This window comes from Equus quagga, chromosome 16 (assembly GCF_021613505.1).
Source record: "Equus quagga isolate Etosha38 chromosome 16, UCLA_HA_Equagga_1.0, whole genome shotgun sequence".
In the NCBI taxonomy this organism is placed as follows: Eukaryota; Metazoa; Chordata; class Mammalia; order Perissodactyla; family Equidae; genus Equus; species Equus quagga.
Genome location: NC_060282.1, coordinates 39,814,800 through 39,958,978, shown reverse-complemented (window position 1 = coordinate 39,958,978; position 144,179 = coordinate 39,814,800). Strand labels below are relative to the sequence as shown.

Genomic DNA, 144,179 nt, shown 5'->3' with positions numbered 1-144,179 from the left:
TTGTTTCTCAAAATATGTCTCTCTCTGTCTCCCCCATAACTATAAAGGATGCACCCACCTAGATTCTGAAAACCTTTCTTGACATCTCTCTCATGCCTTCACATCCCATACTCCATCCATGAGCAAGTCCTATTGGCTCTACCTTCAGAATACGCCCAGAAAAAGACCACATCTCCCCACCTTGGTGTGAGCACCTTGATTTCTTTCCTGAACCACTGCGACAGCCTTCTGACTGAGCTCCCTGCTTAAAATCTTCTCTGCTACAGTCACAGCAGCCTGAGTGGTTTTTATTTTTCAAAATATAAGGCAGATCATATTACTCCTTTGCTCAAAACCCTCCAATGGCTTCCCATCACACTCAGGACAAAATCCAAACTCTTTGCTATGCTCTGTAGGCCTCCACCTACCCTTTGACCTCATCCCCTAAAGTTCTCAAACCCATTCATTGCATCCCAGCCACACTGGCCTTTTAGCTGCTCTTCAAACACCTTGAGTTCATTCCTAGCTCAGAATCTTCACAAACGCCCTTCCCTCTGCCTGGAATGTTCTTCCAGAGATTTTCACACAGTTCACTCCCTCGCTTCACTTAAGTCTCTGCTGAAATGCTACCTCTTCAGAGAAGGCTTCCCTGGCCACATTATCTAAAATAGAGACCCTGCCTACCTAACGTTCTCCATCCTCTTATTCTGCTGCTCTGATTCATAGCATGACCAACACCTGACATTGTTTTACGCTTTCATTTGTTTATTATCACTCTTTTCCCCACGGGGATTTAAGCTCCGTGGAGGCATTTTGTTCACCGGAAAGTCTGAAATTCTGTAAAAGCACCCGGTACATAGGTGCCCCCAAAGTATTTGTTGAATAAATCAGTTAGTATTGAATCCTAAAGTCAGGCAATATCAAATGGCAATATTATTTTTATCCGAATAGGAACTTAATCTAGGGATTTACCAGAAACTGAAGCAGAAATGTCACAATCATTAGTATATTTGACTTAGTTGCCTTTGATTTTGAAGACACTGCATCACAGCATCCCTGAAATCTTTGTGTAGGATCAAATCCCAGCTCACTAACATGTCCAGGAGCCAGGGACCCTGAAATGACAGGAGGTGACATAGGAAAACCAAAATTCTTTACTACTCTAAATTAATGGCTTTAGCCATAGATTTTCAGTATTTACTGAGCCTCCCTCACTCCTAGACATTCTGCCAGGAAATTACAGAAACAAACTCAGTCACACAGCAATAAAGGCACTGCTATGAGGGATCCAATTTCACTAATTCATTCATTCACTTTTTTCATGCACTTCATTCATTCAGCAAACTTTCATTGAGTGGATACTATGTGCCAAACACTGCTAGGCTAAAATCCTTTCTGGAGTATATGGTATTTGCTGTTGTTTTTGTTCCAGTAATGACAGTTAGTGCTATCCCTCTGGTCATCATTTTCATCGTTGTTCACGCAATGTTGGAGGCGTGTGACAGCCACCATGGGGACTTAAGGAAAGTCCTCCAGATGCCTGCTGACTTATTTTTCCTACCACAGGCAGTGGTGACATTTAGCAAGTGGTCTCACCTTCACCTCCCAGAAAGTTGTTTTATTCCAGGAATGTATCTATCTATCTTGGGGCCATAGTATCTAAGTTACCTGGGTCATGGGAGTGAGCATTTGGACTTATTTTGGAGAGGAAACTCTATTCCTCCACTTTGGCAATATTTTCCCAGTTACAATTTAATCCCCAGAATCCTGTAAAAACCTTAGGATGACAGTGGATAAACGACTGGCTGCAGCACTTTAAATCCTTGTTTTCATTCTAAGAGCTTGATCTGGGTGGTTACCATTTTTCAGCTTTTCACGTCATCTTTTCAAATATGTCATGATGCAACAGAAACCACTTTAGAGCTAGCAAGATGCCAATCACCATTACATGCATTTAGACATAGTCCGTTGGTGACACCGGAGAAATCAGATGGTTAACTTCTGCAAGATTTTCCAAGACCTTCAGTAAGGCCTAATACCTTGAAAAATAAATGAGAGAAAAAGAAAGATTTGCTTGTGCTAAAATTTTGGCAAAGAGACAACTGAAAGCTATCTTTGAACCCATCAAACAACCCCCTCTGTCTGATCCTCACCAAGAACTCCTACGTCTCCTTGGAATCTTGACTTCCTTCCAAATATCCATAGGACTTCCCTTCACTCGTTAGGTGGGCCTGCTGTCACTAAGAGTTCTTAACTAGATGCATTGGTTTCCTCGGGCTGCTGTCGCAAATTACTACAAACTGGGTAGCTTAAAACAACAGAAATTTCTTCTCTCCCAGTTCTAAAGGCTAGAAGTATAAAATGAAGGTGTCAGCACACCACACTGTCTTTGAAGTCTCCAGGGAAGAACCTTTCCTTGCCTCTTCCAGCTTCTGGTGGTTGCTGGTGCTCCTTGGTGCTCCTTGGCTTATAGCTGCATCAGCCAGTTTCCACCTGGTCTTCACCTCGTCGTCCTCCCTCTGCGTGTGTCTCTGTGTTCAAATCTCCCTCTCGTTCTAAGGACCCAGTCATTAGATTCAGGGCCAATTTGAATCCAGTATGACCTCATCTTAACTTGATGACATCTGCAAAGACCCTGTTTCCAAATAAGGTCACATTCACAGGTACAGATATGGGGTTGGGGTGGGGACAGACGGGCGCAGACCTCAACATATCATTTGAAGGACACAATTCAACCTACAAAAATGCCTAAAACTCTGAGTCTACTAATCTGAGAAAATTCCACCAAATGGCATTACAAACATGAGCCAGCACTTGGACTCTCTGGGCCTGTGAAACTAGAATAATTCCTGTCTTCCTCAAAAGCTTATTGCAAGTTATAATGACGTAATTTCCCTCCTTCCTTCCCCCTTCTTTCCTTCACTCCTTCCTTCCTTCTTTTTTTTTCTTCCTTTCCCTCTCTCTTCCTTCTTTCCTTCCTTCTTTTTCATAAGCACTTATGAGTATTTACCATGCAATAACCCAGTGTTGGTAATGTGGAAATGAGATTCTCACATGCAAAAGGTTTAGAGCCTGTAGGAAGAGTCAACTGTACGTACAAATCACAATATATGGCAGAAGGTGGTAACTGCCATAAGAAAGTCATGGACACAGTGACACAAAAATACAGAGAAGACAGATCAATTCCTGCTGGGGAGAATCAAGCAGGACATTTGAGCTTGACTTTGGAGAGTATCTAGGATTTGGATTTTCAGAGATTAGAAAAAGAGTTTCCAGCTGAGCTGAGTGAGCACAGGCACAGAGACAAGAAAGCCCAGCATGTTCATACATTTCTCAGTGTGTCAAGGAACCCTCCTTGTCTCATTGTTACAAATACATTTCAGAAGTTTTAATAGAAAAAAGATTAGAAGAAAAGCACCAAAAAGCTAACTAACAGTGATCATCTCTGAGAGATGAAAATTTCCTTTGTGCTTTTATATTTTTTCTAATTTTCTTCAGTGCTCACACGTTACTTTTAGGAAAAGTAATCGATTTTTTAAATTTTCAAGAAAGATTTTCAAATCACCTCAAAACAGTTATCACCCAAAAAAAGAAGAAATGAAATCTCTCTGGATACACAATTATAACTGAGTGAGATGACTTTAATCATGTCAGTTACGACATGGAGCAAGAACGTGACCAGACGAGGCAGCTGATCCACCAGCGGGATCCTGCAGTGGTCGGCATTTTGGTCTGGACTCAGCGCGGAGCGGAACCAGGGTTTTTCCTTTAGGTGAGCAAGGTCTGCCCTCTGCTGGTGATTCCCAACTTAGCAAAGGAAAAAGTTTTCCTTTCCCATCTTCATAAGACAAAGTGATGAAGAGGCAAGAAATGTAAAATCATCATTCTAATCTTAAAGGCATTCGTTTTGCTGCTCTGGCCAGGTTTTCCATTTCTTTAAGCGCGCTCCCCCATCGGGGAAAAAAGCCTATCGGTTCACTTTCCCTCGTGGGCCAGGAGCACAGCTGGTCCTCCGGCTGAGACTTCAGAAGATCTTGTCCTCCTTGTCAGGGCACTTTATTCAGTTGGCAGGAGGGCAAGTTTGATTCTTTTTGTAGGGTGTAAGGGAGGAGGGGGTGGACACAGCATCATGCCTGGGGACAGGAATGGGGTTTGCACAAAGTGACAGGAGAGGCACTAGTCCCAAAAGAAACTCACCTAGGCATTTTCAGTGCCTTGCTTTGTATTAGTAAGCTACATTAACAGGTTTATTTAAACTCAGGAGGTTTGATTAGGGTTTTTGCTGAATAGGCTGAACTGAGTGAGACCTTGAGACCACAGTTTCTTAAGCTCAGCACCATTAACTATCAGGACTGGTAACTCCTGGTTCTGGGGCCTGTCCTGTGCACCGTAGGAGGTTTACCACATCCCTTGCCTCTACCCACAAGAGGCCAGTAGCTCTCCCCTGCAAGCTGTGACAACAAAAATATCTCCAAACATTGCCAAGTCCCCCACTCCTCCTGGGAAAAGAGGGGATAAAATCGCCCGCTGCCGAGAACCACTGCTTTAGAACCAGCTTCTTTTCCTTTTAAAGATTTTATTTTTCCTTTTTCTCCCCAAAGCCCCCCAGTACATAGTTGTATATATTTTCAGTTCTGGGTCCTTCTAGTTGTGGCGTGTGGGATGCCACCTCAGTGTGGTCTGATGAGCGATGCCATGTCTGCGCCCAAGATCCGAACCAGGAAAACCCTGGGCCGCGAACTCAACCACTCGGCCACAGGGCCTGCCCCATTTTCCTTTTAAAACCTGGGTGTATTTACAAACCGTCACTCATATTATGTGCAAATAGCAGGGATGAGGAGGACAAAACAGTAAGAGTTCAAGACTCTCCACGTCACTTTGAGCCAAGCCCCTTAACCTCCTGGGACGTGGTTTTATCAACTGTGAAATAAATACTGTTATCATAACTTTTATCTTGCAAGACCATTGTTTGTTTAGTTAACAAAACCTCGCCAAGCATGTGCCATGTGTGAAGCTGTGTGGTGAGGACCGGCGTGCAGAACACACAAGGCTGAACATGGCGGTCCTGTGAGGAGCGTGAGCACTGTGCACATGTGCTTCTGTGGCGAAGTGAATAATGACTCTAAGGTAGCTCTTTAAGGAAGGCCAGGGCCCCCCAATGGCGCAGCGGTTAAGTGCGCACGTTCCACTTCTCGGCGGCCCCGGGTTCGCCGGCCCGGATCCCAGGTACAGACATGGCACCGCTTGGCAAAAGCCATGCTGTGGTAGGCATCACATGTATAAAGTAGAGGAAGATGGGCATGGATTGTTAGCTCAGGGCCAGTCTTCCTCAGCAAAAAGAGGGGGATTGGCAGTAGTTAGCTCAGGGCTAATCTTCCTCAAAAAAAAAAAGAAAGGCCAAATACAGGCCCACAACCTCATTCACATTTCTGAAATCCAAAAACTCTGAAAATTTTTCTTTTTTCTTTTTTTTAATGCATTTGGCATCAAAATCTATTTTGGTGGGAAAACTTGCCCTGATGTGAATGAGGCTATCTTCATTGGTCTGACCGAGTGTAAATATTTATATTTTTCTGCACAATTATTAATGTGCTTGGTCAAGGGGTGCTTCCTCAGACTATGCCGGAGGTGCTAAATTATATATAACATGTGCACTGTTTCACCTTTCTAAAAGCCAAAACAGTCTGAAGGCGAAAACACATATGGCCCAAGGGTTTTGAATAAGGGACTGTGGAGCTGGTATAGGTAAATCAGCAAGGAAATGAGCAACTCGGGAGCGAACCCTTTCACACCAGAAGTAGTCATTCTCATTTGCATCTAGTACCTCACCAGGAAAACTTATAGTACGAGACCAATGGGGAAAGACAAGTTGTGAGTTTGCATGTAGGGCATGTGAAATTTGTCCCTTGATCAGCATAAGTGGCCCCTGTTCCGGTTACTATTTTCATCCATCACTCTGGGAGAGTAGGAACAAAATCTTTCCTCCCAAGGGCTCCTGGTGACAGATGTGGCTGTCTTCCTATGTAGCCACCAGCCACTTAAAGCAGCCCTCTGCTGAACATGCTGTTTTCCTCCAGCTCCATCCAGTCGGGACCCACTTCAGCTCACCCATCACCTGCTCTGTTCTCACACTTTCTTCATGCCTGTCCAGCCCAGAAACTTGGCCCGAGTTGAACATCTCCTCCATCCTTGGGTCTGGGCTCTCTTCTAAGTGTGTGAGAGATAGGGGAAGTGATGGGGGGGGTGCTTTTGTCCTGTTGTTCAATGTGCAGAAGATTTTATGGGAGTCATGGATTGATCTCTCAGAAAATAAGAAGAGATATTTATGGGAAATTCAGGTTTGACCACCACTCAAGGAGTTTTCTCTTAGAAGGATTTTACTTTAAACCAGAGCTTGTCATCTCATTACCACCAACTTTAGTCTTTCAGTCTTCAAAGGACTCATTGCCTCCTTGACTTGGTTATTTATTTCCATTTATTTATTTAAAAATACGTGTCGAACCCATATTATTTGCCAAATGCAGTCCTAGGTAATGAGAATATGCACATGAATAAGGCACAGGCCTTGCCTTGGAAAAGTCATGGTCCAAAAAGGGAGACATCTTTGGACAACAGGCTGATCCCAAACACCTTGTAAACAAAAGCTATTTTTCATTTTCCCTAAGTTTGTGGACTAAAGAAGGAGTCAGCAACCTAGGGCCTGCAGGCCAGCTGCATGTTCTTACAAATAAAGTGTTACTGGAACACAGCCACACACATTTGTTTATGTAATGTCTATGCTGCTTTCGCACTACAACAACAGAGTTAGTTTCCTCTAATTGTGCAACAGAGACTGTGTGACTCGCAAAGCCTAAAATACTTATTGTATGACCTTGAAAGAAAAATTTTCCAACCCCTAGATTTAAGGATAGGTGGAGTGGTTGTGGCAGGGAAAGGACATAGAAGGAAGGAATTGTTGATTCAAGCCACCGAGAACAGCAAAATGGCAGTGTATAAGTTAGCATTTGGTTCAGCTGCATATAACAGAAAACCCAATTTTAGGCTTAAACAAAATAAAGGTTTCATTTCTCTTGCATAAAAGAAGTCAAGAGGTTGATAGTCCAAGGTTGGTTCGGTGGCTCCATGGTCATCAGGGACCTAGTTTCCTTTTACCTGTCAGCTCACCATCATCCTTAGCAAGAGATTTTCTTCCTCCAGGTTGTCTCATGGCCCAACGTGGCTACTGGAGCTCCAGTAATTATATCTGTGTTCTAGACAAACAAAAAAAGGAAAGGGCAAAAGAATCTAGCTTCTACCTGAATCAACTTCCTTTAAGAAAATGACCAGATGCTGGGAAAACTGGAAAGCCACATGTAAAAGAATGAAAAGAAAATTCTTTTTCACCATTCACAAAAATAAACTCAAAATGGATCAAAGACCTAAAGATTAGACCTGAAACAATGTCTTCTAGAAGAGAATATAGGCAGTACACTCTTTGACATCAGTATCAAAAGGATCTTTTCGGACACCATAACTCCTCAGATGAGGGAAACAATAGAAAGAATAAACAAATGGGACTTCATCAGACTAAAGAGCTTCTTCAAGGCAAGGGAAAACAGGATTGAAACAAAAAACAACCCACTAGTTGGGAAAAGATATTTACAAGTTATTTATCCGACAAAGGGTTAATCTCCATAATATATAAAGAACTCACACAAACTCAACAACAAAGAATCAAACAACCAAGTCAAAAAATGGTCAGGGGACATGAACAGACATTTCTCCAAAGAAGATATACAGATGGCCAATAGGCACATGAAAAGATGTTCATCATCGCTGATCATCAGGGAAATGCAAATCAAAACTACACTAAGATATCACCTTACACCTGTTAGAATGGCAAAAATATCCAAAACCAAGAGTGACAAATGTTGGAGAGGTTGTGGAGAAAAAGGAACCCTCATACACTGTTGGTAGGAATGCAAACTGGTGCAGCCACTATGGAAAACAGTATGGAGATGTCTCAAAAAGTTAAAAATAGAAATACCTTGTGACCCAGCCATCCCACTACTGGGTATCTATCCTAAGAACTTGAAATCAGCAATTCCAAAAGTCCCATGCACCCCAATGTTCATCACAGCATTATTTACAGTAGCCAAGATGTGGAAGCAACCTAAGTGCCCATCAACTGATGATTGGATAAAGAAGATATGGTATATATACACAATGGAATACTACTCAGCCATAAAAAATGATAAAATCATCCCATTCACAATAACATGGATGGACCTTGAGGGTATTATGTTAAGTGAAATAAGCCAGACAGAGAAAGATGAACTCTGTATGACTCCACTCATAGGTGGAAGTTAAACATGTAGACAAAGAGAACTGATTGGTGGTTACCAGGGGAAAGGGGGGGTGAGGGGAGGGCACACAGGGTGAAGTGGTGCACCTACAACATGACTAACAATAATGTACAACTGAAATCTCACAAGGTTGTAAACTATCATAATCTTAATAAAAGTAAAAAGAAAAAAACAGAAAATGACCAGAATCCCCACTCTATACTTCCATTTCCAACTCATTGGCCACCTTAGCTGTAAGGAAGAGGGAAAGTAGTCTCCCACGCGCCCTCTTTGTGAACCCTGCACATTTTTCTCCCACTGAGTTATAGAACAGTGTATAGATGTTAACGCGCTCCTAGCCACAATGTGAGGGCCTCTTATTGAGTCCCCAAAGGGACATTCTGAACTATGCTCACATAAGAAATAAGAAAGATCCCTTCCCCCATCTTGCTATTAATGTATTTGGTCATTTCTCAAATATTTGTTGAGCCTCTATTGTGCGCCAGACACTGTGCTCGCCACTGAAACTTTCTGGTATTTTTTTTTCTTTTTTGATATGTCAGCATTCTTTTTGTTATTTCAGAAAACAGCGGGATAGAAGGAAACTTTTGAGGTACCATCTAAACCGTACCTTTAAGGTATCATCTAAACCAATGAATTATTCCATGATTGATAGATATGCCTTTATTTTCCTTTATATGATAACAACGTGTAATTGTTACCAGCTGGTATACGTCTTTAGACGGTATGTTCAAATTGTCTGGGTTAAAGTGTTTTTGGGATCTTGTTAATGTAAAGGGAATTTAAGCCCTATAAGAGCACTCATCCACTGTGACTGTCTGTTTGCTTCTCTCTCCCTCTAGACCGTCTACTCCTTCGAACTTCTTTGTATTTGCTAGCTGTAAGTGCTTAATAAATGATGAGGAAATGAAAGAATTCTCTTCCGATCTGGTTGATGACTCTCTGCCTTTATAACTGAGCTCAGTGACTGTTTCCTGTTCTCTTGAGACAGACGATAGAGATGCAGATAATACTTAGACCTGTGCAGGAGTTTACAATTTTCCAAGTGCTCTCACATACATTAAAAAATAATTTAAAAATTAAATTAATCCTGGAGGCTCTCCGGTGGCATAGTGGTTAAGCCCACATGCTCCACTTGGGCAGCCCGGGGCTCACAGGTTCGGGTCCTCATGTGGACCTGCACACCACTCACCAAGCCATGCTGTGGTGGCGTTCCACATACAAAATACAGGAGGATTGGCAATAAGGACAATCTTCCTCAAGCAAAAAGAGGAAGATTGGCAAGGGATGTTAGCTCATGGCCAATCTTCCTCACCAAAAAATAATAAAATAATCCAAAAAATACACCTTGACCACAGGAGTGGTAGTAAGTTTCCCTTTTACACTGAATGGAGTTAGGAGAACTTGTCTTCCTTTTTCCAATTGGTCCACTAAATACTGACCTTTAGGTGCAGGATTTGAAAGTGTACATTTTAATTGCTGGGAGGAGCATCGCTACCCTCTTCCACTGAAAGAACACCAATACAGGAATTTAAACAGCATCAAAGCCAGTCCAGGTTGGGGCTTAGTAAAATTTTATTGAACATGAAATGTGTGAAGCAGTAGAATGCTTTCCTAAAAGAGGCACTGAATCGCCACAAAAAGGATCCTTCCAAAATTACTCCACTCACGAATGAAAACTGGTACAGCCACTATGGAAGACAGTAGGGAGATTTCTCAAAAAATTAAGAACAGAAATACTATACCATCCAGCTATCCCACTACTGGGTATTCATCCAAAGAACTTGAAATCAATGATCCAAAGAGATTTATGCCCCTCTATGTTCATTGCAGGATTATTCACAATAGCTAAGAGGTGGAAGCAACCCAAATGCCCTTCTACAGATGAATGGATAAAGAAGATGTGGTATATAGAGACAATGGAATACTACTCAGCCATAAAAAGAGACAAAAATCGGGGGCGGCCCGGAGGCACAGAAGTTAAGTTCACCCATTCCGCTTTTCGGCAGCCGGGGGTTCACCAGTTCCGATCTCGGTTGTAGGCATGGCACCGCTTGGCAAGCCATGCTGTGGTAGGCATCCCACATATAAAGTAGAGGAAGATGGGCACGGATGTTAGCTCAGGGCCAGTCTTCCTCAGCAAAAAGAGGAGGATTGGCAGCAGATGTTAGCTGAGGGCGAATCTTCCTAAAAAAGAGAGAGAAGGAAGATAAAATACAAAACTTTTTAAAAAAGAAAGACAATGTGGAGCTATTAGAACTCTCATACATTACTGGCAAGGATGTACAATAGTACGGTCACTTTGGAAAAGTGGTTGGCATTTTCTTAAAAAGTTAAACACACAGTTGTCAGATGACCCAGTAATTCTGCTCCTAGGTATTTGCCCAAGATAACTGAAAATATAGGCCCACAAAAAGACGAGTACATGAATGTTCATGGCAGGCCAAACTGGAAACAACTCAAGTGTTCATCAACAACTGAATGGATAAACCAGTTGTGTTTCTTAGGAGTAGTAGTATGGACTACTACTCAGCAACACACAGGAATGAACTACTGATACATGCAACATCATGGATGAATCTCAAAAGTATTGCGCTGAGTGAAAGAAGTGTACATACTGTAATACTGTATGATTCCATTTATATGAAATTCTAGGGTAGGCAAATCTAATCTACAGTGACAGAAGACGCATCAGTGGCAGTGGGGAGGGCAAGGGTGGAGGGGAACTGACTGCAAAGGGGCAAGAGGAAATTTCTGTGGTGATGGAAATATTCTCTAACTTGTGATATGGTTGTGGCATGGTTGCATAGGTGTATACATTTGTCAAAACTTATTAAATTGTACACTTGAAATGGGTGCACTTTATTGTATGTAAATTATGCTTCAATAAAGTTTATTTTAAAAAAAAGACAAAGACAAACGAAAAATCCCACAAAATTACTCCATTGGTGGGGTTTTGGCTCCTGTGCCTGTGAAAAAACTTGCAGGAAAAATATTTGGCCACCAGAGGGTGCTCTACCAAAATCTAAAGAAACTCCCTCCGCCAGCATCCTGTAAAGCACTCAGATATGGAAGAGCTACTGTGGGCCAGTCTCAAAGCTCTGGCGGTTATTTTCCCCACCAATTCTGCAAAAACCATGCTCCGTGGAAGAGCACTGTATCTTCTGCTCTAGATTTCCAGATCAGGACACCATTTCTCAGAGGCAGAGAGTCACATGGGATCAATGTTGCCCTGTCCTGGAGCTCTATGTCAACCATAACCTCCTTGCACTAGCGGAACCTGTCCCATTCTTACATCTGCTCATGAACATAGAAATGTGCATATGGTTAATTTATGTTTTCCACTTCTCTTAAGTACACTGATGATGAATAAATCAGAACAATATGAGAACATATGAGGGTGTTACGTTTAATTTAGCAATTAATAATTAAGATTAAGAGAACTGTTCATCATTTAGGAACACCAGATTAATCCTTTAATTACCATCTGGATTTCTTGTAAATTATTTGATTTGTTTAATCCTTGTTTACTTTCATTTAAAAGCCCTCATATTTCACTACTTGGCACACCAGATATTCAGCTAGTCACCTTAGTAGAAAACAAAACAAAATATGCAGGAACTTAACACTGGAACCCCCCTGGTGGTGGAAAACACATGAGAGGTGAGGAAGAGACCTACCTTCCAATCCATGTTAGCCACCAATTACGTGTGGGACCCTAGGCAAGTTATTTCCTGTCCCTCCACCTCATTCTCTTCCTTCATAAAGTGAGAGCAGGCTGGACTGGAGCAGAGGATTTTACTTTTTATTTTTAAGTGAACCCATTCTTCTGTAATGGAAAAGGAATGTTCTATCACTGTCCTGGCTCTAGGGAGATGGCAAACAGGCTCCATTTGGTTTCACCCACGTACAAGAGTTTTCCCTTCCACACTGTACCACCTCTCCAGGTCTCCAGAACCATGTCCACCATCTCTCATAGGGGTGGGGGCTCATGCATGTGGAACAAGTGTTCAAATGCGAGTTGTCTATGCAGACTGAGTCATGGGGCCTGTCACAAGCATGTTCAGTTACATGTTCCAGAAGTTAAATAGTGGATTAAATGAGGGATTTATTTCTCTCATGTAATAAGAAAACTGAGTAGCAGGTAAACCAGCCCTAATGTGGCTGCTCAAGGACCACGCTCCTTCTCCATCCCTCATCTGCCATCCTTAGCAAGTGTTCACAAAGTGTCTGGGGCACCTCAGAGCATCGTGTCTCCACTTCAGGCAGGAAAAGGTGGGAAAGGAGAGGGCAAAGAGTCCATGCCAGCTGAGCTTGTCCATTTTTATTAGGAAAGCAATAGCTTTCCTGGAAGCCTTATCCAGTGGAAGATGGAAGCCTTTCATTCATATCTCATTGGCTGGAACTATCCACATGACCTTGAAGGAAGCCTAGGAATTTTTTGATGGGTACATTGTCACCCTGAACCAAATTGGAGATATAATAGCAAAGGAAAGGAAGTGAATGGAAATTGAGTAGTTTACTAGCTGCATATGCCACAGGAACAAGAAAGTATTGGGACATGGATGGAGGTCCTCAAGCTAGACATTGGATTACATACAGATGGCTGTTTTTAAGGGGGAGTCCTCACCAAACACCAAGAAATCCATTATCAAAGGCCCTCCTTGTGGGGGACCCAGCGTTTACTGCATTGGAGACCTGGCTTCCTTTGACATCTAACATGGCTTATGTGCCAGGGGAGCCTGGCAGTCTCTAGATGCTGCCTCTGCACCTATGGGAGTCAGGCCCCCACCCAGGCTCCACTGACCTCCCTCCCTATTCACTCCCTACCCCCCAATCTTTCCCTCTCTCCCAGCTCTTCCTAAAGTAAGAGTCTTCGGCTTTCTTCATTTTCCAAATCTCTAGTTTGTACACAGGAAGCTACTCTCTGAAGCCTAGGCTATTGAAATGTACAACACAAGAATGCTCTCCTCTTTTCGTCCCTCTGTTTTCTCTGAGTCATCTTGCTCCTAAGGCAACCAACACAGAAAGACATGCTCAACGAATGGATCAAGGACCCAGGGGTATAAGAAAATACCAGAAACAAAAACAATTTAAATTTGAAAATATCTTCCCTCTGCTCTTCATGTGAAATCTTACCCAGAAAACCAAAACCTAAAACAGATAAAAACTAGAACCAATATGGTTAAAAGGGGCGGATGGAAGATGGGAGGACCCCGGGCCCTCCCCCAGAGGCCTGAGACAAGTCAGCCAAGGAAAGTCTGAAAATTCGCCAAACTGAAAAGCCTCTGCAGTCTCTTTCAGCCTGAAAATTCTACAATTCAATGTCAAGGAGTAAACTTTTAGTCTATTTTCTCCAAACTTGAGAATAGTCCCACATAGTAAGTGCAACAGATGAAATAAATGATGATTAACGTGGGCGACTTCCCAGGCTTGCCTTGATCCTAACCCTGCTCCCTGGCCTGGTTTAGGTTTTCAGCTTCCCCATGCTCCACACAGAGTTTGTGACAAGGAATCAGCATGGAAGGATGTGAAACAAGAAGCCACACCAGGCCAAAAAGTTAAACGTAGAAATAGAATGTGACCCAGCAATTCCACTTCTAGGTATACACCCAAAAAACTGAAAATAGGTACTCAAACACTTGTATCCTCCTGTTCAGAGCAGCACTCTTCACAAGAACCAGAAGTTAAAAATCACTCAAATGTCCGTCAACAGAGGAAGGGATAAATAAATTATGGTATATACATACCATGGAATATTATTCAGCCATTAAAAGAAATAAAGTACTGATGCATGCTGAATGGACCTCAGAAACATTATGCTAGTTGAAAGAAAGCAGACACAAAAGGCCACGCGGTGTATGATTCCATTTATATGAAATGCCCAGAATAAGTGAATCCATAGAAACAGAAAGCAGATTGGTGACTGCCAGGGGCTGGATGAGGGGAGTATGGGGAGTGACTTCTTCATGGGCACAGGGGTTTTTTTGCAAAGGATGAAATGTTTCAGAACTAGAGGTAGTGATTGCACAATATTATGAATTTATGAAATGCCATTGTTCACTTTAAAATGGTTAATTTTATGTTTTGTGAATTTCACCTCAATTTTTTTTTATTAAGATTATGATAGTTTACAACCTTGTGAAATTTCAGTTGTACATTATTGTTAGTCATGTTGTGGGTACACCACTTCACCCTGTGTGCCCTCCCCTGCCTTCCCCTGGTAACCACCGATCAGTTCTCTTTCTCTATATGTTAACTTCCACCTATGAGTGGAGTCATACAGAGTTCGTCTTTCTCTGTCTGGCTTATTTCACTTAACATAATACCCTCAAGGTCCATCCATGTTGTTGTGAATGGGACGATTTTATCCTTTTTTATGGCTGAGTAGTATTCCATTGTACATATATACCATATCTTCTTTATCCAATCATCAGTTGATGGGCACTTAGGTTGCTTCCACATCTTGGCTATTGTAAATAATGCTGCGATGAACATAGGGGTGCATGGGACTTTTGGAATTGCTGATTTCAAGCTCTTTGGATAGATACCCAGTAGTGGGATAGCTGGGTCATAAGGTATTTCTATTTTTAATTTTTTGAGCAATCTCCATACTGTTTTCCATAGTGGCTGCATCAGTTTGCATTCCTACCAACAGTGTATGAGGGTTCCTTTTTCTCCACAACCTCTCCAACATTTGTCACTCTTGGTTTTGGATATTTTTGCCATTCTAACAGGTGTAAGGTGATATCTTAGTGTAGTTTGGATTTGCATTTCCCTGATGATTAGTGATGAGAGCATCTTTTCATGTGTCTATTGGACATCCTTATATCTTCTTTGGAGAAATGTCTGTTCATGTCCCCTGCCCATTTTTTTATTTGGTTGTTTGATTTTTTGTTGTTGAGTTGTGTGAGTTCTTTATATATTATGGAGAGTAACCCTTTGTTGGATAAGTAACTTGTAAACATCTTTTCCCAACTAGTGGGTTGTTGTTTTGTTTCAATTCTGTTTTCCCTTGCCTTGAAGAAGCTCTTTAGTCTGATGAAGTCCCATTTGTTTATTCTTTCTATTGTTTCCCTCGTCTGAGCAGTTATGGTGTCTGAAAAGATTCTTTTGTTCACCTCAATTTTTTAAAAAATCAGTTGAAGAAAAAGAAAAGAAGAAGAAGAGGCCCCAGGGAATGTTTGCAGGGAGAGTGTTTGAGGGCAGTAGCTGAGGAAAGGACAGTGGTGGGTCTGAGGGCAGCAGATGGGGGAGAGCGCTGCAGGTGGTTTTGTGTCCCTTTCCCATCCCTGAAGTCCAGGGAAGGCCTCCAGCACTGTCCCAGTCCAGAGCCCAAGCTCGGGAACCAGGCTGCCTTGTTCTAAATCCCAGTTCTGTTACGACCAGCTGTGACCTTGGGCAAGTGACTTCTCCTCATCTGTAACATGGAGATAATAATAAAACCTGAGTCAGGAGTTATTACAAGGGTAAATGAAGTACCCCATAGAAAATGCTTACAAGGGTGTGGGCCATCACAAGCCTTCAGTGACTGGTACCTCGTGTTGTTTATCATTTTAGTCTCATGGATCTTCCTCTTTGACCAAACCATTCCAGAAATGAGCCATGTCAGTTGTGCTTTATAAGTCTATATCAATGTTTCCCTATTCTATGATTTTTTAAATGCAAGCTTTGAGACAATTATAAATAACATCACCTCCAAAAGAAGCTGTTCCGTTTCCTAGGGCTGATGTAACAAGGTACCACAATCAGGGTGGCTCAGAACAACAGAAATTTATTCTCTCACAGTTCTTGAGGCTAAAAGTCAGAAATCAAGGTGTCAGCAGGGCCATATTCCCTCCAAAGTCTCTAGGGGAGGATCCTTCCTTGCTTCCTCCAGCTTCCAGTAGTCCCAGGCATTCCTTGGCTTGTGGCAGCATAACTCCAGTCTCTTCTTCTGTCTTCGCATGGCCATCTTCCTGTGTGTCTTCATATCATCTTCCTCCATGTGTATCTGTGCCCAAATTCTTGTCTTCTTATAAAGATACCAGTCATATTGGAGTAGGGGTCCACCCTACTCCAGTATGATCTCATCTTGACTAATTACATCTGCAATGACTCTATTTCCAAATAAGGTCATTCTGAGGTTCTGGGCGTTACAACTTCAACATAGATCTTGGGGGTACACAATTCATCCCATAACATCCACCAATTGCTATACCTCTCCTAATGTATTCATAAGCTCCACTGCCACCCTCATGTGGTCCATCCCAGGCCAGACAACTCCTGGAACAATCTTGAGGGAACAAAAAGCCTTCCTTCTGCAGACACGTCTCTCATGTGATGCGTGGCACTTTGTATATGTACTGTAATGACTGCTCACATTTGGTTCCTCTGGCAGTCAACGAACTCCCTGAGGGTAGGGACTATATCACATTCAATTTTGAAGAGTAGGAAAGTACTAGAAGTGTACCTAGCACACGCAATGAAGACTTCAACAGATGAGGAAAGAAAGGAAGAAAGTAAAGGAGGAAAGCAGAACTAAAATGTCTACTGGCTCAATAGCCCTCACCTGTGAGTGACACGAGGCCCTCAGCTCTCCTTTTCTGTTTGTTCTACCTCTCATTTCTCTTGCATGGGCCCCCATCTGTGCCTCCACCAAGGCTTTGCTCTGGACTGCCAGTAGCCACTCTGACTACAGGCTGGAGCTAACAGTTCCCTGCAACTCCTCAGTGACATGAACGCCCTCTGACCACTACAACCAAGTCTGTGATGGCCTTAGAGTCACAGCTCTCTCCCCACAAGGCCAGACAGAGGACACAAGCCCCTCCCCTGGTTACCTAGAGCTCAGCCTAATGCTCACATAAATAATAGTAACTAAGCTTTATTGAGCACTTACTATGTTTCAGGCTATTCTATTCTATTCTCCTCACGCAGTTCAGCTCATTGACACCTCACAATAATCCAATGTGGTAGAAACTATTGTTATCCCTACTTTACGGATGAGGAAACTGAGGCTTAAAGAAGTTAAATAATTTGGCCAAGGTTATAGCTAGTGAGTATGGGAACCAGGATTTGAATCCAGGCAACCCAGTGGCTATTAAGACAAAAATATCCAAAACTTGCAAACAGACAAAAGGATGGCTGCCCATCTTTTTAATGTCATTCTGGAACATGACAGACACACTCCAGAATTATCCTATTCTCTAGGCAATTTACCCTAATGACTGACTCTTTGCTATTGAATAGGATATTCTGCAACTTTGTGACAGTACTTGTTAACTTGTAGAAAGCTGAGAGGAATTCAAATGATTCTTGACCTACAGCACACAAATGAGGTTGGCTCTAGTGGAAAAGATAACTCCAAAGGTTACAGTTTTACTGTTCTCTAACATTCTTTCTTTCAGCGACTATAAATACTTCTGTTTCAACTGTAATCTTTTGAACCAGGTTTACCATCCTGCTAGTTCCCTCATTAATGAGTTAATTAAATCTGTGACACGTTCTATATTTGTACGAGAGTTATATTTTTAATGTTCTGAAATTTTAATTTGGTATGCCAAAGCCCACATGCTTAAGCACTATACTAGAATGAATGAGGGAATGAAAGTTGAATCAGAAAATATATGTTGATTATGTTCAAGAAGGGAGTGCAAACCACAATTGCAACCAGTTCCTGAAAGAGAAATAAACTAGTGCAAAAGAGTATTACTTATCTAAATATATTATCTATTATAATATGTGTATTACATATCCCCACAAAAGTCTGAGTACAAGCACAGAACAGCAGAAGCTGCTCTGTGGAAATCCTGTCTGTTGGTTTCCTTAGGAATTTGGCGGAAGTGAGACAGACCTTTGAGACCAAGACTGGGACTCACCAAAAAGCCAGACATTCCCCAGGAGAGTGAACTGTGTGTCTCTCAAAGGGTGAGTTAAAAAAGAAAATTCAACTGCGTACATTTTAAAGATTTTATTGGCCTTATTCAATGATGCATGAATCAGCCAGCATCCAATCTAGCATATAGAAGGGAGCTCCAAGGAGCTGTACTCATTATGAAAGACTTTTATAGCCAGAAGGGAACAGGAACAAGGAAGTTATACTAGGAAGAAAAGTGGGTTGGTTATTGTAAGGTTACCTTCCTTGAGGGGATGACAGGAGTCTATCAGGTGGAATTACCTAACTAGCGCTAATCAGGCCATTCCTGACTGACTGGTTTAAGATTCCATTTCTGGGAGAGCTGAAATTGTAGTTAGGTCTCAGTTTGATGCTGTGGGGCTGAGCATAAGCGACTCCATTTGGGGCCTATTGTCTTTTTTTTAACATGTGTAACTTCCTGAGGCTTCTTAAAAGGGAAAACAATTAACACCTTTACCAAAAGCCTGGCTCATCAGAAACTAAGTCCCCCAATTTAAGACTGATAATAGAAGTTGATAAACGAAATAACTAGAACAGAGTGCATGATATTGTTGCTTGGAATGTAGAAGATGCTTAATAAATATTGAATGAGTTGAAAAACTTCCCCCCCCCCCCAATGCAGAGAAATCACTTCTTCAAAAATAAAAGCGCATTGAACCAATTCAGTTGAAGACATCTTTCAGAGCTATTAAAGTTGTTTCTTTATTTGGGGAAAGATTATGACACACATACTTAGTTCCAAGTTACAGCTAATAACTTGCTAATGATGCTAATGAAGTTCTTAATTATTTGGGAAAGACTATGAATGACCTATTTTCAAGTGTTTGAAAACGGAGACATGCATTAAAAACCCATTGCATTCTTCTGTGTTTCTTTTCTGGGGTGGTAATGGGTATTTGTGGTTTCTATTTGTGGAAAGATACCACCAGATAAGGGAGATTCCAGGCAGTATTAAGGAATGACCTTATAAAATATTGGTAGGCTTCCTGAAACCAGCCACTAGTTGGCAACATACTTACTGATTCACTCAAAGCATTCTTCTAAGCAGTAGTGATACGGCAATAAACAAAATGCACAAAATGTCTTGCCATCTTGGAGTTTAGATGCTAGTGGGGAAAAACAAACATGGAAAAATCAAAAAGAAATGCACATAGTAAGATAGATGGTGACACATGTTAACGGAGAAAAGTAACACAGGGATAGGAAAGAGGGAATTCCTCGTGCGGAATGGGGAAAGGGCTTGCAATTTAAAATAGGATGGTCAACGAGGGCCTCCCTGAGTAAAGACTTTAAGGATATGAGAGAGAAAATGATGTAGATATTTGGAGGAAGAGCATTCTAGGAAGAGGAAATAGTAAGAGCAACATCCTGAGGCAGGAACATGTTGGTGCCTTCAAGGAACAGTAAGATAGTCTTTGGGAGGAAGCTGAGTGAATAAAGGGAAAGTTGTAGAGTTGGGGAGGGAGTTGGAGGAAGAGTGGGTAGGGCTTAGGGTACAGGACTGTGTGAAAATTAATAAAGGGAAACTTCATTTAAAATGGAGTTGGGAAGCCTTGTGGGGAGTTCTCAACATTACCACTCTTTGAGGTCTGCAGTCCCTAAACAGGAAGAGATACACCTTGTGTCTCCAACAGGAAGAAGCTTACTTTACTACTCCAGCAGGAGGAAGAAAGACTTTCTCCTCACCCACCAACAAGCCCAGCCAATGAAAAACACTGCAACTCAGCCAATGAGAAACCATCACCACTGTGAACTTGTGCTTTCCTCCAAGGAAATTTCATTCAAAGGAGCTGCTCCCAGCTTCCTCCTTTTTCTCCGTAAAGTTCCTCTCCTTTGTTTGCTGGACTTGCCTGTGGTTTTGCCATAGCTTGCTTGTCTCAAATTGCAATTCTTTGCTATTCCCAAATAAACCCATTTTGCTGGTAAAATAACTAGTTGCTTTATTTTTAAGTTTGACAACAGATATGATCCACTGATGTCTTACTGGGATCACCCTGGCCGCTGGTTTAAGAATAGATTGGAGGGGGGTCAGGAAAGAGCAGGAAGGTGAGTTAAGAGGTGTTGCCCGACTGGATGGAAGCCACCTTTCTCAACTGATTTCCCTTCAAAAGTCCTGCCCCTTGAAAATGTGTCCAGCCTGCTTTTGCAATGTTCTCTTGCAGTGATCAGATTTAATCCCTGCTCTGTAAGAAAATCAAAAAAAGAGAAAAGAGAAAATGAGGCTGGACATGAAGGTTATAATTTCCCAGGAAATAAGAAAAAAAAAAATAAAATTGCAATTTGCGTTTTTGACAGTCTGGGAAATTGAGTGGACTCAAGTCTCCTTAGGAAGAGAAAAAGCTAATGTTAGTAAGTTAAAAATAACAATGCAATATAGAGTGTGCTGGAATAATTAGCCTTGAAAAGGGGTTGCCCCAGTGATCTCATTACATTTCCTCAGGTGACTTTCCCAAGTAGTGGCAGGTGAGTAACAGAAAACCACTGGACGGCCAGACACAATGGTCTAGTTTTAAAAACCTATAATTTAATGTTGAAATAAGTGGCAGAGTCCAAAATCATCAAGATCAATTAGATGACAGTTAAGAAAAATGACATGCACTAGTGTCCTATAAATAGCTCTCTTGGGATCTACTATCATGCTGTCCTTCACTTTAGTCAAGGCCATGAGCCTCTGGTATCCTTGGACACCTGCCAAATGCATGTGGGTGGAGGTTCCCATACATTTAAAGTGTACAGCACTGTTCTGTTCAGATGCAGAAGGTTTGTAGAGTATTTTTCTAAACTGCACTTATGGAAACCAAGACCCATTGCTTGGAAGGCTAATGCTTTGCTGCAGGTCAATGATTTTTTCACCCTGCCTGCTGACTTGCATGAACTGAAACAAAAACCAATTACTCTCCAAGATCAAAACCTTCAGATGCCTCAAGAGCAATTTTAATTTAGTGTTAGAATTATGGGATGGCTTTCTCCCTCCCCTGTTGGTATCAGATGTAGCCAAATTAAAAACATTGCCAAGTAATGGAAAGTTACTTAAATCTTTCTCTTATGACTATTCTCCTATTTAAAACCATTATAATCATTTTTCTGGCTGGTCACAAACACATTTCTCTTAAAATGGAATGCCCCATGGCTCATTTTGAGCTATTTTTCCCATCGCTTTTATTGATCTTCATCCCTTTATCTCATTCCCTTGGAAGCCTAAACTCCAATTCTATAAATACATTAAAAACAAAAACTGATCCCATTTGGAACGAGGTCATATTGTTGAATTTATTCTCAGATCACATCATGACTTAAACAATTCTTATTTGCTCTATAATATGCTTAGAATCCAGGTGTGGCCAGCCTTTAACCTCTTGGGATCCACAGTAGTCAACGGAAAACTCTCAAGTTGGACTATTCCTTTCCCACCACAGCTGACCCCTGCTTTGGCCCTTCCTGTGCACCAGGATCAACTGTCCTGCCATCTCTCAGCAGCTGGGCTGTGGCCTATCCACTTAGTAGATGTAAGCAGTCACCAAATATGATACTGCTCCCTGCCCATAACTCAACATCTCAGAAATCAGCCTCAGCAGAATGGTGGTCTCCAAGCTCACCCAACACCTCAGTGCTGCCCAAGAATCCTTCTACATGTGACTGCTCATTAATGAACTTTATTTTATTGAGCACCTACTATGTGCAAAGCATTGGTTCAGATACAGGAGAGTCAATGGTCTACTGACAGCTCTATCTTCTGTTCCTCCTACAATTATTCCTAACCTACACTCATCTCCTGGAGCCCCCAGCCCCAACACTGCCCTCTTTCCTCTTAGCAATGACCTAGCCAATTTTAGAGAAGAACTCCTTCAGCTTTCTACACCATCCTGACATCTATATACATATCAGCACCTTACCTATCTTTTCCTCCTTCCTTCTCCTCTCAGTGGAAAAGGTATGTTCTGGGTTCCATCACTTTCTATTTCCTCAGGAGTCTTGCTCAATCAATTTTCCCTCTCTCTTCTCTACCTTCAGTCTCATCCTTGCTAGTGGTTCTTTCCCAACAATATTTTTAAACGTTTAGGTCTATCCCAAATTAAAAATTCATGAATAAATGATCTCCCCTCTAAGTCCTCTCTAGCATCCAATCTATCTCTGTCTCTCCACAGCCAAGCTTCTAGAAAGAGGATTCTACGTGTTCTATCCTCTCTTCATCATCTCAGCAACAGCGTTTATATAACTGGTTCCCAAATGTGAATATACATCCTGGGTGCTTCCATACATGATCGAAGACCTAACGGATATATCACTAGTTGGATGGCCCAAGGAACCTCAAACCTCATAGGCCTGAAACTAAACTCATCAACTTCCCTGGACTACAAGAGTTTGGATCCCATCTCTACCTCTCACTGGTCAACTGAGTTTGGGTAAGTTGTTGAACTACTTTGGCTTTCAATTTCCTCATTCATGAGCATCAAGAACTGTGAAGACTCTGAAATGTTACCCTACTTGCAAATTAGCAAGTTAGCCTGTCATAGTTTCATGGATGATGGTAAAAGATACAAAACTCCTGGGTCAGAGATGAAGGACAGTTTATTACCGACAACACAGTAGCCAGAGTATCAGCATGTTTTGCGCTGGTTCCTTGAGCCCCAGTGCCCACAGGGTGAAGCAGAAAGGACCAGATGACACCTACACATGTAGTGTGGTTACAGGAGAGAAACCCTGAGTTTAGGGAAACTGCTGTCTGCTCTAAAGGGAGACAGTATATCTCCCAAGGCTGTTTGCTGTATGTTCAATAAAATGCAGAGAATATTATAGTAGCTAACTTATCTGGTTGTTGTATTAAATGTGTTAAAAAAAAGCCTTTATTTATTTATTTGTTTTTAATATTGGCATCTGAGCTAACATCTGTTGCCAATCGTTTTCCTCTTCTCCTTCTTCCTCTTCTTCCTCTTTTTCTTCTCCTTCTACTTCTTCTTCTTTTTCTCCTCTCCAAAGCTCCCCAGGACATAGTTGTATATGCTAGTTGTAGGTCCTTCTGCTTGTGCTAGGTGTGATGCTGCCTCAGCCTGGTTTGATGAGTGGTGCCACGTCCATGCCCAGGATCCAAACCGGTGAAACCCTGGGCCACAAAAGCAGAGCACTCAAACTTAACCACTCAGCTAAGGGGCTGGCCCCAATAAAGGGGCTGGCACATAGAAAGCTCTAATATTATCTCATAGTTCTATCTCCCACTAGCTTGCTGGTTGAGGGTGTACATTATTCATCTCTGTAAGCCCATGTCCAGCACAACGTGTCGCATACAGTAGTTGCAGGATGCCTGCTAAATAATTGGTTGTCAAATATCCAAAAATCTTGAAATATCACATGTACTATTTTACATTCCAGGCTACACAAAATGCCATAATGGTAGAAATCTTAAATTTTGTACTCAGGCTTAATAAGTAAATTACAATGTTAGTGCTAATTGTGGAAGCTGTCAAGTTAACACGAGTTGTGTGGCAGAAAACATCACCTAACACCCTGTTTTGTAAAAAAAGACTTACTAATGTCTAAAGGTTTGTTTTAAAGATACACTCCATGGAAAGCATTATTATATCTTTAAATAAGTTGTAAGTTAATAGGGGCAACTTCAGACAAAAGATTGCCTTTGCCCTTAGTTAATTTGACCTATTAACAGTAAATCTGCAATGAATTCACAACCAAAAGTCAGTGTCTATTGTATTTTAACATGAAACTTACCTGCTAAATAAAGATTTATTGAGTACATTCTTTGTGCCAAGCACTCTCTGAGGTGGTGGGGATATCCTAGGCAGAGGAAAGGCCAATACCCTTCCATCCCTCGAGGACTCACTATCAGAAGGGAAAAGAAGCATCAAAAACTCAAATACAAAATCGGGGGTGCATTGAGGGAGATGCCAACAAATGGCATCCCATTTCCCTGTCCAGGTTCTGAACCAATTAAGAAATAAGATGATAGAATCTGCAGGTAGAGACCAAACATCACCTTTAAGACTGACAAAGCTGACACAGAGAGTCTGGCTTTAAATGTGGGAGCCAAGTGAGCTTTCAACCCCCACTTCCCCTGGGGATTCATCCACTCAAGTCATCCAAGATGCTGGATCACCACAGGCAGGTCTCCCCACACCACTGGGCCTTTACTGTTTATATATGGCTGAAAACAATTGGGAACAAGTGCTCTCTGCAGGCAGGCAGATCCCAAAAGAGAAGGAGAAGGGTCTCTGTACTCATGTCCAGTTTCTCCTCACACTCACTCCTCAGATAACCCACTTCCCACATGTAGGGAGGAGAAAGGGGTGGAGCAAAAGGCGAGGAGTGTCAAGGAAAATGCCCTCCTCATGGAAATCAGAGGAGTGGGGAGAAAATGTTCCCCTCTAACAATGAATCAGATATTTTCAGGAACAAATAAGAGCTACGGAGAACATAAGCTAGAGCAATATAAGAAAGGGTGGTAAGGGAAGAACCTTCTTTATCTGAGATGTTCAGGGAAGGCCCCTCTAAGGAGTAGCATTTGAGCTGGATTCAGCCAACTGGGGAGGACAGTCTAAGCAGAAGGATCAACAAGGGCAAAGGCTCTGAGATGGGAATAAATTAGTTGGGATTGAGGACGAAGGCCAGTGGGACCAGAGTGGTGTGGTAGGCTGAATAAAGAATAATCCACCCCCTAAAGGTGTCCACATACTAATCCCTGGGATTTGTGAATATGTTACCTTAACGGCAAGAGGGACTTCAGATGTGACTAGTTTAAGGATCTTGTGATAGGGAGATTATCCTGAATTATCAGCTGGGCCCAATGTAATCACAAAGGTCCTGATAAGAGGGAAGCAGGAAGGTCAGAGAGAGAGAATGGAAGTTGCTACACTGCTTGCTTTGAAGATGGAAGATGGAATCACAAGCCAAGGATTATAGATGGCCTCTGAAATCTAGAAAAGACAAAGAAATGGGCTCTTACCTGGAGCTTCCAGAAAGAACACAGCCCTACCAACACCCTGATTTTAGGACTTCTGACCTGGAGAACTGTAAGAGAATAGATTTGTGTTGTTTAGGCCACTAAAGTTCATGGCAATTTGTTACAGCAGCAATAGAAAACTAACACAAGCAGTGTGAACAGGAGGGAAGGATGAGATGAGGTCCAGGGGTTTGTTAAAGGCCAGATTATGCTGGCTCTTGTAGATCATAATAAAGAGTTTGGATTTTATCCTGGTTGCTATGGGAAGCCACAGGAGTGCTTTAAGTAGAGGAGTGAGGTTTTCTAACTTACGCTCTGCCTGCTATGTAGAGTGAAGAGTGAAGCCCAGAAGACTAGTTAGGAGGCTGTTGCGATAGTCCAGTGTCTTGAACCAAGCTTGCAACCTTGGAAAGAGTGAAAAATTGTCAGATTTAGGATATATTTTAGAGGCAAAGACAAGAATACTGATGGACTGTCTGTGAATTGTAAGGAAAAAAGAAGATTCAAGGAGGACTCCAGAGTTTTTAGCCAGAGCTACTAAACTGAAAATGGTAGATGATGGCACTTCTAACTCAAATGAGGGAGGGTGTGTGGAGGATGGTTTGGGAGTAAGGGGGAAATCAATAGTCCTATATTTGTCATGCTAAGTTTGCTTAGATATTAGATATCCAAGTGGAGAAGTTAATTCAAAATGTGGATATACAAGTTTGAAGACCAGCAAGGGAGGTCTAGGCTGGCAACCAAAATTTGAAGGCCATAAGCTTATAAATGGTATATAAAGCCATGAACTGGAGGACCCCACCTAGCAGGAGGATGTAGATAGAGCAGAGGAATGAGGATTAACCCTGGGCACTCTTAGCTTTAAAGGTCAGCTAGAAGAGGAGGAGTCCGCAAAAGAAATGGAGACTTACTGATCAATGAAGAAGGAAAGTAATCAGGACAGTGGGTGTCTCAGAAACCTAGAGAAAAATGAGTTTCGAGGTGGAAATGGTCTACCAATGAACTCTATATAACAAAGAACTTACCTTCAGCCACTGCCTCAGATTCATCATGACTGATTAGTGAAAGAAGTGTGAGAGTTACAGTCTCACAAACTTAGAAAAGGAAAAGGTACACAATTCTCTGTAACAGATCCTAGCCAGTTTGAGAATTTAGTTCAGACAGTGCAGTGTATGAATAAAGGACTTAGTGTTTTTATGGTCACGTAATTTGCTGCATACTACGTTAATATGTATCATGGAAATTTATGTTTATATTTATTGGGTAAATATTGACTTTCTCCTATCATGACTCTTTGATTTCTAACAAGTGAAAGCAATACTTTCGTCATTTGTCTCACTTTTCAAAAATAAATGTCTGGACATTTCTTTCATAAATGAACTTTACACTCAGATTTTTTTAAAACTACATTTTATAACTAATTTTCATAGATAGTTATAAGGGATGTTTGGAGACTTATCTTTTCAAAACTTCTATAAGATTAGATTCTAGAGTTAAAATGTTTTAGCATGTTAAAGAAGTCAATGACAAAAACAAATTTCCCCAGGTATGTCTGAGATTCAGAGAGAGAGAGAGAAGGATAGGGATAGAGATAGGGATAGGGATAAGGATAGAGACAGAGATAGAGATAGAGATGGAGATGGAGATGGAGAAAGAGACAAAGATAGAGATAGAGACAGAGACAGAGATAGAGATGGAGATGGAGATGGAGAAAGATAGAGACAGAGACACAATGTTGATGTGTTTGATGTTTCCTTCTGGTTATATCCAGGTGACACACCATCTTTGGCAGGAATATCACCGAAGTGAGGAAGTAAGACTGTGTTGTTCTCATTGCATCCCACCAAGATCTATTATCAGTGATAACGAACTTTCATCACTAGATTAAGGTGGTGTCTACCAGACCACCAATATAAAGTTATAATTTTCCCCTTTGTAATTACTACATAATTTGTAGGGAAGTACTTTGAAACTATGTAGATACCCTGTCCTTCATCAATATTTTTATTTACTCAGTTGTTTATATCATATTGATCCATAGTTCTATTTTATTCAATGGATTTTAATCCATTACTATCAAGCTGGCTTTTGTGTCCTTTGGCACAAGATACTCTGGGCTCATTCTGTACTTTTCCTGTCCCAGCTCTGGAATCAGATGTTTCTCCAAGGAGTCCTGGATCCTTTCAGTGGAGAGCTACGCTTAGAACCAAGATCTAGCTGCTAGAGGTGCTCTTGCTATTGAGGTGTACTGCCCCCAGGCCCTCTCAAGTGACAGATCTAGGGAATTTATGTATGAACACGCACACACACACACTATACACCCTTATATATATTTCTATATGTATCCATGTAAGTATATTGAAAACTATGAACTCACAGTGATATCTCTACTTCCAGACCAATAACAGAGGGTTCATCAGTTTTCTCCCTTTCCATATGTGTAACTCTCTTCTCTGACTGTGAGAAACTTTATTTCCATTATTGTCAATATATTTACTTATTTAACACTCTCCATATATAATATCCCATCAACACCATCCCCTGCCTACACAGACACCCTTCTCACCCTCTCAGGCCCTGACATCCCCTGCCAGGTTGCCCTCCCATATGAATGCCCCCTTACCCCACTAGGACTCCAACACCCAGTGCCAGGGTGCCACTTCCCCCTCACAGACATGCCCTTCTCATCTCACTTGGCTTGGATACCACGTACTGGGCTACCATGGCCCCATCATATGAGTGTGTATCCCACCTTGCTCAGGCTCTGACGCTCCATGCCAGGCCCCATCACCCCCTCATATGCTTGCCGTCCTCACCCTGCTTGGGCTCCAACACCCCAAGCTGGACTGCCTCCCTGAGTGCATGTCCACCTTAACTCCTTCAGGCTCTGATGCCCCACTTTGGGTCACTGACATCTTCTCTCCCCAACGAGATCACTGACCTGCTCAACCCTGCCTAATGACTTTTTTTTTTTGGCTGCATATGCCTTTAGTTGTATATTCTTCATTGTGGGTCCTTCTAGTTGTGGCATGTGGGACACTGCCTCAGCATGGTTTAGATGAGCAGTGCCATGTCCACGCCCAGGATTCGAACCAACGAAACACTGGGCTGCCTACAGCAGAGCATGCGAACTTAACCACTCGGCCACAGGGCCAGGCCCTGCCTAATGACTTTTGAGCTGAATTATTCTGGAAGGAAAGAGAAGGAGAAACAGACGACGAAAAAGAATAGCACAAGGTTCTGCTTCTTGAAATGCTAAACATTGTGTCAAAGTTGTTTTAAAAAATATTCTGTGAAAAGGGATGTGTCCCTTTTAAGTAGTGCTATTTACAAAAGTTGCAGATTAGTGGGACAACTCAAACAATAAATGAAACGCTATCATATTTAAATTTAGCTATGTATAAGAAGCGTGAGATGCAGTGGTGGTTGAGAATAGAAATGTTTCTCTCTTTTTTAGGTAAAGTGGAAGTCGAAGTTTTGTTCGGGAGAAATGAGGTTTTGTTGCTGTCATAGCAAACGCGAGGTTCATTGTCTACTGTCTCTCTCTCTGCTTTGAAGAGATACAGGGGCATCAGAGGGACAGCAAACTCCCAAGGCAATAGGAGGCCAGAAGGATAAACTGGGGTTTACCTTTAAATAACCTGTGCAATGCCACATAGTGATGAGAACACAGGTCACTGGGAGAAGCTAGAGGAACCCCAAACTGACCTGAAGTCCCAGACGTGTGAACCTTCCTCAGGAGGGATCTGACTCCAAGATAAGCCTTCAGAGTGAATTACAAAGATTGAGACTGGCTATGTTACCAGGGTTACTTTAAATCAGAGCTCATACATATTAAAGATTGAATCCAACTATTAGGAAAGTTTCCAAATTGTACATAGGTGGTTCATTTTTTTATGCTAGATATATGATGTTTAAATAGAATATCATTAAGCATTTCTTCTTTTAGCCCTGATGGACTAGATTATACCCAACCAACTCTCTCACCAAGAACAGCTAGGAAAGTTGGATAAAATAAAACACACATCTGCTTGAAGGCATCCGAAAGCTGCCCAAACAGTAGGGAATTGAGAGCCTATGATCCTGTCTTAGTTTACGTTCCCCCCAGAGCAGATTCCAAGAGAAGGATTTGAGTATAAGGAGGTGATTCCAGGAAACATTAGTAGGAAAGTGGGGAAGTGAGACAGGAAGGGAAGGCAGTCAAAAAAGAGTTGCCACTGCAAGTATGTGCAGCTTGCGTCCACAGGGGAAATCTGGAATACCTCGTGTCTGTTATCTGACTCAAGCAGCAAGAGAGCTGGAGTATTTATACTCCAAAAGCATTTTGTCAGGCCTTCATTACCATCATACCAAAACTGGACAACAATACTACAAGAAAGAAAAGTTGCAGACCAATCTCTCTTATGAACATAGATACAAAAATCCAAAACAAAATATTAGCCAACTAAGTCTAGCTATAAGAGGATAATATATATCACCCTGAAGTTGAGTTTATTCCAAGAATACATGAAAGTCAATCAGCATAATTCACCCATGAACAGAATAAAAGAGAAAATTATATGATCATCTATATAAAATGTTATTTAATATTCAGTTTGGATATTTGTTAAACACATTTTTATTTTTGAAAAGAACAAAGAATAAATAATACATATTAATTTCCACTCAGCTAATTGCCTGGCTTATTTTAAATCTTATAGTTAGGTAAAATGACCAGGGTACAAGAGAGGTTTACGCTAATTACAGAATCAAGTCTGAAAGAGCCTGGGGGAACCTCTTGAATGGGCATACCTATATTGAGAGTAATGACAATGATGGTAAAAGAAAATGTGTATACAGTATCTTGTGAACCAGTGAGTTAAAACCAATGCTTCAGAGGTGGCAGGTTGGAATAGATGGAGAGAGGGCAAGATTCAGACCAAATGTAGGTAAACTCCTGATACATGTTAAGAGAGGGCTGTATATACATGAAGTCATGGGGTATAACTGTAAGGGCCAGCATAAAGAAGCATGGACCCTGAAGATAAAGGAGACCAATGTATCAGTCCAGAGATGGATAGATGGCTACTGTAAGTAATGATCCAAGTAGAGCTTTAAATGCCTATCTAGGTAGAGGTAGGGCAAATGGTAACTGAATTGCTATTCCAGGAAAGCCAACTACATGGCGGAAATTAAACAGGAACAAAGTGAGTCTTAGAAGAGAGTCAGGTCTAATCTGTGGCCTGAGAGTAAAGGCGCAATCAAGCAGCCGAGCCAAGAGGGAGATGCTGGTGTTGGGAAGATGCAGCAGTATTCACTCATTCAACAGACGTTTACTGAGGGTCCACCATGTGGCAAGTACATTCCTTTCCCGCAGTGAGAGCAACACCCAGTAGGGGAGACAGGCAAAGAAAAGCAGCAAATGTAACATAATAAGGTAAATGCAAAGTTAGAGAACACAAAATATATTTTATGAGCATAAAAAGGGGCACTCGAGAGGGGCGGAGCAAAATGGCAGGGTGAGCTGACCTGGGATTCTCTCCCCTCCAAAATACCACAAAGTATTGGAAAAACTGAATTTCAGAGAATAAATCTAACACCAACACGTTAGAGACCTACAATATCAAGAAGGCGGAGAACATAGACCTTGCTGACAGCCTTGGAGGAGCTGGAACGGGTAGGAGAGAATGCCGCTCCCTCCCCTAGAGTCTGCAATCCCTGCTGTGTGGATCTGGGAAGGAGCGGGGGAGGGGCCGTGTGACCAGGGGATCATCCAGGACTCCCGCCACTGGTTCAGTGGAAACCTGCTGACGGGGGAAAGCTTCCATGCGTGGGGACCCCATAAACCCAGGGCCTCGGGAGACCAGAGAACAGAACTGATCCAAATCCAGATCGGCACACAAGAATAGCAGCCCCTCCCTCACGGAAAAGCGCACTGGGCGCCGCCATCTTGCCCGAAGGCGGAGAGCTCATAACACGTGGCTCTAGACCCCCATCTAGTGGTGACAGGCTGTAACTGCAACCGAATTCTACCACCATGCAAAAAAACCGCTCCTCTACCGTCCAGCAATTTATAAAACCCCCGGCCCAGAAGTAAAACAATAAAAAAACATAGAATTAAGTCCTGAGGACTTGGAATTAGGTAAACTAAGTGATAATGAGTTCAGAGCAGCTATAATCAAAAAACCCAATGAGGTAGAGAGAAAGTTAGAGAAACAAGCCAATGAGCTCTGGAGGTACTTCACAAAAGAGATTGGAATTATAAAGAAGAATCAAGTAGAATTACTAGAGATGAAAAACACAATGGACCAGATAAAACAGAATACGGATTCCCTGAATGCCCGTGTAGACACCATAGAAGAGCAAATTAACATAATTGAAGATAGTCAGACTGAATGGCTCCAGACAGAGGGAGAAAGAGAATTAAGAATTTAAAAAAACGAGGAACATCTCCAAGAGATAGTCGATTCAGTGAGCAGTAAGAACTTAGGGATCATAGGAATTCCTGAGAACGTGGAAAAAGAAAATGGAGCAGAAAGTGTGCTTAATGAAATTATAGAAGAGAACTTCCCAAATCTAGGAATTGAGGTAGAAATGTGTGTAGAGGAAGCTTTCAGATCTCCTAGATTTGTCAATGTAAAAAGACCTACTGCAAGGCACATAGTAGTACAAATGGCAAGAAGGGAAGATAAAGAAAGAATACTCAGGGAAGCAAGAAAAAAGAAGAGAATAACCTACAAAGGAGCTCCTATCAGACTGTCAGCGGATTTCTCTACAGAAACCTTACAAGCTAGGAGAGAATGGAGTGACATATTCAAAGCTTTAAAAGATAAAAATCTTCAGCCAAGAATACTCTATCCACCAAGAATTTCCTTCAAATATGAGGGAGAAATTAAATCTTTTCCAGACAAACAAAAGTTAACGGAATTTGTAACTAAAAGCCCTCCATTACAAGAAATCCTCAAGAAGGCTCTCATACCTGAAAAAAGGAAAAAGGGAGAAAAGGGTCACAAACCACAGACTAGGGAGACTGATGGATAGAACCAGAACAGGATAGCAAATATTCAACTATAGCATTAGGGTAAAAGTAAGGAAACTACCAAAACAAGGACGATCTTATCACTCTAACTATAAATTCATAATGCGAGTTGGAATAAGAAATGAAAATTATTATTTAGGAGGGGAAGAGCAAAGGTCTAAATCAATATAGGCCAAGTAAGTAAGAGACCACCAGAGAATAGACTATATTATACATGAGATTCTAAATACAAACTTCAGGGTTAGCCACTAAACTAAAAAACAGAACAGAGTCACACAACATAAATAAGGAAAAATCTAAGAAACCCAGCATAAGAAATTGCAGTATTAAATGGGTAGGCTAAAGCACACAGGAAAAGAAACGCAGGAAAACAAGATAATGAGCGACAGATCGACAGCATTAAGTCCACATGCATAAATAATGTAAACAGATTGAACTCTCCAATAAAAAGACACAGAGTGGCAAAATGGATTAAAGAACAAGATCCAACAATTTATTGCCTCCAGAAAACACACCTCAGCCCCAAGGACAAACACAGGCTCAGAGTGAAGGGGTGGAGGACAATTCTTCAAGCTAATAGCAAGCAAAAAAAGGCAGGTGTTGCAATTCTTATATCAGATAAAGTGGATTTCAAAATAAGACAGGTAAAGAGAGACACAGAGGGACAATATATAATGATCAAAGGGACACTTCATCAAGAAGAAATAATGCTTATAAACATCTATGCACCCAACACAGGAGCACCAAGATTCATAAAGCAACTATTACCAGACCTAAAGGAAGATGTTAAAAACAACACAATAATAGTAGGAGACCTCAACACCCCACTCACATCAATTGACAGATCATCCAGACAGAAAATCAACAAGGAAACAGTGGAGCTAAATGAAAAACTAAAACAATTGGACTTAACAGACATATATAGATCACTTCATCCTAAAACAGCTGAATACACATTCTTCTCAAGCGCACGTGGAACATTCTCAAGGATAGACCATATGTTGGGAAACAAGGAAAGCCTCTACAAATTTAAAAAAATTGAAATAATAACAAGCATCTTCTCCGATCATAATGCTATAAGGCTAGAAATTAATTACAAGAAAAAAGCTGAGAAAGGCACAAAGATGTGGAGACTAAACAACACACTACTGAACAAGCAATGGATTATTGAAGAAATTAAAGAAGAAATGAAAAAATACCTGGAGACAAATGAAAATGATAACACGCCATACCAACTCATATGGGATACAGCAAAAGCTGTATTAAGAGGAAAATTCATCGCACTACAGGCACATCTTTACAAACAAGAAAAACCCCAAATAAGCAATCTTAAACTACACCTAACAGAACTAGAGAAAAAAGAACAAATAAAGCCCAAAGTCAGCAGAAGGAGAGAAATAATAAAAATCAGAGCAGAAATAAATACTATTGGAACAAAAAAGCAGTAGAAAGGATCAACGAAACAAAGAGCTGGTTTTTTGAGAAGATAAATAAAATTGACAAACCCCTAGCCAGACTTACAAAGAAAAAAAGGGAGAAAGCTCAAATAAACAAAATCAGAAATGAAAGAGGAGAAATAACAACAGACTCTGCAGAAATACAACAGATTATAAGAGAATACTACTAAAATCTATATGCCAACAGAATGGATAACCTAGAGGAAATGGATAAACTCTTGGACTCCTACAATCTCCCAAAGCTCACTCAAGAAGAGGCAGACAATTTGAACAGACCAATCACAAGGAAAGAGATTGAAACAGCAATCAAAAACATCCCAAAGAATAAAACCCCAGGACCAGATGGCTTTCCTGAGGAATTCTACCAAACTTTCAGAGAGGATTTAATACCTATCCTTTTCAAGCTATTCCAAAAAGTTAGGGAAGATGGAACACTTCCTAACACATTCTATGAGGCCAACATCACGCTGATACCAAAGCCTGACAAGGACACACAGAAAAAGAGAACTACAGGCCAATATCACTGATGAACATAGATGCAAAAATTCTAAACAAAATTTTGGCAACCAGAATTCAGCAACTCATCAAAAGGATCATATATCATGATCAAGTGGGATTCATACCAGGGACACAGGGATGGTTCAACATCCGCAAATCAATCAACGTGATACACCGCCTCAACAAACTGAGGAATAAAAACCACATGATCATCTCAGTAGATGCAGAGAAGGCATTTGATAAGATCCAACAGCCATTTATGATAAAAACTCTGAACAAAATGGGCATAGAAAGAAACTACCTCATCATAATAAAGGCTATATATGACAAACCCATATCCAACATCATACTCAATGGGCAAAAACTGAGCGCCATCCCCCTGAAAACAGGAACGAGACAAGGATGCCCTCTATCACCACTCTTATTTAACATAGTACTGGAGGTCCTGGCCAGAGCAATCAGGCAAGAAAAAGGAACAAAAGGAATCCAAATAGGGAGGGAAGAAGTGAAACTCTCGCTGTTTGCAGACCACATGATCTTATATATAGAAAACCCCAAAGAATCCATTGGAAAACTCTTAGAAGTAATCAACAAGTACAGCAAAGTTGCAGGGTACAAAATCAATTTGCATAAATCAGTAGAATTTCTATACTCTAATAACGAACTAACAGAAAAAGAACTCAAGAACACAATACCATTCACAATTGCAACAAAAAGAATAAAATACCTCGGGGTAAATTTAACTAAGGAAGTGAAGGACCTAGATAATGAAAATTACAAGGCCTTTCTGAGAGAATTGGATGACGACATAAGGAGATGGAAAGACATTCCATGTACATGGATTGGAAGAATAAACATAGTTAAAATGTCCGTTCTACCTAAAGCAATCTACAGATTCAACGCCATTCCAATCAGAATCCCTATGACATTCTTTACAGAATTAGAACAAAGAATCCTAAAATTCATATGGGGCAACAAAAGACCCTGAATTGCTAAAGCAATCCTGAGAAAAAAGAACAAAACAGGAGGCTCACAATCCCTGACTTCAAAACATACTACAAAGCTACAGTAATCAAAACAGCATGGTACTGGTACAAAAACAGATGCACAGATCAATGGAACAGAATTGAAAGCCCAGAGATAAAACCACACATCTCTGGACAGCTTATCTTCGACAAAGGAGCTGAGGGCATACGATGGAGAAAAGAAAGTCTTTTCAACAAATGGTGCTGGGAAAACTGGAAAGCCACATGTAAAAGAATGAAAATTGACCATTCTTTCTCACCATTCACCAAAATAAACTCAAAATGGATCAAAGACCTAAAGGTGAGACCTGAAACCATAAGGCTTCTAGAAGAAAACGTAGGCAGTACACTCTTTGACATCAGTATTAAAAGGATCTTTTCGGACACCATGTCTTCTCAGAGAAGGGAAACAATAGAAAGAATAAACAAGTGGGACTTCATCAGACTAAAGAGCTTCTTCAAGGCAAATGAAAACAGGATTGAAACAAAAAAACAACCCACTAACTGGGAAAAAATATTTGCAAGTCATATATCTGACAAAGGCTTAATATCCATAATATATAAAGAACTCTCACAACTCAACAACAAAAAATCAAACAACCTGATCAAAAAATGGGCTGGAGACATGAACAGACATTTCTCCAAAGAAGGTATATGGATGGCCAATAGGCACATGAAAAGATGCTCATCGTCACTGATCATCAGGGAAATGCAAATCAAAACTACACTAAGATATCACCTTACACCCATTAGAATGACAAAAATATCTAAAACTAATAGTAACAAATGTTGGAGAGGTTGTGGAGAAAAAGGAACCCTCATACACTGCTGGTAGGAACGCAAACTGGTGCAGCCACTATGGAAAACAGTATGGAGATTCCTCAAAAAATTAAAAATAGAACTACCATATGATCCAGCCATCCCACTACTGGGTATTTATCAAAGAGCTTGAAGTCAGCAATCCCAAAAGTCCTATGTACCCCAATGTTCATTGCAGCATTATTTACAATAGCCGAGACATGGAAGCAACCGAAGTGCCCATCAACAGACGAATGGATAAAGAAGATGTGGTACATATATACAATAGAATACTACTCAGCTGCAAAACAGAACAAAATCATTCTATTTGCAATAACATAGATGGACCTTGAGGGAATTATGTTAAGTGAAATAAGCCAGCTAGAGAAGGATAATATGTGTATGACTTCACTCATATGAGGAATTTAAAAATGTGGACTAAGAGAACAGTTTAGTGGATACCAGGGCAAAGGTGGGGTGGGGGTGGGCACAAAGGGTGAAGTTGTGCACCTGCAACACGAATGACAAACATGAATGTACAACTGAAATTTCACAAGATTGTAACTTATCATTAACTCAATAAAAAAAAAGGGGGGGGGCACTCACCTCAATCTAGAGCTGCAATATCCAATATGGTAGCCATTACCCACATGGGGCTATTTAAATTTAAATTAATTAAAATTTAAAATTCAGTTCGTTCATCACACTAGCCACATTTCAAGTATTCAGGACTCAGGTAGCCACACGTGTCTAATGGCTACCATATGAAACAGTGTAAATACAGAATACTTCCACTATTGGAGAAAGTTCTACTAGACAGCACTGAACTCTGAAGAATTCAGAGAAGGCTTTTTAATGTCTGAGTTAAGTCTTTTAAAATGCATAGGAGTTGGACAGGCAAAAAAAAATAATAACATTGGAAAGGATAAGAAATGAATCTGGAAACTAAGGCAGGAGGCGATCATTTAGCCCCAAATGCCATATAAATAAGCTTCGACTTTATCCTATATGTAGGAGGGCCCCAAATTTACTCTCAGTTCAACTCAGACATACAGAGAAAATGTAGGCTTCATTTAACTGTGGATGATGTAACTTCACAGTGGCAGGGAAAGAAGGTGTTAGAACAGCCTCTGGATCCTTTTGCTGCTTCCAGGTTCTGCCTGGCTTCTGTGGTGATGGGATACCTTGTCCCTCCAGTCACTGCTTGCCCCAGTGATAATGGTGTGGTGGAGTCAGCTCACATCAGCTATCAAGAACTGAATGCACACATCTTTTCTCAACTCTGTTCAATAACATCATGTTGCTACTTGCAATCAGTCATAGTAGGAGTATTTACACCACAGAAATCAGCAAACGCTATGAATTGGGCTTTCTTTCCCCGAAGAGCTAGTTTACCAGCATGTCACCAATTCCCACCTCTACAAGTGGAATAGTTCCTAGGCTGGCCCTCGGCTCTGTCAGGGCTGGATGGGGATCCCTGGTGGCTTGAGCCTCACCTTGGCCTTCACTGGCACCTATAGATCCCCCCAAATCTCTCCCACATCTTCCAAATGATTCCCCACCCAGGCTTAGGGGTTCCCTTACCTTTTGCTGTGACAGGCCCCAGCGCAACTCTCCTGGATCTCAATTCAGAGACAGTGTGAAGGTGTGGCCACCTAGGGAAACAGGGGTGACTTACACTAGGCCCTCAGCTTAAGGGACACAGGTCTCAGTCAGTACTTCTTTCAAACTTGGTCGGGTTTTCTTTAGATGGTATTTGTGTGATGGTAATTCACTCTTTAATGATGTCCAACACTCCCCTTTAGCCTTAGATGTGTTCTAGTCTCTTTTTTAATTGGCATATAGTTAGGTATCCCAGCTGAGAGGTTTAAGATTTATGAAATTTTGGTCTATTAGACTTAAATATTTATAAGGTTCAAAGTGATGCTTTGGTCCCAAGATCCATCTGAGGAATTTTCGACATGCTAAACACCAAATAATATATAGAACCCAGAAGAAAGAAAGATCACCAGTGGGACCCCTGAGGATAAGACCTTGCAAATGGTGGCAAAGGCACAATTTACAAGCCCTCTGAGTCCTCTTGGATACTCCGCACCCCACTGCTTCTATGAGCTGTGGGCGGCTGTGGTGATGGGGAGTATGCTGAAGTGAGTGTGCTTACGAAAGCTTTGTAACAGGCAATTTACAGTATGCAAATCCTGTGGGCATTCACTCCCCTGAACCAGCTTTGAGACAGCACATGTCCCACAGCCATGTTCCAGGGGACACCACGTGGTCTGTTACATGGCCTGGGAATCTGCAAGACAAACTCATATCTGACCTCAATTCTTGCCCTGGTGACCTGGGAATGCCTTGGTCATTACTACATAGAAGTGGATCCAAGCAGAAGACCAAGCTAATGATAGAGCAGAGGGCTGCACCATTTTATGTCTTTCTCCAGCAATATCTAGCCTTAAGTCTACAGGAAGAGGGGAGACAGATCAATTTAGGGTTTGAATTCTATTGGTGAGTGTAATAGAAGGGTCAGGGTGCAAAGGAACTGGTAGAGTACTTTAGGTGAATAACCATAAAATGGCCAGGCAGGAAATGAAGAAAGCCTCGAGGGCTGAGAAAACTGGAAGAAAGCGATCAAAGGTCAGAGAAAGTGGTGAAGATGTGGAGAAGGAGGTGAAGTGGGAGTGAGGCCATGGAAAAGAGGAAATGACAGAAAGTTGGGACAAAAGAATAGAAAATTAAAGTTAAACTTTACTAGTTATTTCTAATGATAGTACCATTGAAGATGTGGCCCCAGAAGCACGTGGCTGTACAAGATTGGAAATGAATGTCAGGGGAAGTTCAAGAACTTAGAGACCAAGTTTGGAAGGGGAAATCTATAAGACACCAAAATACCCTCAATTGTGGTAGGCCTCTTTAGCAGGAAGAGTAAGCTTGATCTCCAGGTGTTCAGTGAATGAGGGATGAGCTCCATCTTACCAGTGGGCGACTCTGAGAAGGAGAGGGAGGTCTGCCTGGATTCCTGAGTCTCAGAGGAAGATTCCTTTACATGAGAGTGGAGAATTATAACCAAGAAACGGCAGAGGGGAGCCAGGAGGAAGCCACTAGCTCCTTCTGCTCCTCCTCCACCAGTGGTCCTTGGGTAGGAGACTAAGAGAAATGCAGAGGGGGTGTCTTCAGGGATTGAGCCAAATTTTACCGAGGGTTAGGAGGCGGAGAAAGGAGTCTGAAAATACATGAGACATCAAGGAGTTTGCTATCAATGGAACAAACATTGCAAAGTGTGCAGTGGTAAGGAGGGCCAATGTGGGAGGACCCAGGGCAGAGACAGCACAGAACAATAAGCTAGAAAAGGTGCACAGAGGACAAGAGAGGAGAGATGAGGGGTCATGGGAGAAGGTAGATTTAGCTTTTTTGTTGGTTAAGGACCACACAGAGGAGAGGCCCAGTTGGAAGTGACTGACAGGGCTAGGGATGGGATGAAACAAGTGAGGCACTTGCCTGAGGCACAAAATTTAAGGGAGTGCCAAAAAAAAATCACTGACCAAAATAAGTAATATTTTAATGAAAAATTTTGAAAATCAAAATTAATGCCCAAAAATCCATGGTAAGCAAAATAACAAAATTTTAAATAAAGACAGGCTGTTGATTTTATGACCCTGTGTTATTGTGTAATAGGGGCAGCCATTTCCAATCAGCCCACTGTTTCCAGGCCGTGCATGTCAAGTCCCCAGCCAGCAGGCTTATGAGAGTTCACAGTGGCATGCCAAGAGATTGAGCAACTCAGGACTTTAGATACAGTCATGTTTGCAGACTCTCCAAAATTTGGGAGGACATTTTGATAAGTGTGTGTAGGGGCCCACAGTTCTCCTTTTGCCTCAGGCTCCAACACAGCTCAGCAGGGCACTGGTGACTGACCTCAGATGCGCTGACTTTAGCCCAAGTTGCTCTGTGCCGGAGTGATTGGGGCCAGGCAGCCTGGCCTGTGCTCAGATAGGCAGGGAGGATTTCCCAAAACTGTGGGAGCCCTATGCTATGAAGAAGACCAAGCCATAAAGTCCAGAGTAGTAGCAGAGCCATGGTCAGTGCCAGGGGTCCTTCACATCTGCTCCACAGATGGGACGTGTCCACAGACCCTGGAGAAGGGATCCTGAGCACTTGAGGCAAGGTCCTGAGAAACACAGAAAACACCACAATCCACATAGGCTGATATATCAGGAGCAGAGACCAGCCACAAAGAAGGTGGGTAACTAATAAGAGATGAACCCAATTGCTAAAAATCGGGGTCCCAATGACATACCTAGGACAGAAACCTGGCCTCAAACACAGGGCCACCAGGGTCAGGGTAGAGCCAATAGCAAGGTGACTTGATGCTGAGGCCAAGAACTCAGGGCCCAAGAGTCCTTGTCCCTGGTTCCCAGAGTGAGAACCAGACTCAGGCTGGGCAGCGAGGCTGAGACTCAGGCATGAAGAGAGAGCGGTAAGAGGCTTATGGCTAGAAGAGAAGATTTGGGCCACACCTGATAGAATGAGAAGTCACCAAGAGCTTTGTAAGCCTTGTTTCAAGTTGGGTTGGAACTTCAGAATTCAAGTGTTGGTGTCTCATTTTCATAAAGCAGCTCTAGGGGGTTGGCAAGACATCACATGAGGATTTGGGGACTCACCACTTTCTTGGAGTATGACTTTGGGCAAGTGATTGGGTTGCAGTTGCCTTTTCTGTAAAATGGAGTTGAAGATACCCATCTGGCCACTCACTAAATAGGTGTGAGGATCACAGGGTGTAATGTCAGTGAAAGATCTTGAAAAAAAGCAACCTGCTCTTAAAATCCATAGTGTCATTATTTTCCTGAAAAGCATATTTATATCTGTCCCTGCCTAAGTTAGCCCTCAAACTCACTCACTCATTGAGCCAGGAAGTAATTAGGAGCCGACCATGTGTAAAAAGCACAATGCCGATGGTCAACATCACGAATCCTTGGGGAAATGCAAATCAAAACCACAATGAGACATCTCATACCTCTGAGGATGGCTATTATCAAAAAGACAAGAAATAATTAAGTGTTGGCGAAGAGGTAGAGAAAAGGGAACCCTCATCTATAGTTGGTGGGAATGTAAATTGGTGCAGCCACTATGGAAAACAGCATAGAGTTTCCTCAAAAAGTAAAAACAGAACTACCATATGATCTGGCAATTCCACTTTTGGGTAATTATTCCAAGAATATGAAAACACTAATTCAAAAATATACATGCACCCCTATGTTCATTGCAGCATTATTTACAATAGCCAAGATATGGAAGCAACCTAAGAGTCCATTGATAGATGAATGGAAAAAGAAGATGTGGTAAACATGTACAATGGAATACTACTCAGCCATGAAAAACAATGAATTCTTGCCATTTGGGACAACATGGATGGACTGAGGGCATTATGCTAAGTGAAATAAGTCAGACAGGGAAAGACAAATACTATATGATTTCACTCACATGTGGAATCTAAAAAAGAAAACAAATGAACAAACAAAACTCACAGATACAGAGAACAGACTGGTGGATGCCAGAGGGGAAGGAGGTGGGGGTCGGGGGGCTGGGATAAATAGGTGAAGAAGATCAAGAAGTACAAACTTCCAGATATAAAATAAATAAATCTTGGGGATATAATGTACAGCATGGCAACCATAGTCAATAATACTGTATTGCACATTTGAAAGTTGCCAAGAGAGTAAATCTTTAAAGTACTCATCACAAGGAAAATAAATTGTTGTAACTTTGTATGGTGACAGATGGTAACTAGACTTATTGTGGTGATCACTTCGCAGTGTATGTAAATATCAAATTATTATGTTGTACATCTGAAACTAATATAATGTTATATGTCAATTTTACCTCAATGAAAACAGTAATGAAAAAATAATAAAGGCAACAGCTGCCTATAAACAATTGCTGTTAGCTTCAATTTACATAGTAAAGAGCAGAAAACTTCTGAAAAAAAAAAAGCAGTATGCCAGTCGCTGATATTTATTGGCTGATCTTTTGCTTTATAGAAGTAAGAAATGAGGATCTTCACAGCTCTGGGCATCTGGTAAAAGTTTCTTCCTCATTTCCCTCCCTATTTCCTCAGTAGCTCTATGAACATAATGAGGCTTTAGTGCAATCGTATCTGGGTACACACAATTGTCTTTCTCAGATGGTAACAGGACAGTTGAACTTCCATCCTAAGCTATATTTTATTAAACTAATATGTATCAAATTCAACTCCTCTCTGCTAAAGAGAACAGATAATTTACTAAACTATCTAGTCCAGAAGTCTGAACCCTTCAAAATAACACCACCCAAGAGCTGTAAGCAGAATAGATGAAAGGGAACACCTGATGGCATGGACTCATCTTTAAATAATATAAATTACATGTGCGGGCCGGCTCTGTGGCCGAGTGGTTAAGTTCGTGTGTTCCGCTGCGGCGGCCCAGGGTTCAGAGCCTGGGCGCGGACATGGCACCGCTCCTCAGGCCACGTTGAGGCAGCGTCCCACATCCCACAACTAGAAGGACCTGCAACTAAGATATACAACTATGTACCAGGGGGGTTTGGGAAATAAAGCAGAAAAAAGAAAAAAAAAAGATTGGCAACAGTTGTTAGCCCAGGTGCCAATCTTTAAAGATTTTATTTTTTCCTTTTTCTCCCCAAAGCCCCCCGGTACATAGTTGTGTATTCTTCGTTGTGGGTTCTTCTAGTTGTGGCACGTGGGACGCCGCCTCAGCGTGGTCTGACGAGCAGTGCCTTGTCCGCGCCCAGGATTCGAACCACCGAACACTGGGCCGCCTGCAGCGGAGCGCGCGAACTTAACCACTCGGCCACGGGGCCAGCCCCCCAGGTGCCAATCTTTAAAACAAAAAAAAAAAAAGGAAGGTTGGCAACAGTTGTTAGCCTAGGGGCCAATCTGTAAAAAATAAATAAATAAATAGAGATCATTTTTAAAATAAATAAATAAATACATAAATAAATTACATATGCTGGTTACTGTTTGTTTTAAATCTCAAGAAGGTAGAACATATTCCTGTGATTTTTTTCCACTGCCCTTCCACACCCATATGTACTTGTATCACAATAAAAATCTAACTCAGTTCTCGTTTCACAAGCTCCTCCTGTTTTAGCATACTGACATTCATCAACTGACGAGATGCAAACAACTTACTGTTCAGCTGATAAATTTCCAACCAAAAGATTATAATTAGGAAACACAATTGCCCTTTAGGCACCAAATAAAATTTGTGCTCAGAGATTGCTAATGTGTGATGATGATGAATAACGGCTAACGTCAACTGAGCACTTACTGGGTCCCAGACACCGTGACAAGTACTTCGCATGCTTTACTTCACTTAATCAGCACAGCAACCCATGATAGGTACTGTTATTATCTACATTTTACAGATGAGGACAAGAGACGAAGGGACATCCAGTAACTTGTTGAGAGTGTACAAGGAGCCACTCCAAGCTTAGGACGGTATAGGAAAGCTGCCTGCTTTTTTGTCTCCCCTACCCACGCTCCCGCCCCGCCACCCGCCACCCCGGACTGGAAGCTGCTCGAAGGCAGGGACTGTGCTCCTTTCACTTACTGTCTGCCTGGAGCTAAACTTTTGCCTGACGTAAAGTGGACGCCCATCAAATAACTGCCTCCATCCTTCCCATTGCTCAAGTCACAAACCCTGCAATCATCCTTTCTTCCTCTCTTTCTTTCACAGCCCGAATCCCATCCATTAGCAAATCCTTTCAGCTAGACCTTTAAATATATGCAGAATCTGACCACTTCTTGCCCCTTTCACCATCACCATCCTGGTCTGAGCCACCATCCCCTCTCCTGGAATTATTGCAGCAGCCTTCTACTGGTCTCTACCCTTTCGGACGTTATCTTCCTACTGATCCTGTAAGAAATTTACGCAGATATTTTCATTCAGTACTTGAATCCCTCCAATAGCTTCCCATCTTACTCAGAGTAAAAGCCCAGTGCCCTAAAGACCCTTCAGGAGCTGACCCCTGTAACCAGTCTTTCATCTCCACCTCACTCCTCTGCTCCAGCCACACTGGCCTCCTTGGTGTTTCTTAAACATGCCAGGTGTGCTCCTGCCTCAGGGCCTTTGCACTGGTCCCTTTGCCTGACATATCTGGCCGAAATGTCTGCACTGCTCACTCTCTCAACCTTATTCAAGTCTTTAATCAAATGTCACCTTCTCAATGAGGCCTCCCTGGCTGCCTTAGCGATTATTACAACCCTACTCACCCCTCACAGCACTCCCTGTCTCCCTTCCCTGCTTCAATTTCTCTCAAAATTTATCATCACCACACGCTATATAATGGACTCGTTTATTTTGGTTATTGTCTATCTCTTCCCTCCTCTAGAATGTAAGCTCCCTGAGAGCAAAAACTTGTCTTTTTTTCACGAAAGTATCCCTGGCACATACACAGGCCCTCAGTAAATAGTGATGAAAAGACTGAACAAATGGATGAATTGAATAAACGGACACCTTCCCAATTATACCAAATGTCTGATACCGTTTGGCAGGGGAGTTGCGCAGGGTCCATCTTGAGAGCACCCCAGGGGAAGCAGACTGCCTCCTGGCCTCCAGTTCCCCGGGCTGATTCAGAGCACCGGGAGTGGAGCGCTGCCCCTTCCTGACGGCAGCATCCACAGCAGGCTCACAGGGGGAGGCTCCAGCCGAGCCCAGGTGAGCCCAGGGCCTGGGCCTGCAGGGAGTCGAGACACGCTGGAGTCTTTCCAGGACAGGAATGTGTGCTGAAGGAAACGCTCAGTGTCGGCTGCCTTCTGGGCATCCGGCAGCTTGACAGAAAGCTCGTTAAGTGGAGGGCCCCAAGGGTAGGTCTAATAGAGAAACATTATGATCCTCATTTATTAATAAAAGTTTGATTGATTTAGAATCACGTAATCATAGTATGTCAAAAGTGGAAAGACCCTATATGATCAGAGATTCTTCATCTTTTTGTGTCCCAGAGCCCTTCAGAAGTCTGATGGTGAGACTAATGCTATTAAATGTACAATATAAACAAACAGAATCACGGCAAAACATATTACATTAAAACAAGCCATCAAAATATTTTAGAAACCTGGTTCTGGTTGCACAACAGTGTGGATGTAACTAACGCCACTGAATTGTACACTTAAAAATGGTTTAAATGGCAACTTGCATATATTTGTACCACAACAAAACATTTAAAATTTTGTGATATAATAACATCTGTTAAATAACAAGATCCAGCCATGAGTCTCATAACCACTGTAAATTCAAAGCAGTGAGGGGAGTAAATGGTATTGAAGATATTGACAACTACCATTATGTGAAATGAAAATGTCTATGCTTTCTATTGATAAGAGAGTCTCAGATGCTACTAACACAACCGTGGTTTGTAATTGAAGGAACTACTACTGCAGCTAGAAGTTAGTGAAGATAGAGATGCAACCACGAAGTCCCATTTTAGACCATCTTGCTCTACCTGTCCCTTTGAGAGATGAGAAGTCTAAGATGTGGGAAATCTGATAAGTCTAAGATAAGAAGTCAGAGAAGCCCACCGCAGGCCCTCACCTCCAGACAGGACACAGTGTCGGAGGAAACTCTAAGGACAGAGAGGAACATCGAAGACTCGATAAGTCATTTCTCTTATGTCTAAGAATGAGTCAAGTAATGGGAATGTCGCTATTTCCATACTCCCTTAGAGGCCACCTTCACTGCCCTCAAAACCTCTCCGCCTATTGATTCCACTATTGAGACTCAAGACATATTTTTTCATCTCTGTATTTGAATTTCCTCATCTGTAAACTGAGACCAGGAACTATACTTACCACACCGGGTTGTTGTGAGGATTATATGAAATTATATATGTAATGCTCATGTCGCAGCACCTGGCACGTGGTTTAAGGTCGATGAATAGTTATTAAATTACCTTGCGGTACCTAAGCCCTCGGTTTGTCCTGATGCCAACAGGTGCTCTGTCGATTCAGCTGAGAGAGGGAAATGTCTGGGATTCTGTTAAAGATAACTGCTTAAACCTAGAGGTTTTGTTTTCTTTCTTTCGAGGCCTACTTTAACTTCTAGACTGCTGTCACCCAGCTTCCATGGCCTCACGCCCTCTGCACAGAAGGAGCTGCCCCAAAGCCTTGGAAGAATGCCTTTGATCCTCTCACGGCTTTTTTGTGTCTGGGAAGAGAAAAGATCACCTGAGTGGGGTAAGGGCGGCCACTCTCCACCCCACGCAGGCATACACGCTCGATAGCTGTGCTCTAACTTTCCTTCTCTGCAGGCCTATGCATAAGTGTCAGGCAAATTAGCCATAGGCTTAACCCTCAAAATATTTAGTGTGTTAAGGTGAAAGTTCTGCTGAATTCACAGAAAAAAAAAAGATTACTCTAAAAGCAGTTTCCCTGACACAATAGTTTTCTGTGAAGGCAGAGAACAGTAGATACTGGAAAGTATGGATAATTTGGGACTTTGGGATACATAAAGGAGGCTGATAGGGACCCCAGGATTCAGGTACCAGGTGCAGCATTTGGCGGGGCACTCGGGGACTTGACACCTAGAGTGGGAGCCACGAAGCAGGAGAGGCGCCAGGCCCATTTCTTTACTCATTCTGCTCTTTCTGCCATCTGTGCACATCTCTCTTCCCTTCTGTCTCCTGTTTCCTACCCACGTAATAATTTGTGGGACCCAGCGCAAAATGAAAATGTGGAATCCTCTGTTCAAAAATTAAACATTTTCAAGATGGCAAAAGCAGAACCTTAAACCAAGCACAGAGCCCCTCTGCGTCCAGTGGGACCCTCTGCCACTGCACAGGTCATGCAGCCATGCAGCCAGTTTGTCCCTCCCTTCCTCTACTGGTGCCTCATTTGTCCTCCATCTGCCTCTATCTTTGAGATGACACTTACCCTAACCCTGCCCCATACAGACATTAGGATTATAGACTCCTATGTTGTTGAAGCCGCAAAGAACCCCAGAGCCCAGCCCCTTTGTTTTACACACCAGGAAACTAGGGAGCTGGTTAAGGGATGACCACAAGGATATACTGACTGAACCTTGTTTTTCTGACCACCAGCCCAGGGCTCTCCCCACTGAATTACCTGGCTGCCCACTTCCCACTTACAGCAAGTTTTCTAATTAAACTCATTTGGGGGGTTCCTGTTGTCTCTTACTCCACCTGACTACAGGAGGAAGTAAGGGAAAAGAAAGACAGAAGAGGGAGAGCAGAGGTAAGAACAGGCTGAAATAATCAGCAAATTACAATATTGAAACTATTTCCCCTTAAGGTAGAGTCAAGAGTTCTATAGCCTAGGGGACACAACCTCATAAAAATGGAGAGGAAAAAGATGGAAAGAAAAGAGCAAATTTCAGTTCTTGCAAAATTTTGGTTGGTCGACCAGTATTTTCCAGGCACTGTTGTAGGTGTTAATAATACAACAGTCAATAGGGCAAAGTTCATGATCCTAGGGCCCCATGAGGAGATCAGATCAGTAAAATATAACCAAAAAGATGTCAGTTAAAAAAGCGGGCTACTAAACTGTGTACACCTATTACACTAATTTTGTTTGTAAAACTATTAAAATAAAATTTACCTAAAAAATGGTTTTGCTTCTAATGAAATTACAGTTCATTTTATTCTTCCTGTATTTAATGTAATTTTCCTTCTTTATTATGTTTATAATATGCATTACATCTATAATAAGACAAAAAATTTAATGCTTATACCTTTTGACAATGTATAGAATTTCTATGACTCTATCTCCTAAGGAAGTGATCTTAAATATGAACAAATTTGATCATTACAGTATTATTTGTAATAGTGAAAAATTGAGAACATTTTGCTCAAGATCCTTCCCAGGATTGTTCTGGAATTATCTCAAAATGTTGCCTCTACAGTTTAGAGATAGTGCCACTAGGTGGCAATAGGGAGTCTCTGATGTGGAAGTCCAACTTCAGCTTAGCTCGCCAGACTTCAGAGCTCAGCGCTGCTGGAATGTTCATTGAGAATCACAAATTGAATTCACAATGTTATCACAAAAAAATTAACTTAGAATTCCCACTTTTAGAAATGAATTATAAAAATGGAGTATAAATTATTAAAAAATGATAGAATAAATGAACAAAGATGCATGTATATGATAGCAAAAACTGTGAGGGCCTGGCCCTGTGGCCGAGGGGTTAAGGTTCCGTTTGCTTCACTTCAGCGGCCCGGGTTCATGGGTTTGGATCCAAGGCACAGACCTGCTCCATTCACCAGCCATGCTGTGGAAGTGTTCCACATATAAAAAACAGAGGAAGATTGGCACAGATGTTGGCTGGGGGTAGATCTTCCTCAAGCGAAAAAAAGTGAAACAACCTAAATGTCCATCAGTGGAGGATTGAGTACATGCACTATGACATCTTATTAATGATGAAGGTCTATACTGACACAGAAGGATGTCCATTATTTGTTATATTTATATATATATAAACATATATGTTATTTTTAAGTGAAAAGAAAGCAGATCACAGAACACTGCTATGGAAGATGATTTGTTATAATGGTAAAAATCACAGGATCTAAGGTCACATGGTCTGGGGTCAAGTCCCAACCGTTAGCTGTGTGACCTTGAGCAAGTTTCTTAACCTCTCTGGGCCTCCCTTTAAAATGGGAACGATATTCCTACCTCACTCAGTTGTTGTGAAGAATAAACGGAGTATGATAGGGAAAACCCTGAGGACAGTACCTGGCATACACTAAGCTCTCAGCAGGTGTTAGCTACCATTATTAAGTACAGTGTGATCCCACTGCTTTTTTAAATATCCAGTATAACTATATGTGGACACATGCATTTTCCAGAAGGATGCACATCAAAACGTTGCAACGGCTATAATATCTGGATAGTGAGATTGCAAGTGTTATTTTAATTAAAGCTCTTAATAGTTTTGGGGGAAAATTCTGATATGGCTCTATCTGCTCAAACACACAGAGATCTGTAACGATGACCTTCCATACCAATTTCTAAGAAAAACTAAAAGACTTTGTTTTTTCGATTTAATAACAAAAAATCATTGTCTTAAAATAAAGTCTACAATGTATCTCTCTGATAATTTTCCTTTTGTTTTTCTTTTCTTTAAAATTTGATTCCACCTCCCATCTCACCAGAGCTTGTCTGCAACGTTTCTGTACCCTCCCCTAATTCTGCTTGGTGGAATTACCCTCCTGCTCTGCCCAGGACCGCTCTGAAGGCCGCCCACGCTGCTCTCTGTTCTGGGCCTGCTGCCTGGGCTCCCTTCCAGTCCTCCGGGGGGCTGCAAGGGTTCCTCGGGTCTCTTCCCACTTCCTCTCTTCCTACCGCAGGCCCCAACCACTCCTTGTTTCAGAAAAAACGAATTCCCCTGATTAGGTTCCCTCCAGTCACACCATTTCTCCCCTTTTTACCACCATTTCCCTTTTTGTTCCTTTTAAGTAAAAGGAACAGCTCCTTCTCTTCCTCTGCCCTCTGCACTTCTCTAACCCCCTTCCTTTTCTCTGTCAGTTGGCTGTGTCCACGTCCCTGTGTTGAAACACCCCTCAGCCGTTTCCCCTGAGGTTTCTCTTTACCACCTTGCCAGTTCCTTCAGAAACCTAGATCAGAATGTCAAAATCCTGATGTACACCAGAACATCTTGTTTAGAGAATTAACAGCAAATTAAACTGCTTTCCTAACTGCAATTCATGGTATTAGCTTTAACTGCACCCATTCGATTGGTAACGTAAACTCGATCCTGCTTACTGAGTTATCTCAGTTAGCTGTTTCACCTCTGCCCTCCATCTCTATACAAAGGACAAGTCAATGGCTTCAGACAGGAGCCTCCACATCTGAACCTCTGCAAGGAGAAGTCAGCTAATTCTCACAGAGAGAAGTCAAAACTGCAGTTGGCTCCCTCTGCTGATTCAAAAGGGCCCAGGCTTCGCTGACACTGAGGACATGACGTGGCAGATGCCGATTCCAGCACACAGCAAGTTTTTGCATTGGTTTAGTGATTAAAGCGATTGGAAGCAACTACTACTACTTTTTTTTAAGTAAAGCCAGAAGCAGCTACTAAATTTAATTAATATGAATATATATTGCAGGTAAGATAATGGTACAATTTTGTAAGGATAAAACCCAGTAAATGAAAATTACTTCTGGTTTTATTCTAAATCAGCCTTAGAAATTTAAATTGGCTTAAAAAGTTTTTAAATTAGCTTTATAGTCTTTTATGTTTAAATCAAAGACCTCTCTTTAATTGAAAACAAAGCTTGCTTTGAGGAGGTGTTCAATTCATTAAACATTAGCTCAGAACCGATGACCAGCATAGTGTGGGGAGCAAGGTCGGGGAGGGGTGCACTACAAAAGCGGAGGACGGTTTCCTCTTTCAAGGAGTTTATAATCTACTTAGCAAAACATACACATAAAATAACTCATGGAAAATTTTGAAAGCAACATAATAAACAAGGATAACAATGTTTGGAGATTATCTGTTTTTCAAAACTTTTAAACTTGAGTTGCCAGATAAAACATAAGACCCCCTCAGTTAACTATTAATTTCAAAAACAACAAATAATTTTTAGTATAAGCATGTCCCGTGCCAAAAAGAAGAGGAAAGAAGTATTCATTATTTATCTGAAATTCAAGTTAACTGGGCATCCTGTATTATTATTTTCTAAATCTAGCGACCCTAAATTTGAGGCATGTGGGGTATAGAATGGATCCTAATAGAGTAGAGTTGGTCAGATAAGCTTCCTGGGGAATGTGAGTTTTAAGCCAACTCTTGACAAAAGCAGTGGGTAGAACCAGAAGACATTCCAAACGTGGGGAGCGTGTGTGCATGGCGCTGAAATCGAGATGAGCAAGTAATTCCTGGTTAGGACGGCAACCAGATCAGCTCAGCCAGAGGAAGAGTTTCAAGACAGACAAGAGATCTGAAAACTGCTGGTGTGAGTGGTCACTCTTAACTGGGTTTCTTTCTACGGAGTTTGTTTAAAGACCAATATTCCTACTTCCCAATAAATGAGACTATTTTTTTTCACTATTTCCTCTATATAAGCCAAGACCACAGATTTCAATGGTTTGTATACATAAGATTTAAATTATAGGGGTGCTTATCTCTATAGGTTATTTACATGGGCATTACAGTTTGAGTTTTGCTGTTATATATCTTAAAGATCAAAAATGTGTTTGACACCTGGATAAGGAGAACAGATTAGTAGTTACCAGAGGGGAAGGAGGTGGGGGAAGGGCGAAAGAGGTAAAGGGGCACATATGTATGGTGATGGATAAAAACTTGACTATTGGTGGTAAACGTGATGCAGTCTTTACAGAAACTGATACACAATAATGTACACCTGAAATTTACATGTTATAAGCCAATATGACCTCAATAAGTAAAAATGAAAAAAAAAAGAATACAAAAGAGAGAATGAATCATAACAAATTAGGTAGTAAAATCAGCAATAAAATATCTAGTCACTTCAGAAAAAAATGTGTTTGAAATATATATATTATAATCAGTTGAAATAGATATATATTCCACCCTCAGCCAGTGGCTTGAAATACTATTTCCAGAAAAGAAATAAGGGCTCCTTAGAAAGGACTGATTCAAGGGGCAGGAGAAATAAAAGATGAGCTTGCAACATCTTGTCCTACCAGACAACAGAGAAGCTGTTAAAGACTAGACTCATGTCAAAAGGGCTCAGGGGCCAACTTGAAGGGGCTCCCACTGTGCAAAGATGGGACCCTTGAGCATCGATACAAATAAGAACAGGAAAGGATTTAATAATCAAACTTATTTACTTAATGTGTTTGTGAAGGTAGTAAAGCAAAATAAACCTATTGGTCACTGTTGGAGGATACCAGTGAGCCAGCTTATTATTTTGAAAACTGATAAAGGGAGACAATCAAGCATTTATCCTCCCTTTCCCATATAAACTATACCACTATGTAACCAAATAGTATTCCAGCTAAGAAATGAAGAATGGATGACTAAATTAGAGTATCACCATTCTGCAGCCCCAGCAAATTAATGGATCTAGGCATTAACCATCAATAGCTGCTGGCATCACGCAGAGAGACAACTAGACATCAGGTACCTCTAGAGGGAGGAACTATGTGACCTCTGAAGTGGTCCTGCTGAAAACTCCAACCTGAATCTGACACAGCCTTGAGATCTAACTACCAGTTCACAAGAACCAGAGGAGACAAAGGAGCATGCTACACACAGGTGAGCAGTTAGCAAAACCCAGACAACTAGTGTCTTCAACAATTAAATTGCAAGAGGGAAAAACAAAGAAAGGGTGAGGAAAATTATGGATTAAAATAGTCTTAATAGACATATCAACAATCACACTGTGTGGACCTTAACTGGATCCAGATTCAAACAAGTAAACTGATTTTTTTAAATTATGATCTTTATGAGAAAATTAGAAATTTGAACAGTGGCTTGATAGTTGATGAGATTAAAGAATTTTTATTAATTTTAACATGTGATAATGGAATTGGGGTTATTTTAAAACATGAGGATTTTTTTTTGTCTTTTAAAAACATATACTAAAATATTTATGGGTAAAAAGATATGAAATCTGAGATTTGCTTCAAATGAATACTACTGAGGAAAGAAGTGGGAAATAAGTTGAAATCAGATTGGCCACAAAGTCATAATCATTGAAACTGGGAAATGAGAACATGTGTTACCAAACCAGGTTCATTTTTGCCCGCCGTCCTGAAAGCCAGACAACAAGACGACGAGATTGCTGTAGAGAGAGAGTTTACTCAAAAGGCAGCCACGAGAGGAAGCAAGAGCATGAACCTCAAATTCGCTTCCCTGAAAATAGGGACTCAGGGATATTTATGGGATGTGGGGGCAAGGTGGTCTGAAGTGTGGAGAGAGGTGATTGGAGGTGAGGAGAGGTGAGGTAATTGATGATCTGCCCAAGGGTAGTCAGACTTCATGGCTCTTCATAGGATGGGTCCTATGTTCAACATCCTACGTTGTGAACATAGGATGTTCACAAAATGGTGGCAATTAGCATGATCTGAGGGTGGAGTTTTTAGCCTCTTGACATCAAAAGGTCACCTATCGGACATCTCCACAGGCCCAGTTGATGAGTTGGTGGTCTTAACTGGCCTGAAGTGGACAAGGAGTTCTAATTCCTGAAAAACATCTCACACACCCATTACCATGGTGACCCAGGCTCCCGGGAGATGTTATCTATAGGAGCCTAGTGGGAGTCAGATAGCATATTGCCTAAGCAGTACAGTTAACAATGGGTGGGTAAACAGCTAAAAGCTATAATCAGTAAGTGCAAAAAGGAAAAGAACTTTAATTCCTAGCTACTTAATCATCAATGGCTAACTCTCTGCCCATTTCACATGGAGGTTCATTGTACTTTTCTCTCTCCTCTTATACATTTGAAATTTTCCTTAATAAAAGGTTTTCTAAAAATCAGTCTTGCCCACAAATAAACAGCCACAATTTATAGAACACTTAACATGAATTATTTCATTTGATCCTGGCAACAACTTTGTGAGGCAAGTACTATTACCATCATCTCCATTTTAGAAATAAGGAAACTGAGGCTTAGAGAGGTTAATTAACATATCGAAGCTCCCACAGCCAGAACAAAGACTCAAATTCACCACACTAACCACCATCCTACACATGGGTTTTCTGGAGACTGCATAATGGTGCTGAGTCCTGTGTCTAGGTTTGTATGAAATGAGAACAGAAGCTGTCCTTGGGGACAATTGGCATCTGGATTTCAGTCATTCAAAAAATCTTAAATCTCCAAAATACATAACAAAAGTAATTGGGAAAACAATAGTGTGTCCAAGTCATGCCAAGGAAAATGTATCTCTACTTATACTCCTAAGAAAAAGACAATTTAAGCCAACACATTATCCCCAAAAAAGTATGACTGAATCTTTCAAGGAATGAAAAAGCAAGTGTAATACTTGTAGACAGGCAAAAAGACATACGGTGCTTAAGGGAATATGAATTTGAATAGAAAAATTTGAACAATGGAGAACAGTCTGCTTCTTAGATCCCCTGATGTATGAAGTTTGGTCCATTTCCAATAGCAATCAGAAGATGCTGGCAGTGGCCCAGCTGGCCCGCCTGTAAGACCATCTGGAAGAAAGGGAAGTGTCAACCACACACTGGTCAGGCTGACAGCAGCAGTGGATGGTTCGTTCATTTTTACAGTACCTGTGGAATTACTAGGTAAGGTTAAAGAGGAGTGACATCAACTCCAAATCACCCTTGACTTCAAAGGAATTTAAGTGTCTCATCGAAATATTAAAGGGGACTTTTCAGCAACAGAATGAATCATGCTTAGAATGACTTACTACCAAGTTTTTAAAAAATTGGTCTGGAGTGCATCTCTGGTCTCATTTAAGGCCAATATTATCTTTCCCCCTGAATGTAGTTCGGGAAAGCTATCTTTATCATTCTGCTTGTATCTAACAACCCAGACATTAAGTCTCTGACTTGAATATATAGCTTTGAGGTTGAAAACTGTTATCTCCCCTAAACATTCTGTTCTGGGAGGAAATTGTTTTTTATACAGCAAGGGACGAGCCTAATTCTTTACTCTTTTCTAAGAAACAAAGATACAATATTCACAAAGATTCTTCAAACACCAGAGATAAAATACTCGATCATAAAAAAGGTGGTTTTTAAATCTTACTAGATTCATGAGAATGTGGGTACAGAATAGATTATCAGTAGTACTTTCCCCATTTTGAAAGAAATACAACCAGAGTTGTTTTATCACAAGTTTACTGAATTTCAAGCCTGTCACAAAGCAACAAGAGGTAAAAGGTTAAAAGAGTAGAGAAAATTCAGAATCAATCACTGTTTAATGCAAATACTCTTTGCAAAAATAAAAATTTTACCACAAATCTATCAACGTGATACACCAGATTAACAAAATGAAGAATAAAAATCACATGATCATCTCAATAGATGCAGAGAAAGCATTTGACAAGATACAGCATCCATTTATGATAAAAATCTAAATAAATTGGGTATAGAAGGAAAATACCTCAACATAATAAAGGTTATATATGACAAACCCACAGCAAATATCATTCTCAATGGAGAAAAACTGAAAGCTATCCCTCTAAGAACAGGAACCAGACAAGGATGCCCACTGTCACCACTCTTATTTAACATAGTATTGGAAGTCCTAGCCAGAGCAATCAGGCAAGAAAAAGAAATAAAAGGGATCCACATTGGAAAAGAAGAAGTGAAACTGTCACTCTTTGCAGATGACATGATTTTATATCTAGAAAACCCTAAAGAGTCCACTAAAAAACTTTTAGAAATAATAAAGGGATACAGTCAAGTTGCGGGATACAAAATCAATGTACAAAAATCCATTGCGTTTCTATACGCTAACAACGAAGTAGGAGACGGAGAAATTAAGAATACAGTCTCATTTATAATTGCAACAGAAAGAATAAAATACCTAGGAATAAACTTAACGAAAGAGGTGAAAGATCTTTACACCGAAAACTATAAAACATTGTTGAAAGAAATCGAAGAAGACACAAAGAAATGGAAAGATATTCCGTGCTCTTGGATTGGAAGAATTAACATTATTAAAATGTCCATACTTCCTAAAGCAATCTATAGATTCAACGCAATCCCTATCAAAGTTCCAACAACATTTTTTACAGAAATAGAACAAATAATCCTAGAATTTATATGGAACAACAAAAGACCCCGAATAGCCAAAGGATTCCTGAGAAAAAAGAACAAAGCTGGAGGTATCACACTCCCCAATTTCAAATTATACCACAAAGCCATAGTAACCAAAACAGCATGGTACTGGCACAAAAACAGACACACAGATCAATGGAACAAAATTGAGAGCCCAGAAGTAAACTCGCACGTTTATGGACAGCTAATATTCGACAAGGGAGCCAAGAGCATACGATGGAGAAAGGAGAGTCTCTTCAATAAATGGTGTTGGGAAAACTGGACAGCCACATGCAAAAGAATGAAAGTAGACCATTCCCTTACACCATGCATAAAAATCAACTCAAAATGGATTAAAGACTTGAATATAAGACCCGAAACCATGAGACTTCTAGAAGAAAACATAGCCAGTATGGTCTATGACATTGGTCTGAGCAGCATATTTTCAAGTCCCATGTCTGACCGGGCAAGGGAAACAAAAGAAAAAATGAACAAATGGGACTACATCAAACTAAAAAGTTTCTGCACAGCAAAGGAAACCATTAACAAAATGAAAAGACAACCTAACAATTGGGAGAAGATGTTTGCAAACCATATATCAGATAAGGGGTTAATATCCAAAATATACAAAGAACTCATACAGCTCAACAACAAAAGAACCAACAATCCAATTAGAAAATGGGCAAAAGATCTGAACAGAGATTTCTCCAAAGAAGAAATATAGATGGCCAACAGGCATATGAAAAGATGCTCAACATCATTAGCTATCAGGGAAACGCAAACCAAAACTACAATGAGGTATCACCTCACTCTGGTCAGAATGGCTGTAATTAACAGGACAGGAAACAACAAATGTTGGAGAGGATGTGGAGAGAAGGGAACCCTTGTTCACTGCTGGTGGCAGTGCAAACTGGTGCAGTCACTATGGAAAGCAGTTTGGAGTATCCTCAGAAAATTAAGGATAGATCTACCATATGATCCAGCTATTCCACTGCTGCATATTTATCCAAAGAACTTGAACACACAAAGGCATAAAGATACTTGCACCCCTGTGTTCATTGCAGCATTATACACAATAGCCAAGACTTGGAATCAACCTAGGTGCCCATCAAGGGACGAATGGATAAAGAAGATGTGGTATTTATACACGATGGACTACTACTCAGCCATAAGAAATGACGAAATCCAGCCATTTGTGACAACATGGATGGACCTTGAGGGTATTATGCTGAGTGAAATAAGTCAGAGGGAGAAAGTCAAATACCATATGATCTCACTCATAAGTAGAAGATAAAAACGACAAAAAAAACACATAGCATTGGAGAGTGGACTGGTGGTTACCATTGGGGAAGGGGGAAGGGGGGAGCGGGGAGGGCAAAAGGGGTGATTAGGGTCACTTGTGAGGGGATGCACTATAATTAGTGTTCGGGTGGTGAACATGACGTAATGTATCCAGAATTTGAAATATGATGTACATCCGAAAAAAAAAATTTAAATTAAAAAAATAAATAAAAAAATAATAAAAAAAATAAAAATCTTAGGGGGAAAAAACTCCTAAATGTTCCCTAATAATACCCAAATGGATTAAAAAAGAGAGAACAATGAAAATTGAGAAGATATGTAGTAATATAAATGTAGATAAATTAGGAAATCTAAAATTCTTGTAGTAGATTTTCTATTTTATCAGTTTTTCCCACTGAAGAGAATGTGTCAATATTTTGTATGCAGTCAGAGGAGTAATCGATAATGAATTTCTAAAAGAAAATAACTATAATTGCAAACCAAGTCCACCAGTCACTCCATCGGGTTACTGATAATGTAGGTGCTGTCATCTCATTTTCATTCTTTAAAACACTTATCACTCACTTACACAAGTCTCTTCCCTACTGTAGGTCAACGTAATGTAGATTATATATTTATTCATTCATTTAACAAATATAGCAGTAAACTTAACAAACTACCATGTTATATGCCAAGCACTATGCTAGGTGTTAAGAAGACAACTATGAATAGCACAGATGGTCCCCGCCTACATGAAGCTTTGGGAGAGACAAATAACTAAACAGACAACTGGAGCATAATAAGATATTAGGAACTAATGTAATGACAATTATGATAACTCTTAGAAGGGTAAGTGTAGGGTGCTATGAAAGAATATAAAAGTGGGACCTAAATTTGAATATTTATTTTACCAAAAAACTCACTGAGATATTTAGTGTTGATAGAATATCTATGCTGTCTCCCAAATTTTCCAACCTACCCTGTCATTAGGCAGGGTCATGTCATTGGTTCTAGGCAATGGGCTGGGAGGAGAAATGTGTCACTTGGAAGAGGAAGCATTTAAGATGCTACGTTGCAGGTCTTTCCTCCCCTGCCTCGAAGGTCATGGAGGCCATGTGTTGAGATGAAGGTTCACAAGATGGGAGCATCCTGGATTGGTAGGTCACAACAAGGAGGACAGGTAATCGGAAAAATTACCAACTTTCCCAAACTTCCTGTGAGCAAGAGATTAAGTTTGTGGTGCTAAGGCACTGAGGTTTAGAGGTTCATTTGTTACCACAACATGGCCTAATCTTCCTCAACCATATGCTCGCAGAAATCATGCTCATTCTCATGACATCTCTCCATTTTACCAAAGGAGAAATGAAGATACGGAACAGAGAGTAAGTTGCCTGAAATTAGTCAACAATGAAACAGGATATCTTGCCTTCTGGGTGAGAGCTGTATTGAAAAGACAAGCATTTTTCAAAAACAGGTTGAGACACAGTAATCCAAAATCAATTTATTGGGGCACAACCAGGAATTTTTAAAAAATAAAATGGAACAGACTAGCCCCAGGTAGAAAATATCAGAGTGCATTCCATTATTAAGTATTATTTTAGGAAACTTTTCTTTCAAATACACATACACACATGTACATTGCATTATGCAGACCCACACATGTGTACACATGCATTAGGGAGTCGCCACGTAAATGGATTTCTTACTGTGTGTTATAGACAAAAAGTTTGAAAAATGCTGCATTATACCACACAATGAGTTGTTCAATGAGAGTCATTTAGATAAAGCAATATAAGAATATTAATGAAGTGGATGCATTGTTTTAATATCATTCATCAGAAGCTTTGTTATTAGAGAAAAATAAAAAGAAGCATTATGGATTCATTCTAAGATGCCAAAAAAAGAAATTGTAAAAACTGCCATTCTACGTTAATTAAAATAATATGAAATGTAAGAGAAAATGTAAGGGAACCCTAGGCAGCAGGAAGATGAAGGCTAGGATTTAGATTCACTCATGCACCCATCCATTCATTCAGAAAATATTTATTGAGCACCCACCACCTGCCAGGCACTGGGCTAGACCCTGAGAAAACAGAGATGAGCTAGATATGGATAAGTTAGAAGTGTTCTCTGCCTTCATGGAATTAATACTCTAAGCAGGGAAGACAGACAGTTGGTTTTAAAAATACACATTTTGTTCTTGAGCCATGATTGCAGTGGGTGCTAAGGAAGGCAAGGCCCTGAATACAGCAATGTGCTGCTAAATGCTTAACAACCCATACTCTGAGACAGAACTTTTTGTGTATATATAGGTACATACGTTTGCTATAAATTTTACTGACATAAAGGATACGTAGCACACACCTTACAAATAATAATAAAATATACAATATTCTTTATTTTAAATACCATGTAGGCAATTGATTCCCACGGAATGCTTTTGCTGATATTTTGGTGAACTCTTGTATCTGTAGCCAAGGTATGGTTGCAATGGAGGAAAGCCTGTAGTTCCAATATGGGTGTTGGTGGGTATTTTCATTTAAAAGAGATGAAAGTGAAACAATGAAGTTGTATGTCAGAATTTGACTCACTTATCAATGACGTGAATGCATTCTTTGCTGAATAATAGTTCTTGAATACTAGAAAAGTATTTCCTTAATTTTTTGTGCTATTCACAATGTAACCATTATGGACATGACATATTTTTAAGTTTAACCTGCATTATTGTCACTTTCTTAAGTCTAACTAATCAACAAAACAATAAATAAGGCCCTGACTTGTAGCCTGATTTACACCATTTCACAGTGTAAATTTCCATGGGAGCACCATGGCCAATTTCAAGCTACCAACATGACATCATAGGACAGGGAGAACACCGAGGTAGAAAGAGATGTGCAGTGGTAGCACACCATTATACTATAATTTTCCACCATATGGACATAATAGACATAAATAACCTCAAGAGCACAAGTAACAATATAATGTAATAAAATAATTAGGGAGTGAGGAGCTTTGAATATATATTATCTTTGTTTTAATATAATTTATTTAGTTTTAAGTGAATATAATTTAGGTTTTTTTTTTTAGGAAGGTTAGCCCTGAGCTAACATCTGCCAATCCTCCTCTTTTTGCTGAGGAAGACTGGCCCTGAGCTAACATCCGTGCCCATCTTCCTCTACTTTATATGTGGGACGCCTACCACAGCATGGCTTTTGCTAAGTGGTGCCACGTCCCCACCCAGGATCCAAACCGGCGAACCCCAGGCCACCAAGAAGCGGAACATGCTCACTTAACCACTGCGCCACCAGGCTGGCCACAGCATAATTTAGTTTTTAATAATGGCTGAATTTAACAATCATCTCACAAAATTCTTGAAATTTTCACAATTGGCTCTTGTGAACATACCATTGCCTGAACTCCACAAGGATTGCAGAAAGCGCAAACTGAAGGTGGAAGAGGCTCTCAAGGGAGAAATCCTGCTCTTCTCTGTCCTTGGACAAGAAGGGCTTGGTATTGTGGAAGAACTTGGTGACAGTGGGACACAAGCCCAATGACTCTGAGTGTAGCTCCCAGGAATTAGTCTCCATCACTGCCAATAACTGGATGAGCCTCTCCCTTGCTTTTCCTCCAGAATAGAGAAAAGGCTGTCTGTGTAGATGAATAGCAAAGTATTTCCAAAATCCTTCCCTCCCAGCCTCTTCTCATCATCTTTTTATTTTCCCTAAAATACTTAAGTTGTTTTTTAATATGGCATAGATTGCAAAGACTACCCTTTTCTTACCTCCAAAATCTCTCTACCAGTTTGCTGAAATCCCTTTAGCAACAGAAAAATCCTTTTATTCTAAAGTTGAAGCTAAACAACTAAAAATGTGCCAAAGTAACACAGTGATGGAAACAGTACACAGTAGAGACAGGCACACAGTGGGTCAATAAACATTAAGTGACATATCAGATCCTTTCCTAGTTGACAATCTGAAGACACATGATGGCTACTGAAAGGGGGAAGAAAGTCAACCTCAGAGAGCCAAAGTTGGGCGTCTTTACCAACTTACTGGACAAATAGATGTTAACGGGGGTACTATTGGTCTCTACGGCTGTGCACATTTACATTGTGGCTTGAGACAACACAAGAGCAGTGTCTGCATATGCATAACCTAAGCTTTTAATTTTTAACAGAGTCCATCATAATAAAGGAGACTCCTCCTCAGAAGATCCAGGAAGCACTAAAAGGGTTACTCACAGTAGCTGTGACAGATAAATTCCAACCTCACTAAAAATTTACGTGCATAGCTTTTTATTACTTTTTCCCACATTAGATTATTATTATTTGTGTATTTGTTTGTTTAACCAAGAGAAGGGATTCTATTCTATTTATGTTTCTATATGTGACACATAGAAGTACCGGCATAGAGAAGGGACTCGAAAAGAGGATCTTAGAATGACTGGGAAAATGTACATTACATCCTTTTTGTTTGAGATCCTCAGACCTTCACTCCAGCTTCACTGCCTTTTCTCTGTAGCCCCAAGGATCATTCTTCTAGGCCCCTGTTTATAGGAGTCAATCTTGCCTGGCTAATGACTCAGGATCAATGTTCAAGCTGTCTCCATGCCCTGACTTACTCAATACTTTAGTATCTGCTATCCACCAGGTTCACTGTTTCCAGATCCATCGCTTTTCTAAAACAGCCAGCTTTTAGGGCAGAGAAGTGGGGGAGAGATCTGATTTGTACCATTGGCCAGTTTCTGTAGTGCTGATTTCAAGCTACCACTGTGACTTCACTAAACACAGATTTGAGAAGAGATATATGTAAGAGGCTCTCACAATCAACTTCAGCTCATCACTGATTTACATCTCATCAAAAGGCTATGGTCACCAGTATGACCTTGGTGTTAGAGCTGGATACTAGTCCCAACTCTACCACTGAGTGACTTTGGATAACTTGCCTAACCTCTCTAAGCTTCCGTTTCTTTGTCTGCAAACTGGAGATAATAACAGTAGCTACTTGATAGCTCTTGAGTGTTAAAAATGAGATAATGAATATAAAGTGCTCACCACAGTGACTAGTACATAGTAAGTGCTTAAGAAATATTAGCTACTACAATCATCATCATCATCTTATTAATCCCCTATCCTCCAAAGGTCAGCATCAGTGCTTCCATAGAGCATCAGGACACTACCTTTCCCATCTGCACAGCCTTCCAGTTGTCACAGGCAACCCCACCTTGTCTGGCTTATTGTATAAATATTTCCCTAAGCATTAGCATACCAAAATCCTGCTGCATTTTTGTTATTCAACTTCAAACTAGTAGGAGATAGGTCTGGAATATTTTGAATGGAACTGCTTAACTTCTGTAACAGAGAAATGGAATGTGCATTTGTTGAGTACCTCCTTTGACACCTAAGGCACTGTGCTGGGATTTTGTTACCTCATTTAATCCTCACAACAACCAGGAGATATTAAATCTTAGTTTCATTTCCATGGATGAGAAGATTTAGGCTCAAAGAGATTAAGTAACTTGCCTGAGGTCATACAGCTAGTGACACAGAGCCAGGATTCTTCCAGCTAATTCTGAAGCCGCTCTTTGCACTGTACCATGGTATTAACCTCTTCAAAAATACTCCAGCGGTGAGATGACAGGCTAAAGCACCACGAGAAGGCACTAACTGCCACAACTAGCTAGTAGCAAATGTGTTAGACAATTAAGAATAAATTTAATCTGCACGTAACAGAAACTCAATTACAGTGTCTTAAAGAAGGATTCTTTTTCTCGTGCAACAAGAAGTCCAAAAGGAGGTAGACTAAGCCTCACGCATTTACTGGAGGGAATCATCAAGGCCTCAGCCTCCTTTAGCTTCCTGTCCATCAGTCTTTAGCATGTGGCTTTCTTCTTCATGGTCATAAGAGGGCTACCTTTCTCCAGGTATTACATGTACATTCCAGACAGAAAGAAGTAAAAAGACACATTTCTTCTAAGTGTGCTCCTTTTTTATAAGGGAAAAAATCACTTTCCCAGAACCCCCACCCTGTGGACTTTTGCTTACATCTCATTGGTCAGAACTAGCTCACAAGGTCACCCCTAGTTGCAAAGGATCCAGGGAATTATGTCTTTTTACCTGAACATGGTAACATTCTAACTTTCTAACAACCCTGACTGAATATCAGAAGGGCAAGCAGACGGCCTGATCTCCAGTAGTCCTCAGAGCAGCCTGCCATTTTTCAGGGTTGAAAGGAGAAAGGAGAAGCAGCACAGAAACTTAGAATGGAAAGACACCTTTGAGATCATTGGTCTAGTCCAATTTCCTGCCTAACGAAGGAGGCACTTCTACAACTTCTCTAACAAATGGTTATCCAGCTTCTACTGAATACAGACAATGTAGCAGTGTCTGGATGCTTGACTATTACATGCAAGAGAGAAGGACTTTAAGGCCCTAGCAATAAACTGACTGCAGAATCACAGTTAAGAGCCAGAAAAGAAAAATGTAAAAACAATATACAGTCTAAATAAACAGCAAAGGGGTATATTACAATCTAGATGAGAGAGTGCAGAGTTCAGTGAGTTCTAAGCATGCAGTAAAAACATTTCCATCTTCCTAAACCATAAGATAAAAAGTTGAAAAAAATTAACTAAGTATGAAACCTAACATATGCCTAGGGGACACATGACAAAAGGTGGAGACTTGCCCCCACTGCCACAGCAGACAAATCAACTATGAAAGGCGGCTCAGCACTGTCACTTGTAGAGTGACCCCGGGTAGAGTTACCCTGGTAAGTAGCACCCAGGTCATGGCCTGATTATTTAACTCATTATTATCCAACTCAGTGGTTCTCAAAATGTGATCTGGGGGTGACTGAACCGTTCCTTTCAGAGGGATTTATGAGGTCAAAACTATTTTTATAATAATACTATTGAATTTTTGGCCTTTTTCTCTCTCATTCCCTCACTAGTGTACAGTGGAGTTTTCCAGAGGTTACACGACCTGTGATATCACCACTGTGTGAATGCAGAAGCAGATATGAGAGTCCAACTCTCTTTAATTAAGGCAGACATTTAAAAGATTTACAAAAATGTAAAACAATGCCACTTTTCTCACTAATTTTTTTAAGAATTTTTTATGCCTTAGAAAAAATAGGTTTCTTGTCCCATAAAAATGTATTGTTTATGTTAACATGTAATGGGTTTAGTATTGTTATTTTTAAATGAATCAAAAAATTTTGTTTAATTTCTCAGATTTAATTTCTGTTAATAGTGAATATCAATAGTTATAACATATAAATAAAAGCCCTTTGGGGTTCTCAATAATTTTTAAGGATATAAAAGGGTGATGACACAAAAAAGTTTGAGAAACGCTGATCTAATTTATGATCCAATGGGGGTGTTTTGAGAACCAGTAACTTTAGCCCAATGGAGATGGTATATCTGCTCATTGGATAAGTGACTCTATAATACCAAGAAGGCATTGAAATAAGAATAATGATTGTGAAGTAACCAAACTCATTACTAATTCTTTTGTGTTAAGTTTAGGAATAAGTTTTATAAACATCAAGAAAATCTCTGGGCTGGCTCTGTGGCCGAGTGGTTAAGTTCGCGTGCTCCGCTGCGGCGGCCCAGGGTTCGGATCCTGGGCGCGGACATGGCACCGCTCGTCAAGCCACGTTGAGGCGGCGTCCCACATCCCACAACTAGAAGGACCTGCAACTAAGATATACAACTGTGTACAGGGGGGGTTTGTGGAGATAAAGCAGAAAAAAAAAAAAAGATTGGCAACAGTTGTTAGCCCAGGTGCCAATCAAAAAAAAAAAAAAAAAAATCTCAGTATGTTTGTAATTTAAGGTGTTTGAAATGTTTAAGAGAATCTGCCATATTATAGAAACTGATATATTAGCCCTATGATTTATTGAAATTTTCCGTGTCTTTTTCTACCTATTTTAGAATGCATAACAGAGTTTGATTACATTTATAAAGAGTATTTAAACACTTCAGATATACTACATTGAGAAATCTGTATTGTCTTAGTCTGTTCAGGCTGCTGTAACAAAAACACCACAGACTGGGTAGCTTATAAACAGAAATCTAGTTCTTACAGTCCTGGAGGCTGGGAAGTCCAAGACCAAGGTGCCAGCAGACTTGGTGTGTGGTGAGAGTCCACTTCTTGGTTCACAGATGGCCACCTTTTTGCTGTGTCCTCACATAGGGGGAGGGGCAAGGAGACTCCTGGGCCTCCTTTATAATGGCATTAATTCTATTCGTGAGGGCTCTGCCTTCATGACCTAATCACCTCCAAAAAGCCCTACATCCTAATACCATCACCTTGGGGGTTAGGATTTCAACGGATGAATTGTAGGGGGATACAAATATTCAGTCCAATGATATTAATTTAAATGTATTCAGGGGCTGGCCCCGGGGCTGAATGGTTAAGTTCGCTGGCTCCGCTGCAGGCAGCCCAGTGTTTCATTGGTTCGAATCCTGGGCACAGACATGGCACTGCTCATCAAACCACACTGAGGCAGCGTCCCACATGCCACAACTAGAAGGACCCACAACGAAGAATATACAACTGTGTACCGGGGGACTTTGGGGAGAAAAAGGAAAAAAATAAAATCTTTAAAAAATTAAATAAATAAATAAATAAAATGTATTTAGATTTACAAGAATTGCTTAAATGCTTAGAAAGATTTTGCTTTTTTCAAACCTAACAAGCAAAATGCGCTGCATTTATATTATTTGAGATCTTCAGATATACAGTAGTTTATCAATTCCAAGATGCACATTTTTTTTTCTCATTATAACAAATCTGCAACCTGAGTATGTCTTACAATCGATGTGATAAGATAGCATTGGTAGTGTTTTCCTTTCTTGGTACTACATAAAATAATGGTGCATCTTACAACTGATGGCATCTTAGATTTGATGCTATGGTATTAAACTTGTAAATAGTAGTTTAAAATGTTTAAGAAAACTCAATAAACTAGTTTTATTTGGGGGAATTTAATCTGTTGAATTTTTAAATTAATAGAACATTGATTTAAAAGGAAAGTGAAAGCAATTTTTCTTAATTTTAACAAAAATTCACAAGATTTATTAATATTAATAATAAGTTGGACTTAGAGATTTAAGAAAAACAAATTTTTCCAATTTATAATTATTATCAATTGGTAATTAATTAAATACAAGTAAATGTGACCAGACCTTTCACACATGATGCCACCCTCAGATATAAACTGAAAGGACATCACAGAATAGCATGCAGGATGGGGGAAATAGTCTCCACTGAGAGTTCTTCTCTATATCCAATGGGTTAAAAATATATCATTGTCTAAATATGCCTGAAGTATTTTAGTAGCAAGCAATTTACCTTTCTCAGTGCTGAACTTTGAAGTTAATCAAAGGTTAATTGTGATCGGCTTTACACAAATTCATGAACTTTTTTCCCATAACAAAAATGCTATGTACAAGAAGTCCATCTACACTGGATAATTTGTCGAGGTGGTTTCAGAGAGATTATCTAAGAGAAGTGTCCTTGTGAGAACTGTTAAGACAGAGGAAATTCATCTCACTAGAGGAAATGCTCTGACTGTAATGGTATTACCTATAAAAGCAAAAAGTGTGAGTGAGAACACCTTGTGTGTAAACCCCTCACCTGCCCATGGTTAATGATATCACTTGCCATTCAAGTGGTCAAGCTTGATTCCTTCTCTGTTCCCATGTCCAACCAGGAACCAGACTTTGGTTCTTCCTTTGACATAGTATGAACCTTCCTCATGGTATGAGCCTTTGGTCCTTCCTTTCACACGGAATGACATATGACGGTGGTGGTGAGAATGGATGGGCTCATACCTACTCCCCCATCCTCACTGCCGCCATCATACAGTCCAGCCTTTATTCTTTCCCATGAATGCTTTCTAAATATGGAAATGTTTAGAAGATCAACTTTAAGGGTGAGAGGATCTCACTCTTGATTACTGCAGGATTTAATTTAAATAAAAGGCTAGTTTTGCTTTTCTAAGGTAATGCCTTTTGTCTTCAGCAGTTGCTGAAGAACCAATACAGTATGTGTGTGTGGAAATACTAATGAGAATTCTGCAGTTCTTTTTCGGTGCCTAATCTCTCGTCTCCTGCTGAGCACTAGTTACTCCAGTGTCTATCAGATGTCCCTCCTAAGGCCATCAGATTAGACCCTGGGGCTGCCCTTGCAGTTTTTCTTAGAACGACCAGCTCAGCCTCTAAAGCAAGGGTCAGAACCTCCCAAGAGGGCCTTCACAGCCAATCAGCTGTTTCTTCTGGCTCTAGTTCAGTCCCAATCTGTACTCTATTTAAAGGACTGAAAGTTAGAGCTGAGCCAAAGAAATAGCTAGGAGGTGACAGCAGCTAAGCCCTCAAGGCTTTAAATAGAGTAAAGACACAGCATAAGGAGTAGCTTCCCTGGAGTGTTCCTACTCAGTAAAGGGATCTTTCATAAAAGTCACTCTCTGTGTATTACTCATGATTGCACTGGAATCAAAGGCCTGGTTGCAGTCAAGTTAAGAAAAAGGTGGGGCAGCAGTGCCTACATTGGCCAGGAGACAGATTTCTGTCATCCTAACGTACAGGAAAATACCATTTGTTATGCCAGAAAAAAATATGTCTTACAGGGGGTCAGCCCAGTGTCACAGCAGTTAAGTTCACACGTTCCGCTTCAGCGGCCCAGGGTTCGCTGGTTCGGACCCCAGGTGCGGACCTACACACTGTTTATCAAGCCATGCTGTGGCAGGTATCCCACATATAAAGGAGAGGAAGATGGGCACGGATGTTAGCTCAGGGCAAGTTTTCCTCAGCAAAAAGAGGATTGGCAGCAGATGTTAGCTCTGGGCTAATGTTCCCCCCCTCCCAAAAAAAGTCTTACAAAACAAATGAGAGGACTGTGTCTATTGATCAATTATTATTTCATCTTACTCTATGAATTCTTGAACTTCAGATAAATGATTCTTCACCAGAGGAGACTTCAGTTCCTAAAGAGTTGTCCAAAGGTGGGGCCACACAGGCCCCTAAATGTGTGAAATTAGAAGGTAGAAAATAGGGGTTAACTGACAAGTTCACCCGAATCTAAAGACACTCAGAGGTAAACATATTTAAAAACTCTGAACTGGTCTTACAAAACCAAAACACAGCTGCAGCCGAATCTGGCATACATATGCTGGCTTGCCTTGCTGGCTCTCTGGTTAAGCAAAAAGATGATAAAAATCACCAAAGGCTTGGAAATGCTACTTTTTTTTTTTTTAACTATGTGGCTTAATTTTAGATAGCATGAATTGACTCTCTGCTATGAAAGATGATACACTCTTGTTATTTCTCCTACATGTACTTTTCCCCCATTCCATTTTTCATTGCTTATATTATATTTACTTTGCCAGGCTATAAAACATCACGTTGTATTCTGTAATTGTGATACTTCTAGTAACTTAGTCCTTGTTCTTTTTTAAAATGGATCCAGTGCTCATTTCCGGTTCTTTTACCACTCCTAAATTCTTGATCTTCATTCATTTCTTTGGCTGGATTTCAACGTCAAATGGATATTTTTCAAGAAGAGCTCTCAGGTTTTATATCTCTTACACACTAGATTCTATATACTACTTCCCTGTATATTTTCATGTTTCAGAAAGCCTGCTTGCTGACTTTATAAACAAGCAATTATTTGGTTGGGTCACAATATCTTGTTCTCAGAAGTTTGTAAATATTGCTCCATTGCATTCTGGTTTTGAATACCGCTGAGAAGTCTAAGGCAAGCCTAATTTTCCTCCTTACAGATGACTTACTTTTTCTTCCTGAACAGTTAAACATTTCTTTTCTTATCCTTGAAAGTCAATAACTTAACCAAAGTATGTCTCAATGCTTATTGTGCTGTATCAACTTTTTCTAGCATGCAATGAGCCCTTATAGCAAAGGATTCAGTTTTGTTAATTTTAGGGAAAGTTTTTTTAATCATCTATCTACTTTGCCTATTCCATTTGTTATCTATATTGGATGGTCTCTGTCTTCCATATTGATTGCCTTTTACATATTTTAATCTTTGTCCCTTTTCTCTGCATTCACTGATTATTGCAAGCATTTCCTCCACATCACTAATTTTATTTCCAACCATTGTCTATCATGTTCCTTGCTCTTCCTAAATTATTTATTAGATCTATAATGGTGCTTGTTGGGGTCTTAATTAGTTTCCTTAGCTCTGAAATTTCCCTGTTCATTTCATTCTGTTGTTTTATTATCACATTTTTGGGCCTTAGTTTTATAGAATAATAGTATCACAAAGTTATTCTATACCTTAAAGGACTCTGAGGAAATCTTGTTTGAAGAAGGTATATTTAGTTATTTTAAAACCCATTTTCCCCCTTAAAATATGTTTTTTTGTACTTTCTTTTCCTTCTCCTTCTCCTTCTTGTTCTAATGCATTTGCTTACTTGTCATGCCATTTCTTTTCATTTTTCATTAGATAGCTCTGCCCTGACTTCCTATTTGCTGTAATATAATGTTTCTACTTTATTTAGGACCAGTCTGCCTGACCCATTTGGAGCTAATTTACTGCATTGGAGTTGCTTTCAATCCACTTATCTTTAGCCTGAGGGCATGGTGGGAGGGATGTGAGGGGAGACCCACACTAGGTTGGGAGGAGCCTCTGATTTCTCCTTTAAAGTTGAGTTAAACAACATGCAAGGAGTGCTGACCCCACCCAGTTGTGGCTGTATTCCTCTCATTCACCCTACTCCCCATAGGGACCTGGAAGATGGGAAGACATGGAGGCCTTCCTGCCTCTGTCAAGGCCCCATAGGGGTAAGAAGGGTCAGCTACACTTGAGGCATTTTCCTTTACTTTTCCCAGGGTTACCTACCTACTCCCTCAGACTGCTTCTGTCCAAACTGGAAGACTGTTAAAAATCACCAGATTTCTCGATACTGTTCCTGTGGAGTGGGTGTGAAGAAAAGAGTTACACCAAAACTTCTGTCACTTTTTGAAGTTTACGATGTAAAATTGTTCTCCTTTATTCAGATGCTGTTCATGAATTGTTGTCTATTTTTCCCTGCTACTTCTGTTCATTTCATTAGATTTGGAGGAAGATTACTTAATCTGGCTTTATTTTGCAATTTGTATTCAGAGGTCTCTTTACCCTTCCTATTTTCAAATCTTATAAACTTATAATAATGTATGAATAGGGAGCTGGCCCCGTAGCCGAGTAGTTAACTTCGTGTGCTCTGCTTGGGTGGCCGAGGGTTTCACTGGTTCGGATCCTGGGCGTGGACATGGCACCACTCATCAGGCCATGCTGAGGTGGCATCCCACATGCTACAACTAGAAGGACCCATAACTAAAAATACACAACTATGTACCGGGGGGCTTTGGGGAGAAAAAGGAAAAATAAAATCTTTAAAAAAATAAAATAATGTATGAAGAGAAAACATCTAGAGAAATATTGCAGCTACATAATTTGTTAAAAAGTAAAAATTACTGATCAGACTGTTTATTGCTCTTGGTTAAACACTCCTCAAAACTGCTGCTGTGTGACAGTGAAGAGGCACAGACTTCAACCCCAAAACTCTGCAGACCTGTGTTCAAAATCTCAATTCCACCACTCACTAGTGGTAGGGTACTGAACACGTTATCTAATGCCTGGAAGGTCTCAGTTCCTTCATCTGTAAAAAGGGGATGATAATAATATCTACCTCATCAATTGTGGGGATTAAATAAAATAATGTACATTAAGTGCTTATCAGAGTGCCTGGCACTGAACCCACTCACTTTCTAAGTTCTATGTGTGGCTTCCCCTTTCCATGATGCAGACCACGCAATAGGAATTTTTAGAATTACAAGGAACCAACCAGTTAATCAGATAAACAGGCCAGTTAGAAATGGTTATGAGCTAAGGAAGACTAGAGTTACAACATCCCACTCACTGGCCCTCCCAGAAAATGTAAGAGACTGTGGCTTTCAGAAACAAGGTCTTCACCTTTGTCGGTGTCGCAATCTAATGTACACGTCAGGATAGATGCAGAGAGGGCTGATGGCCACTCTGAGTTTATTATAACCAGCGTTTCAATATATACATAGCTTACATCTGTTAAACATACTCAGGTGTTCTGGATGAAGTAATTAGCGAATGCCAAGAATTCTTAGTGATTTCTCAAGGAGCCCTCCCTCGGCCTCTGTTCTGATATTATCATGTTATTCCTGTGCTGGTATATTTTTTTTTTTTCTTAAAGATTTTATTTTTTTCCTCTTTCTCCCCAAAGCCCCCTGGTACATAGTTGTATATTCATCGTTGTGGGTCCTTCTAGTTGTGGCATGTGGGACGCTGCCTCAACGTGGTTTGATGAGCAGTACCATGTCCGCGCCCAGGATTCGAACCAACGAAACACTGGGCCGCCTGCAGCGGAGCACGCGAACTTAACCACTCGGCCACGGGGCCAGCCCCTGTGCTGGTATATTTTTATCTCAGAGCATGCAAGGTCTCCTAGGCAACAGCCCCTCCTGCTCCCAATATCAATATCGTGTCTCCATCTGTGCCCCCAGGTGACCGCTCCTGTGTTAGGTTGCCCAGCCCTGGAGGTCTTACCCGTGACTGGCCTTCTCACCTCTGGGTCACAGTTTGTTGGCAAGCCTTTTCCAGTGATTATTAACCCTTCCTGTGTCAGGGGCGGCTACAACCTTTATTGCTTAACCTAAAGGAATGCCTTCAGTGATAGAAAACTCATGTCATTGGAGCCAGAAGGAAGCTATGGCATCTCATATTTCTTAGAGGTCCCTCAGGGCTATAGCAGACTACCAAACGAAATATAACATGGCTGGGTGAGACTCAGAGGACTCCTCAAAGAAGCCCAAGAACATGGCTACTTAGTCCTGGTATTAAACATCTCAAGCCATAGTGGTTCTGGTGTTGAAGGAGATGGCCACCCTGGTCAGTCTCTCACCCCTTGTTAAGGTTCTAATGTTCTAAAATGGCTCAGAGCAGAGAAGTATCAGGTGACTCTTCTCCATACTGAACTGGGACCCCTGAACTCTCCAATCATCTTTTTCTCCAGTCCCACTTAGACCCAGGCTGGGGCAGTGACATTCCACGCTTCCTGGCACATCACTTGCTCTCAAGCTGCATTTTTTTCCCCTTCCCAGGCAGACTGATAGAGCTGCAGCAGAGCACTGGCCAGGAGACTGGAAAATGTTGCTTCCCTCCAGAGCAGCTCTGGTTAAGGTGCACTTACCTGATGATGCCTGAGAACAGACTCTTCCCTGTGCACAAAATCAAAGCACTTTCTAAGGTTCAACAGAGAAGCTCCATCTACTGAAATGCACTACACTATACTCTTAACTGAAAGCTAGGCCACTCAAAGCATCTAGCTTTCTCTGTAACACTGATTCCATCAATTTTCATAACAAAGGACAAGCCAGAAATTTCCATACAGATAGGTTGTTCGTTGTTTTCATACAAAGTGTGTTACTCTAAATAAATTCAAAGGCCAAATCTTTGAAACTCAAACAATCAAGTTATAAGGAGAGCTTCCATTGCTGAGACCTATAACATATATAAAATAGTTAATTATACTTCATCTTTTAGACTCGGTTTTTGACAACGTATTTTCAACATTTTGCTAATGATGCATTATTTTGCTTTTTTTTCCTTCACAGTGAATCCACAGTCAACCAGCTTAGACCGATGAGTATCCATTTCAGACTGAAGAGTCACAACTTTTGGCATGCCATATCCATCTTCTCATATTCCCTCAAGTAATAAAACCCTGAGTTTTAGCTGGGCGTATTTCCAGGGGAAGTGTGGCCATATAACTAAGTTCTGGCCAATAGAATGTGAGCAGAAGTGGCATATGCAATTTCTGGTTGTGCCCCTTAAAGTGGAAAGTGTGCCTTTTATTCTACTCCTTCTTCACCCATCTTGGTGCCTGGAACTTGGACTTGGTGACAAGCCATGTAGAACCAAGCAGATGAGGTTAATATTCTAGGGACACCGGTGGAACTACAGGATGGAAGGAGCCAACATATCAAAATTATGTGAGAAATGAATCAGACTGCTAAATGAGAAATAAAATTCTATGTTGTTTAAAGCCCTGTACGTCTTCGTTAAAGCAGCTTAATCTGTATCCTAATTGAAACACCTCACAATTTTAATTTCAATTGTATTGCATTTAGAATTTATGCTTTTCTTACTAATTGCTATTTCATTTTCATTAGTTGTTACAGAGTTTGTAAGTCAAGGAGCAATCAAACATTCCAAGAAATATACACATTTCTGTATAAAGAGGAATGATAAATTTGCTAAAATTGATGGCCATTAACATCACGCAATAGTTCAAAATGATCATTTTATTGGCTAATTATAAAAATCCAAATCCAGTGAACAAACCCTGTTCTCAAGGCTATGTACAATGCCGTCTACTCATAAAGAACATTAATGTAGTCTGTTAGGGGAAGTGCGCCTGAACATTGAACTTGGTTCTTTTTGGAGCAGCTAGGGCAAAAGCTAGAAGCATTCCAATAATTCATGATAAGCAAACAATTTCCAGTTGCTAAATCCTCTTAGCAGATGTAAATGAATTATTCTAAATCTATATTTAACAACATTTGACCCTCAGTTTTAAAGTTGGCTAAGAATAGTTTGTTCAGAAGACATAATGGACACATTTAAAACTTTCTGATATGCACTTGGATTGTTCTAACTATGAACAATTTTAGAAAGTAGATTGCTATTAGATGCAAATTTCCACTCATAAATAAGTCAGCTAGAGAACTAAGTGAGAAAGCAAGTTTTGAGTCATTTCTCTTAGAATTCTAAAGACAAGGAAGCAGTCAGGAAAGGAGAAATAATTTTAAATAAAGAGCCCTAGTGCCTAGAAGTTTTACTTCACTGTCATGTTCAATATGACCATAATTTCTTTTCTACTGTGGCTACCACATATAAAAGACAGTGAAGGTAGAAGTAGCATTAGAAGAGGAGAAGAAATGTGTGTTTCTAGTCTGTCTAACTTTCTTTGGGCTACCAAGATTGAGCGAGAGTGGTAAGTCAGAAAACAGAAGCCCTAAATGTTGCTGAAAGAAAAAGAAATCACACGGCCTTCAGAGAACCTTTAGGGAGCATCTGGGAGAGGCTATGAGGACTTTCAGTTTCACAAACCATGAATAAGTCCTAAGAGTCATCTCATTTCAAAATGAAGATTTGTAGCAATAAATTAACTTCTCTCAACTTAGCTATTTTCACTAATGGAATAGTGATCCCCATGTCACATGAACAAATCACAGAACGTCAGTCATCTATCCCAGATCTTATCCTGTGTTAATGGACTGAATTTTTTCCCCTCCAAAATTTGTATGTTGAAGCCCTAACCCGCAATGTGACTGCATTTGGAGATACAGCCTTTAAGGAGGTAATTTAGGTTAAATGAGGTCATAAGGCTGGGCCCTAATCCAATAGGACTGGTATCCTTACAAGAAGAGGAAGAGCCACCACAGATCTCCCTCTCTCCATGCACACACAGACAAAAGGCCATGTGAAGACACAGTGAGAAAGTAGCCATCTACAAGCCAAGGAGAGGGGCCTCAGGAGAAATCAACCCTGTCAGTACCTTGATCTTAGACTTCCAGTCACCAAAGCTGTGAGAAAATAAACTTTTGTTGTTTAAACCACCAGTCTGTGGTATTCTGTAATGGCAGCCCAAGCTAACTAAGACATCCTGTTGCTCTTGTCCCCGCCCGACAGGCACAATGCTCTAACAGCAGCCCTTAGCTGCAGTCAAGTAAACGTCTCCAAAGACACATCGCTTCTTTTCTATTCCAAACTTTTGCTCATGTTACTCCTCATTATCACTATATCTGACTGTTTTGATAAAGAGCACCATTATTTCTTAAAGGATAACAGTAGGCAAAGTTTGTTAATCTCCCTCTCTCAGATCTTCCTGCCTATGATTGAAGCCTGTTTGGAAGAGGAGGCTACAACTAAAGCACTAATGGGGGTTTTCTTGCAGACAGAGCACACACATGGAACTAAACAACCTCTTCCAACAGGAATCATAAAGTAATTGCTTGCTAAATTTGCATCTGTCCAGCACTTTCACACACATAGATTTCATTTGATGCTCACAGGAGAAGAATAGGAAGCTGATAATTTTCTTGACCAAAACTAGATATAACTATGAAATATTATTTTAAAGTAATTAGTATTCAATATTATAATTTATTGGTTTTATTTTTCCAAGAAAATAAAGTCTTAACATATTTATCTGAAAAAGATTCTATCTACCAAAAATGTCCTTTTTTGGTAAAGGGGATAGATTTGTACTGAAGCAATCAAAGCTCTCACATATATTCACAAAATGGCTCATCAAGATTAAGGATCCCAGCATAGACAAAAGAGATTTCTCCAAATAGAAACCATACTTGATACTTGCAATTCACTTGCATCATATTCTAAGCAAAAAAAAAACCAAAAAAAAAGCCCATTGGGTTCAAGTAATTCATCAAATTTAGGATATAAGAGATGTAGCAAGGCCAAATTGGAGTAATAAATTTACTAACTACTAAAGTTGATTTTTTTTAGAATACACTATCAGTTCTTTTGTCAACTTTTGAGTATTTCAGGTTACTCATTTACATGAGCACTTTGGTCTTTCCCAGCAAGGACACCTGTTTCTTTCCTTTCTGCTCAGCTACCAAAATAGCTACTCATTTTTACAGACACTAGGTCTCAAATGAGGTTTGAGGTCTTATTTTTTTTCTCTCTTCCAGTAGAGGCCACTTGTCACCTTCTAAAGAAGTTTTCTTTTTAGTAATAAAGGTTTCACAAGTTTAGAAATACATCTTAAAATTTAACTGGAACCTTAGAAGCCATTGGTCATATTAATAAATCACATGGATTGGCATATCTTAAAATTTAGTGGTGGCATTATTCAGCAAAATGGGCCTCAATGAAACACAACACTTAAATAAATATTATAACTCCTAGGAAGCATTTCCCAGGGAGGCATTTTAAATTTAAGTTATACCGATTAATTATCAAAAAAAGATTATCCTCTTGGGAGAAATTTTTCTATGGGTCAATAATAAGCTTCTTTCCTATTTTTCAAAGATGAATAAAAACTTACTTTAGAGAGAAGGAAGAAAATATTTCAGAAGACAGAAGTTGGCCTCTGAACAAATTCCTTCTGTGACCGTGCTCACGTGTGAAACCCATGCAAAATAGTTGCCACTGCTTCAGCTTTACCTGGTACAGACAATGGGTGATTTTGTATGATTCAGAGTTTATATCTCACTTGCATCATTACTCACCGTTCAGACTTAAAATGTCACCAAGACTCAATGGCTTCTCTGGGCATATAGGCACAGTCGTACTATTCCTTTTCTGTGGTATTTGAAGTTGTTTATATGATGTGCTGCATAATCACCCCATGGGTAAAGTTTCAACGAAGGACAAAAACCAACCTTATTTTATTCTGATTAAAAGGATAATATAGGGGCCGGCCTGGTGGTGCAGCGATTAAGTGCGCACGTTCTGCTTCGGCGGCCCGGGGTTTGCTGGTTCAGATCCCATGCTGTGGTAGGCATCCCACATATAAAGTAGAGGAAGGTGGGCACAGATGTTAGCTCAGGGCCAATCTTCCTCAGCAAAAAGAGGAGGATTGGTAGCAGATGTTAGCTGAGGGCTAATCTTCCTCAAAAAAAAAGGATAATATATTTTCATATAAAATATTCAAACAACTCATAAAAATGTATAGAAAAAAGTAAAAAAACACCCCAAAGTCCTAGTTTTTATATGTGGCTACTATAAACTATTGTTATGATTTTGGAGAATATCTTCCCAGATGTCTCTCTAACAATATACATATTCTAAAATTTTAATGAACCAATACTAAGTATGTTATTTTTGTAACCTGATTTTTTTCACTTATCAGTGTGGCTTTCCATGTCAGTATATAATTGGTATACATAGATATATATCATATTCTTTAATGGCTGCATAATATTCCTATCCTCGTGTATGTCACAACGTATTGAAACAATCACCTCTTTAGGTTGCTTCCAACTTTTTGAGATTGTAAACTACAATGTAAAGACTATGTGATTTCAATTTTGTGTATTTGTCCAATTATTTCTTTGGGGCAATTTCTTAGCAATGGACTTTGCTGGATAAAAAAATATTCACATTTTGAACTTTTGATTTCTTTTAAATCTATATTCCCAAATTGCCTTCAGAAAGTTCTGTACCAATTTACTCTCACCAGCACTGTGTGAGAATGTCTGTTCCCCCACGGCCTTGCAAACACTGAGTTTTGCCCATCCTTTCCAACTCTGGCAATATAATAGGTGTATTAGTCCCATTGCTGTGTCACAAGTTACCACAAACTTAGCAAATTAAAATGTATATAGCTCACAGTTTCTGTGAATCAGGAGTCCAGGTACAGTTTAATTATCTAAGATTTCTCACAAAGCTGAAATCAAGGCATGAGCCAGTGCTGGGGTCTCATGTGAAGGCTCAACTGAAGAATGATTCACTTCCAATCTCACTTACTTGGTTGTTGGCAGGATTCAGTTCCTTTTGGGTTTTTGGACTGAACAGTTCTCAGCTGGCTGTTGGCCAGAGGCTGCCCTCAGTTCTTGCCACATGTGCCTCTCCAACATGGCAACTTGCTCCATCAAAGCCATCAAAGAAGAAAGTCGGTTAGCCAGATCAGAATCTTTTTTCTGATCACGGAAATGACCTTCCCTCACTGCTGAGGTAGTCCATTCGTTCTTAGAAGTAAGTTACTTAAGGGGACAGAATTACACAAAGCTGTAAATGTCAGAAGGCAGGGATCACTAAGGGCCATCTTGGAAAATGCCTACCACAGACCATCCTCTGGTCCCCAGTGATTCACATCACTTTCATATGCCAAATACATTCATCTTCTCCTAAGGTCTTCAAGAGTTTCATCCCATTATAGCATCTGCTCAAAGTTTAGAATCTCATCATCTAAATTAGGTCCATGTGAAGATGAGGCTCCTTAGGTGTAGTTTTGTTAAGTATGTCTCCTGGAGCACAATTTAGGGGAAGTGTGAAAGTGAAGAGACAAGTTTTCTTCCTCCTGGATACCCAACATACAACGCTGTGACAAGCAAAAGAAAACAACAATAGACATTCCCAAAGGGGGGAAATGGAAGTACGAAGGCATCAGTGTACCACAGCAATTCTGAAATACAATTCAGCAAATATTGGAAGTTCTTTGATTAGGTTTAAAAGTCTAGGAATAATTCTCCGTGGGTCTTGGCTCCACCCTATGGACTCTTGGTTCCACGTTCTGAGTCTCCATTTCTTTTTCACAAAAGGTAGTACCAGTTTGCAGCTTAGTTTTCTCAGCCTGCCTTCTGCCAGTAGAAGTTTGGAAGTCCAATACCTTCTTTTCATTTTGTACTCTCTGTCCCTTTCAGTCCAAAGTGGCAGTGTTTTTGGTGATACAATTTTCTCAAAAGTTTTGTCAGCTGTCTATGAATTTCACTGAGATTCATTGCATTGGACAAAAACCCCATCCAAAAATCTCTTCTAGGTAAAACCTTCTCTACTTTGGGCCCTGTTGATTTTACTGAGGAACAATGCCCTTAAATTTCCTAGAAGGTCTCTGGTTTAATTGAGAGGTTCCTTGAGGCACACCCTTCATTTCTTTCAAGGTCCTTTGTTTGACCGAATATTCCGTTCCTTTGATCTTTCTGAGGTTTGAACAAAAGGCCGTATAGTCACATCTTCAGTTTTTTCTCTATGCCACTTGTCCAGTCAGTGCTTGGAAGCCATTCTTAGTTTTAGGATCTTTTCCCATCTGAACAGGCTGAAAATTTTCAAAATCATCAGGTCCTGGCTCCTTTTGCTTTACAGTTTCTTTCTCTGAATTTATTTCTCTCCTCTAACATTTTACTATAAATATTGAGAAGAAACCTCGTAGCACCTTCAACACTTTTGCTTGGAAATTTCCATAACTATATATCTAAATTCATCATCTACATGTTCTGCTTTCCATATAATTGCAGGAGACATTTGGCTAAATTTTCTACCATTACATAACAAAGATGTCCCTTCCTCCAAAGATGCCCCTTCTAAAAACATGCTCCTCATTTCCTTTTAAGCCGCACTGGCATTGTCTTTAACATATATATGTCTACTGACAGTCTGTTCAAAGCAATTTAGGCTTTCTCTATCAACCTCCTCAAAATTCTTACAGCCTGTGACTACCGCTTGGTTTCAAAGCCACTCCCCCATTTTTAGGTATTTATTATAGCAGCATTCCACTACCAGGTACTAAAACCTCAAAATTGTCTATTGGTACATAACAATATTACCACAAATTTATCAGACTAAAACAATACATATTTATTATCTCACAGTTTCTGTGGGTCAGGAACATGGACACAGCTTAACTGGCTGCTTTGCATTAGGGTCTCTCAGAAGGTGTCAGCCAGCACTGGGGTCTCATCTGATGCTCAACCAGAGAAAGATGTTTCCAAACTCACATGGTGGTTGGCAGGATTCAGTTCTTTCTGGGTTGTCAGACTGAGGGTGTTGCTTTCTTGCTGGCTGCTGGTAGGAGGTCACCCTTATTTTCTTAGCATATGGGCCTCTCCTCAGGGAAGCTTACTGCATCAAAACCAGCAAGGGAAAGTGAAAATAGTGTCTATTAGCAAGGTAGAAGCTACAATTTTATGTAACATAATCACAGAAGTGACATCCCATTGACCTTTTCCATATTCTATTGGTTAGAAGCAATATCTCCCATGCTCAAGGGAAGAGGATTACACAAGGATGTAAATACCAGGAGGCAGGATAACTGGGGGGCATCTTAGACTCTTTCCTCCACAATATACTGATGTCTTCAATTTGGAATATTTCTTTGCACCATTTGTAAATACCTATTGTGATTTTTTATTCACATTAACATCAACTATTCTTTTAAATATGTTCTGAGCATCTACCATGTACTAGGTATATAGTACAATGATGAGCAAAACCAGACACAGTTCCTGTTCCCATAGTCAGAAGGAGAGAGAACATCATATGAATAAATATGAAATTAAAATTTTCACAATTATACAAAAATTCATGGTACTATGAAAATAGGTAACACGAGGAAGTGACCTGATTTACTGGTTGGCACAGCCTCTGGTAGAAAATGATGTTTCATTTGAGACATGAAGAATGAGCAGGAATTAACTAGTAAAAGCAAGCAAATCAATTCCATGCCCAGGGAAGAGTAAGTTCAAGGGACTTGTATGAATAGAAAGCATCAAAGGATTGAGGAATTAACAGTACGATTGGAACAAAGAAACCAAGAGGTACCTCCAACTCTCATTTCTCCTCTGGAGTCCACACCCATGTATCAGGTGGATACCTGCCTATTTGATATCTTCATCTGGGTATTTTTCACTCCTCAAAATCATTGTGTATAAAACCAAGTTACTAATCTTGCCAAACTTAGTTCTTTCCCAATACTCCTCACTTTATTGAATGGCACCACCATCTGTCCAGTTGGAAGTAAGAAACCTAGGAGTCATTGTTGACAATTCCCTCTTCAATCTCTCACCAAAATCTTAAGGATTTTATCACTGGTTACAAAACAGTGTTCATCATAACCCAGACATACTATGTTCTCTCATGCCACAGGCCTTCACTTTTGCTGGTCCCCATGCTTGGAAATTCCTCCCCACCCTTTCCCTTCTCTTCTTAGCAACATTCTACTCATCCTTCAAGACTTAATCTAAACATATTGCATTTAAAGTGTTCTACTACCCCTGTGCAGAAATAATCCCTCCCTCTTTGGTGATACCAAAACTTTGTAAATACCTCCTCATCTTTGTTACAGGTTGGGTCCTCTGGTAAGCAGACTTTGAGATAGATTAACATATAAGGAAGTGCTCTTGGAACAAATGCCAGTGGAAGGAAGAGAAGGAAGTAGGAGTGGGCAGAGGGAGAACTGAGCTGAGATACAGTACAGACAGTCCTCAGCCAAGCCCAGGGAGTGCTCTGGGGCTAGGATGGTCCTTTAAATTTGTCCCAAGTTGGGGCAAGAAAGCCAGAGTTCATACCCCTAGGCTGATGAATCACTGGATGCGGGCTATCCCTGGAAGAACACATGACCTTGGCTGAAAAAGTTTTCCTCAGGAATCTCCCCAAAAATCTGATACCTAAGAGACGACTTCTGGTAATACTCTGAAAGATGGGGAATAAGTCCTTCATTACTGATGGGGGATCTCAGAGGTGCATCACAGCATGCAGTATGATCCCTTACTATAGCAATAATCTCTCGTATTAAGACTATTTAAGAAAGGGCCCATCATCCTCACTAGGTTCTGAGATTTCTAAGATAGACAGCACGTATTTAAAGCAAAGAGCTGGGATTTAATAAAAGTCCAGTGAAAAAATGATTGAATAAATGACCCAAGGAGACTGATTAAACAAAAACACAGGAGCTTAACTGATGAAACCAAGTGACAATTTCTTCCTTTACACGAGTATTTCTCAACCATTTTTTCAATATCACCCCTCTTAGGGCCTTTTTAGAAATTTTTTCCCAATCGCAACCCATGAAATTTAATGCCACAGATATACTGTGTATCTGTGCATCTAGTGTATTTTGTCTATACATTATACATTAAAAAGGCGTGTGTTTTTTTGCCCCAAGAACTAATAATTTTCACCCCTATGGGAGCAGTATTGCTCCACTGAGAATGCATGATTTATACTAATAACTGCTGAGAGGATCAGATTACTTAAGTCAGCTCTTCAACCCATTCTCTCTTATGTAGTAAAGTCTACATGAAGCCTCACATGGGTGTGGTGTGCTGAACATGAAATCAGAGCAAAGGGGGTTAAATGACCTTAGGGGATACCTATTGAGCTAAGATGGCCTAATATACTTTTCTCCACTGTAAGATTATAGCAACCCAGCAATTGTATAGTCAAGGGAACCTCTTATTTTGTCAGGCTTCTGTGCAAACTATTACTTTTGTCACTTAAATTTAATTACAAAGTATTTCGGGCATACAAAAAGTAGAGATCATCCAAGGAGCAGTCTTGTACCCATAACCTAGTTTAAGAGAGAAAACATTATAGATACATTTGCAGCCCCCTGTATACTGCACTCCCCATTTCTCTTGCTTTCCCTAGAAATAACCACTATCCTCAATTTGGTGTACATTATTCCCATGCATGGTTTTACGTTTTTATCTGTAAACTTATTTTTCGAACTTTGTATACATAGCATTAGAATGTAAATATCCTTTGATATGTTTATTGCTGCAAGGCATTCCACTGAATGACTACATCACAACTTTCACTTTTGTTGTTACATTCAGTTTTCTCTGCTTCCTCTGGCCTCTATCCTCATGCTCTAATTTCAGTTCCATACAGGTTCTCAGCATATTTTCTGATCTTTCAAAGAGACTTGGAAATGTCTTTGCACTTTCAGCAACACATTTATAAACCATCTTTCACCTTAGGATACTTCTGCAGATAATTTCCTTATTTACTAATTCTTACTAGATTTATTCTGAGGATAACCCTATCCTGACCATATCTCCAAATTCTTGGCAAACTGTAGTTGCCTGACTTACTGTAAAATCTTCCTCCTAGGTGTATAATTCTGTGACCCAGGAGTTTATAATGGAAATAGTCTACATTTTAAAAACCCAAGCCTACACTTTTCTTTCATCGGTCCTCAAAGATAAGCTACTCGACAGAAGCTTCCTGCACTGTTAAGGACTGAATGTTTGCGTCTCCCCTCCAAATTCCAAAGCTGAAGCCCTAACCCCAATGTGACTGTATTTGGAGATAGGGCTTTTAAGCAAGTAATTAAGGTTAAATGAAGTCATAAGAATAGAGCCCTTATAAGACACCAGAGAGCTTGCTGGCTGGCTCTCCACCATATGAGGACACAGAGAGAAGGTGGCCATCTGCAAGCCAGGAAGAAATCCCTCACCAGAACCTGACCATGGTGGCACAGTGATTTCAGACTTCCAGCCTCCAGAACCGCAAGAAAATAAATTTCTGTTGTTTTAGCTACCTAGTCTATGGCATTTTGTTATGGCAGCCCGAGCAGACAAATACACATGCTAACCCCAGGAATTGATCACACAGTATACTGAAAAAGGACCAACCAAGGGGTCAAGAGCAGTGGGAAGACTGCGTTCTGCCCTGAGCTCAGCCACTCTGACTCTAGGGTTTGACAACCCTTTGAAGTTTCCTTTTTCTCGTCTATGAAATGGGAGACTCTAAGTAGAACTTCTGCAGCTCCCTTAAAACTTCCAAATTAAAAAGGTTAAATCACATATTGTGGGCTATGGCTCAGGCAATTACAGTGCCAGCATTTTATCCTCAAGAAGTAATTATGGATATTCACAAAGATCTAGTTAACAAGCATGTCCATGACAGAATTGCATTCAAGGGCAAAAAACAAAAACAAAAAATTCGTAAATAATCTAACTATCCAAGAATAAAGTATGTTAAATAAACTACAGTAGAGCCAGAAAATAAGTGAATATTTATTGTGCACATCTGTAAAAACTGCTTTTGTTAACTAACATCAAGGATATAGCTTGATGGATACAGTTGGGAAACCTTGTTTTTTAAAATCATAGATTGTTAGGAATCCCATCAGTGAGAATGGAACATCCCATTCTTGTAAGGATGTGAGCCTTGAGAGTCTCTTTGAATTCCTTCATTGAGGTACATTTGACATAAATTAAACTACAATATTTAAAGTATACAATTTTGTAAGTCTTGACATACATATATACCCATAAAACCATCACAACAATGAAGATAATGAACATGTCCATCACTCCCCAAAGTTTCCTGGTAATCCCCTTTGTAACCCCTCCCTCTCACCTCTCTTTGCTTCTACCCTCCCTCCCCAAGTAGCCAGTGATTTGCTGTCAGTACAGATTAGTTTGCATTTTCTAGCTTCATATAAATGCAAACATATAGTACGTACTCTTTTTGGCCTGGCTTCTTTCACTGAGCAGAATTATGTTGAGATACATCTATGCTGCTGCTTGTATTCACAGCTCATTCCTTTGTATTTCTGAATGGTATTCCATTGTACGGGTCAGGCCTGATATTAACTCTTTTAGACACAGCCTGCTTTACTTTGAGTTTTTCAAAGCATTGCTTAAGTTTTACCTAAACTTCATTCCGCTGCAAGTTAATAAACCTAACTTTGTGGGACTACAGGTGTGTTCCTGGTGAGCTTTATCAGAGAGTTTTATCAACTGACATGAACGTTCATGACCACATGAAGTGCAAAACAGTAAATATTGCATAATGCCATTTTTGTTTTTAAAATTACTTGGAAAGATGACTAGAAAGTTATATATGAAAAATGATTATATCTGTATTACCAAATACAGTAATCATACCTTTTTTAAGATTAAAAGACAGTCATGGAAAAAAAGAAGAAAGGTCATATGATTTCACATAATCAATACTTGCTAGGCCACCAAAAGAACAGGCAAACCCCACTACTATTATTGTATATTAGTTTAATTCATAAATCCACAGATGTTAACCTAGAATGGGCAGTGCAAATTATTAGGAAAGTCATCACCCTTCACATCTCTAGAACCGAAACATAAATGTAGGATTATAAACCTAATTTCAGAAATATAAATGGAATTTGGAACCTTTTAGAGTTAAAGCAGATCCCGATGACACTAAGTTTTTGGCCTTGTAATTTAAGTCTGTATAACGCTTAGCAGGAGTAGTAGTTTATTTTTATTATTATTTACAAAACTCCCTTCCACCCATTGATCACAAGATGCATTACAACACTATTGCAAAATAGGTCAAAATACTTAATACATTTTTGGCTTTCGGTGCTTATTAATATTAGCCCCTTTCTAGTTTTTGAGAAAGCCTGCAGGATTTAGTTCACTTAAGAATAAACAGAGTTTCCTTACAGTAAAATGGAATTTTAAAACCCTAGGGGAGCCTCCAAACATCGTGTAATTAAAAGCTGAAAAGGCAAATTCATTTCCTCCTAACGTTACCCAGAGATAGTCAACACAGCCTATAAAATTTCTCGAAACTCCTTTTGTAGTCTTGGATAAAAGCTTAAAATGCAACGAGGAAGCTCTCTACATGTCAACACAATCTAGTGTGCTTCTCTTATTACTTCTTATTAAAGCTACAAATTAGTAGGAAAATAGCGCCGCCCACGGGCTTCCCAAATTTTGAATTCTGGGGACTAACAACAGCCACAGCAAGAGTGAATGAGCGACACGATGCGAACGCGCCCTAGCCAGGCTGGCAAATGGTTGGCACGCAATAAGCGTTAGCAGTGGGCCCTGAAGAGAAATACCCAATTCGCGAATTACGCCTAGGCCCTGGAAGAAGAGTGCCGGCTTCAGATTCAACCGAGCCCACGCTGGAGGGATCTAGCCGACCGGTGACCCAGGGAGAGAAAGCCCCTTCGACCCCAACACCACTTCCAGAAAAGAGATGAAAAAAACCTGCACCTACTAGGGCGACTTTGACTCGTGACCCGGTTCCCCGCTCTTCACGCTTCCCCGCCCGCCCCCTATCTCCCGGGCTTCCTCGAGAGCCCCTCCCCTGGCTCACTCAAAGCGCCACGTCTCCTAGCTGCGGGCCACCAGTCACCCGGCGGAGACTTCCTCCAGTTAACCCCTGCTAGGCTCGCGTCCAGAGTCACCGGCCCAAAGGACCGGCACCTCCACCAGACCCCAACGGGTCACCCCCAACGGCAACCGCCACGCCCGCGCCCGCACGGCTCCCGCCCCGCCCCACTGGCCCGCACGTGACACCCATGCACCGCCCGCCAACGCCCACGTGACCCGCGGCCCTCCCCGGCGTCCGCGCGCGCGGCGTGGATCGCGGCCGGGGCCGCCATTGTTCCGCCAAGGGAGGACAGCGGGGCCTGGCGCCGAGACGCCGCTTAGCGGCCGCCACTGGAGACACTCCCTCCCGCCGCCCCCTCCTCCTGCCGGCGGCGGAGTGAGGCTGACGAGGGGGAACAGGGAGCCCCCTCTCCTTCTGGCGGCGGCAGCGGCCGATCCCCGGCTCGGGCGCGAGGGGCGGCCGCGATGCGCTCGTCCTGAGGCAGTCGGCTCGGCCCTTCCTCGCTTCCCTTGACTGTTCCACGGCGTCTCTGCGGCCCGGCGTCATCCCGCGAGTCCCTGTGACAGGAGGGAAGATGGCTGCATTGAGCTCACCGAGCTGGCTGGACGAGCTGGCCCGGCAGGCCGAGGAGGGCTCGGCCCGGCTGCGGGAAATGCTCTCGGTCGGCCTAGGCTTTCTCCGCACCGAGCTGGGCCTCGACCTGGGGCTGGAGCCGAAGCGGTACCCGGGCTGGGTGATCCTGGTGGGCACGGGCGCGCTCGGGCTGCTGCTGCTCCTCCTGCTCGGCTACGGCTGGGCCGCGGCTTGCGCCGGCGCCCGCAAGAAGCGGAGGAGCCCGCCCCGCAAGCGGGAGGAGGCGGCGGCCGCGCCGGCCCCGGCCCCTGACGATCTGGCGCAGCTGAAGAATCTCCGGAGCGAGGAGCAGAAGAAGAAGAACCGGAAGAAACTGCCCGAGAAGCCCAAAGTGAGTAGGGGGACGCGGGGGTGAGTCGGGACGAGGGGCGGGCGCCCAGACCCTGGGCGTGCGGGGGGCCGAGAGCCGGGTGCCGATCCCCTGGGAGCAGGAGGTGACCGGTGGACGCGTTACTTGGGGAAGGGTGGGAACTCAGGAAGTATAGGACGGGTGGGAAGCCCTGTTTCGAGGAAGGAAGTTAGACGGTCTGGGGTATGTTTAAATAAAAGCTCCCAGAGGTCAAGCTATTTTCGGGAACCTTGACCGCCAGAATAACGTAGAACCTTGCTTGAGGCCTACGGGTGGCTAGGCTGCGTGTGTAGAGGGTAATGAGACCTTAAGGTGGTGCTGGGAAGTTGTGGAAAGCCTGCGCCTGGAAGACAGATGTCTAGCAAGTCACGTTGAGACGGTGGCCAATGGGGGAAGTACGGTGACCTAAAAACTCTGGGGCTTACAGAGGATTAAAGGTAGCCGGGTCTAGACGCGCTTCCATTTTAGTTGAGACTGTTAAAGGGAAATGGTTGCCTACTCTTATTCCCGTAAATGTGGCCGATGGAGGCCTTAACACGAGCAAGGCGAGAGGGAGTCGGTTGACTAATATGCTTTGGGGTCCCTGGCCCTAAGAGCGAGCTAAGGCAGGTTCAGCGAAGTGGTGTGGGAGGTTTCGAAATAGAGGGGAAGGAGATGACAGAGCAGAATGGTGCGGACTGAGGGATTCAGGCACCGATTTACCGGACCACGTGTGGAAATGCAGAGAGCATTACATCCGTTTCATCATGCCTTCATGTTTTCTACATTCTTTATTGCCATTTCTCCACGGTTCTCCCATTGTATCTTTCGTGGTTGTATTTTTTTTTAAATACCTTATAACTGAGCAAGCAGTATGGAGGGTGTGCAGAATTAGAAACAGCTCCTAACCTGTTTTTACATCCACTGAATTAAGCTCTTCACCTTTTCAGTGCATAAAGCAGATGAACCAGGGCGCTAAAGTGAAGTGCACTCTGGTGTTTGGTGCGCAGTGGGAGGTATACACATAGGAGTTAGGGTCAATTGTGGAGACCCGTGTTAGCAGACAGATTCATATATAATTCTAATACTGCATAGACTGATAGGTGCTCTAGAGGTGTGAGCAGTGTTAATGAGGTTAGTATGATACACTAATGGAGAGATTTAGGAGAGTTATTGGAGAAACTGGGGTTTGAGTTCAAATTAAAGTAATGAGAGTATTGTTGGTAACACTACAATGAATAAGGCTGTATTAGAGACGTGACAGATCACAATTACCACATTATTAGGTTTAGATAAGTATTCACATTTTCCCTGCTGATTAAGAGGGTGCAAGATACAAACAAAACCTAGAAAAGGGTACAACTTGGTCAATATGAATACTCTCTTAAGTTAGGATAGGAGAAAAATAGAACTGATTTGGAACATATATAGTTATATTTAAATTTGTAAAGAGCATCAAGGATTACCAGAAAGTAATGTTATGGTGGAAATAAAGAATCTGGCTCAAGATAAGGAAAAAGGTGATCTTGAAAAAACCACATACATTAATAACGCTAAGCCCTTTATGGATGAAGCAGGTTGTGAAAATTTTGAAGCCCTGTTTGGGACATCTCGAATTTCACATAGACTCAAGTAGAGAGACAGGTGCTCCAAGAGCCCATCCGAAGTGCATCATAACACTCAGATGACTCATCTGAAGAGGGAACATGGACTACTGTGAAACTTGTACTGTGAAAAATGCTCATCAGATTTAGGGCTTATCTCTTCTACTCTTCATTTAAGTTAAGGAAGCAGGGGATGAATAAATATCTAGTATTAGCTTTGGGGAGTGGAGAATGGGAAGACTAACTGAATGGTTGAACGGTATTTGGTTGAGAAGATAGCTTTGCATACCTAATGGTAAAGATGTGTTGGAGAAGTTTAACAAACATTTACAAAATTGTAACTTTTAAATTATTTTGACTACAACCTACCGTAAGAAATACATTTTACGTTACAACCCCCCCACACACATATCATACTGTTCTGTTTTTCTTTAATGATCTTTGTGACCCACTAAATTAGCTTCACAGTTGATTGTGTGGCATGACCCACAGTTAGAAAAACAGTGTTTTATAGAACTAAGAAGTATAAGCTGCCGTTTATTTAGTATTCTATGCTTTGCGCTGTGCTAAGTGTTTACTTGGAGGAAAGCAGGATACTGCTTGCAAATTGAAGGCAGTACAAAGGAATACAATATTCATATGTCTCTCTCTGAAGGGGATACAAAAGTAAAAGCTCAGTTTCTCCCCAGGGAGCTTTTTATTGCAGTTGTGGAAAAAGATATATTCAGAAAATTAACAGTGCAACCCCAATGTGAGCCCAGGTGGCCACGAAAGACCTTATCACAGACTTTGGCTTTGAAAATGGGTAGGAGCGGGATAGTGGGAGAGGCTGAAGAAACTGCAAAGGCCCAGGGGAGGAAAACTTCACTCTTGTCAGCCTGGCAGGAATGAGGAACTCTAAACTTGAGTAAGACATTTAACTTTACTCTGTGTAGCTTGTTTATAAATTGAAGATCTTATTTGAGTTCAAGCACTGCAGGATTCTTCAAAGTGTTTTCCCTGACTACTTGCAATAGAGTTACTTTGAATGCTTGTTAAAATTTGTAAATGCCTGAGCCCCACCACAGGTGTTAGAAATTCAAAATCTCTGGAACTGAGTTCCAGGAATTTGCATTTTTAATAAGCTACCTTGGTAAATCCTTGCCTGTTAGTTTGAAAATCACTCACTGGAATTGGGCCATAAGATCCATAGTGTAAGAGGGATTTCTCAGTGGAATATGTTTAATCTTATAAATCATCTCTTCATTACTACATCATTCTGATATACATTTTAGGATATACTTAATCTGATTCAAGTGGATTCAGTTAAGTAAACTATGGTTTCTTTGAAAAGACATTGCATATTTCCTTAAATATTTTGTTTTCATCCTTTTATTCCATTATTTTTAGTTTTCTCTGAAATTATTCCAAATTTTGCAACTCACATTTTCAAGATTTGTTTCTATTAGCTTGTTTTTATTTGTAGAGTAGGTGATGTTTAGTTTTTCAAAAACTATTCATAAGCATTTTTTGAAATTTTTGTATCACTTTGGTTTTTATCCCCTAGTAATATCTTGCCATAGGTCTTTTAGAGCGTGAATTGCAGTTTGTTCCCCTATTAAAAGTGAAGAGAGTGGCACTTTTCGCTAGGCTTAGATCTTGGCATTTTTGGAAGTCATTGCCATCTTTATTGTATTTTCCATGACACATAGTTCAATCTGAGTATTGGTACTCAGTAAATATTTTTCACTTGACTTAATCTAAGCAATGATTTAGATGGGTGTGAGATCTCAGATAACTGATCTTTAACAATTGTTGCTTTGAATTTCAACTGAAAGCCCATAACCAGGATCAACTTCAAAGAAAGTTTATCTTAGTTTACTAGTTATTTTTATGTTAGTATAGGAATTTTTATAAAGATTTGCTATAATGCAATTGTCAGTATCTATAAACTGAGTGAATAAAAGAGTAGTGTTTTGTCTTGTTCGCTACTGTATAATCTTGCACAGTACTTGGCACTCAATAAATAATTATTGAATGCATAATATAGTATTTATATGGCTATTCCTATTTTTCATGCCTAATAAACAGCCATACGAGCCACCTTTTTATTTTTGCAGTGAAAATGGCTGTGTTTGCCTCATCTAGCTAAAATTTTGTAAGATCCATCCTTCTAGAACCAATAAATCATTCTAATAGTACACATTGTCTTTTGTAGTCATTACTTCTGTTCCAGTTTCACTGCCACTGCCCTAGTTTGGGACTTTATTACATTTTACTTAGACTATTCTTAAGCATCCTAACTGGTTTTCCTGCTTCCAGTCTCTCTGTTGCCAATCCTTCCTACACACTCATGCCAGTTAAATCTTTAAAGCCCAACTCTGATCATGTGACTTTCGTGTTCACATCTTTTCAGTAGTTTCCCCGTCACCTATTGAATAAAATTCAGTCTGTGACATGGCACTTGAGCGTCTTCATGCTCTCACCCCTTCTTAGCTTTCTCTCTTAACATCAACCCTAAGACATTACCATTAGCTAGACTTCTGTGTCTCATTATTCGTATTATTTTCTTCTGTTAAAAGGCCCTTCTTTCTGTATCTTTACCAGTTTCTACCTATCCTTCAAGGCCCAGCTGTGGTGCTACTTCTACTGTAAAGCCTTTCTGAGCTCCCAAGCTAGTGTTAGTCTCTCTTTTTTATATGTGTATTTTATATTTTTTATGAGAGCTGAAACAAGAAGGCAGAGCGTTGCCTGGGAGCTTGCCTGTAGGACAACTCAGATTTTTTTTGCAGCTCTGTGCATGTCCATAAATAATAAGGAAACTACCTCAAGTATTGATTTTGGGGCTGGAAATAAACTTTAGTGAGTAGGTGAATTTGCCAATATGGAATCTCCAAATAATGAGGATCAACTGTATATTAGTCTGTATCTAATACTGGACCATTCCTCTTATCTCCAGAACCTCATGTCTAAGTATATACTTGATTGCTCCAATTGGAAATCTGACATATGTGTCAAACTTTAACATCTCCAAAACTGAAGTCATAATTCCCTACCCTCTCCCAGTCTTTCCCATTTCTGTAAGTGGTAAGGACTTCGGCCATCCAGTTAGTTATTCAGGCCAGCAATCTAAGAATCATTCTTGGTTCTTCCCTTTTCCTCACCTCCTCGTATCTTCTTTACCTCATATCTAATCCATCAACAGGTACCATCAATTTTATCTCCAAAATATATATTCAGTCTAATTACTCTCATTCTGCTGTCATCTTGGCTCATTTGTTCAGCAGTAGTTTCTGTTGACTGCCTCCAATCCTTTGTCAACACCCTAGTAAGGAGTCTTTTTAAAAAACATATCACCATCTTGTCTAAAACCAACACATTAGTAGCTTTTGCATTTAAAACCTAAACTGTCCTGTGTAGCCCAAAACCTGCTTTTCTTTCTAAGCTGATTTTAGTTTCCTTTCATTTGCTTTCTCCAACTATAGTGATCTTTTTCAGTTCTTCAAACTCTTTCACAACCCAATGCCTTTACACGAGCTATTATTAACATTTCCGGAATAATCTTGTCCCCACTATTCTAATAGCCTTTAGACCTCACCTTCCCAGAAAATCCTTTCCGCATCATGCTATTTGAAATAGGCATCTCCTTCTATTTTCTGTCTCAACCTCATGTATGTTTCCTTTATGGTAGTTATCACAGTTTATAAATTATTTATTTACTTTTTTGGAGTCTTTTCCCCTCCACTAGATTGTAAGCCTTGATACATAATGGCAAACAGTGCCTGACATGTAAGAGCCTTTGGTAATATTTGTTGAACTAAATGCTAAATGAATTAGCTAAAATGACTTCTCACAGTTGTAATTGGATAATCTGTTACTGGGCTAAACAAATTTGTCTTTTAAGATATTCCCAATAGAATTATGTCTTTAATCTTAGGTAGTAGTTTTGCTGTACTATCCCAGATATTAGTACGGTGAATTATATTACTTAACACCTGCAGAGTTTTTCTTTCTACCTTTAAGTCACTTTCTACTTTTAAAATTTAATTTTAAATTTAAAAAAATAATCATTTGATTAAAAAAACCTGAGTGAGGGGCCAGCCCGGTAGTGCAGTGGTTAAGTTCGCACATTCCGCTTCAGCGGCCCAGGGTTCGCCAGTTTTGATACCGGATGTGGACCTACGCACTGCGTGTCAAGCCATGCTGTGGCAGGTGTCCCACGTATAAAGGAAAGGAAGATGGGCACGGATGTTAGCTCAGGGCCAGTCTTCCTCAGCAAAAAAGGAGGAGGATTGGCAGCAGATGTTAGCTCAGGGCTAATCTTCCTAAAAAAAATATTTAAAAATTTTAAAAAGGTGGGGCTGGCCCCGTGGCCGAGCGGTTAAGTTCGCGCGCTCTGCTGCAGGCGGCCCAGTGTTTCGTTGGTTCGAATCCTGGGCGCGGACATGACACTGCTCATCAAACCACGCTGAGGCGGCGTCCCACATGCCACAACTAGAAGGACCCACGGCAAAGAATATACAACCATGTACCGGGGGGCTTTGGGGAGAAAAAGGAAAAAATAAAATCTTTAAAAAAAAAAAAATTTTAAAAAGGGGGCCAGCCCCGTGGTCGAGTAGTTAAGTTCGCGCGCTCCGCTGCAGACTGCCCAGTGTTTCGTCAGTTCGAGTCCTGGGCACAGACATGGCACTGCTCATCCAGCCATGCTGAGGCGGCGTCCCACATGCCGCAACTAGAAGGACCCACAACTGATATACAGCTATGTACTGGGGGGCCTTGGGGAGAAAAAGGAAAAAGAAATAAAATCTTTAAAAAAAAATTTTTTTAAAGCCAGAGTGATAGGTAAAACAACTATTCCTAATTTACAGGAAAGGAATCTTGAAACTGAGAGATTAAGTGACTTACTCTAGGTCATAGAGCAAAGGCGTTTCAAAGGCAAAACAATATCCTAATTTCTAGTCTAAGAACTCACTTATTTCCATTATATTGCTCTGGTTTTGATAGCATGTTCCGGAATATTACATTGCATTCAGAGAACAAATCCAATTTTGTTATGACTTACTTTATTGCTTTCGAAATTTATTTTTAGAATCAGAAATTTCTGCTGAAAATTATAATGACCTTTGTAAGCTCCCGAATTTTGGTTCCATTTGTTTAATTATATGACAGGACTTTTTCATCTCATCATTTTATTCTGCCAGAGGTCTACACAGAGAAGAAGATCTTTAATAGTTCTGACAGAAAAGACCTTTAGTAGTCATGCTCACCTTTTATGCCAAGAGCAGCAATAAACCCTCTGAACAGTTGTTTGTTGCGCTTTGGCATTGTTGATTAATATGCTACTTCTCAAGGTTGTGAAAGCCTTGAAAGTATTTTTGAATTATTATTATTCAAACAGAATCAAGAAGTCTAAGTGAGGAATTGGTGTTATTTGACCAGTTTTAAAATTTACTCAGTTTTCTTTCCAACCATGCTAGTAGTTTTCAAATTCTTCCACAGAATGCCGGTATCCCAGAAGGCATCCATCAGGATCCAAGAAAAGAAGTGCATGGATATGTGTCTTCTCTGTCACCTGTAGTCTCAATACCCATCAAATGGAAAATCTTGAAAATCAGCGCTGTATTTAGTTTTCCAAAAATCATCCTTAGCATAATTTGGCTGTGTGACAGGTATTGAGTGTCATCCTTCTATCATATGAAAGTAGCCCTGAGCATCCCTGATGCAGTCAACAAGGAGATGGTTTAGAATTCCTGAAGAGTTGAGTTTTTGGCTAGCTGTTTACAAGGTACAAGGATCTTTACCACTAAAGGGAATATCTCAGGATATATAGCAAGATTTTGCAAATGTAGAAGTTGAACCTTAATCTCAGGTTTGTCCAACTCCAAAGCCCGTGGTCTTGTCATATTCCAGTTTTTGATAGTTGGTAGTCTGCCCTTCTAGTTTCCAAACTTAAAAGGTTTCCAATAACTTTTAGTTCGGTTTTTACATTTTGTGGCTAGAAGTAAAATTTACATAAATAAATGGAAACAGGCTTCTAAATGATTTCATTTTAGAAGTCAAATGTAAAACCTTATATACGCTTACTTTAGCTATAGATTCCTTTGCAATTTAGAATCAGCTTAGCAAATATGTAAAGGCTGCTAAAATAGAGTAGAAGTCTATTAAGCATATCTTTGTATTCTGAACTTTAAAATTCCTGGAGGGCAAATTCCTTTCGTATGTCCTTGTTCCTGAGATCCCTATCCCATTGCCTGGTACTTAATACTTAATAAATATTTACGGAATTAATAAATTGAAGATTGACTAACATGAAGAATTTTATTTCCTTGAAATCAGGAGTTCCTAAATAAGACCTTACTCTCCTGCTATGTGGCCCCTCCTCCATTTTATTTTCCTGATTGTCAGCTAGGTGTCTTCTTTCTGGTTTATCACCACCCCTTCCAATACACATGCATACACACACACACAACATGTTCTTTTGTGAATGCATTTTAAAAAAGGATCTGGGATGGGAGTTCAGGGAATGTATAATAATAAAGCAGACATGGCCTTCCCTACAAGGAATTTATCCATCTAAAAGTGATTATATCATTTCTGTTACTGGTTGATTTTCACCAAATATGAAGGACATTCTTGGGTGGTCTGATTTGCTATACATGAAATTAACTTTGGTTGGCCCTAGAGGGGAACACCTCACAGTTCTCCAGAGAATTTTACACTGGGGTACAATGAGAGACCTGTGTAATTGCTAATCTGTAGAAACATACCATGTATGTTAAGGCTCCATGATCTGAGAAAATAATACTTTCATATAAAACCCAGATTGGCAGTCACATTGGATTTGAAGTGTTGGTTTGCTATTAGTTACTTTTCATGTGAACAGATCTACATAATAGGCTCCCATTTAGGGATTTGCTAATTTAAATATAGTTAATGATTTTCCAGGACAAAGCCTTCTTGACTAGCAGAATAAAGGGACAGATTAGTGCAGCTGATGGCTAGGAGAGGCACAACCACCATAGTGTATCCTTTTTCCCTGCTACCCAAGAATTCTGTTGACTTCACTCTTCGGATAGGAGGCTTATTGTTTCATGGTATCAGGCATTTATGGGGAGTTGTTGGTGACTTATGGAATACCAGTAGTTATGAGAGCTATATAAAGTCCAAGAGTTACTGGAAAATTGGGAAATCTGCATAGACCAGAGAGAACAGCTGCAGTTATAGTTGTTATGTAAGTTGATCTTGCAAAGAAGAATGTAAAATTGGCACAGATTGGAGCGTAGGACCACCTTTGGCTTGCTGATGTTTCAGAGCCTATGAAATGGAAACTGAGTGTTACAGCTTTTGGTCACTGATTAAGGACTTGAGACTTTGTATTTGTTTGAAAGGAAGGATTGTTTCACCTTTCATTTGGAAAGCTGTATCAATAGTGTTTCCAGTTGATCTCAAAGGAATTGCCTTGAACTTTTTCGTAGTTTTTTAACCACTTAATTCCTCACCTTTTAGCAGTTAGATAAATTTAAATGACTCAATGTAGTCATTTACTTGAGTAAAATGGAGGTGCTGTGTACATGACTATGATGGAGAGTTTCCTCAAGGGATTGGTTAAATGCAGTTTCGCAGATGTAAGCCTTGTGAGCTGCCAGTTGAAGAGATAGCAAACTGTGGGATCGGAGCTGCAAGATGATTCACTTGGTGCAAGACTTACATAGAAAGGTGAGGCTGAACTCAGGAAATTAGAAAAAGTAATATGAACCAAGAAATAGCATATAAGAATTGACAAGTGAAATTAGGTGATACTGGAAAGTAGAATTAAACAAAGTTTTACTTTCCTGATGTGGTTGTGGCTCTAAGTCCAAATTCCTTTCTGGAGTTTCTTACCTTTTCTTTATGCACTGCCTCCTCTCTCCCACCACATATGTATTCACACAGAGAGGGATTGGGGGCAACATTAAAGTGGCAGAACAGCGCAGAAGAAAGAAAACCAAGTCAAGAATGAGGAGTCTTGGCTTTGGCGTTAGCTGTCTGACTTTAACAAGTTGCTTAAGACATGGCAGATTAAATTTGGATTAATTAGGAATTTAATCAGCTGAAAGACAGCTTTCGTTTTTAATTTTTCTGCCATCAATCTTTGGGGAGCCTACAAATTCGGTTTTAGAATATTAATGGTCTCTTTCCAACTGCATATCCCTGATCATTTTTAATAAATGCAGGTAAAGTCATATTATAGAAACTTTGAACATTCATATTGTTTTCTTGAGTATAGCTCTGCTACAACTAGTAAACAATTTGGTGGAAGCACATTCTGGCAGAACTGGAAATAAAGCAATTGACACTAGTACATTGATTTACTAACTTACTCTGTTGAATATGAGGAGAATAAGCAAGTGAAAAGAAGTAGTAGGATCCAGAAAGTTTATGTTTTTTTGAAAACCCCCGAAATGTGATTCTGATTGAAAGCCAGATTTGAGATTCACAGACTTAATTCTACTCATGAACACCTCTAGGTACTGTCATTTTATTTGTAGGAAGGTTAGGAAAGCTAAGTAGCCTTTTTAAGCTGTGACAGTAGGTTGGTAAAGCTTTTTAATCCCAGAATGGTAGAGCCCTTAGATTATAGAATTATAGGAGACATTAGATATTATTTAATACAGAGGCCGAGAAACTATGGTCCATGGACCAAATCTGGTGCTCCACCTGTGTTTGTAAATAAAGTTTTATTAGAATACAGCCACACTCATTCATTTATGTATTACCTGTGGCTGCTTTTATGATGCAATAGCAGAATTTTGTAGTTGCAACAGAGACTCTGGCCTACAAAGCCCAAAATATTTTCTATCTTCTCCTTTAATGGAAAAGTTTGCTGACTTTTAAAATAGGTCAGACCTATCATTTTATAGATATAGAAATAAGACTCAGATGATGAGTGAAATATTTGAGATTACATGGCTAATTGGTGGTCAGAGTGCAGAGAGTTTACTTCTCCTTTTTCCTGCTTCCATTCCATTGTTTTTTGTTGGAGAGACTGATACCTGGGTGAGATAGGAAAATACATTTATGCTACAGAATTTTGTTTATGAGTTTATTATATTATTATATTACAAATCACAGTTATTAGGGGCAGTACTCCATCAAGTCTTAAATAACATGGCTCTCCAAAAATCTTTTTAATTCAGGTCAGGGGGTAGCATTTGATTGTAGTATATTCTGTTTCCTGAGTACAGATCTTTGGTTTGATCTGCCAGGCAGTTTGATAACAAGATTCTTTTTTGTTGCTTGTACAGCCAAATGGACGGACTGTTGAAGTGGCTGAGGAGGAAGTTGTCCGAACTCCTCGAAGTGTAACAGCAAAGCAGCCATTAGAGACAGACAAGAAAAATGAAAAGGTAAGTTTGGAGCATATGAAATTATATGCAAGGTTCTTAATGAAGAGAGTGGCATATAAAAAATGATGCTTTTCCGTTTCACGAAATTGTACATATAACCCCCATTTAAGGAATACTGATCACCTGAATTTATTGTAGCAGATGTGTGGGTGATAAAGGTTTAAGTAGGTGGGTTTTTTTGTTATTTTAGAAGGAAAGATATATCACCAAGTATTTTAAATATTGCTGTGGCATTGTTAAATCTTCATTATGCCAGAAACAATTTATACGTGATTTGAAAATCTTTTACGTAAGTTTCCAGATATGTAACATACTTATTTAAAAATAGAATTGTGTTCCTTTGTTAGTAGTGCACTCTGGCATTAAAAAAATAGATTTCTCTTGTGGGAGACATAATTGTCTACTTATTAGACACTGTTGGACTTGATTTAACAAAAGAATATGTTTTATACTATTATTAAAAGGTTTGGATATGAATTCTTAAGTTTTCAAATAAGACAATCTGTCATCCTCCATAAATGGTACATTCCTGGGATTTTATTCATTTTTCTAGTTGCCAGTGTTAGAACTGACCCATTTTTTACTTGACTTAATTTAGTTTGGAAGTAGGCAAAATGAACAAGAAACTGTTAACAGTAGTTTCTCCTGTTGTGAGTGAAAGACTTTCCATTTCATTCCTTTTGGTACATTATTCTCCCCCACCTCCACCCTTTTTTAACCCTATGCATGTATAACTCCTTTTCAGGAAAAACAAATAAAAAATAACCACAGGTAGGTAAGTGTTTTCTAGGAACCAGGGTGCAGCAGTTCCAGCCCCATAGAATAGTGGTGTGAAATGGTTGCTACGGTTTCTTAATACTTGCAATTTCAAAATATCTTTGAGGAATTGGTGAGTTCATTCTCCCCCTATAACCCAGTAAAATTGGTCTAGAGCAAGACAGCTGCAGGTAGGATGGCTTCAAATGAAGGATAGTTATGGGAAAGAATTAAATTTCTGTCTGACTTGCCTTTGGCAGAAAAATAAATAGTAAATGACTTGTATTAACAGATATGCATATAATTTAGGGATTGTGAATTTATATGATGAATAGTTTATATGCATAATACAGATTTATACGTCTCCTATATGGTGTTTCCTTGTTTCTGAGCTTCCTCTCTACTACTGAGCATTTTATAGGCACTCCTGTTTCCACTCCCTGAATTATCCTGAAAAATTTGTGGTTGGAATAATTAACAAACTACCTCTGATTGACTAATCATATATAGATTGGGGGTATCAGGATGTAAAACCACAGTTTAAAATTTGTAATCATTCTGAATTTTTTTATGATAGGAAATAATTATAATAGTTGACGTTTAAATATGGCAGGCATTGCAAGGTGAGGTACATGTTTCAGTATGAACACCTTTGCATATATCTAGTAGGGACTACTTATTGGGCGCTTACTAAGTGTACTTTTAAGTCTTTATATATATATCTGTTACTTTATCCTCAAAAGAGCACTGAGGAGGTGGTGTTATACCTATCTTACAAATGATAAACCTGTGGCTTAAGTTACCTAAGCTATTAAAAGTACAGTCACTTCTAATTCAGACCCATCTGATTGCAAAGTCTGTGCTTTTTACTGCTCTATATTATTTCTGATTCTTTTAAGAACTCTGCCAGGCAGAGACTAATAGCCCCATTTTACAGCTAAGGGCTCTGAAGCATAGAGGGATTTTGTAATTTCACTAATCCCCTACAGTTTCTGAACTAGGATTTGAACTCAGCTCATTCTGATGCCGAAGCCCGTGTACTTTTTAATCGCTTGGCAGTACCGGCTCCTTTCAGTTGCTGTGGCTTTTTCAGTATGAAGCTTGTACCTCTGGTCTGTTGTCTATTTGATTTGACTTTTTGCATAAAAATAATGCTACAACTCATGGCTAGTGTTTCTTTTTGCCATCTTGCGTCTTGAATTTATGCTTTTTTAGCTTGGTTCAGTTTAAGTGACTTATTTCAGTTCATTTTCTATGCTATTGCGCTGTGTGTGTGTGTGTGTGTGTGTGTGTGTGTGTGTGTGTGTGTGTGTGTTTTTAAAGACTGGCACCTGAGCTAACATCAGTTGCCAATCTTCTTCTTTTTTTTTTCCCCCTTCCCTTCTTCTTCTTCTCCTCCCCAAAGCCCCCCCAGTACATAGTTGTATATTCTAGTTGTAGGTCCTTCTGGTTATGCTCTGTGAGATGCCGCCTCAGCGTGGCCTGAGGAGCAGTGCCATGTCCACGCCCAGGATCTGAACTGGAGAAACCCTGGGCCACCGAAGTGGAGCGCACGAACTTAACCACTCGGTCACAGGGCCGGCCCCTTGTGTGTGTTTTTGTGTGGGTTAAATATGTGATGTTTTCTTAGACTTACTATCTTTCTTTGTAAACAAACATATCTTAGATCTACTTATGCACCTTAATATACATTGTTGTATATTCGTTTTCCTCTCACAGCCACTTGGGCACTTTGAGAAATCCAATTTGCCTGTAGAGTAATTGCACTATAAGCTGTGATACTGAATACCTTCCCTTGTCATTGAGTAAGCCTTATAGATAAACCTTTGTCTAAAAACTGTGTATGACAGGAGTTATAGATCTTGGGTCTATAAAGCAGGTTAAACTACGATAATTTTTTAGGTCTTTATTTGGATATGAAGGTCAATGTTTCATTGATGATAGTCTCTAGTAGAGGACACATAGGACCATTAGTCAGGCTGAATGCATTGTGCTACTAGATGCTGAAGGGAATAAAGAGAAATGTAAGATATACTTGTCCTCAGAGAGATTACAGTCCAGTTAAGGAAAGGCAAGCACAAAAGAAGGCATCAGGTAACGTAAGGCATTGAGTGCCAGGTATTCAGAGGAGAAAGGTTATCCTATTTTGGTAGCCAGAAAAGATTGACTTAATTGGACTGTTAAGGATAGGGATAGTATTTCAGTAAGTAGAAGTAGGAAGGCCAGTTTTGGCAAGGGAGAGAAAAAAATGAACACAGTCGGACATTATTCAGCTGAAACAAAAGAAAATATTCAGACATAGTCAAGGGAAAACTCTAGACAAGTTTGACTGGTCATGGTGAAGTGAGAATGTGATAAAAACTTAGATATGTTCAGCTGGCAGCAACATTTATGATTAACAGGTCAGTCTTGCGTCTGTGATTGTAAGGGTCTGAATTAAGATAGAAGTGTGAAGATTGTTAGAAAAACAACAGAAGCAAAAATGTATAGAATTTGCTCATGATCAGCTCATTCAGGATGAAATCAGAGGTATCTTACAGAAATACTGATGTCATTCAGTATAAGTATTAATAAGCTCTTGGGTTTTTGTGATGCTACACAGTATATTTTCACATCTCTTAATCCTGATAAACAATTCCAAGGGGGGTATTAATCCTTTTTTTTTTTTATAAGAATTATGAAAAAATTTAGTGAATTGCCCAACATCACATAGCTAGTAAATAATGCTCCCTCAATTTCTCTGAGGCAGCAGTTCTCAAAGTGTGGTCCATGGACCCCAGGGACTATTTTGTTGGGTCCCAGAAGACAAAACTACTTTCATAATAATTAAGACATTATTTGCCTTTTTCACTGTGTTGTTACTTGCACTAATGGTGCGAAAGCAATAGTGAATAAAACTGCTGACTCCTTAGCACAACTCAAGGCAGTGAGATCAAACTACTCGTAGTCGTATTCTTCACTGTAATCCACTCACAGTAAAAAAAAAAAAAAATGCTACTTTCATTTGAGTGTCTTTGATGAAGCAGTAAAAATGATAATTATTAATTTTATTAAATCTTAACCTTTGAATACAAGCTTTTTAATTATTCTGTACGATGAAATGGAAAGTATGCTGTGTACTGAAGAACAGTGGTTGTCATGAGGAAAAACACTTGTACAATTGAATTGCAAGCTGGACTAGCCACTTATTTTATGTTACTCCATTTTTAGTTGAAAGAAAACTGTTAGACAAGCCATGGCTATTTAGACTTGGGTATTTGTAGACATTTTCTCAAAAATAATCAAGATGATCCTGTCACTTCAAGGAAAACAACTGATATTTGTTGCAAATGATAAAGTGATGTGTTACCAAGTGAAAATTAGAAATTTGGAAAATCTGCATCCACCACCATGAGCTAAACAACATGCCAGGGTTTAGAGAACTTCTGGTGAGATCAGACGTGATATTAACAAATGTGATTTTTTCTTTTTTCTTTTTTGCTGAGGAAGATTAGCCCTGAGTGAACATCTGTGCCAGTCTTCCTCCACAATACAGTGATTGTATTAGGCAGGAAGTGGCTAGAGGAGATTGAAATACAGTGAAATGGTGAATTTGGTTTTAAACATGCTAAGATTGAGCTGAGAATGGGATCTTAAAGTGGAATTAATTCATTAGTCTATTAGAAATGTGAGAACTATACCTGGGAAGGAGTTCAGAACTAGATAAAAAGAGTTCTTAGAAAAAGTTTCTCGTAAATTTTTTAAGATTGTGATTTCATAGCCATGCTGCTTTTGTGGTGTACCATAACTTAAGAGCTCACACCAAACATATTTAAATAATTTAATGGCTTGGATGATGGATCAGGTGTACAAATATGATAGCTCAGAGGTTTGATCTGGGGGGACAGTGAGAGTTGGATAGACAGGGCTATATGTAATACAGTCTAGCCTTAGGCTCTTTCATTTATTAACCAAATATTAAATATCGTTTATATGCAAGGTACTATTCTAGGTACTAGGAATACAACAGTTGGTAAAATGGTTGATACAAGAGTCACTATTCTCATGAAGTTTAGTGGGGAAAGCAACTAAAAACAAACAAATATATTCTCTAATGTCAAGTGATAATTCTGTGGAAGAAAATAACTAAGTAAAGAGAAAGAGCTGAAGTTAAGTTGTGTTCACTTCCCTACACCTGCAACTCTACTCGTCACTTCCATTCAGGAGAATGTATCAGAAGAGTAGTGAGTGAAATAATCTTGACTCATTTAAATTACACCCCTCCCCCCAAAGCAGGGGAAATCAATTGCAAGCCTTTCTACTTTTAAAAAGGTTTGTGAGACTTTTCTTCATTAATCTCATCCTGAAATTATGTCACCAAGTTACTAAGATTAGGAACTGCTAGAATGGATAAAGTTAGAGAATTGTAATTAGTATGCCCTTTGAACCATCCATCCTTTGCCATTTAACCATGCCCAACTCATCTGTATGTTTGAGACAAATGAGAAAAATAAGTAAGGCCAGAGTGTGGAGCAATATAAAATAGGGACTTTCCATATTTGTTTGGGCAGAACCTGGATGAACCTGATATTGAAACAATGGTTTCAGGCTTTTCAAGTGGCAGTTGCTAAAAGTTTCAAAATAAATTTCACTGACTAACAATTTTAATTTTAAGTACATTTTTAAAACCACCGTTACCATTACAAAAAAAGAAAGGAATTTTGACACAACGGAAGTAGAAAGAACAAAAATCTCAGAAAATAGATCAGTTTTGCCATGAGTTAGTGAAAAACCTTATATACCAGCCATTAGTCTGCAGACTGCAAAGCATCATAGTATCCATTTCTAACCTTTAGAAATACTCAGCATTCCTTTTTTTCATGCTCCATTTCCTTTATCACTCCTGACATTACCAGCAGAGACGTTAGATGATTATAGGGCTAGACATATTAGAGATGTCATTTCACCAGAATTTTATGGACCAGTACATTCCAGAATAGAGAATAAATTGAATAAGGATTACATTCAGAACCTGGCTACTTTCCTTGTTTGTAAATAGCTAATTTTAAAATGAAAATATCATTTAAAATTTGTACAGTATCCTTCTTATGACAGTTTTGATGCTATACAAATATTAGTTTGTATTCCCTAAGTTGATCTTCTCAGCATGAATTGGGCACTGCTCTACCTACTTTGCAGTTCTTTAAAATAGCAAAATCTGCCAAGAGAGCAGTTAGCCCTTTGAGTAGATCTACTTTTGCTGCCAACATGTACATTTTGCCACTCTAAGTGATATTGCTTATTTTGGGAGTATTGTCTAATATTAGGACTATTCATTCATGTTAAGAAGTTAAAGGTAAAGGATGAGTTTAATTATGGAAATCATTGTGTTTTCTTTGATAACTAACTCATAATTTTTTCGTATTTTAGGTTCTATGAATTTGAGAGCAAATTATGCATAGTTCTAGAACTTTTTCAGCATGTGCTTTTAAGACCACAGTCTCCAAGTGGCGTACACAAGAAGATCCGTTGCGATGAAGGAATAAAATATTAGGCTTTCTTTTATACTGAGTTTTTTACCAAAAAGAAAAAACCCAACCAATTAACCTTTCTCATATTTTACATAGGGCTAGTCATTGGCACCCTCATTTGAAATGTTAGAGGGTAGTGAAACAGTATATAGGAAGGATCCTGAGAAGAATGGGAAGCTACATTCGAAGAAGTAACCTAATTGATTCTTTGCTTATAGCATATTCTTACAGATTGCTATTTATGTTTGTTCAATTCCGTGGGTTGATTGTATTACCCAGTTTAAGCTAAACTAATCTCTAGTAAACAGACTGCAAAGAAGCTGCAGATTGCAGATGATAATAATGCAAGTAAACAGGTAGAAGAAGAGAGTGGACACTACTATTCCTACTAAGAACTCTATCTTCCACATCATCATGAGGTTAAGATGATTTTTAACCAGATCTGATAAGAAATTGGTCCCCACAAAATTAAAATCATCAAGGAAGATTTTTAAAATAAGAATGCATTTCTACTTTTGGTAAGAAACTTTGGCCATTTATAATGTGCCTTGAGATTTTAGCTAATGATATTCTGAAATTATCCCAATTAGCACACTGTCTAAGCATTCAGAATATGAAGACCAACCTCTACAGTTTTTTTAGAGATGTTTATTTATGCAATAGTCAATATGACAGAATCTTACTAAATATAAATGCTTAGTAGCCTCTCTTGAGGTTTCTTGTTTAAAGGGAAAGACATACCATGGGGAAACACTTGTTCTTTCTGCCATGGTAAAATTAGCAAAACCAATATGATAGTCAACCAAAACATATTCCTTCGTCAGTATGTACTGTTGGACACAGTGTAAAAATGTTGCTGATAATTTAAGTAAATCGGTAGCAGAGTAAATTGCACAGTCTGGGAGGGAGAAAGTACAGATATTTCTATCATTACAGCTTAGGGAACTTGCTAGATTCTTTTTCAATAATGAAATGTATAAAGAACTATTTTTGTGAGCAACTAAAGATGATACCCACAAAGATATATTCTCAACAGTAGATCACTTATTTGATTTAAAAATTTTTTGTGGAAAAACTGAATAAAAACCACTAACGGAGGGGTACTTTGACTGGAATTAAACCCAAAACATAAAATTTGGGGGGTAGAGAGATAAGGTTATAGAGATAGCACCACACATGAAATTCATTCACTACTTTATTTCTAGAAAACTATGATGTCATAAGAGGTTAAAGCCAGACTGCAAATTGAAAAACCAAACCTTTAGATTATATAGTAAGGGTGAAGTGGTAGTCATCATCTTTTATTCTGCAAAGAAGAGCCATTGATTATATTGTGGCAAAATACTTGTATAAAGCCAACCAACTTAAAAAGTGAGCCACAGATTTCTTTTTTTTAAATAAAAATCAAGTGTTTAAATATATTGATCTCGTTTATAACGACAAATGGTTGTCTACTTAGCAGGTACTTTTGGAAAAAATTTATACTTAATTTGTCCCTTGGGTGTTAAGGAAAGTTTAACAAGGTATCAGAAAGTAGTAGCTGGTTTTTAAAAGAAACTTATGCAATGAGGAATGTATTCTGAAAAGTTTACATCATTAGGTGCTTTTATTGTTAAAAAGGATGTGTCTATTGTGAAAATTCTCATATCTGCACAACTTAACAGCTTGAGAGCAGTTTTCTAACAGAAAAGTAACATAGCCCAGATTCTGGAGCATGGTGATATGGTATGGGATCAAATCCCAGCTCCGACACTTACTAATTATGTCATATTGGGGTTGGTTAATCACTGTGTACCTCCCTTTTCTCACCTGTAAGGTGGAGTTAGTAGCGTATGCCCCATAGAGTTATTTTGAGACTGAAATGATTTAATTAGAAAGAGCTGTGTAAGTGATAGCAATAAACCAGTTTTTAAAAACTTTCTAGGGACTGGCCTGGTGGTGTAGTAGTTAAGTTCACACACTCCATTTCAGCAGCCAGGATTCGCGGGTTCAGATCATGGGTGAGAACCTATGCACTGCTCATCAAGCCGTGCTGTGGTGGCATCCCACATACAAAATAGAGGAAGATAGGCACAGATGTTAGCTCAGGGCCAATCTTCCTCACCAAAAGAAAAAAGAAAACTTTCTAAGTGTTTTTAGTGAATCCACTTGCTAAAAATACCCAAAAGAAAGTAGAACCTTTAGATTCAATTGCAGGAACAACTGAGTGATGTTGAGGAAGATTTAATTTTTTTTCTTTTTTTTTTTTTTTTGAGGAAGATTAGCCCTGAGCTAACGTCTGCTGCCAATACTCCTCTTTTCGCTGAGGAAGACTGGCCCTGAGCTAACATCCGTGCTCATCTTCCTCTACTTTATATGTGGGACGCCTGCCACAGTATGGCTTTCTGAGAGGTGCCATGTCTGCACCCAGGATCTGAACTGGTGAACCCCGGGCGGCCAAAGTGGAACGTACAAACCCTAACCACTGCACCACTGGGCCGGCCCCCGGAAGATGAAATTTTAATAAGTTAAATTTCACAAAAAATATTTAGAGGATGAGATTGAAAAATTAATGTCATAATTTGGCAAGCATGGCTAATGGTGTATGTCCTCCATTTGGATCACTTTACCTTTGTCTGATACGATAGTTTTAATACCAGATATTAAAATGAATGAATTTAGAAGATTGTCAAAAACAGTGAAGCATATTCAGTCATATTGCTCTCACTAAAAATATTTATGTTCTACAAATGTATACACTATCAATAGTAGGGTATGTATAGATTTCATAAATAAGCATTTTGGAGTATATGCTCAATTTCTTCTCATAGAAGTGTAAGAACAAGCTTACTTAGCCCACTGCTTTGAGAGTGAATAGCAAACCTCTCTACCTGGCGTACTTACTCAGGTGTTTAAGTGAGTTACCATGTCTTCCATCCATGGATTGCCAGTGGAGTATTGGTGCTGCTTATTTGCATATTTGGTTAACTCCTTCTAGTGATATTTTAGAAATCTCTAAACTCTATTTCTTAGGCATCACAATTTCCTAAGGAACTATCAATCCATTGTATTTTGTATATATTCTTTAGCAGTTTTCAAAAGTAGTGATAGTAGATCTAATGATTATTTATCAAAGCTTTTTCATTGTCTAGATTTAGAACAGTAGAGCCATTTGCTATTCAAGATGCAAATATTATTTTGAGTCCCAAGCCACTAAGTATCTACTGTGTGTGTTTTCATTGTTCATTCTCTCTTAGGAGTGTTGTTTATTTTTATATGTGTGTGTGTATGTATAAAGATTTTGTCTATAGACACACACGTGCGTACATCCATATATACATATATATTTAACATATAAGACTGACACAGATTTCTTCTAATGAGACTATTATAGTTTCAATTTTTTGTAGTATCTGTATTCTGTGCATTTGAAATAGAAGACAAAATGTGAAACTATAATGGAAGCCAATAGGAAAGGATTTACTTTATGAACAAATTTTTAGGATCACTTCTAATGCTTTAAGTGATGTCTGTTTCAAATAATGTTTGGAGGTTTTTGATTAAGGGTACTTTGCTTCGTGCTACATCTGAGCCCCTGCTAATATGTAATGATAGACAGACCTCCTCAAGAGCAGATTTCTTTTCTTTTTTTTTTTTGAGGAAGATTAGCCCTGAGGTAACATCCGCCACCAGTCCTCCTCTTTCGCTGAGGAAGACTGGCCCTGAGCTAACATCCATGCCCATCTTCCTCTACTTTATATGTGAGATGCCTGACACAGCATGGCTTGATGAGCAGTGTGTAGATATGTGCCTGGGATCCAAACCAGCGAACCTGGGCCTCTGAAGCGGAGCACGTGAACTTAACCGTTAAGCCACCTGGCTGGCCTCAAGAGCAGATTCTTTTTTTCCCCTTCCTCTTTGTATATCAGTGCCTATCATGAGTCATTCATATTAAGTGAAATAGAGATTCTATTGGGAATATAATGAAATATCTCTTATTCTCTTGCTTTCAAGAAGTTCATGTTATCATTAAAAAAAACTGTGAACACTTGCACAGTAAAACAGCATTGGAAATGTTACCAGGAAGTTTGTAAGAAATGGCCAAATTCATGGCAGTTTTAAATGTTTAATGAGTACAAGTCATTTCAGGCATTGAACGTCAGTAGGGGAGCAGATGGTTCAAAGAAAATCACCCTCAGCACCCTGGCTGAAACACTTTATTTTGAGAGAAAAATTCACAGTCAGCGCAGCTTGGACAAAGATGGGGAGTGTTTAGAGGTGACAGTCTTGTTGGAACCAATGGTTATCTATAAATAAAAGGATATAACATTGAGATTAATTTGTGGAAGACCTTACATGTCATATAAGGAAGTTATTAGACTTTATAGATGGTAGGAAGTGTCTGGGAATTTTTTTAATGGGAAGGTATATTAATTGGACTTGTATAGATTTGTTGGAAGGTGAGCATTGGAGGAAAGCCACTGAAGATAAGAATTTCTCCTGATGTCTCATTTACATGTCTGATTCTCCTATTAGATTATAGCACAGCTTCCATAAGTAGAAACTTTTATTCAGTTCTATATTCTGAGCTCCTAAAACAATGTTTGACATATGTAGATATTTGCTAAATCTTGATTGCATGAAGACCATTCAAGAGAGGCTAGTTTAATAATTCATCCAGCTCCGTAGTGGAGCTTGACCACAAATGGGTGGGGAAAGAACTATAGTAACAAGGGAACCCAGAGATTTGTGTTCACAGTTTTCCTTCAAAAGTGTTAACTGTAGTGGAGCAGCTCAGAATAGCAGTATGTATGCATATTTATTTTAAAGCTTTTTGTAGTATATTATGTTATGAAGTCTCATCTGAGTGAACATTATTTTTTGGTTAGTTTCTTTTAAAGGTAATAGTAAAATTAAACCAAGACAGAAGCCTAGATAACATTCCTTGTTTTTCCACAGATTTTAGTGATAAATCACAGTATATTTCAGTGTGAATGTAATTTCTATCCTTTTTCATAGTCTCCTTCCTTTAAAAAATCTTACGTACACTGCTTTGTAGTTAGCAGTCTGCTCTCACATCTTATTTAATCCTTAAAAGAACCTTATGTGAGGTTAGTAGGAATTTTTGTCTCATATGACATTTGGGGTAAGGGTTTAGTATGATTTAGGCCAAAATCACATAGCTAATACAAGATTAAATTTGTATTTGGACTTAAATGTAGAGAGACAGAATATCAGAGTATTTGCAAGGGCAGGCTCTGGAGTCAGAACTGGATTTTAATCCTGATTTCACCACTTAATAACCCTATGATGTAGGCAATTTATATAATAATCTCTTTATGGCCTCAGTTTCCTTATCTGTAAAATGGGGGTACCTGCTTCAGTTAATTTCTGTAGGTCTGCACTGTACTATATGGTGTCCACTCGTCCCATGTGGCTCTTTACTAGTCTTTTTCATACTATCTTATTAATAGTTTTTAATATTGATTAATTGATTACATTTTGAAGTGGTAGTATTTTGGATGTATTGGGGTAAATAGATTATTAATGTTACCTATTCCTTTTAACTTTTTAACATGTGTCTGCTAGGAAATTTTAAATTACATATATGAGTTACATTGTGTTTCTATCGGCCAGTGCTTCTCTAGACCAGGGATTGGCAAACTCTGGCTCCCAAATCCAGCCAGATGCCTATTTTTGTAAATAAAATTTTATTGGAAAACAGTCACGCTCATTCAATTATATACTGTGTATGCCTACTTTCATGCTACAGCGGCAGAGTTGTGTGGTTGCTACACATAGAACCTTATGGCCTGTAAAGCCTAAAATATTTACTATTTGGTCCTTCATAGGAAAAGTTTGCTGACCCCTACTTTAGACTGTAATTCACAGATGTTTATCTTTACTTAAAAGTGGATACAAGCAAGAGAGAGACAGACAAAAAGTAGATTAGTGGTGGGTGCCAGTGGGAAAAGGTAGTGGGAGGTGACTGCTAATGAGTACTGGGTTTCTTTTTGGGGATGCTGGAAATGTTCTGGATTTAGATAATGGTGATAGTTGTGTAATTTTGAATATACTCAAAACCACTGAATTATACTCGTAGGGTAAATATTATGGTATATGGGTGATATCCTGATTTTTTAAAGTGAATATGAGCGTGGTTTAGTAGATGTAATAAAGCAGTACATTAAACATGATACATGTTAATGATAATGAGAACATGCAAAGAAACAAATGCAAATCAACCATGGGAAACGTAAAAAAAAATTTTTGGTAGTTTTTTAATATGTTTCCATTGTCAAAGATAATTTTAATTGCCTTTAAGAGGTCATTCCATTTGATAATATTTGCAAGTAGTTTATTGATAGGAAAAGCAATTAGCTGTAATTTTTTACTTATTCAAACTGTCATTTACTACTTACCCATAAGAAGGACTTACTGTAAGGATCAATCTCTTTTTAATTGTTCACCTTAAGATAGTGCACAATAATACTTGCATAGCCAATCTCAATAAATAGTTAAATGAATGAATACAAAGTATAAATAAAATTACTATTTTATGAACATTCTCTTCTGGAAGCACTTATCTAAATATAGAAATGGCTTTATGAAGTTTTTAGCGAGCTTTTGAAAGGAGAAAATAATATTAGCAGAAGGAAGTTGGAAGGCCATTCCAAAATGTCCATATCTTATATGTGTGTGGGTATTTTTCTTTAATAAATTATTAAACATCTACCATATACAAGTCCTAGGTATTTTCACAGTGCTTTGAAACTCACAAAATATTACCTACTTTCTACAATTGACTCATTAATTTGTTATGCATAGGGTATGTCAGCAATCTGCTTTATGAAGTCCAAAACCAATAATCAGTACATCATTTTCCTTATGAACACTAGTTATAGGTTTTTGTTTTCTTGCTCTGGAAACACCGTGTTATAGTACCTTAGTTATGATGTGAGTTAGAATAGCGTATCTAAGGGCACAGACTTCGGAGCCAGATAGACCTAGTTCCTAATTTGACTAGAATTTACTAACTTAATGTGACCCAGAATAGCCATGTAATATTTAACATCTGTAAGTCTCCATTTCCTCGTCTCTAAAATGGGAATAATACCTTCTCCAGTGAGTTTTTTAAAGGAATAAATAAGAAAATGAGTATAAAGTACTTTAGCACATAGAAACCACTCAATAAATGGTAACCTCATATTATTGCCATTTAATATGTTGTTTTTTAACCAAACATTATTTTTTTTAATTGTCAGCATCATACATTTCATTATGTATTTTACTGACTCCTACCTTTTCAAAAACATAATGAAATATTAAGTAACATTCTATTTTACTTTCAGTCAAAGAAAAATAAGAAGAAATCAAAGTCAGATGCTAAAGCAGTGCAAAACAGTTCACGCCATGATGGAAAGGAAGTTGATGAAGGTACTTGAGCAAGTGAAAGGACTATAGAAAAATTTAATCCTTTTTTATCAAGGTGCATTATATAAAGGCTGCATTTGTTTCGCTTAATCGTATATCTTGCTCTTCTTTTTAATAACTATAGATTTTAATGTACATATCTGTGACATTGTTAGGAAACACTTTTTTATCTAAATTATTTAAAGATCTAATAGTGCTTTTCCTGAAAGGAACCACCTTGAACTTTAGGGCCCAAGAGCTCAATGTCTTGAGCCATTGAAAAGCCATTTGTTTTTGTTTCCTAGAAGTATGGTTTGGGTTTCTTCCCCATTGTTCTTATATATACCATCTCTAGAAGGCTGTGTACAAAATTCCTGAATAAGCCATTTGTTGTTGTCACCTAATAAACCCATTTTTTAGTAATTATATATAACACTCTCCTATCAGTTCTATCAAGCAAGGTAAAAAGATATCTATCATTTTTTCTAAACCATAGATGGCAGATTTGATAAAAATTACCAGCATAAATAATGGCAATTAGCTGCCTAAAATACCGTAATGAAATTAGAGTACGTTCTTAGGGTGAATTACTATAATCAGCACCCTTGGTTTTTAGTTTAATATCTAAATTTATCATGTTATTTTGTGTGCCCCGCCCCATTTTCCCCCTCAAAACTACAACTTTTTTGTCTTCCCCTTACTGAATAACATTTTTTTTTCTGGGGCTATGTCAGGAGCCTGGGAAACTAAAATTAGTCACAGAGAGAAACGACAGCAGCGTAAACGTGATAAGGTGCAGACTGATTCTGGTTCATTGGATTCAACTATCCCTGGGATAGAAAATACCATCACAGTTTCCACCGAGCAACTTACAACTGCATCATTTCCTGTTGGTTCCAAGAAGAATAAAGGTATATTAGTGGAACATAATAAGAGTGATACATCAAATCCAACTCCTTTTAATCAGATATACAAAATATCATTATGTCGAAATCTGACTATTTTGAACTGCCTACATCATTGTGCTGATATACCCTTCTTCATGAGAGCATTGTGGACCACATATTGTTTTAGCTGATCCCAGCGCTGTTGTTACATACTGCCTAATGAATGGCTTATTAAATTAAAATTGCCTTTCTGCCTTGGGTCACATGAGAAAATGATGTTGCCTGTTTTTTCTCATGTGTATTGCTTTGCTCCAGCTCTCTTATATCTGTTTCTTATGGTGGACAATACACATAATTAAATAAGATTATTTGTCACCATTCTGCATGTTGAGTGCTTTCATGCCAAGATGAAACAGTCATATTCTGAGTAGTGCAGGTTCTATCTGGATTTCTTACCACCCCAGCTTTTTGAGAATGCCGTAGATGTTTGATAAAGCTAGACCAGAACTTCACAGGTTATTGAGCTAATATTCTTCCCAACTGTTTGAAATGTTCAAACTAGGCCAATACTGATGGCTTCTAGGTAGCTGTTTACATTGCCATCATTTTTACCCTGGAGACATCCATCTGCAGAGTGATACTGTTCAACTTGCTTCAAGGCATTGACTTATCTTCCTTTACCCTTTTGTTAATTGCTTCCCAGCCCCCATTTCTTTCCAGATCACTTTCTTAGCCTTGTTACTTTTTACTTTGTTGCTTGATGACTTGGTAGAATTTATTGCTTTGGTACAGCAATGACTTCTACTTACCCATTTTCTCTGTCACATATTAGCCATGCTTTATGAGTTTCTGTTGGTGACCCTTTTTCACTGTCTTGTGCATGCCTTCCTTGCTAGCACAATCCTTTGTCATTCTGGTTTTTTGATATGTTGTTACCGTTATTTTTTTAGTGTCATAGAAATAGTATCTTTGTTATAACATATATTCTCACCTCTTGCCGTATTTCCTAAGTCCTGGTCCCAAATACTAGCAAAGTTCTTCTTAAGTTGATGTGTTTGCTTCCAGGATTATTGAAAAGGCAGCTGGTATTGTTGAGAGGTGACAAAGTTGAATCCAATTACAGAGCCCAGTTTTCCAGTTCCTACTTAAAAGAATCTTGGTAACCATTGCAGAACAGCAGGCTACATATACTTGGGCGATTTTCCAGGTCCTTTATTGGCATTTTAGTTGACTAAGAATATGGTAACTAGAGAACTCAATTCCTAAGGACATGTTAAATATGTTGTAAGACTGACTGTTTTCTAGTGTAAGAATTTAGTACTTGAAGGAGCAATTTATTATTATAAATAGTAGGTAAAAATTAATTTGTATATTACTCCTAATTTAATGTGCATAGTGGCCTATTTAGTATTAAATAAATTTTATTTCTATTTCAACCAGGTGATTCTCATCTAAATGTTCAAGTTAGCAACTTTAAGTCTGGAAAAGGAGATTCTACACTTCAGGGTGAGAGAAATTACGTGTAACTTAAATTGAAGGCCCATCAAAATAGAAACTTATGTACATGTCTCTTTCCTCACATGAATGACACAGAAGGGAAAAAAGACTTAAAAGTGATTTTTAACTACTAAAGTAACATAAACACAGTCCAGAGATTTTGGAAAATAGATAAAAGAAAAATCACTCCCGCTTCTAACAGTCGTTGGTGTGTTCTAGTTGCTTGCCCATGTCCCCTATATGTAAAAATATTCTTTTAGGAATAGTTTATGTGCAATTTTGCTTCTTGCTTTCATCATTTAAGCCAACAGAGAAAAGAAGGGTTTTTTTTTAGACTTGGGTTTAATATAGGCATATATGGGGTAAAAGACTTTACCACTGTTTATTAAGAAAAAAGCATTAATACTTATATATTTTTAACTGCTTTCTTAACAAATATTTCACAGTAAATGGACATATCGTTATGCAGTGCTTCACAAATAGAAAATATATTTTATTTACTTGTTTATGATAAAGATTGAATTAAGTAGAGTGGTATACCTTACCTAAAAACTAAAGTGTTGTGGTAAAACATAAATTTAGGAATGAAAAAGCAGCTGCTTGTTTCAGGCTTATTCTTAACACTGTCGGCTTCCTTCATTCACATGGTTCTCAATCCTGGCTACGCATTACAATCATCTAGGAAGCTTAGAAAAACACACGTGTATGAAAAAAGATATGTGTACTTATACACACACACACCCCATGTGTATTTGTGTGTGTGTATATATACACACATACACATACATACACATATGTACATATACCTGCGTACAAATATATACACGCATAGATGCTGATGCCTGGGCTCCACCCCTAGAGATTCAGATTATAATTGGCCTGGGCTGAGGCTGCAGTATCTATTTTTATTAAATTTTCCAGTTGATTTTAGTGTGCAGCTGGGTTTTAGAATCACTGTCTTATACATAGTATATATATAAATATTTGAGGAAAGAATGTGTAAGGAGAAGTCTTCTTATTCCTAGAGGGTGAGTATTCTGAGTATACCAGAACATGTGGAGTTTTCCTGTTTGCTCTGTAGTACTTCTTTTGAGCAAGTCATTCTGCTGTTGAAAACATCTTTAATATATATATAGTTATTAAGTTCAAACCTACTCTTAGTTTTTAAATTAATTAAAAGTCATCCATGATGTTCATTCGCTTTTTAAATTCTTCTTTTTATCTTTAAAGCTCAAGCTATTTAGAGGACAGTAGGGGAAAAAACTGAGTGATAAATATGAACCAAGCAATCAGAAGTTTGAAAATATCCCAATTTGTACAAGGAGTCATGTATTAGTTTTTAATCTTTCCTTCCTTTTCTTTAAGTTTCTTCAGGATTGAATGAAAACCTCACTGTAAATGGAGGAGGCTGGAATGAAAAGCCTATAAAACTCTCCTCACAGATGAGTCCAGGTGAGGAGAAGTGGAACTCTGTTTCACCCACTTCTTCAGGCAAGAGGAAAACCGAGCCGTCTGCTTGGGGTCAAGACACTGGAGATGCTAATGCAAATGGAAAAGACTGGGGAAGAAGCTGGAGTGACCGTTCAATATTTTCTGGCATTGGTAAGAGCTGTTAGAAAATTTTAAGTTCATTAAAGTTGCTTGTCTGGTACATTTTGAATTTTCCAGGAACGAAAAACGATCCATGAGTAGAAAAAGTAGTAAGGCCATACAGAAATAATAGTATAGTTAACTCTCTCAGATCCTTTATACGGAGCAGTGGGAACTAAATAAGTGAATAATAGCATTTATTGTTTACTCTTTACTTAGTGCTTTCACATACTTAATTGTGTATTTTTAGTGATGTAATAAGTGTAATGTGTGAGTAGACTTTTTGATTAATTTAAATAGTCTATTGAGTTTAGATAAAAAGAGTAAATGGTAGGGAGCTGGCCCAGTGGCGCAGCGGTTAAATTCACACATTCTGCTTCTCGGCGGCCCGGGGTTCGCTGGTTCAGGTCCCAGGTGGGGACATGGCACCGCTTGGCAAAAGCCATGCTGTGGTAGGCGTCCCATGTATAAAGTAGAGGAAGATGGGCATGGATGTTAGCTCAGGGCCAGTCTTCCTCAGCGAAAAGAAGAGGATTGGCAGTAGTTAGCTCAGGGTTAATCTTCCTCAAAAAAAAAAAAAAAAAGTGGAGGGAAGTATAGCTTATTGCATCCATTTTTATACTATTTGACAGTCTACAAAATGCCTGTTTCTAGTTAACTTTTCCCCTGGATTTTGATGATAAAGACCAGTAGTTGAAAAGCTTTTTTCTGTTGAGAACCATCAAGTTAAAAGCAACTTAATTTCGAGTATGTGTGTATTATAGAAAAGAAAGGCATGTTTAATGTGGAAAACTGCAAAAGGAGAAGGAAAACCTCACTGTTATCACACCAACCAGTGACAACCACTGTTTTTCGTATTTCTTTATGGTCTTTTTTTCCCATAGTCCAAATCAGACAAGCATTTTTATGTTCCCACCTCCAACTTAATGTTGTAACATAAACGTTTTCTTTACTTTTTGTAGTATTTTTACTTAATGGCCCTATTATATATTATGTAAGCATACCGTAAATAACTATTCCCATATTATCAGAGAAATAATTTTTCCCTTTTTTATCTGCTGTAAATAACATTACATTAACTATATTTGGTTTTGAACATTATGTTGAATATATTTGGTTCTGGGTTATTGCTTTTAGGATAGATTCTCAGGAGTGGTATTATTGGGTTAAAGGGAATATGGATTTACAATGCTCTATGACATATTGTCAAAGTGTTTTCTAAGAGAGTTATTCTAATTTATACTGTCAGCATCAGTATGAGTGCTATTTATCATGTACTTACCAAGGCTAGATATCCTTATTTTTTAAAGTCTTTTCTAATTTAATAAGCATGAATAAAAATACATGAGTTGTTTGGTTAACTTTTTAAAATCACTAATGAGGTTGAATATTTTTCACAACTTTCTTGATCATTTCTGTTTCTTTTATCAATTGTCTATTCATGTTCTTTGCCCATTTGTCTAATGGCCTCTTACTGTTTGGGGTTTTTTTTATTAAGTTGTAATTCTTTGTGCATTAAACATGTATTTTTTTCTATTGTACTTGTTGCAGATATCTTTTGTTTATTTTTTTTAGTTTAGAGATGCAATATGCTACAGAGTTTTTAGTATTTAAGTAGGAAAAACTGTTTTTTCCTATGTTATTTGCTTTCCACATCACTTTTAAGGTTAGAAAGACTCATGTTGACTAATGTCCCCAAGAAGAAAACTCTAGATCATTCTAATATTGTTCTTAAGCTTGTTCTCCCTCCTCCCCCTGCAGTGTCCAAAAATTGTGTGGAAATGTCAAACTTTATTTGGAGGAAGAAACAACCCCTAAATTCCCAGCCTCCTTTTCAGCAGTGAAGAAAGCATAAATTTCTATGCTATAAAGCATCCTTTCACATTTAATAAAAGATTGTCAAGTTTTATTGAGTAATGTTAAGAACTATGACCTTTTGAGATATTTGCAGTTTACTTGTAAAAGCTATGTAACATTTTCATAATTAGGACATAAATTAGGTGGTACTTGCTTAATATTGCTACAGATAAAGTTAAGCAGCAGATTAGAGTTCCTGCCTACCTGGATTTGGACCTTTGTAGAGATTGAAAGGAAACTATATTAAATTAGGTTTGCAGAGAGTCACTGAGGAAAGATAGGTGTGATTGGTCTCATAGATGTATGTGTTCCTTAAAATACTCATATATAAGTAAGAAATCTCTTGAAAATGTTAAGAAGATGGCACGATGTAGTGGAATGAGCATGGACTAGTTCAGAAAGACCTATTTGGTATGAATCCCTATTCTTACACATACTAGCTTTTATGGAAAATAGGCTATTTAACCTGTATGAACCTCATATTTAAGTAGTTGTGAAGATTGGCTAAAATGAATGTCAAGTACCAAGTTCAGTGCCTGGCCCAAAGTAGTATCTTGATTAAGGTAGATAATAAGGTAGCTGCTACAGTGGGAAGAGCTTAGGCTTTGGAAATCAGCTGAAGTCCCAGTCATGGCTCAGCTGCTTTCTAGCTGTCAGCAAGTCACTTTACTCTGAAACGTAGCCTAGTAGGGTTGCCCTAAGGATCAGAAGTGGTTGGTTGTAAAGAGCCCAGCACATGTTAGACATTCAATAAATAGTAGCTATTGCTGTGTTAAGTGGTTCTAATTTCTAAAATTATCTTTAAGTATTGTTATCGTAGTTTTAAATCTGTACATATCTTTCAAGTTTCATTGCAAATTGAAGGTTCCAAGTGACGTTCTTTATTTTAACAGCTGCTTGGTCTAGTGTGGATAGGGGAATGAATACCTCTGAACAGAATTCTGCTTCTTTTGCATCTCTCACACTTAACTCTGCTGTTTCTGGTATGTGAAAACAGTCTTTCATTTAGTTAAAAAAATTTGTTTAATTTTAGCACTTGCCATTTAAAAAAATAATCAGTGTCAAGTACTGCTATCAACATAAATATTAGCTATATAACATAAAGTGTCAGAGGCCTTAAAAAAGGTGGTGAAAGAAAGACCTAAATTCTTATCTGCAAGTGGCTTAGTTCCTTTCTGTAGTGGAGATAGGAAGATTCTGTGGCCTAACGTAGCTGAAAGTTTGTTGGCACACAGGCAAATGCCATTTGAAGGCCTTCCTTTCAGGGTCATGACACTCTTCCATTACTAGTGTACTCCTACCATACTTCTACTTGCAGTTTGACGTTTTATTTCTATTTGCTCTTACTTATCATGAGTTTATAGCTAAGCCTTTCGGGTTATGTGGACCTTCGCATATTAACTCTACTTTGAGTATCTGTTGATTTAGAAAATACATGATTACTTTAAAAACTACTATCAATTCAGCTTCACTTAAATGGATATGCCTTTTATTAATCATATAGAAGCTGTATGTACTTAACAAATATTACATAAACGTGGGAGATGTTTAGTTTGTAATGCTTGGTTCACATGGAATTCATGGATTTAGTGTTCTGATTATGTAGTGCCTCAGTGTCTGAAGTCACTAGTCTAAAACAGAGGTCAGCAGACTTTTTCTGTAAAGTGCCCAATAGTAAATATTTTAGTCTTTGTGGGCCATACTGTCTCTGTTGCAAATACTTAATTCTGCCATTGTAGCAGGAAAGCAGCCGTACATGGACAGATGAGTGTATCTGGTTCCGAAATATTATTATTCAGATTTTTTTTTGCAACCATTTAAAAATGTAAAAACTATTCTTGGCTAATGGGCCATACAAAATAGGGGTGGCTGGATCTGGCTTATAGGTTGTAGCTTGCCAACCCCTGGTCCCATTGACTACATTTCAGTTCCAGAGGTAGAAGTTAATTGCTTCCTTCATGGGGTGACTTTGTACAACACAAATGCTATCCTCTTCATACATTTGGAGAAAGCAGCGTGGGCTGCTAAAGAAATAGCAACTGTGTTACTGTACTGCTTCTAAGCAGCTCATGTGCTAATAATATATGAATTTTATAGGGGTCACTCTGTTTGTTAAAGTTTATATAAAAACGTAACTATTTTCAGTATATATCAAGCAGTTATGTTAGTGGAACGCTAGTAAGATCATTGTAACCAAGTGAAAATTTGTAAGTTAGTAAGGACTTTGATGAGAGGAAGTGATTGTATGTAAGTCTTCTAACCATTTCTTTATATCAGTGGCTCTGAATCCAAAGTGAGTATCACAGTTACTTAAGGACTCTGATACATATGGAAATTCTGGTTCAGAAGGTCTGAAGTATATATATATCCCTGATGAAGAACTACTGTGGTAGATTTACAGTGTAAAATTTATGGCCGTAGAGCAAGGGTTTTTAACCTGGCATCCATGAACTTTATATGCCTTCAAAACTATGTACAAAATTTGTGTAAGTTCTGGCCAGTAGTCCACCACAGCTTTCATCAGATTCCTAAAGGACTATGTGACCCCTACTCTCACCCTACCTGTTCTCCACCACCCCCCAAGAAAACAAAAACAGAAAAAACTTAGAAGATAATATTCTCTTCTCTTTAAATGTACCTGAACTTAACTTGGTCTCTTAACCACCAATACAACTCTCTTATCTCTTAGGTTTCTCTCTGCCTTACCTCTCTAGATAATCATCTGTCTATTTCTTTAACTTTTCCTTAGGCAGAAGGTTCTAGCAAACTCAGACATGTTTTTGTTCTCTCCGTCAGGGTTCTGAGGGTATAAACATACCCTGAAACATCCAAGATTTCTTCTGTGCTTTATTATTTTCCATTAAGAAGAAAAATAAAACAACTTTTTTGACTTCTTGAAATTGTTCAATAACCTGTTTGAAGTATATATTATAAAAGACAAAATCTAATGGATTGGTATAGGGAAAAAATAGATTTCTCATCAGTGAATTAGATCAAGTGATTATCATGCTTAATCTAAAATTACCCTCAGTTCTACCTTTCCTTCATCTTAACTCTTTTTCTAATGTCTGAATTTTTCCTTTTAGGAGAAATAAAAAATAATTGTCTCCGTGTGCAAAATATAGAACTATTGTTATGAAACATCATTAGAAAATTCCATTTTTAATTTTATTGCATTCGTTTTCATTTAAGGGTCTACTGCTGAGCCAGTTTCTCAGTCTACCACTTCTGATTATCAGTGGGATGTTAGCCGTAATCAACCCTATATCGATGATGAATGGTCTGGGTTAAGTATGTCCTTTTAAAAATTATGGTTTTTTTGTTTTTTGATTTTATTTTTCTTCAGAGTTTTCTTTCTAGCACCCTGAATTCATGCTTTATGTTTAATTCTAATTCTAATTTCTCACCTTTTAGGTCATAGTAATATAATTTAATACCAAATGCACTACTTGAAAATTGATTGTTGAATACCTGTAGAATTAAAACTAAATTCACTTTTCATGTTGAGGCAATATTTAAAAATGAAGTTTTCTTATGATTGCTCCATAGTTTTTCTAGTTTATAAAATTTTTGTTTTAAGTGAATGTTCTGTTTCTCTTCCTAGTTTAGTGTAATAGAGCAAATAGAATATATAGGAATGACTTTGAATGTGTGAGGTGTGCAAGTTTTTGTATTGGTAGAAAACCATTTTCTTAGCCTAATTTCCAGTAGAACCATAGGAACGTTAAAGGCAGGAGTCAGAAAAAGAGGAAGGGAAAAAGAATATAGTTTTTATGTTCAGAAAGCTCATACCATCTTCATTTAAAAAAAAAATCCGAGATTTTTTTTTCCCCCCACAACCTCAAACCTTAGAATTTACTCCTTTCTCAGAATTTTCACAGCACATCCTTTCTACTATTTATTTAGCACTTATATGTTACCTTGTACAAAAATGTTACCTTGTGCAATGTTCCACCATTTTGGTCTTTGTAAAAAAAAAAAAAATATTTTCAAGAATTTACTTTGTTTCTTCAAGTAGAGTTGAAAACCTCTGAAGATAGGCACTCTCGCTTACTCTTTTATATCCTCAGTATCTAATGCAGTACTTTACACACAGGCATTCAGAAGTAATAGTGATAAAAGCAAACACCTGACTATGTGCCAGGCACTGGTCTAAGTCTTATGCATAATTAGTAAGTTAGTTAATGCTTTTGACAATTCTGCAAGATAGGTATTATTTTTTTCCACACTTTCCAGATGAAGAAACTGAGGCAAAGAAAAGCTATCTAACTTTCCCCAAGCCACACAGCTAGTTAAGTGGAAAGAGATGGTATCAAACTTTGCTTGTCTGGCTCCAGAGTTCATGCTTTTAACTGCCACATGATACAGCCTTGGTGATGATTGTAATCACAAAGGTAAGCTTGCAACACAATATAAAGATTAGTCTATAGACTAATTAGTCTCTGTATAGATTATTTAAAGCACAATTCTTACAGATTAAGGGAGATGAGATTAGAACAGTAGACGAGGAACCGCCCTGTTGTGAAAAGCCTTGACTTGCTGGCTAAAGATTAGGGAGGTGAGGGTTGCAGTGCTAGTTTAGAAGGTAGATCCTAGTTCTAGTCTTGACTTTAAAACGTAGTACATCGTATGGCTTGGACATTGTCACTTATCTTAGAATCTAGGTTAATTGAGCTGTGAAATGGAACAAATAATCTGCCATATCTACTTCCATAGATTATTGTGAGGTTTTAATGAGGCAATGACTGATCATGAAAGCTCCTTGTAAATTATAAAGTATCTTGTAAATCCAAGATATTACAAGGGTGTGAAAGCACTGTTCTTGGAAAGAAATAGTCTATCTGTACTTTGGGAAGAATGATCAGCTACGTGCAGAATAGAATTGAGGATTACAGGAATAGTAGGAGTGATTGTAAGAAAATAGCAGTAAGGTGTCTTGGGCAGCTGTGGGTTGAGGGCTGAGGAAAACTGAGCAAACAGGGCGCTAGGCTTCCCTGCTTGGGTAGAATAGCTCCACTTTTTTCTATCTTAGAATTCTTGTAATATGAAAAACATGACTGGCTGCTAAAATAAAAGACTGAAAAAACATGTATCCGCAAGACTCTGTACTTAAAGTAATAAGTATCAGGAACACCATCTTTCTCAAGTTTGTTTGCTCTATTGGCTGTCTTTTAAGTCCAAAGTTTCTCTTTAACTTCATTTTCTCTATGAATTTCATTTTTTGTGTTATCTTTAATGTGGCTAATTTTGGTACTGAGTGAATTTAATTATTCCTTCTAAATTTATAGACTGCATGATTTAGTATTTGAGATTACTAATCCACATACACACACACACACACACACACACACACACACACTAGCCTTACAGTTTTAAACAGTGTGATATGATTAATATATTGACCCTCTGGTTTGAGGCCTAGACATCATTATCTGACAAAGAGGCATTGAATCTACCCAAGCACTTGTATATAAGGTTAAGATGCCAAAGTATAGAAGATAACATTTTTAAAGGCAGATGTTAAATCTATCGATTATTTTGACCATAAAGGAACATCATCATCTTAACCCCTGTGAAAATTCAGATTTGGAACATAACTTTGTTTTTGTTGGCACACCAGAGTGAATGAATTGGCTGCAGCATAAGTGAAGGGGTTAAGAGCATGAGCTTTGAGGATGGACTACCTGGGTTTGAATCTTAGCTTCCTTGCCTTTGCCCTTAGGCAGGTACGTGATCATCCTATGCCTCAGTTTCATCGTCTGCAAAAATAATAGTTCTTCCCCTACAGAGTTGTTGAGAGAATTAGATGATATTATACATGTTGAGCACTTAGAACACTGCCTGATACATAGTAACTATTCAGTAAGTGCTGCAGTGCTGTTGTTGATATTCTCCCAAGGGCAAAATTAGCCTACTCAGTGGGATTAATTAGTATTGTCTGTTTAAACCCTGGAGAATGTCTTTCTAACATAATTGTTTTGTTTTATTAAAGTTAATGCTGAATTAAGTTCTGACAAGAAACACCAACAGCTATTTTCTTACTGAGATAAAATAGAGACTGGCTATGAGATGCTCAAACCTAAAACATTATTCCACAATCAAATTGAATGGAGAGACCAATTCCTTATCATTCTGAGAAGATAGCTAATATGACTCTTTGAAAAGACACTGGCAAACTAATGGAAGAATTTTGAGAAATGAGAAATTACTCTACTTAAAAATAGAACTATACTATGAGTGAAACTATACTACATGATTTCTGTAAGAAGTTTTTTAGCATATTAGCCCCATGAATCTTAAGAATTATGCATTGAGAAATCTCCTGATGACAGTTTTTAGGTTTAGGAGATTGAACCGTTGTTTTAAAGCAGTTTTATTTGATCCCAGTTAATTAAAAACAAGCAAACAAAAAACCAGTCTGAAATCAATAAAGATGGAAAAATCACCGTAAAGCTTTATAAATCCAACAGAGATTTACACTTCTGTTAATGTTCTTATAGAAGTTAAACCATAAGCTACAGTTATTGCCCAAACTCTGTGGCCATTTAAGCCTTTTAAAAAATAATTTTACTAAGTGCTTTACTGGATTTTTATCTCTTACACCCCTTCCCACCATATTTACTAAGAAAATAGTTTATATATTAGTATATTGCCCATTCTCTTGCCTAAACTTTTTTTCTTAATAAAAGAAAATAAAGTTTCTTTTCTGGCAAGAGACTTTAGAGACCTGGCTTATGGACACAGTTTTCCAAATCTGAGTTTCTTAGATTTGTGAGGTTTAAGCAAAATCAATGACAGCTTTGGCATTCTAATCTCCTAACACTATGGTTGATGTGAATGCTTGGTGTAAGATTGGTTCCAGCCATCTACTAGATCCCTTTATACTTGTAAAAATGATTTCTGCATTAAGACGTACCAAGTATATCTTATTGAGAGATTTATCAAGATTATGAGAAATAAATTCTTATTGCCTGATAGCTTAGAAACTGGCTTTCTGTTGTTGATGTCATCAGTGGTACATAAAAACAATAGCGACCATTTATTGAGCACTTACTGCATTGCTATGAACTGTTTTACATGTATCTCACATAATCCTCCCAGAAACCCTATGAAGTTGGTATATAGCCTATTGAGATTAAGAAATTTGACCAAAATCACATAGTTATTAAGTGGCAGAGCAGTATTCAGATGTAGATCTGTTTGACTCTGAAGACCATGCTCGTAACCTCTTTGTTAATACTCTGTAATACTGGCTCGTGTAATACCTGCTCATGGTAGTAAATTTAAAAATATAGGACGAGGCTTCCTTATTTGTAACACATTTCACACTTGTAATCACTTGTTCTGTGTTTTATAAATTCTTGCATATGTTTTCAGTCTCTCCCCATCTACTGGTTTAGCCCCTCTTCTCCCTTTCTCCACCCCCAGTGACTGTAGCTATCACTGTACTTAATTGTCTGTTGTGCTTACCTATCTCCATCCCTGAATTGACAGACTGTGAGCTCCACATGGGGAGAGATTATATCATCCTCATTTTTTTATCTCTCGTACCTGCCTAGCTCAAGTTCTAGTACATCGTAAGTGCTTAATAAGATGAAATTCCTATAATTCCACTGTTAAGATATATCTATTAATGTATTATTTTCTTCTATCTCTTCCTCATATAAATTTGGGATCATACTCTATAGCCAGTTTTATCTATGATTTTTTTTAACCATTTTCCCAGATCATTATATATTCTTCTAAAACATACATTTCAAAGCCTTCATAAGGATGTATCATAATAGCTCCCCTTTAAACAAAAGTAAAAGAGTTTGCATGGAAAAAGAAGAATAGCAAAGCAAATAAGAGTAATGCAGGGAGATTTGTCATTCTAGGTACTAAAACGTATTAGTTACATTATGTATAGCACTATCTCAGGAATAGATCAGTGTAATAGAATAGAAATTCCACAAACAGACTGAAATGTATATGAAAGAATTTAGTATTTGGTAAAAGTAGTATTTGGCATTAGTGGGAAAGGTAGGATTTTTTGATAAAGCAGTGTTAGAATGACTTGTTAACCTTTTGGAAATAAAGCCTAACCTCTGTCGTCTTAAATCAGTGTGAATGAAACCTGGCTGTGAGTGTAGTCATGCCCTGCATAATGACATTTCCATCAGTAACGGACCGCTTATACAGTGGCGGTCCTCTAAGATTAGTACCATATAGCCTAGGTGTGTAGTAGGTTGTACCATCTAGGTTTGTTTTTGTAAGTACACTCTATGATGTTTGCACAATGATGAAATTACCTAACGACACATTTTTCAGAAGGTATGCCCGTCGTTAAGCAAAGCGTGACAGTAGTCATTACAGAAGTATATATGGAAGAGTGTATGATGTCCAGGGAGAGGAAGGAAGGGTTAACTTAGGGCTACTTATTTAACTAGGGTAAAGCCAAAGAATATTTTTCCCTTTTAGAATAAGCCAGTGATAGCTTCCCAAGGGAGGTAAAATTCAGTTCCTCCTAGAGTGAAAGAAAGGAATTTGGAAGTCTAGAATAAAAATTTATTCTTGGGGCTGGCGTAGTGGTTGTGTTTGCCCACTCCACTTCAGCAGCCCGGGATTTGCAGGTTCGGATTCCGGGCATGGACCTGCGCACCTCTCATCAGGCCATGCTGTGGCAGCATCCCACATACAGAATGGAGGAAGATTGGCACAGATGTTAACTCAGGGCCAATCTTCCTCACCAAAAAAAAAAAATATATATATATATATGTTCTTGAAAATAGGACGGTAGAAGCCCTAAAAGTGACTCATATATTTTGGCCTGATGAAAGTAGCATTGTTGGGGCCAGCCCTGTGGCCTAGTGGTTAAGTTCATTTGGCGTGCTCTGCTTCAGTGGCCCAGGTTCAGTTCCTGGTCACAGACCTACACCACTCGTCGGTGGCCATGTTTTGGTAGTGACCCACATACAAAATAGAGGAATATTGGCACAGATGTTAGCTCCAGATGAATCTTCCTCAGCAAAAATGTAGCATTGAATAATCTGAAAAATGTAAGAATGTACAGGTTAAGTATTGAAAGAGCAAGAGAAAAAGAAAAGATTAAATATTCTGTCATGACTTGGTGAATTTGAAGAAGAACCTGATCTTGAAAAGCTTATAAGAAGAGGATGAGGTATAGATAAAATGACAGGTGGGAAGCATAATTTTGGCACCACTGTTACAAGATGGACTAATGTGTACCCTAGGAAATAAATCAATTACAAAAGTGTTGTAATAATCGGGACAAAAAAATGACCATATCCTAGACCAAGTTAGACATAAACAGGGAAAAGAGCAAATTCAGGAGACTGCTGATAAAGTAAGTAGGGACAGTGGATTATATGGTTAATTCATATGTTTTCTGGAGTTTTTTAGAAATTCCACTTAATTAGCGATATGATGTGCCCTGCAGAAGTTGGGTAAAGGTTTTTACCATCATGTTATGGGTTTTTTTCCAGTTTAAAATGTGCTTGGGAGAAAGAAGAACAATAGTTAAAAATTACAGCTTAGTTCAAGATAAGGAATTGTAGTTTTTGCATTTTAGTTTTTTGGCAGAAATGATGGATACCTAATTCACACTGTTAAATTTTAGATGGTCTGTCTTCTGCTGATCCCAGCTCTGATTGGAACGCGCCAGCAGAAGAGTGGGGGAATTGGGTAGATGAAGAAAGAGCTTCACTTCTGAAGTCCCAGGAACCAATTCCTGATGATCAAAAAGTGAGTCAAGGGATTGGCGGGGATGTTTATGTTTCTGTGCACTCAACTATGTTAGAATTATTAAGGGTTACATTCTGTATTACAAATTTTTCCAATGGTGGAATTGCTTCAGAGAGGCATTCTGATCATATTCCCTTCAATCATCGTATACCTTCTCTATATCGCTGTTTATTCTTTTCACAAATTATTGAGGATTCTGCTATGTAGAAAGCACTGTTTATACACTGACAAGAAAACAACACAGTTTCTGTCCTCTTATCAGAATTATTACAATAGCCTACTAGCTCTTAGTGTGTTTAGAGAAGAGTAGATTAATTCCCAAAGAAAGCTTAAGGAAGGGTTCAGAGCAACAGAAAGGGCACCAAGGCAGAAAATAGGTAACACTTTTGGTGGAGAGCTAAATACTACACATGTGTGGAATCAGTTGGTGATAGGATCAATTGTTTAAATATCTGTCTTCCCCATCTAGGCTGTATTCCTTAAAGAAAGGGGCCACGAAGTTTTTATCTTTACAGCTCTAGCAACATGCTTGGCATTTAGTAAATGAAAGAAATAATATATACTTTGCCACATTTTTATGGATTTCTATAAGTAATGAGAACTGGTTGACAGCTTTTAAACTAGGAATAACTTAATCATCAATAGGATTAGGCTGGATTATAGCAGAAAGACAAGAAAACCAGGTTGGGAGGCTGTTTTACTGTTTGGAGTAAACATTAAAGAGGCCGGTACATGAACAGGGTAGAAGATAATGAACTAAGTTGATAGCTTTGAAAAAGAAATGGAAGTGGTATTTATAAGAGACATAAAGCTACTGATCAAACTTTGCTACCAGTTGGTTATAGGAATAAGGGTGAAAAGTCCAAGAGGCTCTGAAAATAATAGGACCATCAATATTCAATAACCATTAATTGAGCATCTACCATGGGTCAGGTATTGTGCTAGTGGAGAAACAAAGGTAAATAAGATACAATTATTGCCTTCAAGGAGCTTAGTTAAGGAGGAGAGGAAGGAGACAGGCATATCAACAAGTAAGAGTAATGTTGCAGTATGTGTTGGGTATTGTGGAAGCACTTGGGAGTTTTAGCAAAGGCATCCTGGAAGTAAAAGCAGAGTGAATCAGAGTGGTCAGAAATGAGACTGGAGTGGGAGGCAGGGACCAGATTCTAGAAGTCCTTGAATGTCATGCTTAAAGCCTTGGATTTTATCCTATAAATAAGGGAAGAATTTTAAGTTAAAGTGGTTTTTCGGCTACTGTGGCAGCCCATATAGAAAAAGGAGTGGAGGCCTATGTGAATGAAGGCAGGAAGACAAATTTAATGGTGGTTTAGTAGTCCGTGACGTTGGTGGTAAGGATAGTTAATGCGGAGTAGGGGACAGAGTTGAAAAATTAATTGCAGTAAAATCAACAGAACATGTGATTAGAATTAAATGGAGAGTTATCAAAATGACTTCCAGGATTGTAGCTTGGATAACTGGGAGAGTGGAAGTGGTGCTCCCAACTGGAGAATATAGTAGCAAAAACTAGTTAGTTGGGTGAAAGATGGTTGGTTCAGTTTGGGATGTGTTAAATGTGGGGTGTTTTGTAGATATACCTAAGAGAAGTTGGTTGTAACAGGTTTAAGCTTAAGGAAAAGATTTGTGTTTGGAGGTTATTAGTATATGCTTGTTAAAGCTTTGAGGGTGGGTGAAATACCTAGGAAAAATTTAAAGTTGAAAAGATCAGTGGAGCAAACGTAGAAGTCTGGGGAACTCTCAACGAAGGCTAAAAACTAGTAATAACAAGTATAAGATTTAAAAAAAAATAACTTTGGATAGGAATGGAGGAGAGGTAGCGTGATAACAGCGAAGTTGTGATATCAGGAAGGGTTTTGTTGGAGGTTGTTTGTATTTTAATGATAGGAGAGATTTTAGTGTGTGGGTTGGTGGGCTTTCTACTAAAGGACCATACAGAGGTGCAAAAGTGGCCATAGCCAAGGTGGAAATGAACTTTATTTACAAAAACTGGCATTTGACCAGATTTGTAGTTGCCAACCCCTGCTTTAAAGTATCTGTAGACAAAAAGGAAAAGGATCTAGAATAAAGTAAAAGTTATACATAAATGGAAGAGATGTGCCTAATAGAGTATGATCTTGGGAGTTGGGATAGGGGAACTTTAGGCACAAGTGGACCGTGTGTTGGCCTTTAATAGCATGTAGTGCCTCTCATCTTTAGAGACCAGAGAAAAGGAGGGGTACTAATGGGATTCATTACTAAGGGTGTAAATAAATGTAGAGAGGGACAATTAACAGGTAATAAGAAAGCTGAGGGGGAAAAGTGGGTTTTAGATTGGACCTACAAAAGCTTCCTAGAGTTTCCAGGATTTGTGGGGAGAGAGGGATGATTGGGCAGAGCATGGAGGGTGTTTAGAACTCTGTATGATGCTGTAAGGGTGGATATATATCATTATATATTTGTTCAAACCCACAAAATATACAACACCAAGAGTGAACCCTAAGGTAAACTATGGACTTTGACTGACAGTGACGTGTCATCACTTGTAACAAATGCACACTCTGGTGGTAATGTTGATAATGGCGGAGGCTGTGCATGTGTGGGGGCAAGCAGGATATGGAGATCTCTATACCTTCTGCTCAATTTTGCTATGAACCTAAATCTGCTAAACCTAAAATATAAAGTCTACTTAAAAAAAAAAGCTTCCTGGTATAATACCTTAACAAGTAATCATTCTGATATTTGTTGAATGTTTAGTGAATCTACAACCAAAGTCTATTTCTTCAACTAGAACTTCCCTGTGCCTGATCATCAGAATTAAACAGTAAAACCACTGAATGGAGTAAAGACTACTACATATCATAGCAGTTCTTTTTCTGAGTATATTCAAAGATCATCTTTTACATTTCTAAGCAAAAATGAGATGCTATCTAAATGCCCATCAGTTGGGAAATGGAGAAATGAAATGTGATGTGTTTGTACAGTGGCATAATAGGAAGATGTTAAAAATCAATGAAATAAAGCTACATTAATATCAATATGATTAGAATCTAAAAATATACTGAATGATGAAGAGCAAGTTACAGAAAGATACACTGTGATACCATTTATGTAAATTTTGTATGTGTAGATACTCATAAATTTATAGAAAACTTGATTAGATGGACACAAAAGAAGTTCATGATAACGGTTACCCCTAGGGAGGTAGTATGGGAATGAGATTGGGAAGGAATATAAAGGAATTTTAAATTTTTAGTAATATCTTACTTTAAAAAATCTAAAATAAATTTGTCAAAATGTCAGTTCTTTTATGTGAGTTAAAAGATGGTATGGAGCTGATTACAGTCTTTTCCCTATGAACAAAAACAGTATTTTGCCACAAGGAACTACATTTATCTTATGGTTGGATTATAATTGGCTGAGAAGCAGACCAAAGTCCTTGCGCCCTGAATATCCTTTGTAGGATACATCTTTTCACACAGTACTTTAATCATTATGAGCTTATGGTGAAAACTTCTACGGAAGTTTCTTCACAACTGGGAGCCAACTTGGACTGAAAATCTCTTAGCTAAGTTTGTGCAAGATTTTTTTTTATTTTGTTTTTCTATCTGCTAGTAATTTTTGTAAACTGTTTGGTGGTTCATGAAACTTCCAAAATCATCCTAATGACTATGGTGCTGAGCAGAGAAAGAGCAGTTCTCCAAAATCAGCTCTTCCTATAAGGATAGCCTAGGATTCTCGGCTGTCACCTGTGCAGAATGAACAAAAAACACTTTTCCATAGAAAATTCAACCATATGGTATATGTGATAAGATAGCATCGTGTATACTAATTTAACAGTGTTAGTTTGCTATTTTTGTCATACGGAATGTTACTTTCAGTGACATTCCTGCTGAAATTCAATTTTTTTAATTAAGGCTTTTATTTTGAGATAGTTCTACAGTCACACGCACTTGTAAGAAATAATACTGAGATTCCCGTCTGTACCCTTTACCCAGTGTCCCCCAATGGTAACTTTTTTTTTTTAAAGATTTGCACCTGAGTTGACATCTGTAGTCAATCTTTCTTCCTCTTCTTCTCCTCCTCCTCCTCCTCCTACTCCTCCTCCTCCCTCCTCCTCCCTCCTCCTCCTCCTCCTCCTCCCCCCTCTCCCTCCTCCTCCTCCTCCTTCTCCTCCTCCTCCTTCTCCTCCTCCTCCCTCCTCCTCCTCCTCCTCCTTCTCCTCCTCCTCCCTCCTCCTCCTCCTCCTCCCTCTTCCTCCTCCTTCCTCCTCCTCCTCCTCCTCTCCCCTCCCCCCCCGCAAAGCCCCCCAGTACATAGTTGTAAATTCTGATTGTAAGTGCCTCTGGTTGTGCTGTGTGGGACGCTGCCTGGGCATGGCCTGATGAGTGGTGCCATGTCCATGCCCAGGATCCGACCTGGCAAAACTCTGGGCTGCCAAAGTGGAGTGCACGAACTTAACCACTCAGCCATGGGGCCAGCCCCTCCTAATGGTAACATTTTGAAGAACTATAATACAATATCACAACCAGGATATTGACATTGATGCAGTAGGTACAAAACGTTTTCTTCACTGCAAGGATCCCTCATGTTGCCCTTATTTATTTATTTATTTAATTTTTGCTGAAGAAGATTCACCCTGAGCTAACATCTTTGCCAATCTTCCTCTATTTTTCTTTTTTAGTGTGTGGGCCACCAGCACAGCATGGCCACTAGCAGAGTGGTGTAGGTCCACACCCAGGAAGCAAACCTGGGCCACCAAAGCAGAGCACACTGAACTTAACCACTAGGCCACAAGGACTGGCCTATGTTCCCCTTTTTTATTGCCACACTTTCTTCCCTCCCATCCCCACCTCCTTTATAGTTCCTGGCAACCTGTAATCTGTTCTTCATCTCTCTAATTTTGTCATTTCAAGAATGGTATATGAATAGAATTATATAGTATGTAGTCTTTTAGTACTGTTTTTTTTTTCATTCAGCATAGTTCTCTAGAAATTCATCCAGTTTGTTGTTGTGTATCATTAATTGGTTCTTTTTTACTCTTCTGAGTTAGTCTATGGTCTGGATATACCTCAGTTTATTTAACCATTCTCTGGTTGAAGTACATCTTGGTTGTTTCCTGTTTGGGGCTGTTATGAATAAAGCTACTGTACATTTGTGTACAGCTTTTTGTGTGAACATAAGTTTTCATTTCTCTGGCATAAATGCCCAGGAGTACAATCCCTGGGTTGTATGGTAGTTGCATATTTAATATTTTAAGAAACTCCAAACTATTTTCCAGAGTGGCTGTATCACTGTACGTTCCCGCTGGCAGTGTGTGAGTGATCTGATTTCTCTGCATCCTTGTCAGCATTTGCTGTTGTCACTATTTTTTATTTTAGCCATTCTGATAGATTCATTGTGGTTTTAATTTGCTTTTCCTCATGGCTAATGATGGTGAACATATTCCATGTGATTCTTTACCGTCAGTCTATCCTCTGTCATGACACGTCTGTTCATGTCTTTGCACATTTTCTGATTGGATTGTTTTTTTTTCTGTTGGATTTTGAGTGATCTTTATGTAGTCTAGACACAAGTCCTTTGTTGGATATATGACCTACAAATATTTCCTCCCACTCTGTAGCTTGTCATTCTCTTAACAGAGTCAAATTCAATTTTAATGCAAATACTTGTACATTTAAACTCTGAAATAAAACAGAATTACCTTTCCAATGAGTTTTTAAAAGCAAGGTTTGCACAGCTCTCTACTTGAGTGATGAAAGTTGTAAGAAGTGTTCTATCTTTAGACAACAGGAGAATGAAATTCCCTGTACTTTATTTTTTAATTATGTAATTTTAGATCAGTTTTCTTACTTATTGCTGTCTTATTTAGAATTTGAGAGATAAAGACTGAACCTAATGTATGAAATTATTCCATAATAATTTTCTGAATAATGAAAACCAGCTGGTTCACTTTAATACTTTTGCTTTTAACATCAGGTTTCAGATGATGATAAAGAAAAGGGAGAGGGAGCTCTTCCAACCGGGAAATCTAAAAAGAAAAAAAAGAAAAAGAAGAAGCAAGGTGACGATAACTCTCCTGCACAGGTAGAAAATCAAAACAGCAAACATTGTTCACTGAGCACTACTGCTGAATGTGAAAAGAATGATATGCAGACACTGAGAATATGTAGAGATAAAAGACAAAATGAGATATCAAATTTACCTGAAAAGCATTTGGAAACTTACAGAATGTTTTAAAAGACTTTATACATTATACTGTAATAAAATGTTTATTGCTCTATATAAAAATCATATCAAAGGTATGAATCCAAAAGTAAGTAAATAAAATTCTAAATTAGTCTGGTGGATTTTGGTTTATATTATAGTGAAATGGAAACGGAGGTACAGTATGTCACACTTACAGAAATTTCTTTGGAATAACCAGAATTTAGAATTTTAGCACAATTAGAGAAAAGCCATGTGTATAATAAATGGGGTCTTTCACTTGACTGTGTTGGCTGGCTGTTCCACTTAGTATCTTTTCCTGTTTTTTTCTTCTAACAGAAACCTTCTATCATACCTACATTTTCCTTTTCTTTAGTATTTCTTACCTGGGGAGAAATTTTTAGATTACAGTGTAGATGAGAAAAAAGAGATTTTAATTTCATACATACTAGATTACTAGAAATAAGCATGGATTTATTTTTGAAAACACTATATCACCATTATTTTACAACTTATAAAAATCTTATTCCTTACTTACAGCCATGTGGCTCATTGTTTTCATTCTTTTAGATATAGGAGATTGCCAGTATTTCTAGAGGATAGCCTACATAGTAATTTTCCTACTTATTGTTCTCTTTGTAGAAGTTTCTGCATGACTTTTTAAGACAATGTGTTCTTTTTTGTTGTGGGAAGCAAAACCCTTCATAAATGATACCAATCCATTTATCAATATAAGTTTTTTTCTCAGTAGTAGTAATTGGTGAGCATTAAGGTTAACGTGACTAAGATCAGTGGGTGAAAAGACTAAAACTACGTAATAGATGTGCTTTTCTTGTTAGCTGAGCTAGCTGATGGGAAATGTTATTGACAGCTATCCTCTGTTAATAATACTGTCTGAAATCCATTTAGCCAAACTTTTCCTAGACTTCTGTGACTTAAATTATGGCCTACAAGTTACTTAACTGCATAGGTTGCTTTGAGAATTAAATGAGATATCCATGAAGTTCTGTGTAAAGTACATAGCACATAGTATCCTATCCATAAAAGAGGATATTTTGAAATTTATTCTTTTTTTCAATAGAGTTCTTTTTACTTGTTGGTATGTGGTTAGCAGGATTCTTTACTGTTAGAGTTCACCTTAGGATGAAACTAACTGAGGTCTTCTCATTAACTTTCTACAGATTGTAAATCCTACATACATACTTCCAAAATACTCGCTCAACTTAAATTCATAACAAATTTTTAAATACTCTCTAACCCCACTACCATCCTGAACAAGTTTTATCGAATATCAGTGTTGGAAGGAAACTTTCAGGATCATCTTAGCCAGTTGTTAAAAAGAACAGTCATATATATGTATGTGTTTGGTAAAGAACAATACAATTCACAATGATGGTCCTATTTAATGTATTCTCGTTCATGCTTATTTCATATACCTAAGCATATAATGTGCTTTAGAATTATTTTGCTGGAACTTTTTAAAAATCTGAAGGCCTAAGAATGGACATGTTAACATTTGAACAGAACATTAGAAATTAGGCAAATTTTATTTTACCATTGAGAAAACTAAGGTTTAGGGAAACTAAATGATTTGTCTTTGAGATTATACAGCTAGACTGTGGGATGGCCACAATTGAATTCCTGTCTCTGTCCTGTCTATTGTGTAAGCTTAATTTGTCTAGAAAATGTACTTATGTATAAGTATTTCATTCCTTGAGGAAGTCATTAAGAGAAATGCTATTTCTAAAGTCTTAGTTTGAGTATCAACTAATTCACTCTACTTTTTTTTAAAAGAAAAAATATGAGTTTAGTTTGTTCTGTTTGAGTTGGTTTGGTAAATCAGAATGGTTCCCATTTGGGGATGTGAGTGCATCGTTCTTTAATTCCCAGCTGATTTAAACCCCCGCGCAAAGAGGGGTGATGAGTATATGTTTCAGAGGCACCTACGTTTCATGAATCTTTGAGGATGAGTTTCATATGCTCTTTCATGCTATTTAGATAGTTTCTAAAACTGTTCTCTTGGAATATCTTCTAGACATTAGTACAGCAAACCAAATAGATTTTACATAGTAAAAGTGAGTGATTTATATCATCTAATAGACTACTTTTGTCTCTAGGACACAGGAGAATTGGAAAAAGAGATTAGAGAAGAGCTTCCAGTGAATACCTCTAAAGTCCGTCCAAAACAAGAAAAACCTTTTTCTTTGAAGACCATAAGCACTAGTGATCCAGCTGAAGCACTCATCAAAAATAGCCAGGTAATTTTTTGTTATTTAAGGAATAAAATTTTGATGCCTTGAGAATTGTATCATAATTAATTTTTTATTGAAGCACTGTGCTAAGCATTTAAAATACTCTAAATAATTTAGTCCTTACACCACCATGAGAAAGGGAGAACCTGTTATATAAATGAGGTTAGAGAAGTTGAATAACTTGTCCAAAGTCGCATAACTATCAGTAGCAAAACCAGAGCCAATAGACTGTATTTTCTCCCATTGAATTTCTAGGCATACAAGGGATAGATGGCTTAGAGGAAATGTGACTGCTTGCATTTTCCTCAAAGCATTCACATAATATGACTCTGGTCCAACCTCTTGAAATGTAACATATGTTTAAAATTTGGTGACAGGTTCTTAAATATATGCCTTCTGTGGAAATTTTTGGTGTGTCAGAAGGCACCATTTTACAAAAGGTCTAGGCCAGTGACCCAAAGACTATGCCTCTTTAAACTGTGATTTCTAATTAGATAAATTATATCATGCTGAAATATATGAAATTCTAGAGTTGCATGGTTCATTTATTTACTTATTCAAAAAAAATTTTTGAGAATCTACTACATGCCACACACTATTTGAGATTCTGGGGATACATCAGAGAACAAAGCAGATGAAAAACCTCTCCCTTTGTGGAGCTTACAAATATACTTTGTGTATTTAATGAAATATATTTGTTATATTTAAGGTAAATATACTTTGTGTATTTACTGAAACAGCTTTAGACAAGAACCTTAGTTACCACTAAGAGAAAGAATGTGTAACAGTCTTGTACTAAAACAAAATCTTAACCATACTTCTTATTTGGATTTGATGTTTTAATTCCCTAAGTGTATTTTGTGGTAAAAGGAGGCAGTCTCAATACCTGGTTAGGTTTAATAGTAGGGCTGCAAAGGGTCATTTGACATTTGGATGTTTTACTTTAGTCATTCTTAGAAGCCATCTTCTAAGGAATATTTGAGTCCTTCTGTGATATAATGTAGATAAGTGAGAGAATAGAAGGGAAAAGGAGATTTAAAATATGTAATAAAACTTTGGGGTATAAAATAAATACAGGGAACATTAAGAAAGCTAAACTGAGCAACATAAATGCAGCTTCAGATACCTGAAGTAGGAAGAAGGAATCCCAGTAATTTCCCGAGTGTACAAAGCTTCTCCTCTTGTTTCCTGTCCTATTGTACTTTGTTGAACGATGGAGCTTGGAAGAACAAGGGGCAAGAGAAACATTATTTACCCTTGTTTCTGTATTCAAAATACTGGTCACAAGTAAAGCTAAAGGGTGAGATGATGTACTCATCTCTTAAAGCCTCAAGGTACTCCAGGTGTTGGAGTCTCTGTCATTACCTGGTCCTGACCATTCCTTAACAGGCCTCAGAGAGGCAAATTGGATCATTTAAACCCCTTTCTGCTCTCAGGTTGGAGAGGAGAAAAGCAAGGCTCAAGAGTCTGGGCCCTTGGGGCCAGCCCCGTGGCCGACTGGTTAAGTTTCTGCGCTCCACTGCGGCGGCCCAGGGTTTCGTTCGTTCAGATCCTGGGCGTAGACATGGCACCACTCATCAGGCCTTGCTGAGGTGGCATGCCACAACTAGAAGGACCCACAACTAAGAATATACAACTATGTCCTGGGGGGCTTTGGGGAGAAAAAGGAAAAAAATAAAATCTTTAAAAAAAGAGTCTGGGCCCCAAGCATTAGGGTCTCACTACCAGACTGGATAAAACTCTGAAGATTTGGACCTGAGTTTTACTAGCTGCTTTCATCGGCAGGACTAGTAGCCCTAGTCTGCTTTTGTATGAGGCCATCTTTTTCCTTGGGTAGGAAACTGAAGCTATTGTTGCTGCTGCTTAAGATATCCCTACCTCTTGGGAAGGAGAAAAGGGGATATCACCTAGTGGTAGTTCTGAAATTGGCTATTTTCTTTTTGTCTTTCACATGAAAAAATTTTCAGAAATTCAGAGTTGGTAGGAAGTGGACAGAACCACTGAATTGCTAACAAGTGTACAATCATGCGATTTGTAATGGAAAAGAAAAATATGGAAGTTAATAAAAATGGAATTATTCACTCCTATTTGAGATTCAGTAAACATCTTGTAAATTCATCCATTTTTATCTCAACCTGTATTTGTGGTTATTGTAGGTAAAGATCTATTAGGTTATGTCACTAGAGGGCAGGCATGAGTCGGAGCACTTCTGGAAACCATCTTAGTATTTATTTGCTTAGTATTTACTTACAACCTCTTGGTATTACTATGATATTTAATTTTCTTTGAAATTTTTTACAAAAATCTAAGATCATTTTATTCCAAAATAGCCTATCAAGACTCTTCCACCTGCTATTTCTACCGAGCCATCTGTTACTTTGTCAAAAAACGATTCTGACAAGAGCTCTTCCCAAGTGCCACCGATGCTACAAGAGACAGATAAATCCAAGTCGAATACTAAGCAAAATAGTGTGCCTCCTTCACAGAGTAAGTAATCCTCCTTTTTGGTTCTTTTGTGTGTTCTCTGTACTGTTTATAAGTGTTAATATCTTAGAAATCTAAGATACTTAGACTTCTGATCTTAGAAGTCTAATGGATTAATAGATCAGCCTTTTCTTTCCCTCGCCAAGGCTCGACTCCTTGGAACATTGTGGACCTCCATTGTAAGGTCCAAGGAGCTAAAATCACTCCAGTCAAGAGTGGCTGGCCAAGAACCTACACAGAGGACTTGGTACCTGCCCTTGTCCACCTGGTCCCTCCCTTTCTCTGTGCGCATGTTCTCAAGTCTGCAGATGGATCTGTGTCCTTTTTCCCCCTCCTTTTCTCCCTCTACTACCTTTATTGTCCATTTTACCTATTTTCACTTTTGTTACTTAAATTAAGCCATATTAAATGATGGTTTTTCTAGGTCAAAACTGGTGAAATATCATCCATGTGGTTAAACCGAATAATACACTGGAATTGAAAGGAGGAAGGCAGACAGAATAACCTAAAAACGTGGAACTAGAACTTAAAAACTTAAAATTTAAGGCTAATGCATTATTAGTGGATTTCAAACATGTTTTCATTGATACTGCTTTTACATTGTGGAGACAACAGTATTCACTATCTTCCTAACTTTTTTCTCTTCCCTTCCCTTTTTTCTTTTTTTTCGCCCCATTAGCCAAGTCTGAAACTAGCTGGGAATCTCCCAAACAAATAAAAAAGAAGAAAAAAGCCAGACGGGAAACGTGAATATTTTTTTTCCTGAATTGGACATGTGTTTGCAAACACTGTCTTGAAGATTATGCTGTTTATGCAATAATTTGTGAACATGTACAGAGTTTTATATAAATTTAAACCAATTTTTAAAACAAAACTGTGAACACAACCACCATAAAAATGGAATCAAAGGAAAGTTAATTTATGAAATTAAGAGGTCAGCAGAATATACTACAGTGCTGGAAGACACTTGGGGAAAGTCTTTTCAATTTAACAAGAACGATCCTAACTTAAGAATATTATCCTGGTTTTACAGCAGTGCCCTGTTTACAACAGATTGTGCCCTATCTCATCTGCAGCCGAGGAATAAAGGATTCTGATTAGAGAGATGGTTGCCTGCAAATTGCTAGGCAGCTTCTTGGATCTTATGCACAGAACTTATACCATTTGTTTTATGCTTAAATCAAAGTGCTTTGATCAAATGCATAATCTGCCATATCTTTACATATTTGTTGGTAGCAATTTGTATTAAAGGAATCACAAGTGCAAATAAAGTCATTTAATGTTTGTTTAACTAAACTGTCATGGTTTAGTTTACAGTTTTTAAAAAGTTCTTAATTAAAACATTGAAAATGCAGTAGACACTTGTATGGCTTATGAACTTATTTTTGATAGTCTTACATTACTTGAATTGTTCAAAGTACAGTATATTTTAAATTAAGAAAGGTAAACTATATGTATTTGTTTTATACTTTTAAGATTCAGACTCACAAACAATGCTCTTGTTTATGATTTAAGAACTTTCAGGCAAAATCCAACTTACATTTTTCCTTTCCCTAGCAATTACTTTTTTCCAGTGTCAACTCTTCTTCGTTACTGATACTTTTTGACTTCAAAAATAAAATCTTTCACAAACTAGTTGTACAAACAGAATTGTGAGTATATGATGGAGAATGAAAAACTAGAGTCAGACAGCTTTAATTGACATTGTCAAGACCTCCAGTTATCAGGAATACATTTTTTTACTGCCTTAACCTGTAGTGAGTAGAATATGCATCAATTTCTTGAAGGGGATTCATGTTTTTATAAGAGTTTTCATGTAATTATTGCAATTGTGATCAAATAAGGAACGTTTCCTGCTTGAAACTGTATTGATTTAAATGATGTGTGAGATGTTTCACCATTTTCAGGCACTGTGTAATTTTATTGTAATAAACTGGCAGGTATCTTTGTAATTATAAATAGTGCATGCTCAGCCATGTACACTGTAAATAGCCTTTACCAAATGTGTTTGACAAGGACCATAATTAACATCACTTAGTGAATTGTGATAAAGAAAAAAAGCCATGATTTATTGGATGTGATTGGCTTAATTGTTTTTATGTGGCACCAAGAATGAAACCGTTTAACAGCTGTAACCAATGGTACTGATCTATCCATCCAATGTTGTCTTTATTATATTTGTGGTTTGATAGTATTGCATTGTCAGACTAGGAAAGCTAAAGAAACAAAATGGTTTTAGTTTTGCTGAAGACTGGCCTTATTAATGGACAGCTTTCCTAACAAATGATTATTAACTTTTATCAGATTTAACATCTGTTTCAGGAACATGGCAGTATGTTTACATGTCTGAAGTTTTGTTTATGATATTTCTAAATTGATTTGTTTAAATAAATTCAGCAAATGGATAGCATTGTTATTATTTGCTTCAATCTCTGGGTAAATAAGCTAAAGTGCCAGGAATGGATTTCTTCAAATGACTTTATTAGCTTTACATAGATGTTTCCTAAATAGATGCAAGAATTCCTAAGTTTCCAGCACTTTGTAAAGGTATCACAAGGGAGAATTCAATAGGGAGTCTGTAATTTTAGAATGTGCCGAAAGATCTATGCCCAAAAAATTTAATTGAACTCTCTCAACTCTACCTCACCATTTCTTTATCTTGGAATTTTGTTGGTTGTGTCAAATGTTGGGCTTTATTTCTCCAGATTAGTATGTCCCATTCAACCATCTACACCAGGTGTTAGAGACACTGTCTTTTCAGGAGAGATGTAGGGTGGAGATGGAGAAGTGCATTGCTAAATTGGGGTGAATCAAGTGTGGAGATATCTCTGTCCCTTCCCCTTGGCTCAAGAGCTAGGACAGGATTTTATGTTTTAAGAGATGGCAGCTATGAGTGATAAAATTAGTAAGTTCAGGGGCCAGCCTGGTTGCGCAGTGGTTAAGTTTACACATTCCACTTCTCCGTGGCCCGGGGTTCACCGGTTCAGATCCCGGGTGCAGACATGGCACCGCTTGGCACGCCATGCTGTGGTAGGCGTCCCACGTATACAGTTGAGGAAGATGGGCATGGATGTTAGCTCAGGGCCAGTCTTTCTCAGCAAAAAGAGGAGGATTGGCAGCAGTTAGCTCAGGGCTAATCTTCCTCAAAAAAATAAAATTAGTAAGTTCATTCTCTTTCACATGCATGAGGTGCAAACCCTCGCACGATTAAAGTATCATTCATTGCTGTCTACCTGTTGCAGAAGATCTTTATGTTCTATTAAAGCAATTTCTGGAATCTGAACCCAGGAACTATTCTCCATCATTAACTCGGAAGGCACTAAAATCATGGTAGGGATTCAGGGAGGAGGGAAGAGAGAGGAGCCTGTTGTCCTTTGGAGGCTTTGATTAGATGGTCCCCAAAAGGTTAGTTGGTTAGTTGGGAGTTAACTGCTCCCTTTCGGCTTTGTCAAGCCTGGAGGGGAACCTTGTTCTGATTAGCAAACAAGGCATCCTAGAGAAACTACTTAAAAATCTCTCTAATCCTGACCTGTCTGCACGTACGTACAGAAATCCTTCCTTATTCGGGAGCAAGGGGTAGTGGTTTAGGAAGTCCCCAGACTGGATCCTACCTATCTGTACCCTGGATTGAGTAGAACAATAGTTGAGAGAGTCCAAAAAGAGTACTGAAGGAAAATGTCAGTACTGTAATTTACCATGTTTACTCTGCGCATGCGTCTGATTGGGGTTGGGGGCAGTGGAAATAATTCATCCAAATCTAATGATATTATTTCATAAGCTACTCTGGTTTGTATTTGGGTTAAAGATGTTGAAAGGCAATACTTAACTACAGAGTTTAGCTTTTCTTAATTAAAAACAGTCCTCTATTAATATAGTGTGAAACATCTTTCAAAATCTGGAGTTTAAGATGTCTAATAGATGTCTTAAGGCTTTCCTGTAAACTCATTGCACAAACTGGAATTACTTTCCAAAAGACTTAGGGAATGCAAATATGTTATTTGTCAAATGCGTTGAGTATTGTAAATACAACAAACCATTTTTGATTTGTTTAAATTGCTCATTATAGTTCTTATGAGAAGGGACTTCTCAGTCGTTTTGCATGCTAAGCTAGTCTAAGGCAATTTACTCTTTGGTGTTCTTGATGTTTCTTTCTAAAACCATCGGTGTACTTGTAGGCTAGTTGGAAGTCAAATATTTGGAGTTAAGCCCCTCTCAAAATATCTCTGTGACACACAGTGTTCTCTGTGGGAAACAGCTTCCATCTTACATCATCTTAGCAATAGATGGAACTGCCATCAGGTGCAATATATCACTTGTATCAACCTTTAGGTTAAGGAAATTAGGCCTAAACTTGGTGTTACGTATTAGTTTGGCTGTGTCCCCAAACAATAGTGATTTAAATGAGGTGGAAGTTTCTTTTTCTTGCATGTAAAAGTCTGGGGAGGCAGTCCAGCACTGCTGTGACACTGCAGGGTCAGGGATCCAGGTTCCTTCTATATTGCTCTTCCCTGTTCTTAACATGTGGCTTTCAGGTCATGATTGTACACAGCTGCACCAGCTAGAAATTTATCAACATTTCTGCCCCTTCTTTTAAGAACTCTTCTAACAAGTTATTCACACCACATAGTCTTAATCAACCCAACCTTAATCACTTGACCCTACTAGTTACAAAGAGGGATGGAAAATAATAGTCTTTACTCTGGGCTGTCAGGGGCCAAATTAGCATTTCAGGATTCGTTACTGAGGAAGCGGCAGAGAATTGGATGTCGAGCACAGCTGGGAGTCTCTATCACAGGGTTGACATAACACTGTGTATATCCTGCACCCAAACATCATTTTAAGATCAGGTTTTAGCTTTTCTAACTGAACAGAAATTTTGAAATCTGGATGCTGCTCAGAGTAGCAGCTAATAATGTTCCAACTTACATGTAATAGATTGTGGAAATTTCTGCCACTCAGTGACTGCTCAAATCCTAGGGACAGGCTGAAAGAAACTTAGTAGCCTGCTATCACACCAATACTGCGAATATAGATTATAACAAGTTACAGTAGAATTACCTGGTGTATAAAGTAATCTTTTTTTTAAAAAAAAGGCATTACTATTCTTTCTAAATACTTTAACAGAAGATTGATTTCTAACCCTAGCATCGACAGGTATATGAGGTGCATTGCAAGATGCTTGCTAGTAATACTAAGAGTACTGAGGTTTATTTGAAGAAAAATGTAAACAAATTCAAGGTCATCTCCATGATAATGGCATTCTTACTTGTATATATGTGCTTTTTTATTTGTCTCAAAGCATTCAAAATGAATATATGTAACCTGTACGTAAATTACGAAACATAATAAAATGAACACCTCTGAAACCACCATTCTGCTTAAGAAATAAAACATTACCAGTAGGGGCTGTTGTGGGGAGAGCTTGACTTTTGTTGTTGTTTGGTAATGGGATCAAGGGGCGAAAGGCATGGATGAAAATAGCTGCTGTCAGATGCCCCACTTGGCACAGGTGTTTCTCGGTGCCAGAACTGGCTAAGGGTCCCAGATAACATCTAGCCTTGTTCCAGAACGGTGTCATGGCAGCCTCACTGGTACTCCTTCCTCAAGTCATTCTACTGACATCTGTTGGGAAATTAATAGCTATAAATAGGTACATGGGGCTGGCCCGGTGGCGCAGCAGTTAGGTTCGCACGTTCTGCTTTGGCGGCCCGGGGTTCACCAGTTTGGATCCCGGATGCAGACCTATGCACCACTTGTCAAGCCATGCTGTGGCAGGCGTCCCACATATAAAGTAGAGGAAGATGGGCACAGATGTTAGCTCAGGGTCAATCTTCCTCAGCAAAAGGAGGAAAATTGGTGGCAGATGTCAGCTCAGGGCTAGTCTTCCTCAAAAAAAAAAAAAAAATAGGCACAATGACTGGTGCCCCGGAGTTCTGCAGTGCGCACTGCATGGCAACCTTTCCATGAGGAAGAGGAGTAGCGAAGCTCTCTTCTAAACGGGAGCCGCCCCCAGAGTCAGAAGGCAGCAGGTGCCTTGTCTAGGGTGTGAGTTCCTTGTGAGGTTGTCAAGGGGCTGCAGGCTTGCTGACAAGCACCACAAGGGGGTTTATAGCACAACAGCAAGAGCTGTTAGTAATTTAAGATAGTGGAATTATGAAGGATTTCTTTCCCTACTAAACTGTCTTTAATAATTAAAAACTTTATAGGATTACCTGGAAAAGTTGCAGCTATTCCCGTTTCTCATCAAAATTGAAATGACCACAATAATGAAAGATGGAAGAAAACCTGTCTCAGCACTGGAACTAGGAAATGTGGCATTTCTGTTTATTAGCGAATAAAAACCAATGGTTTATCAAAAGAATAAAACACCTACCAAAGATGCAAGTGTGGGCCAGTGTCAAGAAATCTAACATATTTCATCATAAAATTAAGGCAGAAGAAGTATATGATCATGACACTGCTGAAATATTTTACAAAATCCAATAGTCGTTCTGAATT

At 39.0% G+C, this 144,179-nt stretch overlaps 2 protein-coding genes across 8 annotated transcripts; one reads left to right on the top strand and one right to left on the bottom strand.

The window, feature by feature from the left end:
• Positions 1-23,260: 23,260 nt before the first annotated feature.
• On the bottom strand, positions 23,261-86,127 carry LOC124227799 (translation initiation factor IF-2-like). 5 transcript variants are annotated; one of them, XR_006885561.1, is made up of 6 exons: positions 85,564-85,682; positions 37,549-37,619; positions 25,481-25,572; positions 25,172-25,236; positions 23,941-24,051; positions 23,261-23,320 (listed from the first exon to the last, which is right to left on the bottom strand). XR_006885561.1 is itself a non-coding variant. In XM_046641713.1 (3 exons), exon 1 carries the CDS (start codon positions 86,125-86,127, stop codon positions 85,651-85,653), a length of 477 nt encoding a protein of 158 aa, XP_046497669.1. In that variant the 3' UTR covers positions 23,261-23,320; positions 23,941-24,051; positions 85,564-85,650. The 5 variants fall into 5 exon arrangements, 3 of the variants coding, with proteins under 3 accessions (XP_046497669.1, XP_046497671.1, XP_046497670.1); XR_006885560.1 differs by lacking the exons at positions 25,172-25,236; positions 25,481-25,572; XM_046641713.1 differs by lacking the exons at positions 25,172-25,236; positions 25,481-25,572; positions 37,549-37,619 and having other exon boundaries at positions 85,564-86,127.
• Positions 85,868-140,086, top strand: MTDH (metadherin). 3 transcript variants are annotated; one of them, XM_046641709.1, is made up of 13 exons: positions 85,868-86,545; positions 97,410-97,511; positions 111,109-111,193; positions 111,904-112,080; positions 113,497-113,562; positions 114,919-115,155; positions 117,894-117,983; positions 120,193-120,291; positions 126,620-126,744; positions 132,718-132,825; positions 135,063-135,203; positions 137,528-137,684; positions 138,361-140,086. In XM_046641709.1, exons 1-13 carry the CDS (start codon positions 86,156-86,158, stop codon positions 138,429-138,431), a joined length of 1,848 nt encoding a protein of 615 aa, XP_046497665.1. In that variant the 5' UTR covers positions 85,868-86,155; the 3' UTR covers positions 138,432-140,086. The 3 variants fall into 3 exon arrangements, with proteins under 3 accessions (XP_046497665.1, XP_046497668.1, XP_046497666.1); XM_046641710.1 differs by lacking the exon at positions 117,894-117,983 and having other exon boundaries at positions 85,871-86,545; XM_046641712.1 differs by lacking the exons at positions 117,894-117,983; positions 120,193-120,291 and having other exon boundaries at positions 85,869-86,545.
• The last annotated feature ends 4,093 nt before the right edge of the window (positions 140,087-144,179 follow it).

What these genes read in the sequence shown, in the direction of transcription:
- LOC124227799 (XM_046641713.1), bottom strand. Translation starts at nt 86,127, where the DNA reads ATGACGCCGGGCCGCAGAGACGCCGTGGAACAGTCAAGGGAAGCGAGG.
- MTDH (XM_046641709.1), top strand. Translation starts at nt 86,156, where the DNA reads ATGGCTGCATTGAGCTCACCGAGCTGGCTGGACGAGCTGGCCCGGCAG. An exon ending in TGGAAAGGAAGTTGATGAAG is followed by an intron (nt 111,194 to 111,903) that starts GTACTTGAGCAA and finishes GGGCTATGTCAG; the next exon opens with GAGCCTGGGAAACTAAAATT. An exon ending in AGGAGATTCTACACTTCAGG is followed by an intron (nt 113,563 to 114,918) that starts GTGAGAGAAATT and finishes CTTTTCTTTAAG; the next exon opens with TTTCTTCAGGATTGAATGAA.